Below are 141580 nucleotides of genomic sequence, written 5' to 3' on the forward strand. Positions count from 1 at the left end.
CTTGGACTTACCCGATAACAGCTCACCGGAGGCGTCACTGCTCGCGCCCACTGATGGTAGCTTGGCATACTCCACCCCTCCTTCCGAACGAAAAGGATGCGTGGGGGCCGCAAAAAAAAAGATAGGGAAACTCCTGATCGCCCTCTTGCTCCGCACAGAGGCTCGAGAGCTCTTCCTGCAACCAAGCCGAGACCCAGCGACCCGAACTCGCCCTCATGGGCTCGGCAAACGCAATAAAACCCCTCGCACGACATGAGAAAAGCCCCTAGAGGAATAAATCCACTCATCTAGGGCCTCGGGGGCTACACCCGGTGGGTGCGCTCGCGTATGAAACGCCATCCCACCAGGAGCTGCCGTGAGCCAAGTCTCATCAAAACCTCAGGGAGAGTGCTCACACTCTCCCTGAGGCTCGGGGGCTACTGTCGGGTACCATAAAAGGGGGTCCCCTAAGTAAAAACCGAAAAAATCGCTTAGACCCTGTCAAAATCAAAGCCAAGAGACAACTACTGGCTAACCCCCATCTTGTCCGAGGCTACCGATTCTCCACCTCGCTCGAGGCCTCGTACGAAAGGCCTCGGACGAGTTACCGATTCTCCGCCTCGCTCGAGGCCCCGCACGAAAGGCCTCGGACGGGGTACCGATTCTCCGTCTCGCTCGAGGCCTCACACGTAAGGCCTTGGACGAGGAATCGATTCTCTGTCTCGCTCGAGGCCGACTCGGCAACAACCCCGTCGCCTCCGCCTCAACCGACTTCCCCGATAGAACATCACGTCCAACTAATGCGACCAACCACTCCCACGATGTCAGCCGGACAACGGCTCGACACAGCAGAGCGACCAACAAGATGGGAGTCGCATCAACACCATGCCGTCCGGGACAGGACAGGGCTAGGGTTACCGGCCGCTGTGCTCGGCACTGTGCCCACGACTGACGCCCGTACTGCACTGTGCTACCTAACCCCTGCTCCAAGGACAGCGCGGCGTGGGGAGTCAAGTCCGGGTACCTGTAGCCTCGGAATCAGTGTACAGGACCAATTGTTCCCTCTGAGCCTCGGCAATCCACTTTAGGGTCTCGGTAGCCTCGGGATTCGCGCCCACCAAGCCCCCCATGATGGCTCGGCCTCGGCACCAACTGAGCCTCAGCTCTTTACACTATCAACACACAGCGACCAGCACGACGTCCGCCATGCCCTGTGTCAAGCTATCACTGGAGCTCCCACGTCGCATAGGATCAGGTATGACCGGCGCGTTGCTCCAGTGCATCAAGGACAAAGACCGCTCCGTCGACCATGCCGCCACAGTGACAAGCTACATGACTCGGAAACACCACCTCCGCTCATAGGACGCCGCGTAGCGAACACATGTATCACCCTTATCCCCCCTTCAACTATAAAAGGGAGAGATCGGGGCCGTTTCTAGACAGGCACAGACAGGCGGGGAAAAACACAGACAAACACTCACGAGACACATAGAGGTAGACAGACGAGCACGCGAGCTCACGGGTTCACAAACTCACGCATAGGCGCTCTGACGAATACACGCTCAACACTCTGCGATCCGCACGCTTCCCCGCTGCCTGAGATCAACATCTCAAGCAACCCACACCGCTCCACGCAGAGACCTAAGATTAGCTCCCTCTCTCGCCCTGCTTGTAAACCCCTACTACAAGCACCTCGGTGCAAGGAATACAAGATCGATCTCCCAGACTGGACGTAGGGCATCTATCGCCTGAACCAGTATAAACCTTGTGTCTCTTTGCATCACCATCCGGGACTAGGGGCACGCACTACATTTTCACTAGTTGGTTGAGGGTCCGCTGGTCCAAAACACCGACAACTGCTTTAATGATCTCTAGTGAATAGAACTAAACAGGGTGCTATTAAACTTTAGTGGTCCTATTTGTTTGTCTTATAATCCGTACTTTTCAGCTTTTTTCAGTCGGAACATTATTTCTCCCACAATAAATCAATCAGAACAGTGTTTTAGATTATTTTTTCAGCGAAGCGAACGTGGCCAGTGGGATCACTAAACTTTAGTAGGATCACTAAAGGAACCAAACAGGCTCTAAGTTTAGGGAAATTAGTTGCTACTGCTTTCCGCTAGGTGGTTACTGTTTTCAATAGGTTGCAATTGGTTCCAACTGATTTCAACTGGTTTTGACTCAATTTCAGCTGGTTGCAATTTCTTTAAAGTTTAAATGGATTTTAATCTAGTTCCAATTAGTTACAGCCGCTTGCAATAAGTCTCAATTAGTTCAAACTGGTTTGCTGCTCGTAGATGATTTATACATAAGGCGCTAGCGTTGTCGAACAAAAAAAAATTTTCAGGACTGTGAGAGGTGCCAAGTATAGTAGTACCGTGCTCTACGAATGGCAGCATAATCCGACGTGGCTGCCCTGCCGTGTTCAAAATTCGAACCTCCTCCGTCCCAACGGTACCATCTGCCCCACGCGGCACGCCCCCGGCTCGGCCACTCCTCGTCTTGTTGCCACCGCCACCAAGACCAGAATCCGAATGGGTTGATAGGAGAAACACCATTATAATTTTTGATGCTCAGAGAAACGTTATTACTATTTATCTATTTTGAAGTATGTCATTACAATTCTTCGTTTCTCACAAAAATACCACTAAATACGTATAGACACAGCCTGGGTCCAGCTGTAGACGTATACAAAGACATATACTTCATCTCCCCTGTCACTTACATGCGGGCCCCACATGTCATCTTCTTCCTCCTCTTCTCCTCTCTCTCTCTCTCTATCCCGACGTAGCCACGACAGGCGCTGCCAGCGGCGGCGGCGGTTGCGGGCTTGCGGGGGAGACGACGAGCCGCCGTCGTGACCCCGTGCGCTGTGGGCTAGTAGCCGGCGATGGAAGCGCCACAGCCGAGCAGCAGGACGCGGCCGGTGCGGAGCTCGCCTCCCGGGCGGCGCGCCGAGGAAGCGGCCGGCGCGGAGCTCGCGGGCTGACCGACGTGCTGCTGCTCGCCCGCTTGCTCGCCCGCGGCGTGCTGATGCTGCTGCCAGCGTGCGCGCCGTGCTCGTGCGCCTCCGCTCAGGCCCGCGCCGCCACGCTCGGAGCTCTGCTCGCTTGCACCGACGCGCGAGCTCGCACGCACAGCCTCGCTCTGGAGCTCGCGCGCGCTGGTGCTCTGCTCGGCCTCCCCTCTGGCCCGCGCCGCCGCGCTCGCGTGCCATCTCCATGCACGCCCGCGCACGAGCTCGCACACGTTGCCGCGCTGGAGCTCTGCTCGCGCGCCTCCACGCTGGCCTGCACCGCCGCGCAAGCTTGCACGCGCAGCCACGCTCTGGAACTCGCCGCGCTGGTGCTCCTGCTCGACGTGCTGCTGCTGCTCGCGGGCTACCGGCGTGCTGCTGCTGCTGCTCGCCGTGGCCGTGGCCGCGTCGGGATGGAGAGAGAGGAGGAGAGGAGGAAGAAGGAGATGACATGTGAGACCCACATGTCAGTGATAAGGGTGATGAAGTATACGTCTTCGTATACGCTGCAGCTGGGCATATGATGTGTCCATACGTATTCAGTGACATTTTTATGAGAAGCGAAGCGAAAAATTGTAATGACATGCTTTAAAATAGATGAATAGTAATGACGTTTGTCCATACATACAAAATTATAATGACGTTTCTCCGGTTAACCCAATCCGAATACCTCCGCCCCCCTCCCCCTCCCCCGGCGGCCGGCGCTGACCGCGTGATCCTCGCTCCGATGGCGGGCACCTCCACACCCGCCCGTTCCTCCGCGCATCCGATGGCGGCCACATCCACACCCGCCCGTTCCTCCGGGCGCTCTTCGCTGCCGGTGCGCGTCGTGCTGCGCGTGCGCCCGTTCCTCCTGTCGGAGGCCGCTTCAGCGACAGCGCCCTGCATCTCCCTCCTCGGCTGCCACCCCGGCGGTGAGGTCACTGTCCAGCTCAAGGACCAGCACACCAGGTACGCCTAAACGCCTCCTCAGCGTGCGATCTGGAGCCCTCGTACTTGTTCCTGCGCTAATTGCGGATCATCACGATTGGTAGATCCATATAACCTACCAGGAATTGGTGAAGTGCTTGCATGGAAAATGGATACTCCTAGCTAGGTTGCCTTGTTCGTTTGATCCCAAAATCAAAGGGATTGGAGTTTTTTTTTTTGTGTGTGTGTGTGGGGGGGGGGGGGGGGGGGGGTTGGGGGTTGACTCGTAGGGGAATCCCCTTGGTTTTGGGATCAAACGAACATTCTCAGCACGCAATCTCATTTGCTTTCATTCTCCCATGTTTGATTGCGTTTCCTTATTTGCTTTGGTGTACTGGTCGGGAGACGAGCTTCGGCTCGACTGGCCAGGAGGTGAGGCTTAAGGCCTCTGCCTGCCGACCGGAGTTCAAGGCGGGCTGTGGGCAGAATTTCCGGTACCCACAAAAAAAAAATTTCCTCGTCTGTCTCGACTTTCCCAAAGCACAGGCAACGGACCGGCCCACTCACAGGGTAACGGCCCCTGTGTAAGGGCGGGACACGGTGTTCGGGGGTTTTCTTGGCCTGCGTGAGAAGGTCTTCTTCCTTAAGCACAAACAGGGTAACGGGCCCCTGTGTAAGGGCGGGACACGGTGTTCGGGGGTTTTCTTGGCCTGTGTGAGAAGGTCTTCTTCCTTAAGCACAAAGTTGCGGGGCTTGCCTGCCCACCGTAGGCCGAGTTTTTTTTTTTTTTTTTTTTGGTGTACTGGTCCATTTATGCAGTCGGAGTGAACTGTACAAACTGGATGCGTTCTTCGGTCTAGAGGACAGCGTGAGCCAGATATTTGACCAGGAGGTTCGCGCAGTGATCCCAGGCATCTTCGAGGGGATCAACGCGACGGTCTTTGCCCATGGGGCAACCGGCAGCGGCAAGACCTACACAATGCAGGTGCCCACTATTATCATGACTGCAATGTGTTTGATTAAATGCCACTTTTGGCAAAACAATATTTCACTGAAACCTATCTGAGTGGCTGCTGAACAGGGCACGGAGGATTTTCTGGGGCTAATCCCATTAGCTGCTTCAACCATCCTGGCACACTGCACTGGCACATGGTGCTCTGTTGAGATGTCGTACTATGAGGTGTACATGGAACGGTGCTATGATCTGCTGGAGCCTAAAGCAAAAGAAATCATGGCCTTGGATGACAAAGATGGTAACATGCAACTGAAGGGCTTGAGCTGGCTTGAGCTGGGTAATGTGATTCTGCTTGGTGATTGCTGAATGTGTTTGTTGGAATTCAATCGGTTGCACCGGTACAGGATACTGATACGCCGATACCGATACGGCGATACGGTGATACGGCATTTTCCAAAAACAAGGATATGCCGATACGGCAAGTATATAAATATACCAAAAAATCAGAATACACCTACTGAGAACATTTTTCACTCTAGCAGAACAATCAACAAATAAAAATGGCAAAACATAGACATTGCTAGTTCCATGAAGTATCCAAGATACTTGATTTTAAGGTTCTTACAGCACAATAATTAATATTGGTTTTAACATTTTTACAGCAGAATAATAAATATTGGGATACAAGCCTACAAGGGTCACAAGCCAAATCCCTAAACACTACCACTTGCTATCCTTAAACAACAACAATAAAAGAAATCTAGAGTTTGAAAGTTGGAATGCAGATTAAGAACTGACCGGAGGAGCTCTAGAAGTTGTATGAATCGCTGACCTGAGGCGGCAACCTGTGGCCTGCGAGCGTCGACGGCTGCAACTGGGGTAGGCGTCGGCGGCGGCGGCAAGAGCGGGCGCCGTCGGTGGCGGCAGGAGCGGGCGGCGGCGGCAGGAACGGGCGATGGTGGCCGCCTGCCCGTCGCTCCTGGCTCGATGCGATGGTGGCGATGCTGTGAATGTGTAACTAGCAGGGTTTGAGGGCTGTCTAAATGGGCCACTGAGATGATGGACTTCAATTTGAGGGGTTATGGGCTGCGAAGCATCAAACAAGTATCAGTCAAGTATCGACTAAGTATCGGGATTTAATTTATTTATTTTTATTACTGTATTTTCCCGATACTTCACCGATACCGTATCGGCGTATCCGATACATATCACGATACCGGTACGGCAGTTCATGGAAGTATCGGTGTAACGTACATGGAACAGTGCTATGATCCGCTGGAGCCTAAAGCAAAAGAAATCATGGCCTTGGATGACAAAGATGGTAACATGCAACTGAAGGGCTTGAGCTGGGTAGTGTGATTCTGCTTGGTGATTACTGAATGTGTTTGTTGGAATTCAATCGGTTGCTTACTGTTGCCCTTTGATGTTTGAAGGTTCCTGTGCGATCCATGGAGGAATTCGAGGAGCTCTATTCCATAGGCGTGCAAAGGAGAAAAGTCACCCACACTGGACTGAATGATGTTTCCAGTAGGAGCCACCGATTTTTTTGTTTTTCAGCCCTTTTTTTTGAAAGATTTTCACAAATACGCCCCTGGCAGTATCTTTTCAAAAAATAGACCCTGATCTCGGCGCCGTGACAATTGGCGCCGAGCTTACATGTCTCGGCGCCAAAGCAATTGGCATCGAGGTCCAGGGTCATTTTCTGCGTGTCGTTGACGCGGCTGCTTGCGTGGCGCGGACGTGGCATGAGCTCGGCGCTGTGGATCTTGGCGCCGAGCTCAGCGCCGTAGATCTTGGCGCCGAGCTCGGCGCCAATTACTACGACGCCGAGCTATGGAAATTAACACATTTTAATTTTTACCATGACTTGGATATTGAGAAATGTGGCTAACTCTAGATTTTTTACGGTGACTTGTTGTTTGATCACTTAAAACAGTCTAGAAATACTTAAGATAAAAAATGATCTAGGGTTTATGTTCATGAACTAGCCTAAAAATGCTTCTAAGTGTTGGATCAATAGTTAACTCTTTTTTTCATGATGCTGTTTTGACCAGGGGGTAAAACTATAGTTTCATTTCTAGATATGAAGTTTGACCTTTAATAGAAGTTGTAGTTTGAGTTGAGTACAATAAACTTTGCTTTTGGACCTAAACCTAAATCAGTCTTTAACATGGCCGAATTGTGACGCTGTTTTTTCTCCTCTAAATCTTTCTAATTCCCTTATCGCCGGTAGTGAATTGACATGTTTGCGACATTTTATCTTCCAAATTTGTATAGCAACTCAATTTGATACCGTACTACGAGTTTAAATACTCTCTGAGGAGATGACAACAAAACAAGTCTCGTCAAGTTTGGACTTAGCCACGGTAAAAAATCAGACTTAGCCATATTTCTACGTGCTTATAGGTCATGACGTGCTTACAGGTGAGGTGTGTTGCGTCCGTGCTTGCATGCCTACACATGCACGTACGGTTCGTTGCATACACCGATGCATCTCCGGTTAGCAATACAATAGACACATAGAGCCGAGCCCTGCATCGCCTCGCTGTACTGTAGGAGCCGAGCTCTGTACTGTGTCGCCCGGACGTGCTGTAGTTCCATTTGGTCAGGCAAATTTTTTATCTTAAGTATTTCTAGATTGTTTTAAGTGATCAAACAATAAGTCACTGTAAAAACTCTAGTGTTAGCCATATTAATCAATATCCAAGTCATGGTAAAAATTAAAATTTGTCAATTTCCATAGCTCGGCGCCGTAGCAATTGGCATTAACATATCCATAAGAATATTACAAATGCATTTATCATTCATTCTTACATGAAATCCATACATTATAAAACACAAGTCACTAATAGTTTCCAAAGTGGTAGGGGTAATACTAACTCCAGTGTTATGAAACACCATATGTTCAGCAAATGGTTGAGCTCCCTTCTTTAGCCTCCCAAGTTTGCAAAGATGGATCAGCGGCACAGACTCATAGCGGTGTACACTGCACACAACAGCCTGCAAGCCTCACCTTCACCTTGTATAGCAGTCCCCTGCAATGACACATGATAAGATGGACAGGAGAACTGGATCAAAAGTTCAGAACCAACTAAATATGCTTAGTGAACAATACCATTTGTTCTAGGAAAAATATCAATTATTGCACCAATAAATTGAGACAAGTAATTCCACTGTCCAGTAATCAGGTACTTCACAGCTTACAGTCCAATCTATCTCAAAAAAAAAAAAAAACTTACAGTCCAATCTCTATCAGGAGCAGTATATAGAGAATTAAAAATGAAGAATTCCTGGGAGCATGAAAGAAGCACCTACCAACACAGATAACTTGTCAGAAAAAAGCATGACACAAACAATAAAACACCAAATGAAAAGTATGTATTAGGAAAATTTAAATCAAACACAAATAACTTGAAACGGATTGATTAAAAAACATTGCAATTGCAATTCTAGAGAATTATTGGATACTCTGCTAGTTGGACTAGATTCTTGGTTCTTAGACTTGGATACTTGTGTTCAACTGCAACTACAATATTATCTACAGAAATACTTAAGTACGAAAGATTGGGGAGTTTTTTCCCTCATAAAGAAGCATCGTGCGGAAGTTGGTAAAGAGTAAGAAACATACATTCTGGAGAATCACAGAAACAAGGAGAATTTTGCTAGAAACAGTTTAGGTCCGAAGGTAGAATGCTGCACATATAATTGAATCGAAAATTCCTGTTGTTAACTAATGGTAAATAATGCCTGCATATATATGTAAAATACCATCATGCATCATCTATATGTGCAGTGAGATCATGAATTTCCAGTACAAAATAAGATCCTACATGGCAATTAATCCAACGAAAACAACAGCAAGATCAAATAAGATCCTAAAAGAAATGTTAGAGCACATTGCATCCTAACCAGTTCAGCACCTAGTTTTTAATGAACATACTATCAATTATCTGAAATTTACAGTTTGAGCACCAAATCAACGTTAATAAAATTAATCCACCAAGCTTATTCATCCCTTCCGGATATAAGTGAAGGTAGTCACTTACCAGAAATAACTGAAGATGTATGACACCTCAATTCCAGAAATAACATTGTAGAAACTAAGAGAACACATGTATGCTGCTGCCGCTGCCACTCCTAATGAAGAAACTAAGAGAACACAGGACACCCTTCAGGCCTCTAGATCTGCAAGGATCAATTCGGCACCTAGTTTATTTAACTCGTCACAAGTTGCAAGTGACTCTACTGCATACAGAATTGGAGAAAAAAAGACACAACGGAGGAAGACAGAGAGAGGACTTTCACCGTGCAGAGGGCTCGGCAGAGACGGATCTGCAAAGACGACGACGCCTCCTCGCTGGGCTGCGACCTCCGTGCGCTACCATCGGCCGTGGGGACCATGACCTTCGCACGCCGCCCTCGGCCGTCGGGGCTGCGACCTCCTCGCGTCGACCTTGGCCGCTGGTGTTGTGACCTCCACGCGCCGCCTATGGCCTAGGCCGGCGACTCCCCAGCCATCTCCGCCTCGCCGGCATGGAGAGGTCCCCAACTAGGACGCACGAGAGGTGCGGCGGGAGGCATCGGGCGAGAGAGAAGAAAGGAAGAGAGGAAAAGGAAAGGAAGGAAGAGAGAAAGGAAAATGACCCACTGTAAGGTCGGCTCGGCGCCAGGATCTATAGCGCCAAACTCGACGCCAAGATCTACGGCGCCAAGCTTGGCGCCAAGATTCACGGCGCCTACATGGCTGCCATGTCACTCCCGACTCTACTTTGATGCCGACGTGGCCCCCCGACCTAGGCGCCAAACCCTTTGGCGCCGAGACGTGTAAGCTCGATGCCACCAAGGATGGCGCCGAGCTAAGGGTCCAGATTTTGAAAGCATACCTCCAGGGACATATTTGTGAAAAACTTTCAAAAAAAGGGCCAAAAAATAAAAAATTCGGTCGGAGCCACGTTGTGCTCTCACTTAGGGTCAGCACTGATGTTGTCAAAGGGAAGCTTAACCTCATTGATTTGGCTGGTACATCTCTTTGGAAGTCTGGATTGAGGCACACATGCTTAAGCTGTATCCCTCTACTTGAACTCATGTTGTGCTTGATTGTTGTTTCTAGGTAGCGAAGACAACAGAAGGACTTTGAATGAGTGCATCCACCTTCAAGAAAGCTCCAAGATCAACCTGTCATTGTTTACATTGTCCAATGTATTTTCAGCTCTAAACAAGAATGAGCACCGAATTCCCTACAGTGAGAGTAAACTGACCCGCATACTTCAAGATTCTCTAGGAGGCAGTAGCCGTGCTGTGATGATAGCTTGCCTGGTGACTTTTCTCAATCTTTTTTCTTATGGATGTCTCATAATGTAGAACTTGGCTAATTGTTTTTTGTTGTTTCAGAATCCTGCAGAATACCAGGAGTCAGCCAATACAGTAAGTCTGGCTGCTCATCCATGCCATATTGAGACTTTCACCAGTTCAAGCAAGAAAGAAACTCCCAAGGTCAAGGTTGACATGGAAGCCAAATTACGAGCATGGTTGGAGTCAAAGGGGAAAACAAAGAGCATCCAAAGAATGGATGGTCTTCTCTCCCCAATTGCCAGCAAGACTCCATTGTCTATGAGCCATATGAAGCATCCAACATCTTCCAGAATTTCTTGTAGAGCTAAGGCAATGGATCAGGATGGTGGTAAAATCAAGAAGTTAGTATTTTTTATCATTTCCTCTTTATATATTACATGGAACCATACATAGTTCTTATTTCTTTTTCTTCTCCTGCACAGGATGCTTTTTAATCCAGAAGTCCATGTTCCCACTGAAAATATACCACGAGATCACAGGCAGACAGAAGTAAATACACCAAAGAAAGGTACTTTAGAAAACTTCAGGAGTATTATATCTGTGTGAAATAGTGGTTACAAAATCTGAAAAGATAGTTGAAATTTACTCAGAACAACCTCTGAGATTTTTTACCTGTGTTTTCATGTGTGAATCTGATGTCTAAAGGCCTCGAGATTTTTGACCTGTGTTTTCACGTGTGAATCTGATGTCTGAAGTCTTATGCAGTGGTGCTTCCTTCAGTTACTCAATGCCTTGAAAAACATGAAGCTTCTCTCAGGAAAGCTCTTTCTCCAATTTCTTCAAACATGGTGCCTGTGAAGCAGCAAATATCTGATAATGGCAATTGCCCCATTTTATTGGAGCCCCAAACTCCAATAGAAACACATAACATAGTCAAGGAGACTCCTGGTGCAACACCACTAGGGAGACTTAATGCGCTACAGTCTAACTTAAAGGTTTGTACAGTTCCCCTTCTCATTCTATAGACAAGATATTTGCTACTTTAAGATTCATCAATTGACATTATGACTTTTTAGGAAACTCTTGTTCAGCAGTACCTTGAAGTTTTAAATGTTGCAGACAAGTAAGTCCGAATTCTACAACCTTTTTTGTTGGCACCCCAGTTCCAGATTTTTATTGAACTTAGCTTTATTTGATTGATGCGTAAAATGGCTGATGCTGTACGTATTGCTGAAAAGTGGCTAAAATAGCACATGGGAAGCAAAAATGCAATGGATCTAATTGCATAAACCCCCCTGGATCTAAAAAAGGCACTTTTAGGCTAATCTTTCTTCGCTAGTATCTTGTATGCCTACGGTGTAGCTTCACCGTGACAAAAAACATGGACATGTCAGTTATGGTTTGTGAACATCACAAATTAACTAAGAGCTTGTTTGGATGCCCATGTATCCATCTCAAACCATGTGTGTTCTGAGTGGTTTGGTATGGAATTTAAACTCCATCTCAAACCATGTGTGTTAGAGTGGTTTGGTATGGAATTTAAACTAAATTCCATAACAAATCACTCCAACACACATGGTTTGAGATGGATACATGATTATCCAAACAAGGCCTAAGGATCATTTACAAACATGACCTGACATTTTGGGTGGGTGGGTGTGTGTGGTGGTGGTGGGGGGGGAGCTACATTTCTTCACATGAAACTTCAGCAGGAATCCTGCCATTCTTCATTGTTATTATGCTATAGTCTGTAAAACTCTGACTATTGGCTTGTCACTATAGCAGAATACATGAACTTTCTGTTCTTAGGTTGACTTTATGTCACAAAAAATATCCAGTTTTTTCCTGTCTTTCTTTCTAATGTTTCTCTCCCTTTACCTTTGACTGCAGGGAAGAGCTACAGCAGCTGAAAGTATGATCCTTTCATCTTAATAGCATTTCGATCACTGATGTTCCAGCCTTTTCTTCTGAGTAACTTCCCCTCTTGTTTGCTAGGGAATTGGCCCGAAGAGAGCAGAATATATTCTGGAATTACGGGAGGACTCACCAAGACCGTTCAAAACTGTAAGATTTTTGTAGAATGTGAAATGATCCAGATCTTTTTTCCAAAAGAAAAAAAGGAAAAAGAATCCAAATGTCTGCAATGGCCTTCTAATACAATTTGCTTGTCCAGCTTGCAGATTTGGAACACATCGGCCTCTCATCAAAGCAGGTAATTTTTGTGTCACCTGTTAAGGCGAAAGGCATGCATCTCTGGCGAAAGTTATATACCGCTTATAGTTCCTTTGGCTTTCTTGTTCGTTTTGCTTGTAGATCCAAGACATCCAAAAGAAGATGGTGACCACTGGGATCTTCAAATGAATGACCTAAATGGATGCTGTATTGGCGCTAGACATCCATATGTGGACGGAGAAGTTAGTTCAATCTTTCTGTTGGTGACTTCAGGCAGTGTCCTGCTGCTGCTTTCAACTAGATTTCCTTTAAGCGTGTGTGTAGAATTGCAGTTGACGTGTTGAACAACTAAACTGTCGGAGTTGTGCTGCTACTTTTACGTCCAGCAAAGTTTTTATGAAACGAGCTATTCGAACATTTTATATGATGAAGTACAGTCTTTTGCTCATTTGATAATGATGATAACATGTTTCGCACGCAGAGTTTTTATCATTCGATAACGATAACATGTTCCGCAGGCAGAGTTTTTATGAACGAGCTATTCGAACATTTTATATGATGAAGTATTTTTTTGAGAGGATTTTATATGATGAAGTAGAGCATCACTTTTGCTCATTTGATAATAATAACATGTTTCGCAGCCACCCAACTGACAATTGAAAGTTGAAAAATGGGGGAAAAAATGAAACAGGAAAAACGTCGCCCACCGTGGGGCTCGAACCCACGACCACAAGGTTAAGAGCCTTGCGCTCTACCGACTGAGCTAGACGGGCTCCACGTTTTTTATCAGTTTGTTGCTATTTTATTTATTTATTAATGTCATGTTCCCTTCAACCAAAGGATTCCACCATCGAAAGAAACGGAGTAAAGGGCAGACGTGTTGCATTGTAGTACCACTTGCGGTACAATCGTTTAGTACACGAACTAGCGACGAAATTTTGCCGTTTATGCTATGCAGGGAGACAGCTTGTTGCATGGAGAAAATTTCTTCGGCCTACTGCCAAGTGCCAACAGTCCCTTGTTGTATCTCCGTCAAGATCAACAATGTCTTGTCATCGTCCGCGTCGAAACGGCAGAAACCCAAGCGCTTTTGGAAAGCCCAAAACCAAACGACCCCGACTCGACTCGTACTCGTACTATCGTACCGGTGCCCGGCCGCAACCGCGACCGCGAGTCGACGCCACCTCGCCACGCCGCGCTCGGTCGGTCACGCGCCGCGCACTCGCCCCGCTCGTTCGCCTGCACACGCGCCACCTCGTCCTCCTCGCCCCGCCCCGCCTCCCTCTCGACTCGCCCCCATTGCGCGGCGCGGGCGGCAGCGATCGCGCGCGGGGGAGGCCTAGACCTAGCTCCGAAGGGGGCACCGACCCAATGCAGGGGCATGATACAGCCGCCTGGGTAGCTTCGGCTCCGCGGCGAGCGCGCCGTCCCCGCCGTCGTCCGCGGTGCCGGCTGGGGCCGGCGCCGGCGCTGGCGGGGGCAGCCGGACGCCCGCGAAGGCGGGTTCGGCGAGGGGCATCCCGGGGGCCGCGGCCTCGGCATCGGCGGCGGCGCGGCGCGGAGGGTGGCAGGGCGGTGCTCGCGACACTGCTGCGGAGGCAGGCAGTGTTCCTCTTCGCGCCGCTGCTGTACGTCGCCGCGATGCTGCTGTACATGGGCTCGCTCCCGCTCGACGCCGTGCCGCGGATAATCGCGCGCCAGCCGCCCGGGTCGGTGTACCGCAGCCCGCAACTGTACGCGCGGCTCCGCGCCGACATGGACGCCGACAACTCCACCGGCGCGGTTAGTGCCTCCCTCCTCCTTGCACGTTTGTTGCAGCGTTTTGATTTTGTTTGTGGGGCTTGCAATGTGGCACAAATGTTTGGCCGTATTGATCACAGAATGGTTGAAGCATGATCGAGCTTATGCATAAGCAGCGTAATGCTTTTGCATATGGTGGTCGAGCTGAGATGGTGTAACGTGCTCTTTAGATTATTTTAAATGGTGTTGATCAATCTGAACTGGCACCTGGTCGTCTTCTAATAGTGAGGAAATGGGTGACAGTGGACATGTGCTTGAACCGTGGGTTTTATATTGTTATTTACTTGTTCATCAGTTCATGTGATTGCTTTGTGTCATGGGATGACATGAACGGCCATTTTGTCCCATCTTCTGAAACTTGATTCAGGTCGGCATGCTGTTAGAATGTTATTGGTCCTTGTTATATTGCAAGATCACTGGTTGGTTTAGTCAAATTGTCTCATCCAAATTAGTATGTGCTTATCCTGCCCTTTGCTCTTAATAAATACAAAAAGTGTGGTTTCTTTATTCATTACTACACCATGCTCTCATAAGTGATGTTCGTTTTGCTTGCCCTCGTTGTCATGGAGAATATTTATTAAAAAAAAGGATTCACAGTTTCACACACATAATGGGATACTACACAAGGGAAATCATGTGGCGCTTGAAACCAAATCTGATACACTCATGATCAAGAAGCTCCAGTTGCACTTGCACCACAACAAGCAAACCTTGCCTGCATTTCTGGTGTTTAAGTGTTCTGCATCTCGTTTGCTGTCATCTTCACTGCCTTTTATTCGTGTATCACTTACAACATCCTTTTATTATGTCCTCAAATGAAACAATGTAACCATGGTTTGACAGACAAAACAAATCACTTTCAAATGATCCGGTGCAAAATATGGGTGAATGGACAAAGAAACTGAATTCCAAATGAACCAAAGTAAAGTCCGGTTGAGTGGACCAAAGAAATGAATTTCGATATGCAATCTGCTGAAACCTGTTTATGCGCATGGGATACAGTGCATGAATGATGAAAGGATAAAAACATCAAATCCATCAGCAGATAGGCCTTTCCTTTTATTATGCCAAGTGGAATAAGAACATTGAGTGAGTATATATTTGCATCTATTTACATCTTTCATTACAAATATCCCTCAGAAGATATTAACTGGATGGCATCCAGCAATGAGGTAGAAAAAAAGGCCCTGTACTTCTGTTTCCATGTTTTGATTATTATAATTTTCTGCTTCTTATTTGTGTTAATTTTGCATGTATGCTTCTTCCTCTCACGTTGTCATATTTTCTAGCTAGCAACTGTATGGAGGCACACTTACAAAGGTGGCACATGGCGGCCCTGCATAAAAAACGTGACAAATGGTATGCCACTTTCTTGCCGTTCTTCCGTTTGTTTGGCTCTTGACTAAATATTGTGCATCAGATGTGCAGATTTCGTGCACTTGTAATTTCTAATTCTTTTTGTTCCTTCTAACGTCTTGTTTTAAGGTACTTCTAATGTGTCTTTGATGCAATTCAGGTTATCCTGTTTCCTTTCTGATATGTAGATTGTAAAACCCCTGAACACATTCATATTTGTGAATGGAAGACTTTTTTTTTTCTTGTATTTGATCATTACAGAAGTTAATTTACATGGTCTTATGTTTTGATTTTAGCAAATGTCCTGTTGTTGCACACAGTTACATTGTTATATAGAACTGCAAACAGGCAGACAGGAATTCTGCTACTGGCGTACTGCTTATTATGCCCCACTGTTATGAGTTTATCAATTTCTTTTTTTTTTTTTGGAAAAGAGCATAACTCTGCCTTTAGAAAGCAATATCTGGTTACAGAACAGCTGGGGTTGCCAGCTTGAACAAAGTGTAAAGGGGTGACAAGCCAAAGACCCTACACAACAAAGCTAAATTTCAGAGATGTCATAATGAGTTTATCATACAACTTACAAGCAGGCAACAGCGCATATTGGGGCTATGATTCTCGGCATATGATTGACAAGTGTTTATGATTAACTGATCATCTTCCTCATATAAAACTTCTCTACCTTATATGATTTGTTTTTTTTGCCAAGTTTACACTTGGAAGAGTCAGATGCATTACCACCTCCAGTGTTTCTGTTATTAAACTCACAGTGTAGAAATTATTCAAATTGTATGCAAGATATTTTATAGGCTAGTTTATTTGGACAAATGAAAATTTACCCTTATATTATCCAATTTTAAAAATCTTTTCAGGATATACGAAAATTTAGAGGTTAATGAAAGTGTCATTATATCACTCTCTGAAGGCGGAAACATCACTTTTGTTTCGTGACTGGAATTAGTTCCGTTTAGAAACTTGCATATTCCCCCTGATCTATCTCTCTCTCTCTCTCTAATAATTTATTCCATAACTTCTGTTAGGTTTACCTGAATCAAATGGGTACATATACGTTGAGGCAAATGGTGGTTTAAATCAACGAAGGACATCGGTAATCGCCTTAATTCAGTGTTTCTTATTACTCCTGATATTTTATATTTTTGTTAACTGCTATGTGGTATCTTCAGTTACTAACTCGTGCCTCTATTTCTTTTATTTTTTTCCGTTTTTTCAGATATGCAATGCAGTCGCCATTGCTGGTTTTCTGAATGCTACTCTTATCATCCCAAATTTCCATTTCCATAGCATTTGGAGGGATCCAAGGTGCATTCCCCCCCTCTCAACTCAAATTTGTATTAAGTACTGGAACATACCATTAACTCCTGTAAGCTAAATGGATTCTCCCCCAGTTCATGATGTAAAACCATAATATGTCATTTTCTTCTAGTATGCATGGTGATCTTGCCTGATGCAAATGTAAGATGTGGCCTTTCATTCTTGCAAACACTCCTGCAGTTTTAACATTTGAGTTTTTAAGTTCTCTAGAATGTTGAATTCACATTTTATCTCTTGTTTGCATCATTATCACTCTAGAATATTGATGGAGCAAGACCATGTATTGAAGCTGTTCTGCAGGCTGTTGCGTTTGAGAGCGGTTTATGGTGTACTGCTGGGGCTTTAGCGCTCCAGGAGACCAGGAGCTGATCCTAAGGTCGCTCGCCATGGTCAATTAATCCTCTTATATAGCGGAGGTGCTGGTGGTGGTCGTTTGTAGTGTTTGGTGGCGCGTCTTTAGCTAATCCTTTGCTAGGCGTGTGTGTGCTGGGTTGGGGAGAAGGCATTCTGCCTCTCTCCCTTGTTTTATTCTCTTTTCTTCTTAATGAAATGACATGCAGCTCTCCTGCGTAGTTCGAGATTTTTTTTAAAACATGGTTTTGTATTACAGTATGATTTCAAGTAAGGCTGAGGCAGTTGTACTGCACAATGGACAAAATTATGTAGATCTGAAGTTAGCTGTGCACTATGTTGCTAGTTTTTGTTGACTGCACTAGTTGACACACCAACACCATAAAGGACCAAAACTGGTATTGGTTTTTATCCTTGTTTGCATGACATGTTGGGAAAACTTCTCTTCAGTGACTGAATTGCAGTTTCTTGTTATTATTGCTGAGAAATTTCTAAAAGGGTTATATCAATTAGTTCTAGGAGGAAAATAACAATTTTTTAATGGTTGGGTTACTTTACCTATTGTTGGGTGTTGTATACATTTGGCACTTGGTTCGATTGGATGGCTCTGTCTTTTGTTAAGTTGTTTCGCTTTCTTCAGGTTCTTTGACAGTTCAAGTGGTTGTGTAAATATTATTGATTGTTCCTGTGCACTGTGAGATTTAGCTTCGTGTTAGCTGATGCAAACGCCACCTGTCAGTATTATACTTTTCTGCTTGTAAATTGTATTAACATCAGACATTTCATTTTGGATACAGCAAATTCAGTGATATCTATGATAAAGATCACTTTGTACAACGTCTACAAAATGATGTTCGAGTAGTCGACAAAATTCTGGATTTTATAATGGAGCGGTTTGGTCATAATCTCAGCAATGTGTTCAATTTCAAGATAAAGGCTTGGGCACGCATTCAATATTACAAAGATGTTGTTCTTCCAAAATTAGTTGAAGAAAGGTGAGTTTAAATACAGTTCAGTACTACTTGAATCTTCTGTTATCTTGGCACACAAAAAAAATCCCCCCGCTGGCTACCCTAAAAATAGTGGCAGGGTGCGGACTTGTGGCACCTTTGGTTTGGGTAGTTGCAGTGGTTGGCAGCCCATTGGGTTTGGGTATGACCCAGGTTACAATGCAGCCCCATAGGGTGAAGCCGGGGTTCAGTAGTTTTATCGGTTGGTTTGACTTACGTTCTTTCTCGAGTAAAAACCGTGGGGGTGGTCTTCCCCATCAGTTGCTTCTATTCCATATGATTTAACTGGAGTACTAATTCAAATGTTATAGCTTTATTAATTGGTAACACAACCTCTGTATCTGATTACTATCATTTACTGTAGAATAGAGAGCACTTCTAGTATGTTGGATATGAATTTGATATTAAACTTGACATGGGAATCTGTAAAAACATATATGACATATTTATAACCACTACAAGCTTTTTATTGGACTTGCTATAATATTGATATATAGTTAATGTAGGATATCCTATATTAAAAATCATTAGTGGTGTTTGGAGCATCTCTTCAACTATATCCTCTTAAATTTATTCTAGAAGGATACTACCTCTTTATTCCTGAAACTTATCTGCAGCAACCATTTCCTCTGACTCGATCAATTCTTTCATTCTTTGCCATCAAAAGTTTCTGTGACCTGTTGCTTGTGGAAGCTGACTTTCGAGGACTACTAAATTGTTGACACTCCCTTTAATGATGGAATTAGGTGTGAAATCATTTCCCTGTTTACAAGGGCACTACTATTTAGCTAGGAGTTTCTATTTTGTTAAGTATCATAAAGTGTTCAATTCAATTATAATGTATTTCTTTCTGATGCTATGCTCTTTAGTGCAGATTCATCAGGATTTCTCCTTTTGCCAACCGACTCTCGTTTGATGCACCTTCTGCTGTTCAACGGTTGAGATGCTTGGCAAACTTTGAAGCCTTAAAATTCTCTAAACCAATTGTGTCTTTGTCTGAAACCTTAGTTTCTCGAATGAGAGAGAAAAGTGTTGCAAGTGATGGAAAATATATCTCAGTGCATCTTCGTTTTGAGGAGGTTGGATCTCTTTCATAAAATTCAATGCTTATATGTTTGGGAACCAAGGATCCACTATTATGTATTTGACTCTTGTGAGTAATATGCTGCCAGTGTTCTGTAGTAAGTGTGGCATCTGCTAATTGTCATCTTTCAGGATATGATTGCCTTCTCATGTTGTGTATATGATGGTGGTGATGAGGAGAAGGAAATGGATGCAGCCAGAGAAATAGGTTGGAGAGGGAAATTTACTAAGAGAGGACTTGTAATAAGACCAGGAGTGATCAGAATGAATGGAAAATGTCCTCTTACACCTTTGAAGGTATGTCAGTATCTAATATCAGAAGGTAGAACAATTGCTGTTATTGACATTTCAGAAATTTGCTCTCAAGCACATTTTGCTGGTCCATGCTTTGTTCATTTTCTTTTATTCAGTTTAAAACAAATTCATTCAGTATCAGGCAGAATTTGTCTTGAGAAGCTTATCTTATGATGTTTAGGTTGGGTTAATGCTTCGTGGAATGGGTTTCAGCAATAAGACTGCAATCTTTTTGGCATCTGGAAAGATTTACAGAGCAGAGAAGAACATGGCTTCTCTTCTTGAAATGTTTCCTCTCCTACAGACAAAAGAGACACTAGCATCAGAAGAGGAACTTGCTCCATTCAAGGTAGGAACTGCAGGGTTAGCTACATTTTTTTGTTCTGTACTTCCATACGTTGATTGTTCTGAAACAACTCACTATTGCCAGAATTTCTCCTCAAGGATGGCTGCTGTTGACTATAGCGTTTGTGCCCAAAGTGAAGTTTTTGTGACCACACAAGGTGGAAATTTCCCGCATTTCCTTATGGGTCACAGGAGATACTTGGCATTCAAAAACAATTAAACCAGACAAAAGAAGGCTTGCCGTACTCTTTGATAATCCACGTATAGGGTATGATAACACTATTTGCCCATAGTGATGTTTTGGTTTATACACTTGACCATCTTGTTTGTTAAAATCATAATTTTCATTTATGTGCAGGTGGAAGGCATTGAAGCGGCACTTGCTTAATATGAGAGCACACAGCGATGCCAAGGGGATTGAAGTGAAAAGACCAAACGAATCCATATATACCTTTCCATGTCCTTACTGCATGTGCCGCTTGAACAGAACAGAACACTCGAAATCCAAACACAGTAGACAGTATCTCGTAGTTGCATTTCCAGACTATTCTTTCTGACATCCAGTTTAGTTTGTTCATTCTTCATTTGCTGTGCGGCTTTTCATTACTTCATCTGCAAGCATACTTGCCAGTTGCCACAGCATTAAAAGCAATCAATTCTCCCTATGTAGCGGTTTTTCCTTGTATAGCATATGCCAGCATGGAAACCCCAGATTCCTCCGTGGAGTATTAGACCAATTGTGATGCTAACTATACATCAACTGACTCAATCCTCAACTCCCAGTAGGATACTATCCATTGTCAATGAAGTATCAAATGGTTTTGGGTAGTATTGCTGTTGTACATGGTTCATTAGCAGTCTGTCATCATGTACAAATTTTGAATGTAAGACAGGCATTGTAAAAAAAAATCTCATCTTGCCCAAAAAATTGGCAGTGTTGCAATAGTCTCCCTGTATTCTTTTAGCTAGGTCTTCGCAGTTGTAACTGTCTCTGACACTTCTATTCACAATTCTAACAATGGAAACTGCCCAGTGGAACTTGATTCTTGCTTCATCAGTCTAGAGGCTGGGTATCTGCTTATTTGCAATAATGTGTTCAGAAGCTGCTTTTGGTGAGTTTAATTGTCATTATCCGATGGTCGGGCATCTGAGAGTGAGCTTAAGGTAAGATCCGTCGTGCCTAGGGATGGCAATCCTACTTGCCGATGTGGATACCCATGGGTGTGGGTGTTGTACAAAATTTCACTCGTGGGTATAAAGTATGGATATAAGATTCTACCCATTGGTCTATTTGCGGATGTATTGTTTCACATGTTAGCACTTAAAATTAAATGATTTCATCTATTCTAGTTATAAAAAAATCATGTTCGCTTGAACTTATTAGCCATGGTACGGTGTTTTTTCTCTCACAACAAATCAGCTATAGCCGGCTTATCCGCCGCAGAAATCATCAGCTGAAGAGGGCCATATCTCTTACATAATTCGTCACGGATAGGTATTACTCCACCCACATCTTACTTGAAATAGCCTATATGCAAACATCATTGGTGGTCCGGTGGATCTGGAATCTGTAACGGAGGCAACACCTTTCACTTGGTGGAATGAAGATAAGGAGTTCAGGTCAGATAAATAAAAATCTTGGTTTGAAATTTGGCAGATGTAGAGTTAACGCATTTGCTACCTCTTTCTATTCAGCCTGGCCAAGTTGCGCGGTTGATAGATTTCTCGGGGCAAATGTGGCACAGGGGCTTGACCGCTGGAGCCCCTGCCCCACCCACTATTATAGGAAGCATGGAGTCCCTCCTAAACTCTCACTACAAATTTATAGTCAATTATTTAAGCTTAGAAAGGGATAAACATAGAAAATAAGGAGGAGTCCTTCCTATTATTTCTTATTGTCATCTTAAGATGATTCAACAGTTAACAAGGTCAAACATTACAATATTTCACTGACAAGAATTTCAGATATTTGTATCGGGAGTTCTAGTCCACCAAAAATTGTGTTCTTTAACATTTTGAAAAGCCTAAGAAAAATACTACAACTCTCTTGTTATCACCAAGAGATGATTCAATGGTTAACCAAGTTAAAAAGCACAACCTTTCAGTACTGCACAGAAAACAAGCAAAACCTGACAGGGAATTTGCAAAATTAATAACTCTCAAACAAGTTGGCCTAAAATCATGAAAATTTAGGAAAACTAAGATCAACAAGTTATCTACAACTTTGTATTGACAAGGTTCATAGAAAACATCATTTTCATCAGGAAATCATCACCACAACAGAAACTACATAAGCAGCCATATTTCTAGATCCTCCACTTCGGATCCATCCTAATTTCCAGACGGCAATCCACATTTGTTTGAATGATGAAGGAGACTACATGGGCTGGGACTCGGAAGGAAAATGACAATTGAAATCAATTTTTATAGTAGGTCCCAGTAGGTTAATGACTTTGAACAATTGTTTATTTTGCTTCTCGTGCATTAGCAGATTTATTCATTTGGGTGAGGGTTTGCTGCTCGCATGTTGTTGTGGACCTAAAGATGATGGGGCAAGTTGGTTAGTAGATACAAACATCATGTGAGTTGGGAAATAACATTGATTGTGTCATTGACGACCATGTGGTGGCCTCATCTGGCATCATCACAATAGATATTATATGTTCCAACACTTCATCATAGATAAATCAATTCCTAGAGTTATCTTAACTCAAACATTTTTATATTTGACTAAATTTATAGAAAAAGTACAGATATTTGTAATACGAATTGAGTACATTATGAAAAATATAGTTTATCATGTATCTAATGATATTAATTTATTTGGTGTCATAATATTTTACGCCCTTTTCTATAAATTCGGTGAAACTTAAAAAAGGTTTGACTTCAACTCTAGTAGTTGATTTATTCAGGGACCTATGTGTCGGTGTTTTCGGACCACCGACGAGTAAATTTGTATTTACGCGTCTGGCTCGGATGGTGTGCTCGGAGGGCACAAGGGTTTATACTAGTTCGGGCGGAACGTCCCTATGTCCAGTTTGTTGCTGCTCGTGTTACCGACACTTGGTTTGCAGTAGGGGTTACAAACAGGCGAGAGAGGGAGAGGATCCCAAGTCTCTGGTGGAGAAAGTGAACAGGTGTTGAGAGCTCGATTGCCGCTCAGTTGTGTGCTCGTGTCGTGCTCTTGTGTTTTTTATCTCCTGTCTGGATCCCCAGGTAGGGGCGCCCAACTTTCTCTTTTATATACGAAGGGAAAGCATAGGTTATAGAGGAGGAGAAGGAGAAGAACGAGAGAGAGAATAAGGCTTCTAGGATCGCCGGATCCTTCTCCTTCATGCGGGTCCCATCGATCCTGTAGATGTCAATAGGGACAACTCTATGTCGCGGCCCTGTTCGTCACTGGTGCCATACGCATGCATGGTCATGGCGTTCCACTCCGTCCCGGCGGACGTCGCGGTGAACTGACGTGCCTGTCAGCGTCCGTACGAGGATTAGGCAGAACAGTACCGGCACACCCGACACTGCTCTTGATGTGAATCACCAGATATAGACCGTCATGGCTACTGGTTACATCGAGGTGTGTCAGCTTCTTCTCTAGTGTCAGAGTTTTGACCCAAGCTCATATGCTTGGACCTAGAGTGGTTGGCGGCGGTATGGATCCCCGTCGGATGAGACGAAACCCGTGTCCTTGGGGTCAGGCGAGACAAAGCCCACGACCTTGGGCAAGACGGAACCCGCGGCCTTGGGGTCGGGCGAGACGGAGCATGAGCCCAAGGGGTCGGGCGAGACAGAGTCCGCGGCTTAAGGTCGGGCGAGACGGAGCCCATACCCGAGGGGTCAGGCGAGACGGAGCCCGCGGCCTTAAGTTCAGGTGAGACAGAGCCCGCACCCGAGGGGTTGGGCGAGTCGGAGCCCGCACCCAAGGGGTCAGGTGAGACTGAGCCCGCACCTAAGGGGTCGGGCGTGACCTTTTAATACGTCTCGAACCATCTGAGGGAGTCAGCGTGGACACTAACTTTCTTGCTTTAGGTATCCCTAATAACGATACCCAACAGTAGCCCCTGAGCCTATGGAGGAGTAGAATACTCCTTTGGAGGCTTTTCTGGATGGGAGGACTTTGAGGGCCTTGGCCTTCTTTTTGTAACTCGCGGCATGTCCTGGTAGGACGGCGATTCCCTTTTGCCTCAGTCGGTCTTCTTGGGGGGCATCCCTTTCCACCCCTCGCTCTAAGGGTTCCTCAGAGCGGCTGTGAACTCATCGGTGGGCTAGCCTTCGAACTCCTGGGCCTGAATGGGCCGTAGGAGCTTTTTTAGCACTATATCCCTCCTTACCTGCGATGGTTCTAGGCTCATCGACTGGGTGAACTATCATCCGGCGTGTCCTTTGAGGGTGCGACCAGAGATAGCGTGCGCACGATCTTCGAAGAGAGGTGACGTGACGCGGTGCAATGGGCACATGAATCTAGGCGGACGGTTCGCCTTCTCGCCCCGCTCCGTCCTATAAATGGTGGCCTCTCCCTTCATGTTTCTACACACTAAAACCACAGCCTTACCTTCTCCACTTCTCCGCCATCGCTGTTCGGATCTACCATGCTTGCTAATCCCTACCAGAGCCCTAGGTCTGTAGCTTTCGTTTCTCTATCGCCGCCTTTGTTTCTCCGTGGCCACCTCCATCCTCTATGGATTCATGGTATGGCTCTGATGTTACCCATGCGCGCATGGAGGGACTTGTCAAGCGTGGTCTTCTCCACGGGAGGACCGATGCAGTGGAGTGGCTCGTGCCTAGCCGTGAGGATGCGTCGACGCCGCCTGACGGCTACATCGTCTCCTTCGCGCCCTTCCATGAGCATGGCTCATGGTTCCTCCCCATCCGTTCTTCTAGGGTCTGCTGCACCACTATCAGATCGAGATGCAACACTTGAATCCCAATGGAATCTAGCACATCATGGCAGTTATCGCGATGTGCGAGGGGTACCTAGGGATCGAGCCCTACTTCGAGCTGTGGAGATATTTCTTCTCCATCTCCTTGATCAAGAAGGAGAGAGGGCGGGAGACCCTGGTGCCGATGGGATGCGCGGGCATCCACCTCCGGGGGTAGCAGCGGCCGAGTACATGCCCTGCCAGCTCTCTAGATCTAATAAGGGGTGGCACTCTCATTGGTTCTACCTAAAGGACGACCCTGCCGCTCCCTTGCCTGTCTTCTCTGGGTGTCTGATCGAAGAGGTTTCGCCATCATGGCCATAGGGGTGACCCATCAAGGAGAAGAAGAGGATGCGCGACCTCCTTGAGGCCATCATGTTCCTGAAGACCCACAACCTCCGTGGGGCTAGCATCGTCGGGGGCTATCACACGAGGAGGGTGGCGCCCCTGATGGCGCGCGTCCTCCTGCTGTACAGGATGATGGCCGGCACATAGCTCATCGGGACGATGCTTGCCCAGGGGCTACTCCACGATAGCGAGGTCTCGCAGCGCCTCAAGGAGGCCATAGGGGAGGTCGATGCCATGTTCTCGATCTCGGGGCATTCCGTGATGTGGCCGGACGTGGGCTTCATCGAGCTGCCAATAGGGTTAGTCTTTCGGGACTCTATCACGTCGCTGCTAGAGCACGCGGTCATGAGGGTGGCGAACCGTGCCACGGATGAACAAAGGAAGAAAAAGAAGGATGATTAGGAGAAGAAATGGCCGTTGAAGCAACGAGCGAAGCTACAGTGAGGGAAGCGGCGTCAAGGTTCGTCAGAAGAAGAGGAGGAGGATGATTATGATGATGGCTCCATGTCACCCATCCCGTGGGATGATCTAGCCACCGGGGATGAGGACCCACCTTTGCTGTAGGCGGGGCCCTTCCTACGGCATGCCACGGGGCAGGAGGGGGAGGACGCGCCCCTGGAGCTGGTGGAATCAAAGCGCCTCGCCCCATCCGGACCTTCGATGGTGGCCTCAGATCCGGTAGAATCAGGCTGCCACGCCTTGTCTGGGCCTTCGATGGCGGCCCCAGAGTCAGCAAAAACAGGTCACCCCGCTTCGTCCGAGCCCTTGGCGGTGCCTTCGGAGTCAGCGGGAGGTAGCCGTTCTGACTCATCCGAGCCCTCTGAGCTGAGGGAGGGCTCGAAGCGGCAACATGCCGATGAGGAGCAGCTGAGGTCGGGCAAGCTGACCCCAAAACATCCTCGCATGATGGCATCAGGGTGAGTCAAAAGTTTTTTTGTCCTTTTGTCTTAATGATTTTTTTCCATGAACTGACCGCCATGTCCCTTGCAGCGTTGGAGGACGTGGGACTCTCCTGTGGCTTGCTCCAAAAAAAATCCTCCTTCAGCAAACACACCAGGAGCCGGCTGGCGCCGCATGGGTGGTGAGCGTGAGTGGCATCGGGGCAGCCACAGCGTCGACCAGGGAGGCGTAGCTAATGGCTGTGTCCACAGGAGAGCAGGCGAAGGAGGGCGCGTCTAGGGAGCTTGAGGTGGGCGCGGCGCGGCTAGTTGTGTCCTCGATGTCGCAGGCGAAGGAGGCACGATCGGAGCCACCGTCCATGTAGGTGGCCATGTCTGTGGCTAGGCGGATGGAAGAGGGCGCACCCGAGGCATCCTTCACGGATGTGACGATAGGGCAGGCCTCTGTGTCCACGTCACCCGCTGTAACACCTCTGGTGTTTTAAACCCTAAAACATGTCATGTCATCATATGCATTGCACATCATTTTGGTGTTAGCAAAAACTTTGATAGGCATTCACTAAAATAAGTTTACTTTTATGTTATATGTGTTGACTTGTGTGGATGAATCAATTTCAAAACCCTTGTTTTGAATTGGAATTCCGAAAACCCTAATTTTAAGCATTTAAATTCTACCCTAGAAACCTACTTCAAAATCTAAACACATTTTGGGGTTGATCTTAAAAGCAAAAGTGTAGAGCTTGTCAAGTTGTACAAAGTTTGTTTTTGGAGTTTTCAAAGTTGTTATATAAAATTTGAAGTAATTTGAAAAGGCGATATGTTCTTAAAGTGTCCCCTTTTGATTTTAAACTTGCATTTCAAAATGTAGACATAATTTGGGTATGGTTATTAAAGCAAAGTTGTAGAACTTTGAATTTGGAACAACTTTTATTTTTGGAGATTTTTGAGTTGCCATACAAATCTGGGAGTAATTTGAGAAATGGATTGAGTGGCAATTCGGTAAATATTGGGAACAGTGCCAGCAGACCGACACCTCACCGTCGGTGAGCTTCCGACGTCTTCCAGTTGCGCCCGTGGCCACCTCCGGCTACGCGCTAGGAGGGGAAGGCTGCTGCGTGGCTTCTCCTTGCTTCTTGGCCGCGCTATAAAGCCTACGCCGTCACCGTTCTTCTCCGTTTCTTCTCCTCTGTTTTTCCTGTCGTCACCACCCAGCTTCGACGAGCTCGTGCCGTCGCCGTAGCGTCCACCCAGTCACAGCAAAGCCAGTCATAGCTCCACCTACTCCTTGTGAACCCAGCTGACCAGTTCTAAGCGCCTGATTTCGCCGTGATACGCTGCTCGCCGTCGTTCTTCTTCGCGGCCGGCATTGTTGTTGTCGAGCTTGCGTCACCGTGGCCAGCACTCTACGGTGCGTCTCTGTTCTTGTTAAGCATGGTTCCATCTTCTCCATGTTGCCATGATGCTCTATGTCTTGTTGGTTGATCCGTACGTCCACCGCAGCCACTGAAACGCTGCTGTCGACACCAGCTGAGTCGTCGCACCAGACTTGATCGATGACAAGCTTTTCTGTTGCTCCTCCGGTTCAGCCATCAGCTCGAGTGTGTTTGGGGTGAGCTCCTGAGTCCTCCCAAGCTTTTTGTTTAACCGCTACCAGCCTCACTTCGCCGACGTAACACAACCACGCCGCCGTGGCCACCATGGCCGGCGTCGTGCTCGGACCAAGCCGTAATTGGTCTAGCTAGTGCCACCAATCGACGCGTTGTGATGTGGGGAATGTGGTAGTACCTTGGCCATCGCCGGAGATCTCACCGTCGATGAGAAATCGTCGATCAGCGAGTTTCGCTGCTGTGGTCAGCACGGGAGAACGGTGCTGACATGTGGGACCCGATGTCAGTGGCCGTGGGTTTGCAAATGGATTTTTCTTTTTTGCAGAATTGAATGAATAGTGCTATGATTTGTTATTTTTGTATAGAATTAATTAGAGCTCCAAAAATTATGAAAATTTTTGTGTGACCTCTCTGAGATGTAAACTATTTAGGAAAATATTAAATGTTATTTTTCAGTATATTTTGAATGTGATAAAAATTGCTCAAATTAATTAATAAATGGGTTTCCATGATTTTTCTAGGCTTATATAATTATCCAAAAATTATGAAAATTGTTTTGCCATTTAGTTATCATATGATGAGTCTTCACAAAAATTTTGAGCTCATTTGGAAGAAGTTGATTTATTTCATAATTTTGAATTAAATAATTAATTCATAAAAGCAAATAGTAAACCTTAATGACTTAGGTTTTGTTTGAATATTGGATTGAGTGATGACCTTGGGTCATTAGTATAAAATAATTCTTGGTACTTAAAGTAAGTGTTTGAGTTTATGAAAAGGTTTAGTTAGTTGTTGGTTTGCAACTGTACCATGAAGGAAAGTTGTATTCAAGTTATTAACTTTTGCATCCATCGTCAAGCATCATGTTTTATATCTCGCATCATATTAAACATGGCATTGTTACTGCGTGTAGTGAACAAAAGCGAGAATGTGGTAGTCAATCAAGTTGTGGAGGAAGTTAATCCGTCTGTTGAGGTCGGGTTTGATATCTATGGAACATCCCCGGAACCTGACTTTTCCGACAACCAAGGCAAGCCCCGGATGCATTTAACCTACCTTGTATTTTACAAGTTTATATCCCTTTTGCTTTTCAATACTGCATTAAGTGATTAGGAGTTGAGTGAAAACCTAATTGGTGCATTACCAACCTTGTTTTTCAATATCAACCTTGTTACTCGTTTCAATCCGAGAATGTTTATTTATGCTTAGCCATGCTTAGAACGATAAAAGTCGGGTGATCACCGGTCACCTGTGAGATATAAATTGTTTCTTGGATACGACTGGTTATTTATGTGATCATGAGATATGAGCATGTGGAGTAATAAATCTAGACCGGGCGGACTCGGTGTATGGGAGCCACAAGACATGGAGGTCTTGTGAGCGGGTTCTTTCCGCCTGTGTCGATTAAGAACCATCTGTTGTTGAATTGCATGAGGTGAGACTTTGTAGTACTGATCACATACTCCGATAAGCCTTAATTTGGCTATTCTATTACAAGAATGGCTACTCGCGCACTAGGAGTGGAGAGATGACGAGAGTAGCGTGTACCCACGTGGCAATGGGCTGGATTGGTGGAGTACTATATTCTCGAGTGGCGCGGACCTATTCTTGTTTTAGAGGATCTGAGGGTAGGTTGGTATATGTAGGTCAGGGACCTGCATATGTCGTGTGGTTGGGAATCCCCAGCTAGGTTTTAATTGGTTTGAATCATCGTTGCTCCTCGGTTATGGAGACTCAACTCACTGTTTATCATCGTAGTTAATAAATGAAACTTGAGGAAGATTTGAGAAAGGTTTTGATATGAAGTTCATGATCTCAATACGGATCATGGCAGATTCATATATAGTCTTGAGGAGGTTTCTATGTTGAAAGAAAGAATCTTGTTAGAGAGCTTTTACGTAAAAGAACTTTGAGTCTTGTTAAAGCCTTACCTTGAATCCCTGAGCCTGCATTCCTGAGTCTTATTAGTTTTTATTTTGGCTAAGTCTTGTTGAGTACTTTTGTACTCAGGGTTTGTTAACCCTTGTTGCAGGTGAGCCTCATGGGCATGTCTATCTTGGACCGTGCTGTAAGACTGTTGTTCAAATCGATGATGATAAGTAAATGTGTGACCCTTTGGCAGGGTACTTTCTTTGTGTGTTATGTTTATATTACTAATGCCACTCCACTACTATGGTTTGTAATAATAATCATACTTAGTTTGTGAAATAACTATTTTGTAAACTAAGTTACTATAAGACTTTCGCTATTTCACTCTGATGTATATTAATGAATAAACTGTTGTAATACTACAATGACTCTGTAATGGGATCCTGCTCGAAAAATCCTGGATGATTCGGGGTTCCCCGAGGACACCCGACAGTCTTCTTAAGTTACTGAGAACATATGCATAGTCGTCAGAGGTCATTGGACAGTGACAGGTGCATGTGGGCCCTGTAATTTAGGAGGTTCTGCCACACCCGCCCCCTCTATCGCTAGAGGAACCACTTTGGAGGAGCTGCCGCCACAAGAGAGGTCGGTGCCACTTGAGGTTGGCGCGGGGATGTCCCGGTCTCAGGTCTGGGTGGCTACCCTCAATGAAGCGTCAGAGGAGAGGGAATGGGGGAGCATCCACATGGAGGTTGGGGACACAGTTCGTGCCCTGACCACTATGCTGAGCTCGATGCATGACATTGATGCCTTGGTTGGCCAAGTATGATATGACCGTGCTTCCGACCCTCATGTTCTCTTTCCACACCTCTAAGTCTTGTCTTCTTCGTAGATCCTTATGGCCCGTAGTCAGGAGAAGTCCTAGTTCCTTGCTGAGAAGACACGGCGGAGTGAGGGGCTGGCCACATAGGTCGCTGCCACCCGTCAGGAGGTGGCTAAGCATGCCCCTACCACTCGAGAGGTGGCTGACCTTCGAGTCAAGGAGAAGGACACTCGCGACAACACCCGCGAGGCCGAGGAGAAGCTCGCAGCCCTGATCAAGAGGGTGTGCACGGATGCCGTGGAGGCCAAGCGGCTATGGAAGGAGCTGGAACATTTGCTCTAGGACATAGAGGAGTTCCGCATGAGGATTGACCTAGCTCGCCAGGAGCGCGTAGACACTCAGTAGCAGATCGACCACCTCAAGGATGTGCTTCAGAGGGAGAGGGAACTGAAGGTTGCAACCGAGGGCATGTCCGTTGGGCTCGCCGTGGAGGTTGGTCAGCGCCAAGAAGAGGTCTGGCGCTTGGAGGCCGAGGTGACCCGGTAGTGCGATGAGGTGCGCAAGCTTCGGGCGAACATGGCTAGTAAGTCTATGGTTTCCCTTATCTTTCTCTCTAGAATCCATGGTAAGCCTTTTGACACAGTCGGTACGTGACTTAGGCAGGTCTCGACGACAAGCTCGGGGTTTGAGGTGGTGAAGAGCTGTGGCCTAGAGAAGGAGCTCAGCAAGGTGAAGGACGTTGTCCTGAAGGAGAGCGACGAACATGACAACCTGCGTGTCACCGTCCAGTTGGTTTGCGATGAGCTCGAGCTAGCCCCGAAGTAGGAGACAAGCTCGCTCGCGGTTCATGCCACCTAGATCATGGACCGGGCATGTGATATGGCAAGGGACGTGCTTCGCTTTGGCATTCACCGATCATTCGCGATCACCCATTCTCAATACGAGAACATCAATCTGGCAATGATGAGCCAAGGCTTCGTGCCCATCTATACCGACGCTGAGCTGGATGACATCAATAAGGAGGTGGCCCCCCTAGCGCATGACCTTTCTACTAAGATAGAAGATGAAATCATTCCTCTAAGGGGTTTAGTTCAGTCAGATAGGTTAGGCGACACATTTGTAATAAACAGACAAGCTTCATCCATTTTGTTTGGTTTAAACAAGTTTGTTCTTTTCTCGCTTTTTATGTTTGAAAAAGGGTTAATGCATTCTGACCCTTCCTATTGTTAAGACTGTAGAGCTCGAGGTGTGGATGAAAAACTCTGATCACGCTGGTAAGCAAGATTGCCATAGCCGCTGGGGCATAGGTTTCTTGCAGTCCGACCAGCTTTACTCAACGTTTGTTTCTGTAAACCTTGTCTCTAGGTTTTTAATGTGAGAAAAGGGTCAGGCATGGCGACTGTTTCAGAAAGGATGTATATATACCTTTATCAGCCCCCGAGTGAGGCCTGACCCCTTGCCGTTGTCGGGGTCAGGTTTCACTAAAGATCGAGGAGGCGTACCCCTCCCTAGGATCCGAACCATCATCCTACGACCGCACATTTAGTCTCCTTGTGAGTCCAACTTCCCTCGAGCCCCGCATGTTGTAGGGGTCTGGTCGAGGGTTAGCTCATCTTTGTGATCATCATCCCTCAAGTGTTTTTTTGATAAAACAGAGGGGCTAAGCCATGCTATGTTTTTCCTCAATGGACGAAACATGGTGCTCGGTGAGTTGTTAACGGGCTAGTCCGAGTAGGGCTCAGCTTCCCGTTCGCGAGGGTCCAACATGGGTCAGCTGGTGCCTGACTCCAAATTCTCTGTGGCCAATCCATATAGTTCTCGAGTCCATTTGACCAGTCCTAAGGGCTTATTGCCTTTCTTCGAGGAAAAACTATGGACTAGGAACCTACCAAGACTTGAACGTGGGTCGGGATGCCTGCGGCGCTCGTGCACCTAGGTACTGGCCACTAGTGGGTTCATCCCTTTCCACCCCTCACTCTAAGGGTGCCCCAGAATGACTGTGAATCTATCGGAGAGCCAGCCTTCGAACCCCAAGGCCTGAATGGGCCGTAGGAGCATTTTTAGCTCTGTATCCCACCTTACCTGTGATGGTTCTCACGCCTGTCTATACCGATGCCGAGTTGGACGACATCAAGAAGGAGGCGGCCCCTCTGGCACAGGACTTACCTACTGATATAGAGGATGAGATCACCCCCCCAAGAAATTAGTTAGGTAGATAAGCCATGCGGCGAACTTGAAATAAGTAGATAAGCTCTTAAATTTCATTATGGCCAAACAGACCTTTAACTCTTCTCCCCTTTTTGTATAAAAAGGTTAATGCGTTCTGACCCTTTTCATCGTTAAGGCAATAAACCTCGGGGTGTGGGCAAAAAACTCTGAACACACTAGTAAGCAAAAACACCATAGCCGCTGGGGCGTAGGTTTCTTGCGGTCTGACCAGTTTTACTCAGCGTTCGTTTCTGCAACCCTTGCTTCTAAATCTTAACGTGAGAAAGGGTTGGGCACAGCGAAAGTTTGTCGGGTAGATATACTCTTTAATGCGTTCTGACTCTTTCCGTAGTTAAGGCTAAAAAGCTCGGGGTGCAGGCAAAAAACTATGATCACGCTGGTGAGCAAAAACACCGCAGCCGCTGGGGCGTAGGTTTCTTACGGTCCGACCGGTTTTACTCAGCATTTGTTTCCACAACTCTTGCTTCTAGGTCTTAACATGAGAAAAGGTCAGGCAAAGAGAATGTCTACTGGATAGATATGCCCTTATCAACCCTAAGTGAGACCCAACCCCTTGCCATTGCTGGGGTCGGGTGTCACTAAAGATCGAGGAGTTGATGGCAAAAAAACGATAAGAGAAAGCGTGCATAAATGAAGGGTAAAAGAGACACAGCTGTTCGATGTTCTAGGTGTTGACAAAGACTTCGTCATCAATGGTCCTGAGCCCCTTGCCGTTGCTGGGGTTGGGTGTCACTAAAGATCGATGAGTCGATAGCGAAACCGATAAGAGAAAGCATGCGTAAATTAAGGATAAAAGCAACGTAGTTGTTCGATCTTCCAGGCATTAATGAAGACTTCGCCGTCGATGGTCCTAAGCTTATAGGTGCCTGGTTAGAGCACTTCTGTGATGACATATGGTCCCTCCCAAGGCGGAGAGAGCTTGTGGCGGTTCTTGTTGCTCTGGGCGAGGCGGAGCACCAGGTCCCCGACGTTGAAGGCCCGACCCTGCACTCGATGGCTGTGGTACCGGCGCAATGCTTGCTGGTACATGGCTGAGCGTAGGAGGGCAACATCGTGCGCTTCATCTAGCTAGTCCATGGCATCCTCAAGGGATGCCTTGGCTCCCTGTTCATTGTATGCCCTTACCCTCGGCGCTCTATAATCGAGGTTGGTTGGGAGGATAGCCTTGGAACCTTAGACCATGAAGAATGACGTGTAGCTGGTGGCCTAACTGGGGGTCGTCCTTAGGCTCCAGAGCACCGTGGGAAGCTTCATAACCCATCGTCTACCAAACTTGTTCAACTGGTTGAAGATCCTAGGCTTGAGGCCTTATAGGACCATGTCGTTCGCGCGCTCGACCTTCTCGTTTGTGCGGGGTGCACCACGGTGGCCCAATTGATGTGGATGTGGTATTCATCGTAGAATTGGAGGAACTTCTTCCTGGTGAACTACGTGCCGTTGTCTATGATAATGGAGTTTGGAATTCCAAAGCGATGGATGATATCAAGGAAGAACATCACGGCTTGCTCGGACTTGATCGCGGAGATCGGTCAAGCCTCTATCCACTTTGTAAACTTGTCTACGGTGACAAGCAAGTGTGTATATCCCTCGGGCGCCCTCTTGATAGGTCCAACCAGATCGAGCCCCTAGACCGCGAACGACCATGTGATGGGGATCGTTTGGAGTGCTTGGGCCGATAGGTGGGTCTACCGAGCATAGTATTGACACCCTTCACAGGTGCGCACAATCTGTTTAGTGTCGGCTACTATGGCCGTTTAGTAGTAGCCTTGTCGGAACGCATTTTTGACCAGGGTCCTAGGCGTGGCATGGTGCTCACAGACCCCACCATGGATATCACTCAGCAACTGCTTCCCTTCTCCGATGGGGATGCAACGCTATAGGATCCCGGTGTGGCTTCGCATGTAAAGCTCGCCCTCAATAATGACAAAGGACTTGGCATGACGTGTGAGCTGCTGAGCCTCCATTTTGTCCATCGGCAGTGCCTCACAGAGGAGGTAGTCGAGGTAAGGCATCCTCCAGTTGGCTAGAGGGTCAAGCTCTACCGCTGGATCCTCGTCAAGCTCCATGACTTCGGGTCGGATAGAGCCGCCGGCTGGTTAGCCCCTAAGCCTAGGGCAGGTGACCCGTCACCGGTCTATTCTAGCTCCTCATAGCAGACTAAGGGCTTATACTGATCGCTGGCGAAGACGCCTGTCGGCACCGGCTCTCGGTCGGACGCCGTTTTTTCCAACGTGTTGGCCGCCTCGTTGAGACGCCTTGGGATGTGATTGAGATTGAGACTGTCAAACTTGTCATCCAACTGGCGGACTTTTCAGCAATATGCAGCCATCTTGGCATTGTGGTAGCTTGATTCCTTCATGACTTGGTTGATGACCAGTTGGGAGTCGCCCCGGATGTCAAGCCATCGGATACCCAACTCGATGGCGATGCGTAGGCCGTTGATGTGTGCCTCATACTCATCCACATTGTTAGAGGAGGGGAAGTGGATGCAAATCATGTACCGCATGCGTACCCTGAGGGGGGAATAAAGACCAGCCCCACGCTGGTGCCTTTCTTCATTAGCGATCCATCGAAGTACATCGTCTAGTACTCTTGGTCGACAATTGCTGGAGGCATTTGGATCTCGGTTCACTCAGCAACGAAATCAGCCAGCACTTGGGATTTGATGGCCGTTCGAGGGGCATATAAAATGCCTTGACCCAACAGCTCAAGTGCCCACTTTGAGATTCTTCCTGTAGCATTCTAGTTTTGGATGACCTCGCCGAGAGGGAAGGACGTCACGACCGTCACTGGATGCGACTCGTAGTAGTGACACAACTTTCTCTTGGTGATAAGCATGACATATAGGAGTTTCTAGATTTGGGGGTAGCGAGTCTTGGAATCAGACAAGACCTTGCTAATGAATTACATGGGACGCTGCACTTTGAGGGTGTGTCCCCCTTCTTCTCGCTCTACCACCAGGGCAGCGCTGACCCCTTGCGTGCTGGCCGCAATGTAGAGCAGAAGCGGTTCCTTGTCGGTCAGGGGACACCAAGCATTCCGCGAGAACAACGAAGTTCATGGCAGAACTTCTCAGTTTCGGAACATTAACCTTACTTGTGTATATTATATTGTACCATCAATTCAAACCTAACACAATAGATATTACACAAAACAAAACAAAAAACCACAATCCGAGAAATTTCATAGTATGTCATTGTATACTCTCTCCGTTTAGGGAAGGACAGCATTCTAGCACTAATGTATTATCTAAAAAAATACAACTCTAGTTCATGAGTAGATGTTATATCATAAAAAAGTACGCTATATAGATATATGATGCGCCGAAGCATAGAGCTTATATTTGCGATCATTTACTTTGTCTAATCAACACATATAAAGAATAAAAAAAGTAGATATACATATATTATGTGCTAATTTTTTCTCGATACATAAGAATTACGTTCTTTTCATAACAAAGGTTGTGCATGGCCACCTCAAACTCACCACACTGTGGGTTCAGCATGATGCCTACCAAGAAAGATATCTTGCATCTTTGTGAGCTGCCTTCGTTTCGCCGAGTTCTGGTCGCGGGCGTTGGCAGTGGCCAACCCTTCTCCTCCCCACCAGACTTGGCTCCTCGCATACGTGGTTAGCGCTCGCGGACCTTCGGCAACAAGGTTGACCTAAGGGACACGGTGGTCCTCTTCATGCTTTAGATCATCTTGAAGATTTGCAACTAAACAATCTTGTTTCACAATGAACGTGTCGACCTCACTGGTCTACACGCCATGATCCAAGCCCATATCAAGTTGTGGATCTATAGAGCCCTAAGCTCCCTCGACACTGGCGCCTTCTTGACCTAGTGTCATGATGCTCCTCATGTAAGTTAGTCTAGCTGTAGTCTCTTCTTCTCTGCTCAGCTTCCAATTTGCAGGCGTCATGCTTCTTCTATATTATGAACTCTGATCTTTTGATGAATACATTAAAATTCAAGTGGGCTTCTTGCCCACTGTTAGGCTATCTCCAACGACACCACTTAAAATACAAGATCCATTCGTACTTTGGGTAGCGCTACAGGCAAAAGGTTCAATACCTATTCGGCATCTTCTCCAACAACAAGACCTAAAAGAAAATCCTTTCTGCAAATGAGTTTTCAGGAGAGGGGATACCCATGTTTGGGTTGTGTCTCTCAGGCAACCCAAAATAGGTCTCCTGTATAGGTACTCTGTTGGAGACTGATTTTGAATCTCTCACTACCCATTTTAGGTTTGGATCTCTTTATTGGAGACAGACTTAGTTCGTTTAAAAATCATTGTGCCGATTGAGTGTTTACAACTGGTGAGATTTTTTATAGTCAACCTTGTCAACTTGAATTGAAGGGATGCGTGGGTGCTTGTATTTTTGGTTCATTACTCATTTAGACCAATCTCTTTCATTTTCCTGTCTACAAGTATGACATAGTTTTATTTCTTGTGTTTTATATGCACTATTTGTATTTGATTTTTATGACAGATTAAGACTTGAAAATAACATGAAACTTATTTTACCTCTTTTTATACTAATAATGCCATATTGTCAAAAGTTGCCTCATAACACTAGAACATGGACCATCCATATATCCTTGGTCACTTTGTTTTCTCAGAATCTATATGTACTACATCTGTCCTTGAAAGGAAGTAATTATGCTATGCGTGTTAGTTAAAGTGCTTCACGTTTGACTATATTTCTAGTTAATAGTATTCATATTTATAACTCCAAATTAATTTATTATAAAAATATATTTTGTAATTAATCTAATGATGTTTATTTGATATGATAAATATTTATATTTTTTAACTATAGTTGATCAAACTTGAAGTACTAAATCATGACACTGTTCCAGAATTGCATTCTTCTGCAGACAGAGTGAGTATCGTGCATTGCTGTGGATAATTGAGATGGAGTTTATATGAGAAAAAAAAAATAACCCGCCGTCCCGCCGAGTTGTGCATCGTTGCGCTAGAGCTGGCGGCCAGCGTTGCTACCCCTACTTTGCTACTGTAGCTGCCTAGCTGCTGCTGCTACAGACTACAGTCAAGCTACCCACCACGTCCGAGGTCCCTCACGCCATAAATTTCATGAAAACACAAATCACATCACGCTGGCTGTATAGCCCTTAGCACCCTATGTGCAAAAATAATAAATTTATTTGACTTTAAAAAAAGTCGGATGAAATAGATTTTAAGTATTTTTTATAATATATGTTATGAAGTGCTAAAGAATCATGATATCTTAAAGAAATTTTAAGTATATATAAATTTTGGGATACAAGTTTTATATCTAAACTTACAAAAAGTTCAACTACTGTAATTACGAAAAATTACAAAATTTAACTTTTCAGTTAAAAAAAAACCTTATCATGTGTACACGAAGGGATTAAAGAGCTCGAATATCCATCCCAGCATTTTTCCTTAGAAAAAAAAGGCGTTGTACTGACAAAAGCGAAATAAAATATTCAATCCCTTCCGCTCACCACCCCCGCATCTGGAACTTCACCACCTCACTCGCTGTCGCTCCCAGCCTCGAGTGCTCGCTCGCTCACTCCAATAGTGGCGGCGAGATGCGGAGACAGATCCCTCCCGTCTCCTGCCTCGTACTCCTCGCGGCGGCTTTTGCGCTGCACGCCGCGGCGTCCGCGGCGCCGGCGGCCGTCGCGGTCAACGTCACGGGCGTGCTCTCGGTGTTCCCGGACCTCAGCGACTTCACGCGGCTGCTGGCGTCCAGCCCCGTGCTGGCGGAGCTCGCGGGGCGGTCGTCGCTGACGCTGCTGGCCGTGCCGAACGGCAACCTCCCGCAGTCGCCGTCGGCGTTCGCGGCCGCGTCGGGCGCCGACCTCGCCGACGTCCTCCGCTACCACGTCCTCCTCGAGTACCTCGCCCCCGCCGAACTCCGCCGCCTGCCGGCCTCCGGGAAGCTCGTGACCACGCTGTTCCAGACCACCGGCCGCGCCCCCGCGGACCTGGGCGCCGTCAACGTCACCACCGCGGGCGCCTCCCTCGCCGTCGTCCGCTCGCCGGCGCCGTTCCTGGGCTCGAACGTCACCGTCCTCGGCGCCATCACCGCGGTGCCGTACAACCTGAGCGTGCTGGCGGTGAGCGGCCTCATCGTGCCCACCGGGTTCGACCTCGCGGCGTCCGAGTCCCGCCCGCCCGCGGCCGTCAACATCACCCGCGTCCTCGCAGACGCGCGCGCCTTCAACGTGGCGGCGTCGATGCTGGAGGCCTCGGGCGTGGCGGCCGAGTTCGAGGACGACGAGAGCGGGGCCGGGATCACGGTGTTCGCCCCCACCGACGACGCCTTCGCGGGCCTCCCCGCGGGCGACCGCCTGCAGTCGCTCCCCGCCGACCGCAAGGCCGTGGTGCTCCGCTTCCACGTGCTCCACTCCTACTACCCGCTGGGGTCGCTGGAGTCGATCGTGAACCCCGTCCAGCCCACGCTGGCCACCGAGTTCAGCAACGCCGGCCGCTTCACCCTCAACATCACCCGCGCCAACGGCTCCGTCGCCATCGACACGGGCGTCGTGCAGGCGACCATCACGCGGACCGTCTTCGACCAGAACCCCGTCGCCGTCTTCGCCGTCTCCAAGGTCCTCCTCCCCAAGGAGATGTTCACCCGCACAGCAGGCGGCGGCGGCGGCGGAGGCGACTCCTCCATCGTGGCCGCCACCGCCGCCGCGTCCTCGCCCCCGTCAGCCGCGACAGCCCCGGAGGCCTCCGAGAGCGCGCGGACGCCGCCGACAAAGCTCTCCTCCCCGCCCGCGCTCCGCGGCGGCGGGCAGGACTGCGACACAGCGTCGGCGCCGGCGCACGGGATCGGAATCGGGTGGTGGTGTATAGCATTGGTGTATCTACTTCCACATCTGGTATGAGATCCGGGACGACTTGGTCAGTCCATTGCCATTACTCTTGTGCTCAATTTTTGCCTTTTCTTTTTGTTTTCTCTTGTCTTTTCTTTTCTTATTTGGGTTTTGCTAGAATCTGTACACTGGGAGGGAGGGGAGGTGAGGAAGAAGATTGAGCTGCGAAAACAAAGAAAATGCAGCAACCTTTTTAGGTAAGAAGAAGAAACAGAATTGGTTATTGGCCATCATCAAAAGGGGTATAACAGTACCGCCCTGTAAAAATCCAATCAAAATCCATTGCATTCCTTTGCTCCAATTGTTCCATATCGCCGCCGACATTGCTTTGCCATGGTCGTGTCTCGTGAGTTCTTCTGAGTGTGCTAGATTGCAGCTGCTTCAGCTCCATTTTTGCCCTGTCGATTTGCTCTGATTGAACTGAAAGCGTGGAGCTGGGTCTGGGAGGAGGAGGAAGCTGCAGTGCAACCAATGCTCACCGGGCGGTGTGGGGAGTGGTGGTGGTGGGTGGCTGGCAGTGAGCTGGCAGGCGGGGGGTGGGGGTGGGGCCGCGGCCGTCAGCCGCAGGCCGTCAGCCGTCAGTGCGCCCCCGTAGATTCGATCGCCTTTCGCTTGCGTCGCATCGCATCGCCAGACGTACGCCCGCCCCCCGTGCTCTGGCACCCGCGCGTCTGATTCTTGTCGCCCCGCCCCCGCCACCGCCACCGCCACCGCCACCGCCACGTCACGGCACGCCCCCGGCAGGAATTCCGGCTCCAGGCGACCAGGCTCCAGTGCGTGCGTCTGTGCCTGTGCGTGCAATGCAGGGGAGCTGGAGAAGAAGGGAAGCCAGGCACGGTGAAAAGCGAAGAATAGCCCTCCCAATTCCCCATCTTTCCGCTCCATCATGAGCCGCCTACTACTCCTACGCATCATTGGGTCACATCTTTCATGGCGAGGACGAGGAAAGGAACCGCCTCCCTTGGGACCCGGCTGGAACGCCGGAAGGGAACGGCGTGCACTGTTCTGGCGTTCCAAAACGGGTGGGGGACGAGCGGTCCATCGAGCCCTCAGCCGTTGGAGCTGCAGAACTCTCTGTTATATTGTGGTAACCGATGATTGGCTGTTCCTGAGCTAAGCGTTCACGGCCATTGGAGTGAGATCGATCATCGATGGGCTGTATGATTGAACGGAGTGTGATTTTCATGCCGAGGATGTGTGTGATTGCGGGAATCATTCAGTGGGGAGCTAGCGAAAACAAGCATCGCTCTCAGGCTCAGCTGCCGCAGGGGTGGGGGGCTGGCCTCGCCTCGCCTACTACGACAAGTGAGAGAGCCCCTCGTCGATCTTCCACGCCTGCAAAAAAGAACTTGTGTGGAGTTCAGTGCGGGCCGCGGATCCTTCGTCCGTCCATCCATGCATGCTAGGCCTTTTTTTTTTTTTAAGTTCCAAAAAGTTTTCCCAAAAAGTGCTACAGTATCTATCACATCGAATCTTGTAATACGTGCATGCAGCATTAAATGCAGACGAAAAAAAACTAATTGCACAGTTTGGTTGGAAATCGCGACACGAACGTTTTGAGCCTAATTAGTCCATGATTGAATACTAATTGCCAAATAAAAACGAAAGTGCTACCGTAACCAAATTCTCAAATTTCGCCCAACTAAACAAGGCGTAACATCAGACAGTGAGAGACACATGGAAGCATGCTCGCTCCGGGGGAGTTTCCTTGCGGTACATCCATCCAGTCCAGACAGGGAAACGAAACGAGGCCAAGACGCAGCAGCCAGCGTTACCTACAGCTGCAGCAGCTACAAGTGGCAAACTGAATCCAGTTGGGAGGACCCATAGGCGCTTCTACGTGGAAGAAAGAAGAGAGTAGAGGCTTATCGGTTCCCAAATTCCCAAAGGCAGCGTATGGTAGCGAGCATATAGCAGCACCGCACTGCCACGTGGCTGAGGCTGAATTATTCGCCTGCCTCGGGCCCTCATTGGCTCGCAATTGCAAGCTACACTATCCGTGACGCCTACTGTGTAGTGTAGTCATCAGTAATCAGCGAGCGAGGCGTTGTTTGTTGGCGGCTCGTCAGATCGCCGCGCGCGAGTGAGATGGGCCTGGGGCCCATGCCGCTTGCCGCCGCGCTGGAAGGGGGAGGAAGAGGAATTCGTTTGGAATTTGGAGCCTCGCCGACAGACAGGCTGTTCGCTCGGGCGTCAATAGTATTTTTCTCTCCTAACCAATCAATCTCCGTCAAACTTAAACCAACAAGCGAACATGCTCCATGCTCAGAGAACGAGGCCTGTGAAGCTGCGCGTTGGACCCGTGTTTCGTCGGTTGCGGGGCATGCGACGGCTCCAGCAAGTCCATCGTGCTTCCTGCTTCGCCTGCCCTCCAGCGTCCGGCGATGAGCAGAGCTCTTCGTGGGCGCACGGTTCATTTGTTTGTAGTACGTACGTATGTACTCTGTAGAGTGGTTTTTGTAGTACAAGGGAATTTGGAACTGCATTATACGTTGCCGTGGCCTGTGCTAACAACCCTGTAGCGTTGAAACCAGACACCGGAAAAGTGCTAGTCTGTTACAAGTTGATGACAGAAGTAGTGTGTACGTACGAAAACATAATGGGAAAGTTATTACAGATGAGTTGGTACGCAGTACAGGCACAGTGAACATGCCACGTGCCAGAGAATCGTTGTAGGTCAAAACGTAGACATGAGAAATCGCAGCGAGCTCGATATGTACCAGAGGATTGTGTCACGCCGCTTGGCCGCCGGCGATCACCGCCGGCGACGTGAGGAGATCAAGGAGATACACAGAGATGGATTGCCTTCAAGATGCATGGTTGCAGCTGTGACCTTCAATTCTTCTGGTATAGCATAGGTGGTGAAATAGTTGACACAGTTGTCAAACCATATTTTTGGGTTGGAGCCATCAGACTCTGGCCTTGGCTCATCCCTATAGTGCTTTGTGCTGTTTGGATGTACCAGGCCTGAAATCAGTCTTCTTGGTGGCAAACACATCCTGAAAGTCAGGGTTTGCTTCATCAAAGACAACTGAAACACCATCAGAGTGATCAGACATTGCATCCTTCTCCATTTGACGTGATGTCAGAGTTGCTACAGCTTGCCCATTGGCTTGCACTTGCTTTGCTATCAGCTTCTGGTCTTCTTTAGTAGCAGTCATTCTTCGTCTCTTGTTGAATCACTCCGATACTGTTCATCTGAGAAAATTACAGATCAAATTGCTCCATGACCTGCTCCCAATGACCCTTCTCTTCTTTAGATGTCTTCGACATAGCATCGAGGACGAACTGTGTTTGCTTTGATGGTTTCGGTGGAGCCGTGGTGTCAAAATCTGATGAATTGCTCAGAAGTGGTGAAACAATCGGTTTGGTATACACCTCCCCTTAATCTTGTTTCACCGTGTCGCTGACTACTCTTGGAAGTGAGGCACCACCAATGGATTTTACGCAGAGACGTGCTCTGCAACCCGAGTGTGTGGACACTTCCCCTCCATCGCCTTCGCACAACAATCAGCTGACGAGATTACGGAATTTTACACGGGAACGTGTCCCGCAACCCTGGTCTCGACTGATTGCTTGCTAATGTAAGGGAGCATAATTGGATGCTGCTCACCGAGGTTCTCGCCGCCTGAACCAGGTTTGTGTCAAAGTAGTCCCCCAGTCGAAGTTGGTTCTGTAGAACAAACGGATCCATGGATTTGGTGGAGTGTAGGGTGGTGGTGGGGTTGCTGGTGGATTTGGTGGAAGTAGGCTACGCCGAAACCGCTGCTGACCCAGCTCAACCAAACGGATCCATGGAATTACGAGCTGTAGATCGAAGCAAGACGAGAACGGGAGCACCACCTGAGGGCGATGGTCGATGAAGGGTTGTTGTCATCGCGCCGGACCATCAGATCCGCCGTCGCCGCGCCGACCAGCAACCGCTGAGCTCGATAACTAGCGTCGGAGCGAGATCGGAGAGATCCGCCGCTCACGCCGAGGAAAGTTAGTCTCTGATACCACCTGTCATGCCCCTTGGCCACCGGCAATCACCGCCGGCGACGTGAAGAAATCAAGGAGATACACAGAGATGGGGAACGGCAGAGGAACCTGTCCTCTCTACCGAGTTATCTTTTTCAGATTAGGAATAGTTCTCAGTTCTGTTTACAGCATAGTATATAGCTAAGCTGGCCTATGGTCCACATGTCATAGAGACCTATTACAGCATATCAATAAACGACGTCCTGTGATGAAGTAAACGTATTTCTCGAGTGCATCTTCTTCACTACTCAGTATGCAGTGTCCTGACAGATTGATGGAGGCCAATTCGATCGATCCATCCATAGAGTTGGGAGGCCGTCTTAATGAGATTGCGGTTGGTACTTGGTAGTAGTACACGTCCGTGTAGCTGTACCGTATTCTGGGTTGCACACGTGTCGACGTGTGTGTTATATTATTTTCGAGAACGGTGTGTGTAATAATATTATTACTGCGCATCCGCCTCCGTTTCCGCGTCGGACACCGGCACTAGACACCTGTTGCTTCTGAATGGTAATTATTTAGTACTACTAGATAAGCCAGCGTTCAAAGTAACTTACTAACGGAAGCGAGGTCAAAATTGCCAGAGTAAGTGCTTCAAACCTTTTCAATGGTCACAGCTTTTAACTGAGAGTCTGAGATCAATGCGAAGCGAGTATAGTCTTGAGTTGCATCTAGTAGTAAGAGCAGATAAATTTAATTTATAGTTATGATATAGAGGCCCCTTAGGGCTTAGATGTACGTGGAATATGAGCGAATAACAATTTTATTATGTAGTTGTGTCCATCAATATTCGAACTCGAGACCCCTGACTCTGATATTATATTGTTATATGCATACATTGACCAATTCAATCTAATAGGTGACATTTGCATTGTGGGTTATTGAAAGTGCATCTAGCCTTTTAGTGGGGTTTGGATGGTTGAATGACAACGTGATTAAAGGTCTAACCCGTTTGCTAAGTGTGGACAGGAAATAGGTTATCTCACATATATTTAATGAAAGCCAAAATGATGTATTGTTGAAAACAATCTAGTTCAAACACAAGACAACAATGCAAATGTAATTCATGTAAGGCTTATTCATTGTGGGATTTCGATAACTCATATAAAAGTAGACATGTTGAAAAATAATTAATGAGATAAGAAGAATTGCATAAGGAATGGTCTCAAGCTTGCTATATGAAAGACAAGTATACAAATGAACTTAATGAATGATTCGACACAGTGTGACTAGATGGCTTGAGATGGTGAAGATAGCAATGAAAGACTTCGAGGTACTAAGCAAGGGTGAAGGGCAAGCGACGGCTTGGCGACCGAGGAACCTAGCTAGGGTGAAGAAGGAAGGGACTTGCATTTAGTCAAGGCACCAATCAAATCATGTTGGTCATATTAAAGTGAAGAATCAAATCCTAGATGACTTTATAAAGGGATGACTTAATATCTTTGGAGCCAACTCTCATATGTTGAATGGAATCAAGTCAAATGCTCAAGATGGCAATGCTCAAGGATAAAATCAAAATCAACATGTTGACACCCTCACTTGATGAAGATTGAAGGCTATGGCATTTCGGTTCAAGGAAATTCAACTCAAGCGCTTCAAACTCCATTTTTATTTGATCTTGAGTTAATAGGTATGTTGTACTATTAAGAGGGATGCATCATGTTGATAGATAATCAATCATGAGTGCTCAAGCCAACCCATGTGAGATTTGAGTATTTGAGAGACAAAAGAGCTAACTTGTTTTCTGCTGACCTGGCAATACCTGTCGGGGACCTGATACCGGGGTACCCAACGGGGTGGAACTAATAAACACCGGACGTCGGCACTATCGATCAAACGAGAACACTACTGTGCCTCTTGCCCGAATGATGGAAGATCGGTTCTGCCTCGCCCGACCTTCAAGGGCTAGGTTCTGCCTCGCCCGACCTTCAAGGGCTAGGTTCCACCTCGCCCGACCCTCGAGGGCTAGGCTCTGCCTCGTCCGATGGCTGAGGGCTAGGCTCTGTCTCGCCCAAAGCCCAAGGGCGGGCTCCGCCTCGCTCGGCGGTAGAGGGCTAGCTCCGCCTCGCCCGACCCTAGAGGGCCAGAATTCGCCTCGCCCGACCCCCGAGGGCTAGACTCCGCCTCGCCCGACCCTCGAGGGCCAGACTCTGCTTCACCCGACGTCTGAAGGCGGGTTTCGCCTCGTTCGACGACCAAGGGCTGGCTCCGTCTCGCCTGACAACCGCGCCCTGCTCCTTCGTGATGATAGGCATAGGGCAAGACAAGATGTCCGGGTCAACCGCGGCATCGAGGACCATGCCCTGCGCCGCTGCAGGGTAGTACTATCAGGGCGCGACGGGATGGGCGCTTTAGACCCTTCCAGGCATGGCAGAGCCAGAATAGTGTTCTAGGCGTGTGCTCTTCGCCCGAACAGTGTTGTAGGCGCCGCCTTCAGCCCTCGGGGATGGAACCCAACATGGACATACGACAACCACTACATTCTAAGGGGGGACTCCCGTCCTCTATAGTGACAACCGAGTAGTCACCGCACCACTCGCTCCCCACAGGGTCGCAGGTCGACACCCCTGTCTGACACGCCGCCCACAGGGGCGGGACGGGACATAACCACTTGCTGATCGAGTAGGGGCACGGCATCATCATCATCACACAGGTATCTGGCGAATGCGTCGGCCCCTGACACCGTCTGCACATGTCAGCCGAGCTGTCACAGAGGAAAGGGAAGACCCGGTGCCTTCAGGGGGGTTTTCCTTGCCCCTGATTCTTCTCTCTTCCTCGAGCATGTAACCCCTGCTCCCCTTAACCTATAAAAGGGGGGACAGGGCACCCTACTAGAGGAACGACTCACACAAAGACCAGTTCAACACAGGCACAACACATCACACACGCAGCCAAGCAGTGACCAAGCTCTTGGCATCCTTTCGATCTTTTCCATCAGAGACTTAGGACCAGTCCCTCTCTTGATCATTTGTACCCTCTACCACGAACCTTTTTCGGTGCTAATAACACGAGCAGCAACAGACTGGACGTAGGGACATTCAGCCCGGACCAGTATAAACCTGGTGTCCTTTAGCACACCATCCGGGCTTAACACGCATCAATTATAAATTTACTAGCCGGTGTTTGTTCGAAACACCGACAGTTGGTATGTCAGGTAGGGGCCTTTGCGCGTTCCAAACCAGGCCACGGATGGCTAACCACAATGTCAGCTGGGTCCCAGGCACACACGTGCGCTTTAGGAGCCTAGATTTTGTCATCACGGTGGAGGAGAGTTGGTACGGGCGCACACTACCATCCAATCTCTCCCCTCCATCGGCCTCGACCATGAGAGGCTTGGGCGCCAGCTCGGCGTCTCCCTTGGACCCTAGCAGTCCAGGGAGAACTAGCATCGCCTCACCCTTTCCAATGACAACGATGTGGCATGACCTTCTAGAGAGGGGCTCCTCTCTCTAGAACGCCATGTGCGGAGCGCCCCGACAGCATTTCTGTTCGGTCTCCGTAACGCCGCAGCGATCGCTGGCCACCTTGTGGAACTACACATGGTTCAGCCGCCCGTGAACAACGAGTTCGTGGGGGTAATTTAACATGACATGGATTCTCTCCACAAGCTCCTCACAGAGGAGCTAGGATCGTCCTCTAGCTCTAACTCTAGCAGGGGGAGCCATCACCCTTCAAGGGAATGCTTTATGGCAAAAACCTCTGAAGGGCGCGTCGAAAGCATCTCCGGGGAGGAAGCTACCCCGGCAGGCAACCCCAACAGTAGGACCGGAGGAGCGGCAGCCACCCCATCTTGCGTAAGGATGGAGCAGCTGAGAGCCCGAAAGCACGAGATCGATGAGACCGGGCAAGGGCTCGTGTGGGAATATGCAGAGATCGATCGCGAGATCGAACGCCGTGGAAACGGTGGGCGCGCACACGCCACGGCCCGTGATGTACACCAAAGGATCCTCACCGACGATGGGACCCTCCCTCACTTTGCTCGGGCAAGCAAGAACATCGCCGCCGCAACGGCCTTACTTCACAGCCTTCTAGAGGCAATGACGCACGAGGATCGCCGGGCCCACCGAGAAATTCGCATGTTGCTCGAGCGTGCGGCGGCGCAACAGGTGGAAAGCTCGTTGTCTTGGTGACGTGAGCTCAACACCAACCAGCGCATGCCCTCAGTGCACCCCGCTTAGGACGCGTCGGTTCACCAGCCACTGCCAGGCAGCGGCAGCACACCGCTGTCCTGGTGCATCAACGTCTCGGCCACAACCACGATGCACGTAGCACCATCGATGCCCATAGATGTGCCTACAACGACTCAAGAGAAGGCGTCCGCCACGGCTATCATCCTCGATGCGGCGGACGCTGTGACAACGGCGAGGACCAGAGCCCAGGCCCCGGCCTGCTAGGCCCTCAGGCCTTTGGCCGGCACATCCTCAACATTGCATTCCCACCAAGGTATTGACCACCTACCAACATCCCTAAGTACTCCAGGGAGACAAACCCCGGGCTTTGGCTTGAAGACTATCGGCTTGCCTATCAAGCCGGTGGTGCGGATAATGATGACTTCATTATCCGCAACCTTCCACTGTTCCTCACCGATTTGGCATGAGCGTGGTTGAAGCACCTTCCATCCGACGCCATCCAAGGTTGGGCGGACCTAAGGGAGATCTTTGTGGGGAACTTCCAGGGCACATACAAGCATCCTAGGAACCCCTAGGACCTCAAGAACTATCACTAGAAGGCCAGCGAAACCCTCTGCGGGTACATCCGGCGCTTCTCCCGATAGTGCAACGAGCCCCCTAACATCGTCGACGCCGACGTGATAGGAGCCTTCCTATCTAGGACAACCTATGAGTCTTTGGTTCATAAGCTGGGACGCAAGGGCCCGTGGACCACCAAGGAACTCCTAGACATCGCCACCAGCCACGCCTCAGGAGAGGAGGTGGTCGGAGCAATCTTTGACCATTCCGACGGCAAGGCGAGGCGGGACGAGGGCGCCGGTGAAGGAACCTCCAACCGTTCCGCCAAAAGAAAGAATAAGAAGCAACGGCACGACAACTCGCTCGTGGCCGCTGCTGACCACAAGGGTGGTCGGAAGCCTGCGGAGGGCACTCCGAATCACTTCAAAAAAATGCTTGAAGGGCTGTGCCTGAACCACGCCTTTCCCATAAAACATCTGCTCAAAGACTGCGGCCTCATGCGGAAGTTCTTGCTCGGAAGCGCCAACAAAGGGGAGTAGGAGAAGGAACCTGCCCCCATCGCAGATGACCCCGAGGAGAAGGATGATGCCTTTCCAACGCTGAATGGCATCCTTATGATCTTCGAAGGATCAGCAGCCTACGACTCCAAACGTTGCTAGAAGATCGCGCACCGTGAGGTCTACACGGCCGAACCGGCCACGCCTACCTTCCTCTAGTGGTCGGAATCCGCCATAACCTTCGACCGGGCCGACCATCCGGATACCATCCCACACCTAGGGAGGTATCCACTTGTAGTCGACCCGATCGTTGGCCCGAAGTGACTCACAAAAGTGCTGATGGACGGAGGTAGCAGCCTCAACATCATGTACGCCAATATGCTCGACGAGATGGGCATCGATCGAACAAACCTCTACCCGATCCGAGCGCCTTTCCACAGTGTCGTGCCTGGTAAGCAGGCCATGCCACTGGGGCAGATCGATCTGACCATCACCTTTGGGGATCAGTTCAATTATAGGACTGAGACCCTCACCTTCGACGTGGTGGGGTTCCCCGAAACTTTCCACGCCATCCTAGGACGACTGTGCTACGCGAAGTTCATGGCCGTCCCCAACTACACATACCTCAAGCTGAAGATGCCAGGCCCACACAGGGTCATCACCGTCAGCACCTCCTTCTAGTAGGCCTACGAGTGCGATGTCGAGTGCTGCAGCCATGCCACAGCAATCGTCGCCTCCAGGGAACTCGCCGCCCTCAAGGAGGAGGTCACCGATGAAGCGCCCGACGCAAAGAAATCAACTGGGTCATTTGAATCGGCAGAGGGCTCCAAGGAGGTCCTCATAGACCCTAGTAGCTCCAAGGGTAAAACGGTATGCATTGGTGCCGTGCTCTCCTCCGAATAGGAAAGCATGCTCGTCGACTTCCTCCGTGACAATAAAGACATCTTTGCGTGGAAACCCTCAGATATGTCGGGCATCCCGAGGGAGGTCACCGAGCATACCTTGAAAATCCACCCTGGCTCCAAGCCGGTGAAGCAACACCTATGCCGCTTCGACGAGAAAAAGCGCAGGGCCATCGGTGAAGAGATAGCAAAACTGTTGGCCATCGGATTCATCAGGGAAGTACACCACCCAGAGTGGTTAGCAAATCCCATTCTTGTACGAAAGAAGAGCGGGAAATGGAGGATGTGTGTTGACTACATGGGTCTCAACAAGGCGTGCCCAAAGGACCTGTTTTCTTTGCCATGCATAGACCAAATAGTCGATTCTACCTTAGGGTGCGAAACCCTCTGCTTCCTTAACGCGTATTCCGGCTACCACCAAATCGCGATGAGAGAGTCTGACCAGCTCGCGACATCTTTTATCACCCCCTTCGGATCATTCTGCTACATCTCAATGTCGTTCGGTCTGAAGAACACTGGGGTAACTTACTAGTGCTGTATGCTCCACTGCTTTGGGGACCTTATCGGGCGAACCGTTGAGGCCTACGTCGATGACATCGTAGTTAAGTCCAAATGGGCTGACCACCTTGTCGCCGATCTTGAACAAACCTTTGCTAAACTCTAGGCAAATGGCATCAAACTCAATCCCAAGAAGTGTGTTTTTGGGGTCCCAAGGGGCATGCTGCTCGGCTTCATCATCTCCGAGCGCGGCATCGAAGCCAAACCAGAGAAAATCTCAGCCATCACAAGGATGGGCCTGATCCAGAACATAAAGGGGGTTTAGTGGATCGTAGGGTGCCTTGCCGCCCTCAGCCGATTCATCTCGCACCTCAGTGAACGAGGACTCCCCCTTTATCAACTCTTAATGAAAGCCGACCGCTTCGAGTGGACAGCCGAGGCCTAGGAGGCGCTTGACATGGTCAAGCTACTTCTAACAAAACCCCTAGTCCTAGTTCCTCCAAGCGACGGAGAATCCCTCCTACTATACATAGCGGCCACCATGCAAGTGGTCAGCGCCGCCCTGGTAGTAGAGCGGGAAGAAGAGGGGCACGCCTTCAAGGTGCAGCGCCCTGTGTACTTCATCAGTGAGGTACTGTCCGACTCTAAAACCCGCTACTCCCAAATCCAGAAACTCCTATACATCATCCTCATCACCAAGAGGAAGCTACACCATTACTTTGAGTCACACCCTATGACTGTCATAACATCATTCCCCCTCGGCAAGGTCGTCCATAGCCAGGATGCCACAGGAAGAACCGCAAAGTGGGCACTCGAGCTGATGGATCAAGGCATCGCGTATGCCCCCGAACGGCGATCAAGTCCCATGTGCTGGCTGACTTCATCGCGGAGTTGACCGAGGTCCATATGCCACCGGCGGTCATCGATCAAGAGTACTAGACGATGTACTTCGATGGGTCGCTGATGAAGAAGGGCGCCGGCGCGGGGCTAGTCTTCGTATCACCCCTCGGGGTCTGCATGAGGTACATGGTTCGGCTCCATTTCCCCTCATCAAATAATGTGGCCGAATACGAGGCACTCGTCAACGGCCTACACATCGCCATTGAGCTAGGCATCCGACGCCTCGACATTCGGGGTGACTCTCAGCTAGTCGTTAACCAAGTCATGAAGGAGTCTAGCTGCCACGACGCCAAGATGGCTACGTACTGCTAAGAAGTCCAACGGCTGGAGGACAAGTTCGATGGCCTCAAACTTAATCACATCCCAAGGGGCCTCAACGAGGTGGCCGACGCACTCGCAAAGGCAGCATTCGGCCGAGAGCCGATGCCAATGGGTGTCTTCGCCAATGACCAACACAAACCCTCGGTGCGCTGCGAAGGGTCAGAGCGAGCCGACGATGGCCCATCTAATCCAACCCCGGGGGCTGGCCAACCAACGGCTCCACCCGGTCCCGATGTCATGGAACTTGAAGAGGATCCAGTAGCAGAGCTTGACCCTATGGATGACTAGAGAACGCTCTACCTCAACTACCTCCTCCGTGACACACTATCGATGGACAAGACGGAAGCTTGATGGCTCGCACATCATGCCAAGTCCTTCATTCTTGTAGAGGGCGAACTCTACAAATGGAGCCATACCGAGATCCCATAGCTCTGTATCCCCAGCGAACAGGGAAGACTTCTGCTGAGTGACATCCACGGTGGGGTCTGTGGTCACCATGCCGTGTTGAGGACCTTGGTGGAAATGCATTCCGATAGGGCTTCTACTGGCCCACTACAGTAGCCGACACTGAGCAAATCGTACGCACTTGCAAAGGGTGTCAGTACTACGCTCGGCAAACTCACCTCCTAGCCCAGGCACTCCAGATGATACCCATCACGTGGCCCTTCACAGTCTAGGGGCTCGACCTAGTTGGGCCACTCAAAAAGGCATCCGGAGGCTTCACCCACCTACTTGTCACCATAGACAAGTTTACGAAATGGATCGAAGCTCGACCGATCTCCATGATCAAATCCGAGCAGGCTATGCTGTTCTTTCTCGACATCATCCATCGCTTTGGGGTACCAAACTCCATCATCACAGATAATGGCACATAGTTCACTGGCAGGAAATTCATTCGATTCTATGATGAACAACACATCCAGATCGATTAGGTGGGCATCACGCATCCCCCGGATGAACGGGCAGGTCGAGCACGCAAACAACATGCTCCTATAGGGCCTCAAGCCTAGGATCTTCAACTGGTTGAACAAGTTCAGTGCGTGCTGGGTCATCAAGCTCCCGACGGTGCTCTAGAGCCTAAGGACAACTCCCAGCTGGGCCACCGGCTACACACCTTTCTTCATGGTCTATGGTTCCGAGGCCATTCTCCCAATGGACCTCGACTATGGAGCACCAAGAATCAGAGCATATGATGAACAGGGAGCCGAGGCATCCCACCAAGATGCCCTAGACCAACTAGACGAAGCCTGCGACATCGCCCTCCTCCATTCGGCCAAGTACCAGTAGGCGTTGCGATAGTACCACAGCCGATGGGTGTGGGACCGATCCTTCAATGTCTAGGACCTTGTCCTCCACCTCATGCAGAGCAACAAGGACAGCCACAAGCTCTCCCCACCCTAGGAGGGGTCGTACATCGTCGTGGAAGTACTCCGCCCAGGCGCCTACAAGTTGAAAACCATCAACGGCGAGGTCTTCACCAATGCCTGGAACATTGAGCAGCTACATCATTTTTACCCTTAAATAAATGCATACTTTTCCTTATCAGTTTTTGTCTTTACAAATCCCTGATCTTTAGCGACATCCGACCCCTGCAAATCACAAGGGGTCGGACCTCACTCGGGGGCTGATACAAATGATACAAGTACGTTTACCTTGCAAACACTTCTTGTGTTACCTTTGCAAACATTCTCTAAGTTTTCCACTCTTCCCGTAACAAGTCCTAAGGGCTAGGATTTCAGGAACAAATTCTGAGTACAACTGGTAGGACTGTAGGAAACCCACGCCCCAGCGGCTACGACCTCCTTGCTCACTAGCGTGACCAGAACTGTTTCACCCGCACTCCTAGCCTTTACAACCTGAGCCATGGGAAGGGTCGGAGGGCACTGAAACCTCTTCTACAAAGAGAGGAAACTGAAAAGACTGTTTGCCGTAACAAAAGATGAAAATTTGTTCATTCTTTGCACAAATTCGCCACTTACAAAGTGATTTTATCACAAAAAGGACTAATGTACTCTTAAATTCAAAGGACTATTTACTCGGGGGTTCCCCCACAAACTTATTCAATTATAGTCTCTGCCTAGCTTTACTATGAGTACTACTACGGTCGTCGCGCCACGCTTTCCTTCAGCAATGTTCAGGCATGTACACGGGCCAATTCGTCTACTGCCGCTGCCGCGCCACGCTCTCCATCGGCAATGTCCAGGCATATACATGGGCTAGTTCGTCTACTGCCACCGCCACGCCACGCTCTCCATCGGTGATGTCCTACCGCTCCATGGGATCCTCGAAGGCACTGTCATCTGCAACATCGAGCACCACACCGGCGTCTGCGGTGCCCCTCCGCCGGGGCGTCCAGGGACTACACCATCGTCATTAGCCACAACCCTGACAACGGCACCTCCATCGGGACATCAGGGCACTACGCCATCGTCATCAACCACAACCCTGACAATGGCACCTCCACCGGGGCATTCGGGGACTATGCCATTGTCATCAGCCGCAACCCCGACAACGGCATCTAAACGGGGGGCGCCTCCCATCGAAGGAAGGCCGCAACAAACGACGGCGAGGCCAACGACGCTCGGCACCCTCCAGTGCTCCTTCTCCTTCGGCAGCGGCGACCCCTTCTCAGCAAAGGCAGCCCGCACCATCTCATCTACATTGGATGACCTCTGGCTCGACATCACGCTTCGGATTCATGAGCGGATCTGTGAGTGTTTTCTCTCCCCGGCATTACCCTCTCTCACTTAGGAAATCGCTGCATTCGGCGGAAAGGAAGGAGAAGAGGTGGCGGCACAAAGGCTAGCAAGGAAGTGGGACAAGAACTCCCCTCCCCCCTATTTAAAGAAGGGGCTCAGCAGCTGAGGAAAGGCGCAAGGCTGGGACAAAAAACTCTCTACCTTCCCCTATTCAATGCAAATGCGAAATCAATGCTGACAGAAATCCGAGGGGACACGGCGGAACCAGCGGGATGCGCTCTGGACAACAAGACGCTGCCTGGCCAAATAGGACATTGCCTGGGTGTGGCCCACCACTAATGCGTCCTTAGCGCGAGAACCAGGGTACACCCGCATGCAGGCGACTCTCCGCTTCCCCAGGCAGGACCATGGAATGGCCCAACGATGGAACCCCCATCTAGAGGGTGCCCAGCGGGCCTCCTAGGCCGATTGGGCAGCCCAGGTAAAACAACGAACGAACAACCGCTAAAAGATAAGCACAACTATTTACTTAATTTGAGTGATAATTTCTTTACCGAGCCTCCGACCCCAGCGATAGCAAGGGCGCGGACGTTGCTCGAGGGCTGGGGGTGTCTATTTGTTTAGACACCCTCTTCACCTGGCCCCTCCTTACGTTTGAAACCGGAAGCACGATGTGTGGGTATAAAACTTTGAATACAACTGGATGAACTGCCAGACCCTATGCCTCATCGGCTACGATGTTTTTTGTTCACCAACGTAATCGAACTAACATTTCCCCACACCGCAAACCTTAGCTCCTGCCTTCCCAAGAAGGGTTCAGAAGGGTCCCCCTATAGAGCCTCCTTCGAGGAGAAGCTATCAGGTTGACTAAATCAGTCGGGCGGCTCGGATCGCCACCGAGAGACAAAAACAAAAAATAGCAATGCTTATGCAGGTTAAGCTGACCCCATCACAAACAGCTGTAGCACCCGGTTTTAAGAACAAAACCAGATACACACCATATATGAACCCAGGAAGTCAAATCTCACATATAGCTACAAATAAGGGTAATATCAAAAGGCAATGCTTAAATACATAGCGTATTAGTATAAAGATTATAACCTTAGAGTATAGACAGCAAAAAGACAACTCCGATTTTTAGGTGAAGACTCCACTTCTATAGGGACAACTGACTGGTTGATCACAAGCCTAAGTCGTCCAAACTCTAGCAAACTGGTACCCATCTGGGATTTTTATCCAAATAATTGAAAAATAAAGCAAGCGTAAGTACATGTCGTACTCAACAAATATAACATGGGGTTCATGAGGCTCAAAAGGCTGACACTGGTTTAACTGCGATTAGCTTTTAATGAGTCATCTTTTAGCAATTGAGTAGCAACAAGTTTATTCACAAGCCCATATAAACACATGATCAGGTAAACATGAATAATGAATAGCATAAACAATTAACCATTAATGGGCATCTTCATCATCCATATCATTAGTGTTCATCATCTATTCCGTAAGGGTTCCAAGGCCACTCGTGACCGTGAGCACGACTGATATACCAGTTTTATACTCTTCAGAGGTTGTACACTTTCACTGTAAGTCGTGATTTACCCTTTCACCCGAGGTAGCTAATCTCTTGACCCACTTCTAAGGAAGGTCAGCAGGGTTCACTATGAAGCCTTTCAAAGGTTTGTCTAACAAGTTAGGACCGCTAGGTTTTTGTGGCCTGCGAATGTATAGCTCCCCTTCTGGCAGGCACAATGACGGGCAGCCTATACACTAACAGACAGAGGCCGCACTATATCCAACCTGGAACACACCCCTCTTGCGCCATAAAGGTAACCACTAACAAGCTAGAAAAGGTCCTCATACTGAGCTAAAGCCAGAGCCATGTAGCCCTCACAGCTGTACTGTAAGTATCGGATGATTACTTACAGATAAGTCCTTAGGAAGAGGAATCTATAGCACCATAAAACAGCCCATTGCTCTAGCCCCCTTGTTCCATGTTGCTAAAAAGCATCTTTTAGTGTTTATTGCATATACCATTAGTCAAGTTACAAGATCATGGTCTTTAATTGAGCACTAGCATCATACTACCCAATGTAATACCCCATAGATATCAAGGAACAAGGCAACAAAGCACTAGGAAATCCTTAGAGGCAGTCAAGATAGACACATGTAGTATGAATTAAATGATTAAAAGTGTATAGGACAACAAGGAAGATCCCATGCTATACTTGCCTTAAACACCGATCCTTCAGTAAGCTTTAATCTTCAACGTTCTTCTTCTTTTTCTTGATCACCACGTATATCTCACCGACTGGACGAAATCATAAAGCACCACACAAGCATCCATATAATCATACATGAAGCAAATAATAGATCTATATTAGAACAGTACACCAAACATAAAATTAAGATGAAAAGTTTGTACAACGAATCTACGTCTCACTACGAACACATAGACGTGAAAAACACGCTAATCGGAGCTATGGTTGAAAAGATACAACTACCGAAAGATTTACTTTATACGCGAAAAATAAAACTATATGCTTCATTTATTTAACTATATAAAGTCTTATATAAATTGGATTAAATCAAATTTAGATTTGAATTATAAAACTAAAATAAAACAAATCACATTTTATTTATAAAACCCAGTTGCATAATTGTTATTTAAGATATGATCTAAACCATGAAATTCTAGAAATAGTGACATGGTAACCACTGTTAATAATGTGTAGTTCTCGTTGCTATGAATCTAACGCAACTTGAATGGGTCAAAACGGATCTAAAACGTAAAAGATATAAAATAAACAAGATTTTCTTTATTAAAATAATAGATTAAATCTAATCACGAATGTTAAAAGTTGAAAACACATCTGACAGTAGTATGAACATGTAGGTTATAAAATTACAAACCTAACGCAAGTTGAACAGATCAAATCGGAGTTAGAACAAAAAAACGGTGGGGATCCATTATTGATTGTAAGTGGTGTATTTCTATAGTATTGTTGGATTTGTTTTTCTATAAGAAAACGGCCATAAAACATATACGTGATGTCATCAAGCTAATTGGAACAGCTAACTGGAGCAGGGCACGGAGCACGACATCAAGAGCTTAACCAAAATATAAAGGATATACATGCTTACATGGGGAACCTTCGCTTCTAGATAGAAGATTTCGTTGCTAAGCTTACATACTCGTCATCCTTGGCGCTTGCTAGCTTGCATTATTGACATGCATGCACGGTGCTGTTTGCTTGAAGGTTTGCATATGTTGCAGTAGGAAGACAAGGGACGGAACGCAAAGTAGGTTTAGGTCGGCTGCAGCCATGGCCGGCTGTTTCTGCCATAGTGCATGGATGGATTGCTCGTGTGTGTATACAGGAGTAGGAAAATTTTCATATATATATATATATATATATATATGCATGGATGGCGCTTGTTTGGTACAGATCTGTAACACCTCGGTGTTAAGCATGCATTAACATTTTGCAAATCATGAGCATAATCATTATTATGCATCCATAAGCATGACATGAAATATAGAATTGAAACATACTAATGAAACATGTATGTTGCATAGTTTTGTTTTAATAGATTGGATGCTATGTTTGTTTTGCCATGTGTGTACCTTGGTTGATCACTTAGACCACTTAGAAGTAATTAGGATGCAATTTGGAGCAAAGTTTATATTCCAAGTTTTGCCAAATTATGCTTTTAAAAAAATAATTCTTCAAAATTAGGGTTTTGAATTAATATTGATTTTAATTTTGTAATTCAAAATCTATTTGAAATTTGACTTTGGTCATAAAAGCAAAGTTGTAGATCTTGAAAAATGGAACAACTTCATTTTTACACCAACTTGTGAAAAATGTTTTTAAATGGCTCAAAATGGAATTTTAGTTCTGTTTATTTAAGAAATAAAAAGAAAATCATTTTTATTTTCCTTAACGGGCCGCCGCCTCCCTTTCGGCCTAGCTCGCAGAGCCGGCCCGGCCTGCCCCGCACCTCGCCCGCTCGCCCGCCCCGCCCCGACCGGCGTCAGGCCGCGACCGCCGAGTGGCGGCCATGCGCTGGCGAACTCGCCGCGTGGCACCGCCGGCCTGCCCCGTCCCGACCGGCCCCGCCTACCTTAGCCACAGCCGAGCCGCGCTCCTCCCCACTCTGCCATTTCGCTTCGCCACCCCCTCTCGCCTCGTAGCAGCAGCAAGCCGCAGCGGCCACCGCGCCATTCCTGCAGCCGCCGAGCTTCACCGTTGCGCGCCAGCAGCTCCTGCCCGCACCGCTATAGCTCCGCGCTCGCCTTCATCACCAGCGAGGAGAAGGTAGTGGCCGCGGGCCCCCCTTTCGCTTCTTCCCTTCTCTCTCTCCCATGCGCGTCCACTTGCCGGACCTTGGCTCCGCGCAGATAGCCCCGCTCCGCTTTCTCTCTCTCCTCCCTTTCTCGCGCTTCGGGTCCGCCGTCACCTTGCCGCGCTCACGCGCGCCTCACCGGGCCTCGTCATGGTCGGAGTCGGCGTACCACTGATGAGCCGCGCCACCGCACCGCCATGGCCGCCGGCGAGCTCGATTTCAAGCTCCTTGGGCCCTGCCGCTTGCACTACCGTGTCCGCCTTGGCACGGTGGTCACGGTGGTGGTGACCTCGTCGTCGGCCACCTCGTCGACGGTGAGTCCGCGCCGGTCAGCGCCGCCTGCCCTACAGCGTGTGGCTGGCAGGTGGGCCAGCTGACCCGCAGGGGCCCGCGCGTCAGCTCCTCGGTGCGAACCTGGGTGCACTGCACCGGGTGCACCCAACGTTTTAAGGCCCGCTGGTTTTTCAGAAATAAAAGAAATGATTTACATATTTTTATTTAAATGCTTTTGAAATTCATAACTTGCTCAAAATAGCTCCAAATTTGTTGAAATAAGTTTTGCTAGGTTTCTTGTGACTAGATCTATTTGTTAAAAATATTTCATGTCAAAATTGTGATACTTTTCTATGTAGCTTTATTTAAATTGAATAAATGTTGATTTCTTAGAAAATGTCTAATAAATATAATATACGTCAGAAAAATATGGTTCCAGTTTTGTTAATCTCCTTTAGTGATGTACTTTGTAGGAAAAATATATGTCATGCATGTTCTGTAGAGAAATATTGATGTGTAGTTCAAGTGCCTTTAATTGATGATTTTTGTTATTTTAATAGAGAGCAAAAATTGTATAAAACATGTGTATGATAATTTTTGTGTAGTGATTGTTTACTGTGTAGAGCATAGGAAAAATACCAAAGATGTTGTTTGACACTTTTCATAGTACAAAGTATTTTCATGCTCATATTTAGGCCATAGCTTGTCATTTTTGTGTAGGCTATTTTACTTATCCAAATGCCATGAAAATTGTATGATAGTCTACTTAGAGTAGTACTATGCTACTATAATTTTCTTAGATTTTTATGAGTACCAGAAATATATGTTGCTGTTGTAGCCCTAGTTTAAAATGAAATAAAATAATCCTCTTTAATGCATGTTTAGTTAATCATGTTTACTTTTGTGTATCTTTGAAGCATCTTAGCTTGCTGTGGTGACTTGGCATGTTAGTACAATGGTTGTAGTAGTAGTATAGTAGTACATGTTCTTGGATGATGTTGACTACCTTATAGAAGAGCTTTACTTCTACTATGTCCAATAAAGTTAAACATGTTCATCTACATTTCATGCATCATGATCATTACATGTTATCTCTTTGATGCACCTATGCATTAGCACTTATGCATCTGCATCATACAGGATCGTAGGAGGAGTTGCTAGTAGCAGTTTAGGAAGAGCAGACTAGGACAGATCCACAAGAAGTCCAGGCACAGAAGGTGCCAGAGGAAGAGGAGCAAGGAGATGACTTGTCCGAGTGCGTGGATCATCAACCTAGTTCGTTCGAACGAGGCAAGCCCCAGAGCATTCTAAGTCTCCTACTTTATAAAAGCAATTCTTTCTATATATATGAGTTTATATATTGTTGCATTAAGTTGTAGGAGTTGATTGAAACCGTTGATGCATTTATTACTATCATTGCCTACCTTATTACCTTATTACCCTGTTAGGACAGGATCGAATAACTGCTTAGCCTTGCTTAGACCGGTAGCGATCGGTGATTTCCGGTCATCGATATTTATTGGTGGTTACTGGAAGAATTTAGCCATGGAAAGAATGATGGTCTGGAATTAACCATGTGTGATGGATAATTGGAGACCGAACGGAAAAAGTTGGAGGCAACCAGACAGGGTTCTGGGATGCTGTTAGTTTTCCGTCTGTGTCAATTAAGGACCGATCGTTGCTCGTCCCTCTTGTCATGTTGAACACATGCCTCACATTTAGCTGGCCGAATAAAGTACCTTTCGACCGCGAAGCTAGTGACACTATTCAAGCCAGGATAAACTCGGATTGGTAGACTGGTGCTGAAGGGGGTATGACGGGGACGCGAAGAGTGAGCCCAAGGTGCATCCTGGCTGTCGAGCGGTCCCTAGGTAGTGCAATCCCTGACTGTTATCCCACGGCTACTTGAAAAGTGTCATTGGTAATCTGTAGATCACTTGATCGATGAGTGTGGTTTGTGTGAGGAATAAATCACCAGCTGGTTAGGAATCGATTCGAATCGCCATCGCTCCTGGATAGTGAGCACTTGACTCGAGCTACAGCATCGTAGTAATTATGATGGAACAATAATGGTTATCTGGATGGTATGGGATATGCTAAATCTAAGTTGGTAACTGGATGATATTGGTTAATCAAGTGATTGCTATAGTACAGGTGCTTACCTAGATGGATAGGTCATAATGAAGATGATGCAAAGTACTTAAAATGGTTTCTTCATGATAGCTTATGTTTTTCACAAACAAGTCAGCTAGCCCACTAAAGAAAGCCTGGCATAATCCTTGGTGTCGCTTTATTTTGGTTTAAGACGGGTAAGTCTAGCTGAGTACCTCCTCGTACTTAGGGCGTTGTTCCCATTATTGTTGCAGATGGTCAAATGTACTACGGTTATTGCATTAACTGCCTGTATCTGTCGATGGGTGACAACTAGGACCAAGGGCAATGGTCACTCCGTATCTCTCATCTGTTGCTTTTGTTGGAGATGACAACCTATAGGCACTGTATCTGAACCAAAAGTATGTGTGTGGCTTTAAAACTATTTGCTTCCGCTATTTTAGTTTGAACTTGGGTTGTAATAACTTTATGTTCTAAACTCTGATGTATCCAACTATCATTGTGAACTTTATGTAAACATGTAATGGTACTTGCTAAACTTGTATGATCTTGGTTTGTATGTTGATTGGTTTGAAATCCTTCGTGGTTTCAAGGACTACCGGGTTATACGGGCTTAAGTTTGCTAAATTATCTGCTTCGGCGGAAGATTTCCTTACTTAATCTCGTATAATTAGTCAGTTCTGTTACAAGATCGACACTCGATCGAGCCAAGACAAGATGAAACTTGTGGCACTGATTCTGGCTTTCTTGGGATGGTGGATGTACGCCGACAGATTTTTTGCTAGGGGAGCTCAGCAAAAACGGGGAACAGGGAGATGGAGGTGCACCCATAAATATGTAGAAAAAAAGGAAGCTAAGCGGTGATGTTACAGGGCACGAGATACATATAGATGCGATCCAAAAACGGAACACCTGAAGGATAGGGAAGGTGGTAATATTCTCACCTCGAGTGATGGATGAACATCGAGCGATAAATCAGGCAATGATAATTGACCATGGTGGTGCGGCGGCTTGCACGGGGCTGCAGAAGCCTCTTACCGGTTTCACGGAGGCGACGAGGCATGGAACTATGAAGGCAAAGAGCAATTCCGTAGATCTGCTCACCATCAGTCCATCAGCCAGCGAAGAATAGCATGCTGACGTGATTGATTTGGACAAGATGATGGTGCTTCACATAGAAGGATTCCTCCGCCCTCCTGGCCATGGATCGGTAGCTGGTGTCCCCTCCTGTGCACCTGCTTGCGGAAGCAGCTGCTAGAATCTTGACGGTAGACAAGGAAGACATCACGGTGGCAGGCAAGAGGACAAGTGATGAAGAACTCGGCGGTGGCGTGAGCAACGCTGAGAACGAGAAAGAACAAGTGAAGCGGCTCTGGGCTCGATGGATGGACGACGGCTTCCTACAAGAGCTCAGCAATACCGTGTGTTGTGTGAGCTACAGGGCAAAAGGAGATAGGAAGGGAAGCATCGACGGATTCATCACCTTGATTTGAACCTCGGCAGCGGTGTAGCGAATGGTGGTGAAGGAGCTGGTGGTTCCAGCGGGGGCGACGGCGACGGCGACAGCGACGGCGAGAGGAGGAGAAAAATCAAATTTACTATACGAGGGATTTCCCAAACTAGGGGCTCCCCTTACGGTAGTTTTGGTGTGCTTTGCCTGAGAGGTTGGTAGATATATATAGGAAGAAAAATTCCTCACATCCACGTCAACTAGCGATATGGTACTAATTGACGTTGCACCATCTGCCTGCACTAATGGGCCTAAATAAACATTAAAGCCCATTAGTAAATAAATGCATGGGCCTTTGAGATTTACTAGGATTATTGCACATGAGCTTTGAGCGTTGGGATAAATGAGAGATTTATTATTTTCGGAACTAATTAATTTCGTGGATAAAATAATTCTAGAAAAGTCCAGAATTGATATTTAAGCCACGAAAAATACTCCGAGACCTCCGAAAATTTGGGGAAAATTCTCAGAGACACTTTGAAACATGATGAATCCAAATAAAGTATTTGGAGCTCATAAAAAGATTGTTGGAAACTTAGAACATTGTTGATGCAAAAGTGGATCTGTAAACACAAAGGGCTAATACCCGAATCGATATCCAAGGCGTGCCAGTCGATTTGACCTGTTAATCGACAAGGATGAAGATACGAGCACTTTGGTCCTGACAACAGCGATACGCCCGGAAGTCACGGCCAAGAGGTACTCACGCGGAACTCGAGGATCGCCGAAGGTCGCACTGAAGCGATGCAGCTCGCTGAATCAATGAGAACTCGTAAAAGGGAAAAATAACGCAAATTGACGAAGTCGTCAAAAAGTAAGTAGATGCAAATAAGAGTAAAAATTGGTTTTGATGTTGATTGATATATCTTTATTACATTGCCCCTCACTCCATATTTATACCCTGATCTAAAGAGACACAACCAAACACAACTAGGACACCAAGCCCATATCTAAGGAAACACGTGACTCTTACACGAATCATACTCTAACAAATATAGAAAAGGAAAACAACTCCTATCTATTTCCCTGTCCACCTCAATTACGATGGAAATCTCACCGTCCTCCTTCCCATCGGCATACTCCCTGTTTCATCGGCAGTAGTCTTCAAGTCTTCCTTCATCGGCATACTCCCTGTTTCATCGGCAGTAGTCTTCAAGTCTTCCTTCATCGGCATACTCCCTGTTTCATCGGCAGTAGTATTCAAGCCTCCCTTCATTGGCATCAACAATAACACCTCCAACCTCATCGGCAACGCCCGAGTCTAAATCAACCTTTCCATCGACCATCACCAGCTATCGGCAACCATCTTTACAAGCTGGCTTTCATCGGCTATCAAAGTATACAGTAACTTTCCCCTTGCCGATTAGTCCACTCCGATCATTTTGACACGTGCAAAAAACATTGTTAACAAACATATAGATTAAGGTGAAGGAGGTAGGAATTAAATTCCAGAAAGAAGCTGAAAATTCCTAGAGATAGATATTTGTCTCCTAAACGTATAAAAAAACACACATTTTGCACATAGAAACACGAGGTGCGACCGGCATGAATGCAACAAACATGTTTCTACCTTATGATAGATTTTAAGTTAATGAAAATTTTTATTTTCCTATGTTTTCATGAGCACAAAAATTCATAAATAAATTATTTTAATCCTATTTTCAAAAGAGGCAAATTTTGGGTGTTACAATTCTACCCCCCTTAAGATGAATCTCGTCCCCGAGATTTGGACGACGTCGACTACGAGATAGGAATACTCTGCCTTTGAATTGTTCTTTACTTCCTCGTGCAGTTCCATTGTCTTGATAGGGATCCCACTTTACTTTGCATACCTCTAAATCTTACTCCAACTAACTTATCAAACTAACTACAAGATTATGACAGGTACCTTGAGAATTTCCTAGGTAACTCCAATTACTAGGCCACCTTTCCTTTAGTACCAATTCTCTTTCTTAAAATATCCACCTTCCAACAAAAATTCCTCACTCTATTGGTCAGAAAGAAATTCTTCCACCAATCTTCAAATATTAACGATTCTGGTCAAGTTGCTCAAACTTGGAATACAATTCTTAGTCCTTGGTGTCATCCGAACCTTCTTAGCATGATTCTCCGTTGCTAAGGGCATCGGCCATGACTTTGCTCTTTAAAGTAATAGCACTTTTTCAAGTCATAATCAATTTCATTCCAACGAGGATATCACAAACTTAAGACCAACTTAATGAAGATGTCCTGTAGATTCTTGTGATCCTCCTATATGTCACTTTCACTTCCAAGAAGATATTACTTCCATGCTCCATAGATAACATGTTAGGTAGTTTAACTCGCGCTTCCTTAGCTGACTTAATGAACAAGGTACGACATTTTTCTTCTTGCATAAGGACACATCCCACACCTTGACAAGGTGCATCCTTGTAGATATGAAGCTCTCGTCCGGATCTGGCAAAGCTAATACTTATGTTTTACTTCAACCTCTTCTTGGACTCCTTCAACACTTAGCTGAAGTTTCTTTATCCAAACTAACTTGAAAACTTCTCTAGTAGCTCTATCAAAATCTTGATGATCTTGGTTAAACCTTCTATGGACCTTTAACCAAATCCCATTGAAACTCTAAGTTTCTCTCATATCTTTGGGTACCACCACGCTTCTGCTGCGCAAACTAGAACGTAGGACACTTCATCTTGCAAATTATTTCACTTGGCTACCCCTCTTTAGAAAAATAAACTAGGGGACACAAAGCACAGCTTGCATATTCTTTTAGATAAGCTAACTAGTATGAAGTCATTCTGACATCCCAACGATACTCTCGCATATGAGCAGGAACAAGAAATCTGGAATTCCTCGCGAGCAGAAAAACAGCAGCACAGTAAAACAGCTGTAACACTCATCCTGTTGATCCAATGAAGTTGTAGCTTATATTGTTGGAAAGCTTATAAAATTCTCCACAACTTCCTTATAGAACACTTTTCCAAATTCCTCAGTTTTCTTGGTCAAAAACAGTGCACAATAGAAACTATTCTAGGTTCCGAACAGCACAGATGCATCGCCTTGTGATTTTTGTATCTCCATAACCAAAATAGATATGAGGTTGATTCTTACGCTCAGAGAAATATATTGAAGTCTACTATTGTCCAGAATTTTCTCATGATTTATGGTCATCCAAGATTGGAGAAATAAGCTAAAGAGTGCAGGCTGCTCCAAAAAAGATAGGGTAGAGGAAACAGAAGAAAACCATAACCCAACTATTTATTATACTGATCCTCATACCTTAGGCCTATAAACTAAATGAAATTGTGGGAACACCCAACAAGATCATTGCAATCATTACAAAGATTCAAAACAATCATAAGCATAATAACAATTCAACAAGCAATAAAGATGCACAATTCAATCATTGACTCAACTTACGATACTAATGTCCTCATTGTACGAGGGGTAACAATCCTAAAACTTATCTTTAGATTACGCAAGAAGGTAATAAGGAACAGTTCTAAAAGCATATCAAACCAAGGAGTAAAGATGAGAACAAAGACTTTAAAATAAGCACCAAGGAGGAGATAAATATCAAGGATAGATATATAGTAGAGAAGAAAATATCAAGATTTATAGAACAAGGATTTTACCACAATTTCACAACCTTAAGATGGCCAATTTCTAACTAGGCTTACGTCCTACAGTCAGCATTGCTCTTATACCACTTTGTAGCACCCGATTTTAAGAATAAAACCAGATACACACCATATGTGAGCCCAGGAAGTCAAATCTCACATATAGCTACAAATAAGAGTAATATCAAAAGGCAATGCTTAAATACATAGTGTATTAGTATAAAGATTATAACCTCAGAGTATAGACAGCAAAAAGACAACTCTGATCTTTAGGTGAAGACTCCACTTCCATAGGGACAACTGACTGGTTGATCACAAGCCTAAGTCCTCCAAACTCTAGCAAACTGGTACCCGTCCAGGATTTTTATCCAAATAATTAAAAAATAAAGCAAGCGTAAGTACATGTCATACTTAACAAATATAACATGGGTTCATGAGGCTCAAAAGGCTAACACTGGTTTAACTGCGATTAGCTTTTAATGAGTCATCTTTTAGCAATTGAGTAGCAACAAGTTTATTCACAAGCCCATATAAACACATGATTAGGTAAACATGAATAATGAATAGCATAAACAATTAACCATTAATAAGCATCTTCATCATCCATATCATTAGTGTTCATCATCTATTCCGTAAGGGTTCCAAGGCCGCTCGTGACTGTGAGCATGACTGATATACCAGTTTTATACTCTTCAGAGGTTGTACACTTACTGTAAGTCGTGATTTACCCTTTCGCCCGAGGTAGCTAATCTCTTGACCCACTTCCAAGGAAGATTGGTAGGGTTCACTATGAAGTCTTTCAAAGGTTCGTCTAACAAGTTAGGGCATGTATAGCTCCCCTTCCGGCAGGCACAATGACGGGTAGCCTATACACTAATGGATAGAGGCCGCACTATATCCAACCCGGAACACACCCCTCTTGCATCATAAAGGTAACCACTAACAAGCTAGAAAAGGTCCTCATACTGAGCTAAAGCCAGAGCCATGTAGTCCTCACAGTTGTACTGTAAGTACCAGATGATTACTTACAGATAAGTCCTTAGGGAGAGGATCCCATTGCTCTAGCCCCCTTGTTCCATGTTGCTAAAAAACATTTTTAGTGTTTATTGCATATACCATTAGTCAAGTTATAAGATCATGGTCTTTAATTGAGCACTAGCATCATACTACCCAATGCAATACCCCATAGGTGTCAAGGTACAAGGTAACAAAGCACTAGGAAATCCTTAGAGGCAGTCTAGGTAGACACGTGCAGTATGAATTAAATGATTAAAGGTGTATAGGACAACAAGAAAGATCCCATGATATACTTGCTTTAAACACCGATCCTTCGGTAAGCTTTAATCTTCAGCATTCTTCTTCTTTTTCTTGATCACCACGTATATCTCACCGACTGGAGGAAATCATAAAGCACCACACAAGCATCCATATAATTATACATGAAGCAAACAATAGATCTATATTAGAATAGTACACCAAACATAAAATCAAGATGAAAAGTTTTTACAATGAATCTACGTCTCACTACGAACACACAGACGCGAAAAGCACGCTAATCGGAGCTATGGTTGAAAAGATACAACTACCGAAAGATTTACTTTATACGCGGAAAAAAACTATAGGCTTCATTTATTTAACTATATAAGGTCTTATATAAATTGGATTAAATCAAATTTAGATTTGAATTATAAAACTAAAGTAAAATAAATCACATTTTATTTACAAAACCCAGTTGCATAATTGTTATTTAAGATATGATCTAAACCATGAAATTCTAGAAATAGTGACATGGTAACCACGGTTACTAACGTGTAGTTCCCGTTGCTATGAATCTAACGCAACTTGAATGGGTCAAAACGGATCTAAAATGCAAAAGATATGAAATAAACAAGATTTCCTTTATTAAAATAATAGATTAAATCTAATCACGAATTTTAAAAGTTGAAAACACATCTGAGTATGAACATGTAGGTTATGAAATTACAAACCTAGCGCAAGTTGAACGGTTCAAATCGGAGTTAGAACGAAGAAACGGCGGGGATCCATTATTGATTGTAAGTGGTGTATTTCTATAGTATTGTTGGATTTGTTTTTCTATAAGAAAACGGTCATAAAACATATACGTGATGTCATGTGATGTCATCAAGCTAATTGGAACAGCTAATTGGAGCAGGGCACGGAGCACGCACGGTGCACGGCATCAAGAGCTTAACCAAAATATAAAGGATATACATGCTTACATGGGGAACCTTCGCTTCCAGATAGAAGATTACGTTGCTAAGCTTACATACTCGTCATCCTTGGCACTTGCTAGCTTGCATTATTGACATGCATGCACGGTGCTGTTTGCTTGAAGGTTTGCATATGTTGCAGTTGGAAGACAAGGGACGGAACGCAAAGCAGGAAGGCAGGGAAGCAGTAGGTCGGCTGCAGCCATGGCCGGCTGTTTCTGCCATAGTGCATGGATGGATTGCTCGTGTGTGTGTATAGGAGTTGGAAATTTTTTCCATATGCATGCATGGCGCTTGAGTTGGGAGTATGCAGGTGTACGTGCTTGCAAGGCAACGGGATAAGCAGCAGCGTATGGATGGATGAACAACTTGCTTGGTACAGATCGACACTCTTATCGAGCCAAGACAAGATGAAACTTGTGGCGCTGATTCTGGCTTTCTTGGGACATTGGATGTACGCCGGCAGATTTTTTGCCAGGGGAGCTCGGCAAAAACGGGGAACGGGGAGATGGAGGCAAACCCATAAATATGTAGAGAAGCGATGATGTTACAGGGCACGAGATACATATAGATGCGATCCAAAAACGGGATAGGGAAGGTGGTAATATTCTCACCTCGAGTGATGGATGAACGCCGAGCAATAAATGAGGCAACGATAAGTGACCATGGTGGTGCGGCGGCTTGCACGGGGCTACAGAAGCCTCTTGCCGGTTTCACGGAGGCGACGAGGCATGGAACTATGAAGGCAAAGAGCAATTCCGTAAATCTGCTCACCATCAGTCCATCAACCAGCGAAGAACAGCATGCTGACGTGATTGATTTGGACAAGATGATGGTGCTTCACGTAGAAGGATTCCTCCGCCCTCCTGGCCATGGATCGGTAGCTGGTGTCCCCTCCTGTGCACCTGCTTGCGGAAGCAGCTGCTAGAATCTCGACGGCGGACAAGGAAGACATCACGGTGGCAGGCAGGACGACAAGTGATGAAGAACTCGGCGGCGGCGTGAGCAACGCTGAGAACGAGAAAGAACAAGTGAAGCGGCTCTGGGCTCGACGGATGGACGACGGCTTCCTACAAGAGCTCGACAATACCATGTGTTGTGTGAGCTACAGGGAAAAAGGAGGAAGGAAGGGAAGCGTCGACAGATTCATCACCTCGGTAGCAGTGTAGCGAACGGTGGTGAAGCAGCTGGTGGTTCCAGCGGCGGCGACGGCGACAGCGACGGGCAAGGAGGAGAAAAATCAAATTTACTACACGAGGAATTTTTCAAACTAGGAGCTCACTTTACGGTAGTTTTGGTGTGCTTTGCCCGAGAGGTTGATAGATATATATAGGAAGAAAAATTCCCCACATCCACGTCAACTAAAGATATGGTACTAATTGACGTTGCACCATCTGCCTGCACTAATGGGCCTAAATAAACATTAAAGCCCATTAGTTAATAAATGCATGGGTCTTTAAGATTTACTAGGATTATTGCACATGGGCTTTGAGCGTTGAGATAAATGAGAGATTTATTGTTTTCATAATTAATTAATTTCGTGGATAAAATAATTCTAGAAAAGTCCAGAATTGATATTTAAGCCACGAAAATACTCCGAGACCTCCGAAAATTTGGGGAAAATTCTCAGAGACACTTTGGAACATGATGAATCCAAATAAAGTATTTGGAGCTCATAAAAATATTGTTGGAAACTTGGAACATATAGATTAAGGTGAAGGAGGTAGGAATTAAATTCCAGAAAGAAGCTGAAAAATTCCTAGAGATAGATATTCGTCTCCTAAACGTATAAAAAACACACATTTTGCACATAGAAACACGAGGTGCGACCGACATGAATGCAACAAACATGTTTCTACCTTATGATAGATTTTAAGTTAATAAATTTTTTTATTTTCCTATGTTTTCATGAGCACAAAAATTCACAAATAAATTATTTTAATCCTATTTTCAAAAGAGGTAAATTTTGGGTGTTACAACAGCAGAATCCGGGCCCCGCACGGACATGTTGGTAGGAGTTTTCCATCGCTCATATCACCAAGGTAACGTTACCAACCTCCACTTTCGTTTTAGTTAAGTGATACACTAAATCCATACATCCAAACGTTGCATATGCAAATCCCTACATCTCAACGCTTCGCGTCGCGTCACGAAGCGGTAGCCCCTCATTCAATATGAGCGGCAACCGACCGTGGTTCGAAGGTCGGCCCACGAAGGGCTCGAGGCCGCCTCGCGTCAAATAGAGCCAGGGGAAAAAACTGAGAGGAGCCCCAGCGGCCTTACCCGACCCCGCTCAGAAGCGGGCAGGGACATCTCAACCTTTCTCGTTCGATTCTAACCCCAAGCCAAACCCATAGAATCTTCGTCGAGGAGAGGCCAACGGGCCACCTGAGCCCAACGAATGGCTCGGGCATCTGCCGGGAGGCGGGTTAAGGAGTAGTGAAATGCCACATGAGGGCTCTACCGACCCCGTCAGTGAATGATGGATCCAAATTCCATATGAACATACCCGTTAGTGAGCTCATTGAGCACGACACTCGAGCCATCGAGGCAAGTATCGTCAACTCAGCCCCTCCGGTCGCGGAAACCGAGGACGGGGTAGCGCGTGAAAACACGGCCAACCTTTATCGGACCCTAAGGGGCTCAGGGGCTCGAGCTGCTCGATCTAAGATCGAGAGACCGAGGTTTAAAGGCTGACCCATGAAGGGTTCGGGGCCGCCTCACGTCAAACAAGAGCTAGGGGAGAAAACGCAGATGAGCCTCAACGGCCTTTGCCCAACCCGCATTAAGGCGGATAGGGTCATCTCGATCTTCTAGTTCAATCCAGCCCCTAGTCGAGCCCATAAAAACCCCATTGAGGGGGAATCTGTTGGAAGGCGGGGCAAGGAGCAACGGAATGCCACCCGAGGGCTTTGCCGACTCTGTCGCAAAGCAACGGGATCGGATTCCGCCCAAACATCCCCGTTAGCAAGCTCATGAAGCACGTCACTTGAGCCATCGAGGCAAGTGACGCCGCCTTAACCCCTCCAGTTGTGAAAAACTATGGACGGGGCGACAGCCACAAGACAAACCGACCCTTGACCGAATTCCCACCACACACGGGAGCTCGGGGAAGGCCAGACCAGTGATAAGACCAAACACACGGTCATGCAGCGATCGCCAAAATCCTAAGTAAGAGGTACGAGCGAATACAAACGTAAGTTCGCTTCTCTCGCTCCGATCTCTAGTAACATCCGACCCCAGCAACCGCAAGGGGTCGGATCTCACTTGGGGGCCGATAAAGGTACGGGTACCTCCTTTCTTTTTTCGAAAAAGTCATTACATTAGACCTCTTCTTCGCATCAAGACTGGCGGCAAGGTTCGGGGGAACAGATTAGTAAGACCACAAAAAGCCCATGCCCAGACGGCTACTGTAATTTTGCTCACCAGCATAATCAAATTTTCCCCTAAACACCTCGGGCCCTACAGTCTTAACAAACAGAAGGGTCGATCGCGTAAATCTTTTTTCATCACAAAAAGGGAAGAAGGTAAGATCAAACAAACAAAACGAAATTGTGAAACGAAGCCACAAATCTGTTTTTAGACACAAAAGAACCGACACTTGTTCACATATTACGGATAAATGTTTATCGAACTAATTCAACTAACTACTTCCATGGAGGGAGAACCGTTTCTTTTAGCCTATTCGCCAGGTTCTGCACAAGGGGAGTCACCGCCTTCTCCATCTCATCCAGCTCAGCATCTTCATAGATAGGCATGAAGCCTTGGCCCATTACCTCTAGGTTGATCTCCCGATCATAATGGGAACGAGCGACAGCGAAGGCTTGGGTGATCTCAGCGTAAAAGGCGTCCTCCTCAAGTTGGCCCACCTACGCCGTGATACCCGCGTCCACCCTTTGCTGCAACAATGCGGACCTCTCCTCAGCCTTCAGCTTGAGGTCTTGCTCCATCTCTAGCTCCACCAAGAGCTCGACGGCCTGCTCACTGGCCGCGGCATCCTTCTATAGCAACTCATCCCGCTCCTTTCAGAGCCTGGCGGTCGCCTCCTCGTCCAGCTTCACCCTCGCCGACAAATCCTCAAACATCCCATGGATCTCCTTCACATCCTAACGCACCTCGACCTCCCGCTGCTAGGCGGCAGCAAGCTGCGCGCCCACATCTCCCCGCAACCGGGCCTCCTCGGTAAGGTGGTCCCACTCCGCCTTTTGCTCACGGAGGAACTGGGATTTGTTCCAGCTACGAGCAACGATACACTGAAAAGAAGATCGATATCAAAAATACAAAAACACAAAAATACATGGAGAAAGAAGAAAACGAGGGAGAAGATTAAGCGGATACCCCTCCAGTAGGAACGAGGATCTTGCGCAGGGCACCATTGGCCTAGGTCAAGGCATCCATCATAGCCAAGAACCTAATGTCAAGATTCTCTTGCTCTAGGCTCTCGGCAGCATCGTCGAGTGAAAAAAGAACCGATGTTGGGTCCTGAGCGGTCATCCACTAGAGCGGCGACTCGCCCCACACAGGGGAGCGGCTGCCCCCCGACAATTGGGCTAGGGACGACCTCCTGCGAGTCCTCTCCACCACCACCACGATGTCCGGAGACCCTCCAGCCATGTCCTCTTCCATCCGGCCTGCCTCGGGCGCCGTAGCCTGGGCCACCGGTGACGCGGATTGCGCCACCCCCTCGGACGCCACCATGGCAGCATCCGACCCCACCGGGCTTGTCACAGTCGCGGTCACCTCCGTCGGGGCCTTCGGTAGCACGGACTGTGCTACTCCCTCGGACACCACCACCTCTGCATCCGACTGCGCCTGGCTCGTCAGGGTTGGGGACCCCCCGGCCGCGCCCTCCTCTGCCCGGCCCACAGCAGGCACCGTCGCTTGGGTCACCAGAGGCACAGATTATGCCACCCCCTCGGATGCCATCATGGCTACGTCTGACTGCTCTTGGCTTGGCATGGTCACGGCCACCTCCACCGATTACACCAGACCCCTGGCTAGCGGTGCCGCACCCACCACGGAAGAAGCCACCTGCACGGCAACCACCGAGGGCGCAGACGCCACCACGAGCGCCACCGGATCGGCCAACGAGGCCATAGCATCAGCGCCACTCCTACCTGAAACAGGGGTGACGTCGGGCAGCGCCACCTGTCCTACGTGAAGGGCAAGGCTCTTCTTGGGCACCAGTCCTAGAGAGCGGCCCATCCATAAGAATCTACACGAAGGTAAAAGGCATAAGGTCAGAATAGAAAAGTAAAAAAAGGAGGAAAAATGGGGGAATCAGTGGCTTACTCTGGCGCCTTTGAGCGGCGGGAGCATTTTGGGGATGAACCCCCAGCCCCCTGCCCTGACTCGTCTAGGTGGGACTGCTTTGAGCCTGCCCCCTACTCCCAGGCAGGGGGGCTCGTCTCCCTTATCTCTGAGGGTGCAGCAATGGAGCCGCCCCTCGCCGTCAATGCCTTGGGCGGGGCAGTAAATCCACCCGCCTCCATCATCTCGTGGGGTGCGGCAACAGAGCCGCCCCCCATCAACACCTTGGGGGTGGTGGTAGGTCCGCCTCCTCCCATCCACTAATCCTCCATCAGCACCCCGCGTGAAGTGATGGACTTTCTGGCTCCTGTCGGCCCCGAGGACGGGCCAGAGGTTCGTCCCACCTCCTCCAACCTCACGAACTCGCTTCCCTCCGCATGGAATAGGAAGGGTCCCTGCATGGATGGGTGGGCACTTGTCAGCGTGTCCTCGTCCTCCAGGACGTCCTAATCCATGTTGGCGGCTACCTTGTCATCGTCGTCGTCATCGTCGTCGTCATCGTCGTCACTGCTTACCACCTCCCCTCGATCCTGTGCTTGCTGCTTCCATTGCATCTCCTTCTTCTTGAGCTCCCTAGTCCTCTTGTCCCACTCGACCACGATACGATTTGCTGCCGCCAGGACCAGGTCCTTTGGCATCGAGGTCGGACTGTCCTTGAAGGATAGTCTCCTCAGCTGGGCCCGCCATCCCAAAGTTAGCATCAAGGGGTCAGAAATTCAAGCAAAAAAAGAGTGTGGGGAAAGAAAACTTACAAAGTCCATAAACCCTGGTTCCAGCCGCATTGGGGGATGCCTTGGCACCAGATACACATGGTTAAGGATGATGCCGACGGAGTCCTTCGAAGGCTCCACCGCCTCCTTAATGCGCTACGCCACCTCGGATGGAGGAAGTGCATCATCGACGAGCACCATCCCTTCAAACGATGCTCCAGGCACCATCTGGTATAGGGGAAGCGCGCGCCATCAACGGCGCCACCCTCCTCGTGTGGTAGACGCCAATGATCCCCGATCCCTTCACGCCCGTGTCCTTCAGAGTATGGAGGGCGGCAAGAAGGTTGTTGATGTGCTTCTTGTCCTTGATCGGGACGCCCCACTTCCACGACCCTGGGGCCTCTTCGATGAGGCGCCCAGAGTATGCTGGCAGGGGGCACTCACATCATCCCTGACGTAGAACCACTATGAATGCCACCCCTTGTTGGAGGTCGATAGACACATCAGCGGGTAGTCACTCGCTTTGGTGTGGCACAGATGGATGCTGGCACATCCCATCGGCACACTCACCTCCTTCTTCCCAACGTGCCTCTTCAACAGACTAGCGGTGAAGAAGTGCCGCCACAGATCGAAGTAGGGATCGATCCCCAGAAAGCCCTCACATAGGGCAACAAACACCACCATATGTTGGACCCCATTGGAAGTAAGGTATTGCAACTCCACCTGGTAGTAATCCAATAGCCCCCGAAGGAATTTATGCTTAGGTATGGCGAATCCCCGCTCATGGAAGACAACAAAGGACATGACATATCCTTCGGGCGGTGATGGCTTGTCCTCATCACCAGGCAGCAGCCACCCCTCAGCGGTGGCCAACGAGCAAAGGAGGCCATGGTGGACGAGGCCCTCCAAACGCCAAGGGGTAATGCTGGATCTGCCCCACGGCTCCATCGAGACGTCAGGAAAAGGTGGGTGTGAGCTCAACGGCGGCTGCGATGCGGGCGCGAGCTCGACGGCGGCTGCAACGCATGTGCGAGCTCGATGGTGGTTGCGACATGGATGTGAGCCTGACGGCGGTGACAGTACGGGTGTAGGAGGCTAAGGCGATTGACAGGCGGAGGCTGTAGGCATGAAGGCGAGGAGGCGGAATACGAAACCTAGGGGGCGAACCCTGTGGTTTTATGGGGGCGATGGATGCGAGAAGGGCAACCATCCGCCTTGATCTCCGGGCCTACCACGTGCACCGCCGTGTCACCTCGCGGGATATGCGCTCGTGATCCCTATCCTCTCCCACCGAAGTCGCACTGGACAGTTCACCTTCCCGAGCAGACCGGACTCTTTTCCCACCGAGGGAATATGGGACAAAGGGCCTTCCCTTCGGCCCACCTAGGCCTAGAAGTCCAAAGGTTGGCCCAACAGTCTCAACGGCCATCCCAACAAGGGATGGGCCCACAAGCAACCAGAACCTAGGGACACGAGCATCAGTAGGGCCTCGACTGGTAGTCAAGCCCCGACCAGGCTAACCCTGGACGATATCCCCGTGAATGGGATACCAGGGTTCCCTTAAAACTATCCCATTTACAAAAACCAAATCTCACTGTCTTACCCGCGAAGGGTCCAAAATCACCCCAGGCGATTCTATCAGAATCACCCAGGGGCTCAGGGGCTACACTCGATGGGTGCGCTCGCGTGTATCCTCTGGTGAATCAAAACACCCCCCAAGCGATTCGGACCGAATCACCGGGGGGCTCGGGGGCTACACCCGACGGGTGTGCTCGCACGCACCCTCTGGTAAATCGAAACACCCCCTGGGCGATTCGGCCTGAATCACCTAGGGGCTCGGGGGCTACACCCATCGGGTGCGCTCACATGTACCCTCTAGCCAGTCAAAACACCCCCCGAGTGAATCGGCCCGAATCACCCGGGGGCTCGGGGGCTACTATCGGAGATCTAATACCGAGGTACCCAACGGGGTGGAACTAATAAACACCGGATGTCGGCACTATCGATCAAACGAGAACACTACTGTGCCTCTTGCCCAAACGATGGAAGATCAGTTTTGCCTCGCCCGACCTTCAAGGGCTAGGTTCTGCCTCACCCGACCCTTGAGGGCTAGGCTCCGCCTTGCCCGACAGCTGAGGACTAGGCTCTGTCTTGCCCAAAGCCCAAGGGCGAGCTCTGCCTCACTCGATGGTAGAGGGCTAGCTCCACCTTGCCCGACCCTAGAGGGCCAGACTCTGCCTCGCCCGACCCCCGAGGGCTAGACTCTGCTTTGCCCAACATTTGAAGGCGGGTTTCGCCTCGTTCGACGACCAAGGGTGGGCTTCGCCTCGCACAACAACCAAGGGCTAGCTCCGCCTCGCCTAACAACTGCGCCCTGCTCCTTCGTGATGATAGGCATAGGGCAAGACAATACGTTTGGGTCAACCACGGCATCGAGGACCATGCCCTATGCCGCTGTAGGGTAGTACTGTCAGGGCACGACGGGACGGGCGCTTTAGACCCTTCCAGGCGTGGTAGAGCCGGAATAGTGTTGCAGGCGCTTGCTCTTTGCCCAAACAGTGTTGTAGGCGCCGCCTTCAGCCCTCGGGTGCAGAACCCGACACGGACATACGACAACCACTACATTCCAAGGGGGGACTCCCATCCTCTACAGTGACAACCGAGCAGTCACCGCACCACCCGCTCCCCATAGGGTCGTAGGTCGACACCCCTGTCCGACACGCTGCCTGCGGGGGTGGGACGAGATGTAACCACTTGCTGATCGAGTAGGGGCGCGGTGTCATCATCATCACATAGGTATCCGGCGAACTTGTCGGCCCCTGACACCGTCTGCCCATGTCAGCCGGGCTGTCTCAGAGGAAAGGGAAGACCCGATGCCTTCGAAGGGGTTTTCCTTGCCCCTAATTCTTCTCTCTTCCCTGAGCATGTAACCCCTACTCCCCTTAACCTATAAAAGGGGGGACAGGGCACCCTACTAGAGGGATGACTCACACAAAGACCAGTTCGACACATGCACAACACATCACACACGCAGCCAAGCAGCGACCAAGCTCTTGGCATCCTTTCGATCTTTTCTATCAGAGACTTGGGACCAGTCCCTCTCTCGACCATTTGTACCCCCTACTACGAACCTTTTTCAGTGCTAATAACACGAGCAGCAACAGACTAGATGTAGGGACATTCAGCCCGAACCAATATAAATCTTGTGTCCTTTAGTGCACCATTCGGGCCTAACGCACATCAATTATAAATTTACTAGCCGGTGTTTGTTCGAAACACCGATAATACCAGACATGTCCGGTATTTGCCCAGTCACAGCAATTTTTTCGTTGTCTCGGCTTGGCTCGTTGGGAGTTCTGACGTGAGTTGAGAGTTCCGGGGGTCGGGAGTTCCGACGATTGTCGGGAGTTCCGACGTCTCGAGCGTCACTTACAAAGTGACCGTTGGGGCTATACGGCCAATTGATACCGGACGTGTCTGGTAATACCCAATGGTCACATAACGATTAGTTTTTGAAAGGGGCTATAAATACCCCCTTAGCCGCCACCTTTAGAGGCTACTGATTCTGCTGACTCTCTCACACGTTTTTAGCCTTGAGAACACTCTCCAACCCTCTCTTAGTGAGTGATTGATTCAATCTTGCAAAATCCATCTTTTGGGTTAAGAGATATTCAAATTTGAGAGCAAGCCACCCTTGAGCACTTGTGCATATTGTTGATCTCGTGATTTACATTTGTTGCTCTTGGACTCTTCAGTCCTAGATGGCTAGGTGTCGCTGGAGAGCACCCAAGATATTGTGGTGTGCCTCAGAAAGTTTGTAACGGTTTGATTCCACCACCACAAAGGGAAGGAATAAAGCTAGTGGAAGGAGGAAAAAGGAGTTGGAAAAGACTCTAGCTAGAGTGGCCTTCATGGTTCTCTAGAGCTGACCTTTGCTGGGTCGCTCGTAGCCCCCTCAACGGAGAGTAGGTCTCGACAGAGGCCGAACTTCGGTAAAACACATCGTGTGTTTTGATCTCTCTTTTCATTGAGTATTTGTGATCCACTTGTGTTGCTTGAGCTTGTGAACAGCTTACTACTAAGTGCCAGCAACTTGGTGTGAAAGGAGAAATTAGAAGGATCAAGTTGAGAGCTGATCGGGCAGAACCCATGTATACCAGAGTGTAGGATCTCTGGTTGGCCTAGAGGGGGTGAATAGGCCTATCAAAACAAACACTCAAACTTTTTTCAATTTCACCCTGTGGCACTGTCGGACTGTGACACTGTCGGGCCAGAACAGTGGTACTACCGCAACTACAGACAACTTCGAGTCACAGTTCAAAATCAGTGGATGGAAACTTAGATCGGAGAAATTTCTCAGCTGACTACAGGTATAATAGTCACAGATCGTTAGCTAGAAGTAGTAGGAACACCACACACAAGTAGATCGACTAGAAACCCTAGAAATCACCTTAACAACACTATGACATGCAAGTAATGTAAATCAAGCACATGAGACACAATGATTTATCCTGTAGTTTGGCTCGCCACCAAGGCTTGCCTACGTCCACATTGTTGAGGTTAGCCACTAAGGCTTAGGGCTTTCCAACCCTTCCCCGTTCTTAAGTCAAGAGATTTAACTCTTAAGATGAGGGGTGAGTTTACTAGCTTCAAGAGATAGTTACAAACCTTCTGGGGCTGCGACATAAGTTGTCAAGCTCCACGGGCGATGCTCTAGCCGGCTAGGAGCTAAGCTCCAAGAGTAACAAACACAATCGTTGGCCAAAACGTGAACCAAGTGCTCTTTTGAGTTGAGGAATCAATGAAGCTGCTCTCTAATCGAGTTTTAGACCCTTTCTCTCAAGGATTGATGGGAAAATCAATGGATTTGCTTGAGCGCTCAAGGTCACTAATGGAGGGAGAGAGAGAGCTCATTTTCTGTTTTGGACGAGCTGGAATGAGCAGAAGGAAGAAGATAGCCGTTGGGAAGGAAGAGGATTGGTATAAATACCCCCTCAGCCCCAACGGTCACTTAAGTCGTAGCAGTGCCTCTCTTAAGTGCGGCAGTGCCGCACCAGTCAAGGCAGCAAGGGTAAGAGTGAAGTTTAGACTGTCTTGGTTGTAAATCTGAGAATGCATGTGTATGTTTGAGCACTTGGTAGCACATGTTAGCTTAAGCATTGTGTTCCCCTTTATAGTACGACTTTTTCTATACTCGAATTCAAAATATAAAAGAATTTAAACCTCCTTTGAGTTTGAAGCCATCAACATTTGTAATAGGGGGCTCCTCCGTTTTGTGTAGCATCCTCGAATATAAATTCCCTGCTTGTCATCTCGATAAATCTCATTAGTTCTCTAACTGCGTGGTCATTATCACCAAAGCCCACAATTAAGACTTGATTGCACTTTCACGGAGACGTCTGGTATTTGTGGACTCTGCTGTTTTTATTCAATCTTATTTCCAACCTTTGTGGCGCAGAGTTTTAGCTCCTACATACCTTACATATACCGTGTTTACTCTGTTAGCTAACTCGTGAGGGTTTATTTCTCTGATTAGGAGGAAACTCCAACACTAATCGTTTCCGTATTTTGAAGGTTTGAATTTTTAGAAACGTCTATTCACCCCCTCTAAGCGGCATCCTCGGTTCTTTCAGTTATGATAGGTGGGAATGGTATATAAGAATGGAAGGATAGGTTTCCCACTATTTGGTAAAAGGTATATGAAAAAGAACTAGGTTCATGACATGAATAATAAAGAGACTCATATCTGAGGCAAAATATTCAGTGCAAACTAAATCTTTGAATACATACTTAAGAGTTTTAAAAAAATAAAATTATTCACATCCATAGTGATGCTATTGATGAACACTGCCACAAAATTTGACATCGAACACGTTTTGTAAAAAATCATACAAAAAATAACAAATTTTAGGTGCATATTCATCAGAAGACAATTTTCTAGGAATTTGTTGCCTAATGCATATACATCTGGAATTTATTATTTTCATATGATTTTTTAGATGGAGTTTGAATCTCAAATTTTGTGGCAATACGTCCATCAATAGGTGCACTGTGAATGTGCATAGTTTCAAACATTTTAAAAACTCTTAACTATATTTTGGAAGGGAGTTTTCATGATAATATTAAAAATATAGTTTGCGCTGAATATTTTGCCTCCACGTCCCATGCCTCTCACGGAGAGGTGGCTGGGTGGGTTATGACTGGAAAATCGTAATCGTAATAACTGTGTCCTATCTCGTAGTAGTGGCCACCCCGGCCGGCTCCGGCTGCCCACCGCAGTCCAAATAAGCTGTCCCGCGCACAAAGCCAGCTCATCCCCATAGTGCAAACTCCAAAAATTCTAACGAATAACGACCCACACGAGCCCAACTTACTAATCACAATCCTCTTAAGAAAACCTGGGCCCAGATAACATAAAAGGCCCGGAAAGGAGAATGAAACAATCTCAGCCCAGCCCAGTATCCTCCGGCCGCGAAGCCACCTCCGCGTCGCCTATATAATGGATCTACTCCGCTAGGGTTTCTCCTCGGTAGCAGCCGGTTCACTTCTACAGGTAAGGTAAGCCCCCCTCCCCGCGCCGCCGCCGCCGCGATCTGAAACCTAGCCTCTCTCTCCTTGCGTACGCGCTCATTTCCGCTTGTTTGTGTGCGCGCACAGGAAAGGGTTCGTCCTCATGGCGCCGCCGCAACCGAAGTCGGGCCTCTTCGTGGGCATCAACAAGGGCCATGTCGTCACCAAGCGCGAGCTGCCTCCGCGCCCGTCCCACCGCAAGGGGGTAAGCCAACTTTCAGCCTTTTTAGGGTCATCACGTTGATATAGCGGGTGGTAGTGGTGGTGTGATTAGTTGTTAGTTGTTGTGGGTTTAGGATGCAGAGAAGATCTTACTAGTTGATAGTTTGTGCGGTGTAAAGTTTCGCTTTAGGCCTTGTTTGGATGCGCATGTATTCATCTCAATCCACATGTGTTGAAGTGGATTGGAGTGGAATTGAACTCCAACACACATGTGGATTGAAGTGGATACAGATCCATCCAAATAAGGGCTTATTGGGTTGTCTAGGATGTGTGTTTGTGACTAGGATCATGCTTGCTGCTCGTATGCAAGAATCTGAGGGTTCGTTGTGTTTTTAATCTTGTCCTTGTTCATTTTCCAATTCGACAAAACACAGTTTGATGGATCTGCAATACTAGTTTTGGAGCTCCAGTTTACTTTATGCGGATGGAAGGTTTGATTGCTGACGACAGTGTAAGACATGTTGATCTACATGCTTTAGTAGAATTTGTTTCTAAAGGGTTGTGTGAATGTGAAGGTTGCCTGTTGTTTCTCATATATTGAATTTGCTGCCATGTGCCCTACCAAATACTGAGATATTTTGCTTTCATTTATTTAACTTGTAAAAGCCTATGATTTAGTGTCTGCACTTGTAAATGACTAGTACAAGTAGTGTGTGTTCCTATGTGATAGATTTGCTGTGTCCTCTATTCTAAGTTCATGTGGTATGCAGAAAGCAACGAAGAGGGTGTCCATGGTCAGGGGCCTGATCAGAGAGGTTGCTGGGTTTGCTCCGTATGAGAAGCGTATCACTGAGCTTCTGAAGGTTGGCAAGGACAAGCGTGCTCTGAAGGTCGCCAAGAGAAAGCTTGGAACTCACAAGAGGGCAAAGAAGAAGAGAGAGGAGATGGCGGGTGTCCTCAGGAAGATGAGGTGTGTAAATGTGAAACTTTGTTGTGATAAAACTAGAATACTGCTTGGTAGCCTGTCTTTTTTTTTCCTGCAGATGCTTTAGCATGTTTCTAGTCAGTTGCTTCTGCTAATTTGTTGCATAATTACGGTTTACTCTTACTCCAACGACTGTTATTTCATTAATGCACATCAATTTAAGTTCTGCATATTTATCCTGCCATTTGCATTACCTGGTAATGAGTTTGTGTATAGATGACTAGTGCTTATTGATTGTATTCATAGTGTTATAGTACCCTAATCTTGTCTGAACTGCTTATATATACATGTCTTGTTTTTCTACTATCTGGTCAGTTGTATATTTTTGTCTATTTTTAGTGGACACTATCATTGGACCATCGTATCTAATAGAAATGGATTTTATGTTGGCATTTAATAATATGTTTGAATTGTTTCATAACATTGTTCATATTAGCGTCTTCATGTTGGCTCAATAGAAGAGATCCTCCTTTATGCTGCATAACTGTCAGTATTAACTGAATTTTCTGTTGGTATGTGCAGATCGGCTGGTACGCACACTGACAAGAAGAAATAGAGCATTTCAAGTTCATGAAGCTGGCGGCCAGATTCTGTTCCAGTGTCTGTTTTTTCCTACCTGTAGTACCTAATAGACATGTCAAAGTATTTGTCAGCGAAATATTGTGCTGTTAGTCATGTATCGAACCACCTCGTGGGATTTTGCTCCAACTTCCAATGCATCCATGGTTTGTTAATCTTTTGCTGTTTTTTAATCTTGTGCTTTGGTTTTTCACTTTTTCTCATGGTTATCTTTGTTCCACTATCGCGTATTGTATGCTATGGTTCCAATCGGCCTGAGAATCTTATTGCTATTTTTGTTTCAAAAAGATTTGACTTTTCATTAGCTGACATTTTTAACTATAGGTACCATTACTTAAAAAATTATAGGAGTACCATTTAACTCTAAATGTGAACCTGCTCCGAAACCAACGTGATTTGGGTTTTGGAACCATGTTAAATCGATCGATGGAATCATGGAACATCCAAACATTCATTGGCTGTGTTTGGCTTTGAAACTGACTGAAAAACACTGTTCTTTGTGAGAGAAATACTGTTCCGACTAAAAAAAAAAAAGAAGTCTAACAAGTTGGGTATGTGGTAAGCTGAACAGGGCCAAAATTACTTCGCTAGGTCTAAGGAGCGTCCAATGGTATATCATGTAGGTCTAGGAGCGTCCAATGGTATATCATGTTTTGCTATAATATCACAACTGAAGAAGTGAGACAATACATATAAACTAAAACAAAGATACCGATACCAGCAAAGCGATCATCAGAATAATATGCCTGCTAGGCGATCTCCCAATCCCAACCGGACTCCGATTCCTCTCCGGTTCGGTTCTTGCGCAGATTGGTCTATAAACATCACGTTCTTCATATAAACACCACTGCCGCGGCAGTGGTGCGATTGTGGCTGGCTCCTACATTGCCAATCGATGGTGCAGGTTGCGATGACAACTGATTGTCAGGGAAAGAGGTTCTTCCTCAAGCACCAAGCCAGAGACCGGATCAACTCATATGGATTCCATCCAACTCAGGAAATTGTACAACTAAAGAAGCATACAGGTACCTTTCTAGTCAGGAGGAGAGAGATATCCCTAGAAGATTATTGAGACAAGCACTTGCAACAGGGAATCGAGCTGCTTCTTTCTCCAAACACATACAGAACAAATGCAAAGATTGTGGTAAGCCTGAAACTGATCAACACTTATTTTTTCATTGTGGTTTTTCCAGAGCTGTATGGTTTGGTTCTGATCCTCCACTCAGAACAGACACATTACCACATGAGGAAGATGGCATTCAAGAGTCAATTTCCCACATCCTCCCTATTCACACCTCTCCTGATATCATGCAAAAGGTTTTTACCACTCTTTGGTATATATGGAAAGCAAGAAATGACTGGAGGTTCAATGGGAAAAAATGGAACACTAAAAAAGTGCTCTATGAAACTAAGGCTGACATTTGTTCAGAACAGGTGAATCAACCACAGGCGGGCGAGGATAGGGCAACATCAGTTGTCCCTGTTGATAATTTAGAGATGGAACCAGCAACCATAGCTCCGACAACTGGTTCATACAGCACTGGTGAACCTGCACAATCATGTATCATCCCTGACTGTTACGTGGATGCATCCACTCCTCCGGAGTCACACATTGCAGCGCCTACCCTAGCTGGACTGGGCATCTATTTGTCTAATTTACAGGTTCTAGGTCATCAATCCTTGATGATCAAAGCGCAGGTGATGGATGTCGACGGCCCTCTCCAGGCTGAAACTCTAGCTGTTCAGCTAGCAACTCATGTGTTGAAAGCTCTGCAGCAACAACAGTACAAGCTCTTCTCAGATTGTCAACTACTTGTGGACACTCTGAAGAAAAGAGATCCTTTACAACAACCCGCACACTGGAAGCTCCGACCTTCAATAGCTCACATTATCTCAAACTCTGAAGCTCAAGATGAGTTTTGAAAGATTCCACAACAAGCTAATAGAGTAGCTCATAGACTAGCGAAGCATGCCCGACAATCTGCTCCACAAACTTGTAAGTTTTAATGCTTAAAGTAGGTTTCGCATGAGAATTGTGCTACCATGCGTGCACTCCAGAACATTGACTGGGGAACATTCTGTCCCATTTCTGTAATATGTTGCTAAATTAATATAGAGCGTCTACGTCTATGACCACAATGCACACAGCTGGCGGTTTACAGAGCCGGCACCCTTGCCGAAAGGTAAATGTAAATTTCCCAAGCCCCGAGGTCTGAGGAGAAGAATGTCCAAATGGCTCTGCGTATCGGCGTATCGTCAACAAGAGATATCCAGAGTTCCAGACAGCGTGGAGAGATCACCGAGAAGTGCACCGTCTTTGAATATGGATTAGCCTGCTGTATTACAGCTTTACTGCTTATTCCCCAACCGTCTTTGAATATAGATGCCAATCTTGAGAACGAGCTCCATGTTTACCAGTGCTGCACCTGCACAATTGGGTTTTGTCCATATGGCTGTTGCATAGGCTGTCTGAATCAAAGAGCTGCGGTTACTCATCCAAGTAGTGACGTGTTCATCGGTGGGCATGAGAGCTTTGGTGGTGGGTTCTATACCGAGGGCTTGTTTGGTTCGTCTAGTAGCTACTAAATTTAGTACTCCCTCCATCCCAAATTGTAAGTCATTCCAAGAATCTTGGAGAGTCAAAGCTTCTCAAGTTTGACCAAAATTATAAAAAAAATTACAAAGATTTATGACATCAAATAGGTATACTATAAAAATATAATTAACAAAGAATCTATTGGTACTTAGTTGGTATCATAAATGTTATTATCTTATTATATAAACTTGGTCAAACTTGAGATGCTTTGACTCTCCAAGATTCTTGGAATGACTTACAATTTGGGATGGAGGGAGTAGCTTTTAGTCACTTTAGTAACTTTTTAATCAAACGCTATGACTAAAAGCTACTAAAAGGGCTTTAGTCCTCTCTAGTAACTCTGGAGTTACTAAAAGTGACTAAACCGTTTAGTAGCTACTAAAGTTTAGTAGCTCAAACCAAACACTCCCTGACAGCGGGAGTCATGATGACAACTAATTTATCTAGGATCTTCTAAGAGTGTTGAGTCATTCATTTGTATTTGTGTCATACTCCATTCGTTTTAAACTACAAGTCATTCCGGGTTTTCTACGTATGGTACACGCTATATTAGACACATAGCTTTTACTACGTACCTAAAAAAACTAAAAATAACTTATAATTTAAAACAAAAAGAGTATTTTCGACAGACCAGGGAACTTGATCATATTATTCCTTGATGTTATATTCTTGGTACCTAGTTTTCACTCACTAGATTATTCATCCATTAATTGATGGATGTCATAAACATTCAGTCTGTTCGTTTGGTTGTGGCTTGTCGTAAACGATCGTAAATTTATAGCCGGAACAGTATTTTTCTCTCACATAAACCAACCAGCAGTAATTCTTCACGAACCAACAACGATACGAACCAGCCAAGGCTGATTTTCGCCTTGTGATACTATTTAGTATTTACTCTCTTCCTTTCCGAAACATGTGGATTTTTTTACTAAATACTTTGTCCTTCACTCGTTGCGGTGGCAACAGCCCCATTTTTATGTTTTCTTTTTCTTTTACCTCTGTTTTTGTTAGGTGACTTATTTTTTTTCAAGTACTCTTTTTTCACCTAAAATGGTTCGGTAAATCTGTTGCCGTTCTTTAGAAGAACTAGGGCACCATCACTCAAAAAACTGGTGAGCATAAAGAGATGTTTACCATAGCTGTTTACCATGTCACAGAAATACGGTGAGTATTCCCTTGAAAAAAAAACCCCGGTGAGCATAAAGAGATGTTTACCATGTCACATGGAACTAGATGAGGACCTACCCAGCGCGGCGGTGCCTATGTGGCAGGAGTACTGGGAGAATGGCACGAAGAGGGTGTGAGACCCCCTAACTGGGCCGGTCGTGGGCTGGGCCGAATGGATGACACTGTAGCGCAGGGCGATGTGAGGCAGCGCAGCCTGGGTTGATGGTTACTGTAGCGTCACGGAACACTGTAGCACCAGAAGTAGTACCAGGAAGTTGAATCTGAGCCGAACCAACTTAAAAACCCGAGCCATGGAAAGCTAATGAACTTCGGTTCGAACCTTTTGCGCGAAGCGAGGACGAAAGCGCAAGTGAGTTAATTAGCAGGCGTGATCCATTCCTCGGGAGAGTGGATCTTAGCCGTTTTTCCCGGGCTGGGGCGTTACAAATGGTATCAGAGCCAACTCTCGCGGTTTCACGAACGTATGGCTCGGGAGCTCGGACAGGTAGCGCATGGCTAGCATGGCACTTGGATCGGGGAGCTGGGAATATGGACGTGGACCCCGAGAGTCTCGCGGTTTCACAGATATATGGCTTGGGAGCTCGGACAAGTAGCACTTGGGCCGAGGAGCTGGGAATATAAAACGTGAGCCAAGAGAGAGGCGATTCTGGACATTTGTCCCACGTTTAGGTAAGTAGGTAGGTTGGTTCGGTCCTCGACGAGAACGTCGAGTTCTTAAGGGTGGGTGTATGTGAGACCCCCTAACTGGGCCGGTCGTGGGCTGGGCCGAATGGATGACACTGTAGCGCAGGGTGATGTGAGGCAGCCTAGCCTGGGTTGATGGTTACTGTAGCGTCGCGGAACACTGTACCACCTCGGAAGTAGTACCACCTCGGAAGTTGAATCTGAGCCGAACCAACTTAAAAACCCGAGCCATGGAAAGCTAATGAACTTCGGTTTGAACTTTTTGCGCGAAGCGAGGACGAAAGCGCAAATGAGTTAATTAGCAGGCGTGATCCATTCCTCGGGAGAGTGGATCTTAGCTGTTGTCCTGGGCCTGGGGCGTTACAGAGGGGTACGAAAGGAGGTGGCATAGAGGTTGTAGATGGGGGCAAAGATCATAAAACTGCTACTGCTAGGTTGTAGGGATGGTTTTATTGTTTAGGTGATGGATTGCAATTTACAAAACTCAAGGGATTTAGCTACATCCTATGTTATAAAAAGGAACTACTCCCTCAGTCCTGAAAAGAATGCAAAGTGATTCACATTTGACCAAGTTTTTAGCGAAAAATATTCACAGTTACGTCTTTAAATTAATTTATTATGAAAATACATCTCGTAATTAATCGGGTGGTATTTATTTGATATAAACATAGATACTTTTTTTACCTATAATTGGTTAAACTTAAAGTACTAAAACGTGATACCGTGTTAAAATTGTATTATTTTAGGTTGTCCGATGGAGCTATGCTAGGAAAAATAATAATGGCAACCTGTCAAATTCTGACAACTTGCTATGGTGCTAATCACGGAATATGGCAGTTGAGGATGCAATTGTGCTCACTGCTTGCATGAGAAAAAACTAATGGAAATCAAATATTTGGGATCAGGATCGTTATCATCAAGTAATATTCACCATGCTAAGCTAAAGAAAAAAAAAATAGGTGTGTTCACAATGTCGTGAAAATTCTCACAAAAAGTACTACACTTTTTTAGCTAGCATATGTCCTGAGCCATCATGGTGACAAGCAAACAAGACGTCCTCTGTGCGTCTCTGATGATCCTTCGTGCACAATTGTCAGTGCGCCTGCTCAGCTGGAGAGACCCTGCAGCTTGATCATCACTTCTTAATATGCAAACACACAAAACAGATATCCAATCTAGACGGAAAGGGGAAAACAATTAAGGAAGCATCATCATATTCAAAGGCTGAGTAAAGCTCAGCATTTTTTAACCACAACCTCAAAGTCAAACTGCTCCCAAACAAATTCAAGTTCAACTTCTACCACGACAACACGACAACTCCTAACAAGTGACACGATCGGCCAAAGAGCGAGGAAGCATTACGCATCTCGGACCCCTCGATGCACAGGGCCAGCTTAGTCGACCTCCTCGATCTTGGGGCCAGCGCCGCTGCTGCCGCCGGCCGGTGCGTCCTCGTCCATGCCCGCGGCGCCGCCCGTGTCCGCGCCAGCGCCCTGGTACATCTTGGCGATGATGGGGTTGCAGATGCTCTCCAGCTCCTTCATCTTGTCCTCGAACTCATCCGCCTCCGCGAGCTGGTTGCTGTCCAGCCAGCTGATGGCGCCGTCGATGGCGTCCTCGATGCGCTTCTTGTCGTCCGCGCCCAGCTTGGAGGCGATCTTGTCGTCCTTGATGGTGTTGCGCATGTTGTACGCGTAGTTCTCCAGGGAGTTCTTGGCGTCCACCTTCTTCTTGTGCTCCTCGTCCTCCGCCTTGTATTTCTCCGCCTCCTGCACCATTTTCTCGATCTCCTCCTTGCTCAGCCGCCCCTTGTCGTTGGTTATGGTGATCTTGTTCTTCTGCCCCGTCGTCTTGTCCTCCGCAGACACGTTCAGGATGCCGTTGGCGTCGATGTCGAAGCACACCGAGATCTGGGGCACGCCGCGGGGCGCCGGCGGGATGCCGGACAGCTCGAACTTGCCAAGGAGGTTGTTGTCCTTGGTCCTGGCGCGCTCTCCCTCGTACACCTGGATCAGCACCCCGGGCTGGTTGTCGGAGTAGGTGGAGAACACCTGCTCCTTCTTCGTCGGTATGGTGGTGTTGCGAGGGATCAGCACGGTCATCACGCCGCCGGCCGTCTCCAGGCCCAGGGACAGCGGGGTGACGTCAAGCAGGAGCAGGTCCTGCACCTTCTCGTTGCCCTCGCCGCTCAGGATGGCGGCCTGGACAGCCGCGCCGTACGCCACGGCCTCGTCGGGGTTGATGCTCTTGCAGAGCTCCTTGCCGTTGAAGAAGTCCTGCAGCAGCTGCTGCACCTTGGGGATGCGGGTGGAGCCGCCCACGAGCACGACGTCGTGCACGCTGCTCTTGTCCATCTTGGCGTCGCGGAGGCACTTCTCCACGGGCTCCATGCACTTGCGGAAGAGGTCCATGTTCAGCTCCTCGAACCGGGCGCGGGTGATGGTGGTGTAGAAGTCGATGCCCTCGTACAGCGAGTCGATCTCGATGGTGGTCTGCGCGGTGGACGACAGCGTGCGCTTGGCCCGCTCGCAGGCCGTCCGCAGACGCCGCAGCGCGCGCGGGTTGCCGCTGATGTCCTTCTTGTGCTTGCGCTTGAACTCCTGCACGAAGTGGTTGACCATGCGGTTGTCGAAGTCCTCCCCACCCAGATGTGTGTCACCGGCGGTGGCCTTCACCTCGAAGATGCCCTCCTCGATGGTCAGGAGCGACACATCGAAGGTGCCACCACCGAGGTCGAAAATGAGCACGTTCTTCTCGCCGCTGCTGGTGGCCTTCTTGTCGAGCCCGTAGGCAATGGCCGCGGCGGTGGGCTCGTTGATGATACGCATCACGTTGAGCCCGGAGATGACGCCGGCGTCCTTGGTGGCCTGCCTCTGGGAGTCGTTGAAGTAGGCAGGCACGGTGACCACGGCGTTCTTGATGGTGGAGCCGAGGTAGGCCTCGGCGATCTCCTTCATCTTGTTCAGCACCATGGAGGAGATCTCCTCGGCGGAGAACTGCTTCTCCTCGCCCTTGTAGCTGACCACGATCATCGGCTTGTCGGCAGGGCCAGCCACGACCTTGAACGGCCATAGCTTCATGTCACTCTGCACGGACGGGTCCGAGAACCTCCTACCAATCAACCTCTTCGCGTCTGCATGCATCCAGAAAGACATCAGTCAGCAGGGCCGTCAAACGACAGCAGAAAAACACACGTTCAATACGGTATAAATGAGCTGAATAATATTAAAATAAAACAGCAGGGCCGTCAAATGACGGCAGAAAAACACACGCTCAATACGGTAAATCAGCTAAATATTAAAATCAATGATCAGGTAAGGCACATTTTAATCAATGATCAGGTACGGCACATTTTCGAATACTGCAGTCTGAAATTACCAACCAACGAAAGGTGACAGTGACAATTTTCTACAGGACAGCGTTCCAGCACAAATTCAGTTCAAAAATGTAATTGCACGCGGTGCAATCCACCTAAACCGCTAAACGGATCTAGAGTAGCTACACCAGAGGCGACAAAGGTAACTACTGATTGCAAATCTGATCGAAAAAACTTACTGCAGTTATTGCTATTACAAAGTTCGAAAAACAGAGGATTACATTGAGACTGCAGCATCTGATTTTGAGCAACAAATTCCACAGATCGACTCGCATCCCCCTAGTTGTTAAACTATCCTACTCATATGGAGAAAATAACAAAGTAGCTAATTGAAACAAATCAGATGTTTAAGGTTACTGCTGCTCATGTTCCTAATTGAAACAGAGTAGAAATTGCTCACTAAAACAAATTCCAGTAGATCTACAAGCATCTGAAGCGTCATGATTAATGTAAAACTCCGCAGCATCAATGATTAGTGTTAAACTCCGCATCCGCAGCATGGAATCAAGCAACGCTAGTGCTAGTTTGCGTTCCAAGTTCAAAGTGAAAAGGGAAAGGAAGAGGATGGCATCTGACACGTACCGAAGACGGTGTTGGTGGGGTTCATGGCGACCTGGTTCTTGGCGGCATCGCCGATGAGCCGCTCGGTGTCGGTGAAGGCGACGTACGACGGCGTGGTGCGGTTCCCCTGGTCGTTGGCGATGATCTCGACGCGGTCGTGCTGCCAGACGCCGACGCACGAGTACGTCGTGCCCAGGTCGATCCCGATCGCCGGCCCCTCCCCCTTGGCCATCTCTTCCTCTTCTACGAACGAAAAACTACTACTACTCCTTCCTTCGAACCCTCGCAGGTCGTGCTGCTGGTTGCAGTTGCAGAGAGATTGGTTCGTGGAAACCTTTTTTTTCTCAGACGAAAGACGAGACGTGGGACACGGGGAGGAGCCGAGGAGGTTTTATTGAGGAGATGGCGGGTCTAGAAGGTTCGGGCTCGGGCGATCTTGGCCGTTGGATTGGGGTTCTGGAATGCTCTGGAGGGTGCTGGTTCTGGGCCTGTGAAGGCCGACACGGCGGCGGGTGGCGCCTGGCGCGCGTCTATGCAGCCGGCCAGCCTGTTGAGGTGGGCCCCTTACGCTACGCGCGCCTTTTGGACCGGCCGTCTCTCGTAGCTTCTACACTGTGCACGAGGATGGGTGCAATGCCAGGCAGCAAGGGGCAGGGGCAGGGGTAAGGATGGCAACGGATCGGGTTTGGGGTGGATATCCGCGGTGTCGGTGTTTTGGAACCGGGGGTCCCTTAACCAACGAGTGAATTTGTGCTGCGTGTCCCTATCCCAGATGGTGATGCAAAGAGACACAAGGTTTATACTGGTTCAGGCGATCGAGGCCCTACGTCCAGTCTGAGGGATCAATCTTGTATTCCTTGCACCAGAGTGCTCGTAGTAGGGGGTTACAAGCTAGGTGAGAGAGGGAGCTAGCCCCAGGTCTCGGCGAGGGTGGTGCGGGCTGCTTGAGGCGTTGTTCTCCAGCAGCGTAGAAGTGTGTAGTTCTATCGGTGTGTTCGTCTTTCTACTCGTTGCCCTCTCTTGAAATGGCCCCAGTCCCTCCCTTTTATACTCTAAGGGAGAACCAGGAACGTACATACATAGCGCTCTATAAATGGGGGTGGCGTGTCCGAGCCCTGTAGCCGGCCACTGTTGTGGTATGGTCGATGGAGTGGCCCCGTCCTTGTCGTGCAGAAGTGACGCGCCGGTCATACTTGATCTTGTGCGTCGTGGGGCTCCAGTACAGCTTGAGGCAGGACATGGCGGGCGACGTGCTGGTCATCGTGCGATGACGTCGTAGGGAGCCGTGGCTCTGCAGATGCCGAGGCCGAGCCATCGTGGGGGGCTCGGCGGACATGGATCCTCAGGCTGTCGAGCCCCTGAAGCAAACTGCCGAGGCCTTGGAGGGAATTATTGGTCCTAGGTACTGATTCCGAGGCCACAGTATCCCAGACGTGGCTCCCCACGCCGCGTTGTTCTCGGAGCAGGAGTTGGCAGCACAGTGAGGCATGGGCGTCAACCATGTGCATAGCGGTTGGCACAGTGGCGGGTAACCCCTGCCCAGCCCTGCCTCCTGTCCCATCGGCCATTCCGCCGTACTGTGCCGAGCATGCGGCCGATGTCAGGGGCAGCAGTTGGCTGAGTTAATGCGACACGACGTTTTGTCAGAGGGACGGGTGAAGGAAGAGGCAGCGGAGTGCTGCCGAGCCCGCCTCGCGCGAGACGGAGGGTCGGCGACCCAGCCGAGGCCTGCGACGAGGGGGGGTCGGCCGAGGCCTACGGTGGGTGATCGCCCGAGGTCAGCGGTGAGGGGGCCTCGGGCGAGTCGGAGAATCGGCCGAGGCCAGCGGTGTTTAGCTGGTTTCGATCTTTATGAAGTCTAAGCAGTCATTTTTTGGTTCTTGCTTAGGGTACCCCTTCTCACGGTATCCGACAGTAGCCCCCGAGCCTTGGGGGGAGTGGAGGCACTCCCCCTGAGGTTCTGACGAGAATTGGCTCTTGATAGTTCCTGTTAGGATAGTGTTTTGTACTCGAGTTTTTGGTGGGTGCGCGCGAGCGCACCCGCCGGGTGTAGCCCCTGAGGCCCTGGAGGAGTGATTTCACTTCTCCAGGGGCTTTTTTCTCTTTCGAGTGAGGGGTTTATATTGTGTTTGCCGGGCCCGTGGGTGCGAGTTCGGATCGTAGGGCCTCGACGATGCTGCGGGAAGAGCCCCTTAGCCTCCGCCTGGGGCGAGAGGGCCGTTAGGGGTTCCCCGGCTTTTTGTACGACCCTCGTGCTTCCTTTTCGCTCGGAAGGAGGGGTGGAAGATGCCATGCTACCCTCGGTGGGCGCGAGCGATGACATCCCCGGTGAGCTGTTATCGGGTAAGTCCAAGTGGAGGCCCGTACCCCGTTCGCTGGGGGTCGGCTAGCGGTCCAGAGACGCGCTCCAAGAGTACCGGAGGGTTTCTCTAGTGGGTGCCGAGGCCGTTCGCTGGGCCTCGGTGGCTCGGTGCCTCCCTACGGTGGGATCCCATTTGGAGACCTCCCTGCCGATCTCGGACATGATTCAGGGCGTCCCAAGCATTTCGCTTGCTTGGACCTCGGCCTCGTACAGGCTCGCCCGTAGTCGTCCCTGACTCTGTTGCCCTGGGGCAGCTGTCGAAACCCCTAGGGGCCCAGCCTTCGAACCCCTGGACCGTAACAGGCTTGAGTCGCTTGTCTTTATCTTGGGTGCAGGAAGAGCCCCCGAGCCTCCGCACGGAGCGAGAGGGCGGTCAGGGGTCCTCCTGGCTTTTTTGTTCATCCCTCGCATGTCCTTTTCGCTCGGACGGGGGGTTGTTTGCCGAGCCCACTCGTGTGCGAGCCTGAGCCGCTGGGTCTCAGCAAAGTTGCAGGAGGAGCCCCCCGAGTCTCTCGCACGGAGCGAGAGAGCGGTCAGAGGTCCCCCTGGCTTTTGGTTTGCCCCTCGCGCGTGAGGGTCTGTCTGCCGAGCCCCCCTCGGGTGCGAGCCTAGGTCGCGGGGTCTCGGCGTCTTTTGCAGAAGGAGCTCCCTAGCCTCTGCACGGAGCAAGAGGGCCGTCAGGAGTTCTTCTGGCTTTTTGAACGACCCTCGCGCTTCCTTTTCGCTCGAAAGGAGGGTTTGTTTTGCCGAGCCCCCTCGTGTGCGAGCCCAAGTCGCTGGGCCTCGGCAATGTTTTGCAGTAAGAGTCCCTTAGCCTCTGCGTGGAGCAAGAGGGCCGTTAGGGATTCTCCTGACTTTTTATTCGACCCTCGCGCTTCCTTTTCGCTCGGAAGGAGGGGTGGAATGTGCCACGCTACCCTCGGTGGGTGCGAGCGATGGCATTTCCGGTGAGCTGTTATCGGGTAAGTCTGAGTGGAGGCCCGTACCCCGTTCGCTGGGGGTCGGCTAGCGGTCCGGAGACGCGCTCCAAGAGTACCGGAGGGTTTCTCTAGTGGGTGCCGAGGCCGTTCGCTGGGCCTCGGTGGCTCGGTGCCTCCCTACGGTGGGATCCCATTCGGAGACCTCCCTGCCGGTCTCGGACACGACACAGGGCGTCCCAAGCGTTTCGCTTGCTTGGGCCTCGGCCTGGTACGGGCTCGCCCGTAGTCGCCCCTGACTCTGTTGCCCTGGGGCGGCTGTCGAAACCCCTGGGGGCCCAGCCTTCGAACCCCTGGACCGTAGTGGGCTCGGTGCCTGGTTCCTTCACCTGAAAGGAATCGGGTGGGGGTTATTTCTCTCCCTATGGCTAACAACGGCAGGCGCGTCTTTTGAGGCGGCCTTTTCGGGGAGGCGAAACGGCGCCTGCTGCTGCTGTGGTTGGACGCGACGTGGCGTCAGCCGACGGGACGTAACTGCACGTGCGATTAATGAGGAGGGAGTGGGCGCGTGGGCGGTAAGACCGGATCTGGGTAACCGCAGCGGATTTTTTGGGGGAAACTTCCCCGATTTCGTCGCCCGGTGGTTTCGTCTCGTCCCTGCATAAATACGCAAAGAGCCTCGCCCTCCCCCTCCTTACCTTTTCCGCGTTCGCTTTCGCTGTCTCCGTGCCGTTGTTGAGAGCATAGAGCGGGGAGGAGAAGGGCGAGAGAGAGAGACTGAAAGAAAGAGGGAGAGAGAGATTACCGCCGTAGCAGCGTCCTCCGCCGCGCAATGGCTGGTGGTCCCGTCATCCTCTCGGCGGATCCCTGGGAGCGGTCTGATGTCACCGAGGAGAAGCTGTAGTCACTCGTGGAGGCCGGTCTTCTTCGCCCGATTACCGACCCTGACGAGCCGGAGTGGATAGCTCCGGGGAACGAGTCAGAGCCGAGGCCGCGTGACGGCTACGTGGTGAGCTTCGTCGTCTTCCACGAGCGAGGCCTCGGGTCGCCGGTGGATCAGTTCATGCGGGTGCTCCCGCATTACTATGGCGTGGAGCTTCACAACTTCAGCCCCAACTCCATCGCGTAGGCGGCCATCTTTGTCGCCGTCTGCGAGGGGTACTTGGGGATTGCTCCCCAATAGGAGCTGTGGCTCCACTTGTTCCGAGCGACATTCACCACCAAGCCGGGGGGAACGAGGGGGGCTCGGAAGGTGCTGAGAGCCGGCGGCTGCACTCTTCACGTGCGCCAAGACCGGTAGTCCCTCTACATCCCGGCCCAGCTGTCATCGTCCAACCATCGTTGGTATGACAGCTGGTTCTACCTCTGCAACGACGACGGAGGACTTCCCCCTTATACCGGGCGGGTTGTAGAGAGTCAGCCAGAGAAATGGGGATACGGCGTCATCAAGGTTGATCAGCCTAGGCTGGAGCCGCTCTTGAGGGCCTTAGGGAAGCTGCGTGACCGCGGCCTTTCGGCGGCCGTGGTCGTGGCGGCTTTTCACCGTCGGAGGGTGTTGCCGCTGATGGCTCGGCGGCGGCGGCTGTTCGAGATGACGCCGAGCGATCCGATCGCCGGTATTAAGATGTCCGCCTTCGCCCTTACCGACGACGAGACCCTGCGTCGAGTGAGAGAGGCGGTAGATGGGAAGCCGAAGATTGGCGATTTGATGCCGTTCCCGATGCGCCCGTCGTGGGGGCACATTTCATTGGTAAGTTGGATGTTGCCGAGGCTTTCGCGGCCTTCTTGTTTTTTTGCCTCTTTGGTCTGTTGTCTTACTTCGTCATTCCCACAGGGGATAAGGGACGTGCGAGACTCCCCGCCGCCCATTCCCAAGGACGCCCGGCGGCGAGCCGTGAATAGGGCGCGCGCCGAGGAGGAGAAGAAGAAGAAAGATGCCAAGGAGGCGAAGCGCACGAAGAAGCTCCTCGCACGCAAAAAGCTGGACGCCCGTCGCCGACGTCAGAAGCTCGATGGTCTCCCGTTGGAGCTGTCTCCCTCGTCGTCGGTGTCGGATTCTTCGGGCGATGGCGGCGGGCGCGAGGTGGGGACGACCTGCCTGGAACACCTCCCCGACATTAGGGAGATGGTGCCCGGGGCGCTGGCAAGGAGCGTGACGCTCCTAGGAGGAGGAGGTGTCCCGGGGCCGGTGGCGGCCCGTCCTGGGGCCGAGGCCGGACCGCCCGAGGCGCGGGTGTCGGAGGAGCGTGCCATCAGCCCAGTGGGCTCGACGGTGGAGGTGGAGCGAGCGACGGTGGGGGCGACCCCATTGTCTCCGCGAAGGGTCGAGGAGATGCCGGGGTCCGGCGGAGGCCAGCTGGCACTGGTGGACACAGAGGCCGTGCTGCTGCCACCACCGCCGCCGTTGCAGAGGAGGCTGGCGGTACCAAAGCGGCTGCATCCCCGTTCGCGGTAAGCGTCTTTTCTGGTGGAGTCCGTAGTACTTCTTGTTTGCCCCTTGGTCGCATGCTGACCTTGGGAGTGTCTTTGCTTCTAGCCAGAAGCATCTGGTGGAAGATCTTGCCTTGGCGCCCCGTAAGGCGCTCAAGGTGAACGTTAGCTCCTCCACCCATCAGGCAACGGAGGCGCAGGCTGGCGTGCAGCGTGGCGCGGCATCGGGCGGGGCCATTTCGGAGGAGGCGGCTGCCTAGGAAAAGGGTGCCGAGGCAGCCGTGGAGCGAGTGGAGGAGGAGGAGCCCACGCCTCGCGATGTCGTGGGTCTTGGGGCGAAGGAGGCTGGGGCGTCCACCATTGCCGAGGCCATTGAGGGTGAGGCCGGAGCCCCCAAGACCTCTGAAGTCAGGGCGGTGGACGCCGGGGCCACCAAGGTAGAGATGGCGGAGGCCAGAGCCCCTGGGTCCGTCGAGGCCGAGGCGATGGAGGTGGAGACGGAGCAAGTTTTGGCGCCGCCCCTGGTTTAGACGATCTCGTCTGATAATTCCTCCCATGGGAAGGAGGCGGCGGACGTCGAGGCGGCCAGTACCGCGGAGCAGCCAGTCCCAGATCCCGCCGAGGGGAGTTTGGCCCTTGTCCGGCTACGGCCCGAGCCCCGTGGGTGGAACTTCCCGCGTGTTTTCTGGCGGAACCGGGCTGATCCCGAGGGGGAGCCTGTGTTCGCCCTTGAAGATACCGCGGAGGGGGGCGGTGGGATACCCTCGAGCAGTACCGCCAACTGGCAGTGCGGTCGCTGCAGACAGCGATGACTATTATGGGAGGGGACTTGCCTGGTGTCACCCAGGTAAGTACTTTCCTCTCTCGTGCCGCGTTGTTTTCTCTCCGAGCCCCCTCGCAGTGTTTGACGTGCGTTTTTTGTTTTGCCTCTTTAGGAGCTCGAGACCCGATCCCTTGGGAAATTGGTGTTCCTACGAAGGGAGAGGGATATCTAGGACCAGCTCCGGCGGCAAAAGGGCCTGCTCGCCGATGCCCAGGGGCTTTTGTCGGCATGGAGTGCAGAAGTGGAGGACCTCCGCCTTCGTTGTGCTGACATTCAGGCCGAGTTGGCCACGGCTAAAGAGCAGTCTGCCCCTCTGGTAGCGAAGATCAAGGAACTGGAGGAGGAGCGAGACGCCTCCAGGTCTCGGGCCCAAGAAGCGACAGCCTCTGCCAAGGCCATAGCCGGGCAGTTGGGTGCGGAGCAGAGCGAGCATCAGCTGACGAAAGTCGCCTTGGCCGAGGCTACCAAGGCGGCCGAGGCCTCTCGGGTCGAGGCCTTAGACTAGAAGAGCAAGGACGAGGGTAAGTTCCGCTGAACCGTGCTCCTTGTTCTTTTTGTTCTGGTTCGCGTTTGACTCCTGACCCCTCGTTGCGACGTAGATCTGGAGAAAGAGGCCTCCCAGGCGGCTGAGGCCTCCGTCGCAGCACAAGCGGCGCTGGATGTTGAGGTCCGGGAGCATGAGGCGCTGCGCAGCGCTGCCCGTACCGCCTGCGAGGCCCTGGACGTCGAGGGAGTCCAATCGGCTAGCTCCCTTGGGAGCCGCCTGATTGCGTTGAGCGGTCGCGTCCACGAGAGGCTCCGGGGGGCGTTGCACACGGGCGTCAAGCGCGCCCTGGCCGTCGTCTCCTCGCACTACGCCATTAACCTCGAGGCTGTCAGCGACGGCTACGTGTTGCCAGAAGATGACGAGGAAGCTGATGCAGAGGTCGTGAAGCTATTGGAGGCGGCCGAGGCACCTGGCACAGCGCTGGCCGGTCTATTTGAAGAAGAGGTGGTCCCTCCCGCGCCGGCCGCCGATCCTTGAGCTTTGTCCTGGGCCAAAAGGGGCCATGTAACCGGATTGAGTTAGTTGCCATACCATGACGTTTTTGTGGTCGTCGAGGCCTTTAAAGTATTTGCGTATGTGCGTCTTTTAACCGTTTTCTGTTCTACTTCCGAGCCTGTGCCCTCTGTCTCGATCTTGGGAACCCGCAAAGAAATTCCTCGGAACCTAAGCCGTCCTTTGACGAAGGGTGGTGAGGGAGCTGCCGTAGCCCAGAGGCGTAGGCTGTTCTCACGACTCAACCGGCCCTTTGGCCTCAAGACAAGCTTTTGGTCTTTGGGTTTCTTGAGAAGGTCCCGTCGGAGCGTGAGAGAGTTTGGCATAGAAATTTTTTGAAAGACCATTAACAAACGGTGTTCGGGACTAACGGTGTTCGGGACTTAGGGGGTTCCCCCTTTTTAGCCCCCGAGGGAGGCTCGACTTTGCAGAGGCATAGCCGAGTCTCCCTTATAGCGCTATTATGGCGTCGAGCCCCTATTGATAGACAAGCTCTCTGTACAGAACTTCCTCGGAGCCTATGCTGTCCTTTGGGTGAAAAGGTGGTGAGGGAGCTGCCGTTGCCCGGAGGTGTAGGCCGTTCTCACGGCTCGGCTGGCCTTTTCACCTTTGAGACGATCGTACTGTCCTTAGGTTCTATACAATCGACTTGTCTATAAGGGGGTTCCCTGAAAGATTATAACAACTAAGAACGCTTCTTTATTGTATTTCGAGAAACAATGTAAACAACGTTTGGAAATTTAAGGGTAGAAACGACGTAGCTGTTCTATGTTCCAAGCGTTGGTGAAGATTTCGCCCTTCTCGTTGGCTAACTTGTAGGTCCCGGGCTTCAGCACTTGAGCGACGATGTACGGCCCTTCCCAGGGTGGGGTCAGCTTGTGGCGGCCCTTGTTGCTCTTCCTCAGTCTCAGCACCAGGTCGCCCACCTTTAGGTCTCGGCTTTGGACGCGCCGGGCTTGGTAGCGTTGTAGGGCTTGCTGGTACCTGGCTGAGTGTAGCAGCGCGACGTCTCGGGCTTCCTCCAGTTGGTCGAGGGCGTCTTCGCAGGTGGTGTGGTTGCTTTGCTCGTTGTACGCCTGTAGCCTCGGGGAACCGTATTCTAAGTCAGTGGGGAGGATGGCCTCGGCTCCATAGACCAGGAAGAACGGTGTGAATCCCGTGGCTCGGCTCGGGGTATTTCTTAGGCTCCAGATGACTTAGATCAGGAAGAATGGTGTGAATCCCATGGCTGCGACATTCTGGCTAGCGCGATTAAAGATTGGGGGTGGCTCTCCCCCCTCGTTGTCGTTGATGCGGTGATGGACGTCGCGGGCCCTCCCTCGGGCTCCTCTGCCCTCACTACGCCCTTGCTGCTCCTGCTCAAGAGTGTCCCAAAGCTGTTGCAGAAGGAGTCGGTCTTGTTCGACCTTGGCTTGAAGCTCGCGGAGCTGCTCCAGGTCTGGGCGTTGATGCCCCCCGCGGACTGGATTCTCGTTCCGTACTGCCGGGGCTTCGAGACGCGGAGGCGTGGCATCGCCCGCCCTTGCCCGGGGCGGGGAATGGTTGCCTGTCCCTTCGTCCTCTTCGCCCGCCCTTGGCATCCCGAGCCCGACGTGGAAGCACTCACGAGATGGATCGTAAGTCCCTTCGTCGTCGGAGTCGGAATAGCCGAGGCAGTAGTCGCTTGCGGCCAAGAATTGGCGCAAAGCCCTAGGGTTGTGGAGTTTGGAGAAATCCACCCCGGGCCATGCCTCGTCCTCGTCCGAGGAGTCGGAGTGGGTGCTCAGGTCGAGAGCGAAGCGCTGGCGGCGTTCCGAGGGGTGCTCGTGAGCGGCAGTGTAAGCGTAGGCATAAGAGGCGGCGGCATTTCTCAACCCAAAGGGGTATGGGGATGGTGTCGTCTCCAGATTCTGCCCCGTCGGGGTCGGCTCTTCAGGGAGTGATGGAGCGGAGCTAGACGACTGGGCATCGCCACGAGCCACCGGCGATTTTCCTTTGTCCATGCTCAGGCCAAACAGGTCCCTAGCCAGGGACCCCGTACCAACAGCTGGTCGTAGGATATTAGCGGGGAGTGGCGTGCCGCCCCGGGTTCGCGTAGCGTCGGGGTGGCCTTCCTCGCGTCGTGCCTGGCGAGCGCGGCGAGAGCGGCCGCCCGGGCGCCGCCTGCGCCTGGGCTGCCGGGGCGTGACTTCATCGTCGGACGGTGGGGCTCGAAGAGTGAGGAGCACCATGTCGTACTCATGCCCTAGAGACAAGAACTCTAGGCTCCCGAACCAAACTATGGTGCCGAGACGCAATGGTCGTATGGGGTCTGCCATCCGGGTCCTGCTGGGATGACGAAAACGACACGCAGCGGCCCCTACCTGGCGCGCCAACTGTCGGTGTTTTGGAACCGGGGGTCCCTCAACCAACGAGTGAATTTGTGCTGCGTGCCCCTATCTCGGATGGTGATGCAAAGAGACACAAGGTTTATACTGGTTCAGGCGATCGAGGCCCTACGTCCAGTCTGAGGGATCAATCTTGTATTCCTTGCACCAGAGTGCTTGTAGTAGGGGGTTACAAGCTAGGTGAGAGAGGAAGCTAGCCCTAGGTCTCGGCGAGGGTGGTGCGGGCTGCTTGAGGCGTTGTTCTCAAGCAGCGTAGAAGTGTGTAGTTCTATCGGTGTGTTCGTCTTTCTGCTCGTTGCCCTCTCTAGAAATGGCCCCGGTCCCTCCCTTTTATACTCTAAGGGAGAACCAGGAACGTACATACATAGCGCTCTATAAATGGGGGTGGCGTGTCCGAGCCCTGTAGCCGGCCACTGTTGTGGTATGGTCGATGGAGTGGCCCCGTCCTTGTCGTGCAGAAGTGACACGCCGGTCATACTTGATCTTGTGCGTCGTGGGGCTCCAGTACAGCTTGAGGCAGGACATGGCGGGCGACATGCTGGTCATCATGCGATGACGTCGTAGGGAGCCATGGCTCTGTAGATGCCAAGGCCGAGCCATCGTGGGGGGCTTGGCGGACATGGATCCTCAGGCTGTCGAGCCCCTGAAGCAAACTGCCAAGGCCTTGGAGGGAATTATTGGTCCTAGGTACTGATTCCGAGGCCACAGTATCCCAGACGTGGCTCCCCACGCCGCGTTGTTCTCGGAGCAGGAGTTGGCAGCACAGTGAGGCATGGGCGTCAACCATGTGCATAGCGGTTGGCACAGTGGCGGGTAACCCCTGCCCAGTCCTGCCTCCTGTCCCGTCGGCCATTCCGCCGTACTGTGCCGAGCATGCGGCCGATGTCAGGGGCAGCAGTTGGCTGAGTTAATGCGACACGACGTTTTGTCAGAGGGACGGGTGAAGGAAGAGGCAGCGGAGTGCTGCCGAGCCCGCCTCGCGCGAGACGGAGGGTCGGCGACCCGGCCGAGGCCTGCGACGAGGGGGGTCGGCCGAGGCCTACGGTGGGGGATCGCCCGAGGTCAGCGGTGAGGGGGCCTCGGGCGAGTCGGAGAATCGGCCGAGGCCAGCGGTGTTTAGCTGGTTTCGATCTTTACGAAGTCTAAGCAGTCGTTTTTTGGTTCTTGCTTAGGGTACCCCTTCTCACGGTATCCGACACGCGGGTTTCGGGTTCTGCGGGTTTGGGTTTGGGGATGGTTTTTCACCCACGGTTTTCGGGTTCGGGGCCCCGAAACCAATCGGGTTCGGTTTCGGGTTTAGTTTTCTACCCGTAGATATCCAATAGATATCCGAAATAAATTATTTGGAATTAAAACTCATGTTTTATAATATACTAATAATAATTTGTTTACTTAAATTATTAAATTTATTTAAAGTTGACTCATGAAAATATTTATTATTTGTTGCCTCTTGTTTATATATGTGAATATGTGTATATATATCCGCGGGTTTCGGGTATCCATTCGGGTTTCGGGTATCCGTTCGGGTTTCGGGTATCCGCGGGTTTAGTTTTGGTGATGGATTTCCACCCGAATCGGTTTTCGGGGCGGATTCGGGTTTCGATTTCGGGTTTCGGTTTTGGGTGCACGGAGACTCCACCCGATCCGAACCCGACCCGTTGCCATCCTTAGGCAGGGGCGGTGTTGGATTTCTTTTCGTACGGACGCTACAGTTTTTTTAACCTTGTCGGCCCACTGGTGAACCGGCGACGGGAGGTGGAGTTTTTTAATTTCTATATATTTTATAAATTTGTTTTTCGCAAAAATAAACGTCTAGACTAAAATTTAGCAAATATCATATACTTAAACAGAGAAACACCCGTACATTACACCCGGTCATGAATTTTTGTATATACTCCTTAAGACCATGTTCGTTTCGTTGAAATTTGGCTTATGCTAATACTTATACTGATTTGTTATGAGAGAAAAACATTGTTCGTTCGCTTAAGAGTACTGTCGGTAAGCGTGGCAGTCAAACTTGTCCAATTTTGATCAAGTTTATAGTAAATAATATTAATATTTATATCTTTAAATAAATTTATTATGAAAATATATTCTATAACTAATCTAACGGTACTTATTTTTTTAGCATGAATGTTAGTACTTTTTATATAAATTCAGTCAAAGTTCAAATGGCTTTGACTTCTCGAAAAGCGAGAATTACATTCTTTCGTGGACGAAGGGAGTACTACGATGGCCCCGTTCGTTTCGCTGAAAAATAAACCAAAACACTATTCTGCTGATTTGTTGTGAGAGAAAAACATTGTTTCGGCTGAAAAAACAAACTGAAAAGTACGGATTATAAGATAAACGAACAGGACGATGATAGGTTTGATCATGGCAACCACCAGTAATTGAGTAGTTCATGCGGTTGTCACAACTTGCAACAGCCTCCTTCATTCCGGCGGTGCAGACGCATGTCATGCACACTGAGGGATGGAAACGGACGGAAACGAGCAGAAGACCCTCTCTTGTTTCCGTTTCCATATTTTTTTATGAAAACGGGATAGGATGGACCATCTCGACCTAAGTTGATCCGTCGTATCGGACCTGTGGACCAGAGGGGTGCCTTAGACATGTAGGCCATGGCGGCGAGGCTCTTCTACTTACGGCCATCGCGGTGACATGGCTAGCCTAGGTCGAGATGGTCCACCTGGGCATCGCGCGACAGGTGGGGGTTGGCGCTCCAGTAGCTATATGAGATGATGGCGAGCAGGCATGCTTCTGAATAGGCAGGGACATTTTAGTCTTTTCGCATGCCTCGCCGAGGGCATGTGGCCATTTTTACGCTGACCGTCCAACTTGCTATGCCACGTCATTAAAAATGGCAAAAGTTTAGTGTCTGTCCTCTCTCTAGTGGCACGAATGTAAATTTCTGTGTAATAATGGTAACTGAAAAGTTGGTATCATAAGAGTGGCAAATAGTTAAGGGCTTCTCTGAAAGTGCTTGTTTTTTAGCCCTGTTGGCTGGTACTGTAAAAACTAACAAGGAAATACCGTAGCCCATAGCCGTTGTGGATAAGTACAACCCAAGGGACCCCAAATATCTCTTGAGCTCGTGTTGTCTACCCGCTTTGAGAAAAGTTATTATAACTTATTGACATACTGTGTGGCATAACCGTCCGAAATATCACACTTACTGAAGTGCTCGTCTTCCACTAGACACTAAGCCCCCGAAAGCGAGCTACAGCGGGCTATATCCGTCGGGCACACCCCAAGGGAGAACCCGAAAGATCCATATTTTTCTCAAGGATCCAATAATGAGAACGAGCTACAGTACTTAATACATTTCATACATTTAGCGTTCTTAGAAATTTATTATTACATTGCCAAATATCAGAGTGTGAAATATTAAACAGTGGAATACAATAAACATCTAGCTACGAGGATCCGTTTGTGCCCACCAAAAGAATCCTTCACACAATGGAACTTCTTAAACATTACCTGCAACAGGGGTAAATAAACCTTGAGTACACAATGTACTCGCAAGACTTATCCCACTAGTGGGAATAGCTTTCCGACTTCAAGGGATATGCAAGGCTTTATGGTTTGCTGGGTTCCTTTTTGCAAACAGCAATACTAATAGTGAGTCCTTATTTATATTATTATTAATAGCCGTATTAATTTCTTATATATCCATTCTATGTAAGCACCTGTTCTACTTTCAAACAGGGGTTGAGCAATCAGTTCCATTTCATCAGCTTTCAACTTTTAGTTCTTACTATGATGCTAGAGTTAAGACAAGCCGTACCGACTCGACGGCGATTCACGAATCAATGTCCCCAGATGGTGAAATGTCCTTGTGTGGTTTTGGTAATTGAGTGACAACTTAGGTGGACTAATTGTGTTTTTATGAGGTACACAGGTGATTAGTCCACATGTATATATGTGTGAGGAACATATGCCATGAAAGTAAAAATGGCTTGGAGATGTTGTAAAGCTCACACATGTGATGATGACGGAGCTCATTGCAAATGAGACATGACATTGAGTCATGTGATCAAGGTGGAGAAGATCAAGACATAACTTGGCTTGATGGACCGGTTGCAAGCGTGAAGGGTAAGTTAGAGGCTTCGGAGAGATGGACCGCGTGGCGGTGAAGCATAAGCAAGACTTGGTGCCGATGGACGAAAGCAACGGTGAAAAGCAAGTGAAGTCAAGATCGATGAACCAATATGATCACGTGATGATATGAAGGGGGTCATATCATTGTTGATCGTGTTGGTGCATGTGTTGCATCGACATTGGAGGAGATGGAATAAAATGCGCAAGGCAAAGATATAACCTAGGGCATTTCATTTCACCGATCATAGGTGTATAGAGAAGTTTATGACCAGGTTTAGGATAGATGGCCATACTATCAAGAGGGGCAAACTTGTTTGCATATCGGTCATCTAGTGCCACTCGAGTGATCCAACTTTGCATCGTCGCTAGGATCGAGTGGCGTGGCAAGTTGAGTGGCTAATCCTTTAGGAAATGTTTGTGAAAAAGCTAACACACATACACATGGTGGTGTATACTTGGTGGTGTTGTCACATTTGCAAAGGAGAAAAAATTGGAGTTGATGTGGATCAACTCGGTGAAGGAACGGAGGCAAGGAACATAGAGAAGTTGGAGAAGGACCGGACACTGATGCTGTGTTTGATCGAGACCGACCGGATGCGTCCGGTCGTGACTGGAACCTTACTGAAAATGACCGGACACTGGGGTCCTGCGTCCGGTCACTTTGAGCAGTTGTGTTTAGTCATCACTTGACCGTTGAGATCGGGTGAACAACGTTTGAAGCTGATGACACGTGGCAAGCATCGGGTGACCGGACGCTAAGGTCCTACGTCCGGTCGATCTGACTGGAGCGTCCGGTCGTCCCGAGTTTGCCCAGTGAAGGGGTAACGGCTAGTTTAGCCCGTGGGGCTATAAATAGAAGTGGGTTTCGGCCATGGCTGGTGCTGAGCACCTCGGGGGACTTTGTGTCCATGCTTGTGAGTGCTTAGGAGCTCTCCATCTAACATATGCTTGATAGTGATCATCCGATTGTTTGGACGAGCGATTCTAGTGCGATTGCATCGTGAGGTTGCATCGAGTGACATTAGGTGATCGAGTTGCAAGCCGGTGGTGCTTGTTACTCTTGGAGGTTGCCACCTCCTAGATGGCTTGGTGGTGGTCTCCGTTGAAGCTCGCAAGAAGCTTGTACGATGCTCTGGAGAAGAGCTTCATGAGGGGCATTGTGCTCGCCCCGCGGGAGCCGTGAAGAGCAACTCTAGTTGAGCGTGTTATTAAGCTACCCTCACTTTCGGGGTAGGTTCTTGCGGTGCCCGACGTGCGGTCTTGGCGGGTGATGCCAATTAGCCGCCGAACTACCAAGTGAGTGATCGACACAATGGGGACGTAGCGTGTTGGCAAGCACGTGAACCTCGGGAGAAAATCACCATGCCAACCTTGTTCTTTCCATTGGTTTGCAATCCCTTTACACAAGCTTGTGATTACTTTTATATACATTATGCTTGTGTAGTTGCTCTTATAATTAGTTAGTTTATGTAGCTCACTAGTTACATTCTTGCTTGTGTAGCATAGAAGTAGCTCCCTTGCGTGGCTAATTTGGTTTGTATAACCTTGTTAGTCACATTGCTTAGTTTGTGTAGCTAAGTATTTACGCTCTCTAATTTGACATCGGTTGCCTTGTTATTGAGCATTGCTAGTGAGCTTAGTTGGCTTTGTGCTTTTGCTTGCTAGCATGTATAGGAGCTCCCTCATTGCTGGAAGTACTAGTGGCATAGGTTTATGTGACCTTGCTCCTAGAATTGGTTAGGTGAGCTCTAGCTAGCTCGGCACATTTGTTGCTTAATTATGATCTTAGCGAGGTACTAGAGAACATAGATAGAGGAGTGTAGTCTTGGCTATACCGATAGTTTTAATTCCACACTTGTTTCAGTTAGCCTACGCGATTAAGTTTTAGAAATAACTATTCACCCCCCTTTAGTCACCATCTCGACCTTATAGATGGGTATCCCAAAAACACACGCCCCGTTTGTACCCCAGGCACAAGCAGGACTAACCCACCACCCTCCTGTCCTGGGTGTCTAGGTCCCCATCCAAACTTAAACTCCAAGCCCCCACTCTTGAGTCCCGGACTCAGTGCGGTGCAAGGACCTCCACCATCCCCACCTCTAATCAGTCGGTCCAGAAAGAGCCGAATCCACGACAAGAGAGCAACGAGTCTTCGCTGCACCCATACCCAAGTATGTGCTCGGGATAATAGATCTGTGACTTGCCTAGCGTCTATTGCAACGGTCGGTCCTTAACCGACATAGACAGGAAAAAATGTAACCAAGCCATGCCCTGTTGGCCATAGGACATAACCTCTTACACCCACTAGTACACAATCATATCCCTGTCTGGTCACCATTTTTCTTTCCACCATTTTATCATGAGTGATCATAAGTATCACCTATTGCGAGTAACGGCAGGTTACTCGCGCTACCAAAATCCTGAGCATAGCAGCTACTCGACCTATACTAGTAGGACTCATAGGTAGATATATTTATGCAGGTAGTTTCTATAAATGCATGTAACATAAATACACATCATATATATATTTAGTGATCAGTAAAAATATGGGTTATGCATCGGGGATTGCCTTGGGCAGGCGGTGGGTCAGCAAAGTCAGCACCAAAAGGCTCTGGGGCTCCCTTCTGCATGAGGATCTCCTCCTCATACTCCTCAATGACCTCTTCGTATTCCTGTTCGTCCACGGGCACGAACTCTACCAACTCATGATCTATATGCATAAAATGATGATGCAACACTTAGTAATACGACAACGAACAACGACAGCTCTTAAAATAAAATACATCTATCAAGCTACTAAGTGAGTCCTACCGACTAAGGTACTAAGTTACCTACTGCTACCACTAACGAGTATGAAGCGTGCTATATATTATCTTAGCAACTAAAGATATTCTTACTCCTAATACCGATTTACTCTATATATGATAAAATAAGGATAATAGCTACTCTATTTATCAACCTACTCTAGGGCTACAAAATTTACAGCAAGTACATAATGATCTAATGAGCCTACCGTAAAAATTTTATAGCTAAAGTTGTCACCAATTTACCACAAGAATTCCTACAGTTATTAATCTACATAATATTACGCTTTCCAATTCAAATTTATGGACCTTTCATTGTAACATCTAACTATGAACCAACTATACCAACAGATAGATAGTATTTTTGTGAACCTAACAATTTTTATTTCACTATTTTTGGACATCTACATAATTTACTATAATTTCTCAAAGTTTAGCTAAAAACTAAATTGAATAAACATTTGTAATTTACTAGAAAATTAGAAAAACTGATTTCACAGCGCGGCCCGTGAGCGAACGGCTCGGCCCACTCCGGTGTCCCGCCCGTGCGCACACGCAGCACCCGACGCGGCCCACGCAGCGACGCGCGAACGCGGCCCACGCTATGCGGCCCATGGCAGAGCCCGCGTGCGGCTGGCGCTTTTGTTGAAGAACCATCGTTTTCTTTTTTATTCACGAAGCTCACTCGAACACTATTTAGCTGAGTCACTGTCTTCGCATCTAGCACCCTTCCCTTTTTCTTCTTTACCACAACCGAGTCCCCCGAGCACCTGCGCGCGCATCGGCGCACCAGCGCTGGCACCGGACGGCTACGCTGGCCACACCAGACCCTCACAGCCCTATCTAAGGAGCCGATGCTCACCTAGATGCCAACTCGAAGTGGTGGGAGGCGAGACGGTGAACGGAGACGCTGTCCCGAGCTCCCTCCACGATGGCAGACTCCTCCCTGCGACGGTGACCATGTTCCCGTGAGCCAAGGCACAGACAACGTGAACGAGCTCAATAAGGGGCACCAACGACTCACCCCAAACCTTCTAGTCATGGTGGATTGATCGAAGATGGCCCGAGTGAGTCCGGCCATGAGCGCTCAGCAAGCCTCATGGCGACGGCGATGATGCGATGACGTCAGCGACGTCGGTCAGGCAATAGCAGGGCGAAACGAGGTACGCATGGGATAAAGGGGAACGGGGCGAAGACACAGTACCAACTAATTGGACAAAGGTGGACTGGGCTAGGTGAATTGGACATGCACTACCGCGGTGTCTTAAAGTGGCCGACGACGACGGAATCGTCAAATTGAGGCTCAGCACCGGCTAGCAATAGCAGTGGAAGGGTTCGACGCATAGCTAGGTCCCTACTCCATCCTTAGGCGCACGCAATTTCATGGAGTTGGCCGATGCTGCGAGTTTGCCTCGGCGCGGCCAGGCGACAGAGGAACAGGGAAGGTAGGTGGAGTTCGGCTCGGCGCTGTCGTGGCGGGATGTGGCTGTCAACTCAAAGCACAAGCGTGCACGGGCGATGGGGAACAGCGAGACGTGCACAAGACGCTTGGTCGCACTATCATACCCGCAAGCCGACGGCGGCATGGTACTGCACTGCAGTGGACGGCGCCGGCCAGAGGAGGCAACAGCGCAGCGTTGACGAGCCGAAGTGATGGCAAGAGCAGGCGGCAATCCCACGCGCGGCAAGGCGACGTGCGAGGAGAGCCAAACGTGGCCATGCGAGCAGCGACATGGCGCAGTGGCGGCAGCGCATAGACTAGGACAGTGGGCCCATGGCGACGGTAGTGGTGGCCGAGCGGTCAGGCCTGTCGTAGCGTGCGCGCGTGTGTGCATGAATCACGGGCTTGGGCGCGACAGCAGGTGTCCGTGGCTGACAACACGGGCGGGCGGCCAGGGCGCGGCAACGGCAGCAGCGGCGGTGCGACATGCGCGTCGGGTAGCAGGCGTTGTGACGCCGAGTGCCGGCACGGTGATCGCACCCCGACACAGCAACCGTGTCATGCACGCTTTTTAAAAGCGTCCCAAAAACGCACCTCAAGGCTTCGATCGCTGAACCAACTATTTTACGCTTAAGATGGCATGTCAAGCTACTAAAACAAAATATAAACCTATGCCCCCATTTAACCCGATCCTCCTATAAAAATTCCTAAACTTTGCTTCATCGATCCATTTTCCGACTTAAGAAAATGGCTAAGTTTTCGTTCGGATTCGCGTCGAATTCGATTTCCAAGCGATCAAGTATGCTAGCTAACGAATCCCATTATCGACCATAAGTATTTCATCGTCGCCTATGAAGCTCATGCTATAAACTTTACCAAAGTTTCGTATATGCGTTATATAACATTTTCATTCAATAAAAATTTCTTTTGGACCCTAAGTAACACAACGCGACATGAAATGTAACATTCGTTTCGTGTTTTAAATGAACGTTTCAAATTTCGTATATTGCTTTACACCTTATATTACACACAATTATACATAAGTATGATGCTCAGTGTTTTAGCAAAAAGCTGAATAGTGTAACACCGATGGTGTTACATACTGGTACTAATTGCACTTAGACCGTCTCCAACAACCGTTATCTAAAATACAAGACCCATTTCATATTTGCGTAGCGCTACAAGCAAAGGGTTCAATACTCATTTTTGTCTTTTTCAACAACAAGACCCAAAAGAGAACATTTTCTGCAAATAGGTCATCAGAGAGAAGATACTCAGATTTTGGTTATACCTCTCCTGACACCCTAAATAAGTCTTTTATATAGGTACTCTATTGAAAGCTATAGTATTCTGTTGAAGACCTATTTTAGGTTTAGGTCTCCTGATGGGTCTCCTGTTAGAGACAACCTTACAGTGCAGAAGCCAACTTAGTTTCTATGCGTATTAATTACCCTGCTACATAAGTATTTTGTGGATGTGGCAAATGATTTAACAATGGAAGAGAGAGGAGAAGATGGTCTCTTAATAAAAAAACTATATCTACACAGGAATCCAGATATAAAGAGATGCGATAGACACATAAGGAAGAACATATAATTGGATAAAAGATTATTACGTAAAAACTATTCGTTGAGAGTATAATTTCTACTTATAGTGTCTACTAGAAATAAATAGACATTAATCGCTCTGTTTGTTTGAACTTATAAGCCTAGCTTATTAGTTATGGTATAATATTTTTCTATCGTAACAAAACAACATCAGCTTAATTATTAGAAAAAACCATCAGTCGAAGTGCTCGATTGAAATTGAGAAAAAATTCTATTTGGCCCCGAAAATAATGCTACTTTCCTATTTGACACCGAAACTGAAAATCTTTCCTATATGTTCTCAACTCGAATTTTTCTTTGCTATTTGACACTTTCGTCACTTCTGTGAGCAATGCCCGTTAGTTGCCCAAGTGAGACAATGGAAAAAGACCAAAATACCCTTTTAGAGGAGAAAAAGAAATCACTCAACACAGGGGGTCGTGGGCTCGTGGGCTCAGCACAGGCGCTGTTAGCTCAGATTATTTACTATCTATTTGCTTATGTAGAGGGACACCGAAAAAGAGGAAGAAGGTTACCAAATCAGCACAGAGTTCCATTGTGTCATTAGAGGATGAAGCACGAACATGTTCTATGACTTTTCCACCAAGGTTAGCTCAATTTCCACTTTCTGTATTTAGGTTCCAACTCATGGTGTCTCATCCTAGTACTTTCAATATTACTGTAGTCAAAACTTGAAACCTGAACCTATAGCTAGTAAGAAGAGAAAGGGTGCTGACTCTAATTCTGGACCAGCAGAAAGGTAATTAATAAAAACTTGAATAAATATTCTACTAATAGAAAGCTAATGGTGACTTCTAAGTACCAACCTCTCTTCTTTTTTGTAGTGTAAGCTTGGAGATTACAAGTAAGAAAAAGGGAAAGCGGGGTTCCTCTATCTCTGGAGCATAAAAAAGGTAGCCTATACTAATTCTGAAATTATTTTGCATGGTCAGTTTTTTGATTTGATCTCAAATAATGTCTTCATACACATAAACATGTATAGGTCTAGAAGTGGTTCAAATCAACCTGAACCACTTTCAATTGAGCTTCCTACGTCCAAAGATAAACCAGATGTTGTTGTCAAGTTAAAGGGCAAAAGGAGAAAGAAAGAAGTAGATAAAAACGCTGCAAAAAATCTTTTGTCGCAGCTTGATAGCCCTGCAATGGGCACAAGGAGCAAAAGACTTCAGCCTAGTAGTCTGGCATTGAGCACAAGAAGCAAAAGAAGGCTGAGTTTGTGATTCATGTATGAGAAAATTGCCTAACTATGTATTGTGTTAGAGATGTATGTAATGGATGCAAACCTGTGAAAAATGTTTCTATGCATCTAAACCTGAATGTAACTCTTATTGTGATCATGGATGCTAAATATTGCATTTATCTTGAACCTGTGAGTTTTCCAAAATAAATGTGTCATTGTCCTGCTGCATGTCATCTTTTCAAATTGGATGTTGTTGGAGACCTATTTTATTGTTGTTATTCATGTATCTAGAGAATTAATTTTAAACTGAATATAATTATAAGTAATTATATATGATGATGTTTGATCCTTTATTTATTTAACACAAGTAAAAACTGAAACAATGCAGTTTGAGATAAAAACATTCATAAAAGATAGCAATATTAACCATGGAATGTCAGGACTGGTAAAAAAACTCCAGGGGTAAAACAGACTTTCCACATAGGACTTAACACTGTCAGCAACCCAAACTGATGGAAGTGTTAAATAGGAAAGAAAAACTCGAGTTGAGGACATATAGGAAAGATTTTCAGTTTCGGTGTCAAATAAGAAATGAGCATTATTTTCAGAGCCAAATAGGAAATTTTCTCATTGAAATTACTGCACCAAGTACTGCCTACCGGCCGATTTGAGCTGAAAGCCCTGATTCAGGTGACCTGAGAAAAGGATTAGAGGAAACCGTAGTTCAGTGCTACCGGAGTTGCTTCAGTGCTAGATGGGCCGCTAGTCGTTGGCCCTGATTCGAAGACTCCGCAGTCCCCTCACGGCCGCCCACATCCCGCAGACAGCCGCCGCAGCCGGCGCAAATTCCCCTTCCGCGTCTGCCTGGCCGCTGGGGTTTCTAGGCTAGCGCGTGCCGTCCTCTCCCCTCGCCCTCCACCACCATGGCCGAGGAGGCCCAGGCTCCGCTATCCGCCACCATGGCGAAGGAGGCCGAGTCGCCGCCGTCCGCCACCGTAGCGGAGGCGACGGCGCCGCCGCAGCTCGTATTATTCAACTCCCTGACGAAGAGGGAGGAGCCCTTCCAGCCCCGGGTGGAGGGGAAGGTGGGGATGTACGTCTGTGGCGTCACTCCCTACGACTTTAGCCACATCGGCCACGCGCGTGCCTACGTCGCCTTCGACGTCCTCTACAGGTAGCAATCCCAGCACCCTCGGATCCGGAGGCCCTTTCTCTTGATTGCTCAATTAGTGCTCTCGATTAGGAAATATATTGTCTAGTAGCGTTGTCTCAGTGTATTGTTGTAGTAGTAGGTTTGTGTGTTTAGTCATGCTCGGGTCTGGATGTTCAACATAGCTGGATCCAGGCTATGTCTAAACTGTATTAGTTGCTAGTTGCCTCTGGAATCTACATCTAGATACATGTTTGATGGACTAATTATTGCTGTGACTGATTAAGCATTTGAATTCTGGCCATGCTGTATTTCTCATTGTCATGAATTATTTTTATGTATTTCCTCTGTCCCAAATTATTTTTATGTATTCCCTCTGTCCCAAAATAAATCAACTTCTAGAGCTGTTTTATGTCAAACTATTTTAAGTTCGATCCACTGTATAAATAATAGTACCAACATCTATGACACCAAATAAGTAAAAATATATCTTCATGCTGTATTCAATGATACTAATTTGGTGTAAAAAATATTAGCGATCTTTTATATAAATCGGTCAAACTTAAGATAGTTTGACTTAGGATGATTCTGGAAGTTGATTTGTTTTGGGATAGAGGGAGTACATGCAACATGCCAATATGTGATTCTTTGTAACTTGGAACACTTTGAGCAAGCTAACCTTAGCGTATTAGTACTACAGTCATGTGTTGCTGTTTTGAATTAAACCTACAATGGTCTGTATACATTACATTAATACATTTGTCAAAAGACTAGCTGAGTTAAAGCATAATATTGAGTCATGTTGCTATCTGTGCTTCTTAAGTTTTGATAACATATTTATTCTATAATAAAACTGGTCTCACATTCCTTGTAGGTACCTTAAATTCTTGGGGTATGAAGTTGAATATGTCCGTAATTTCACGGATATCGATGACAAGGTAACAATTTGTTCGCACTATTCTAGAGTTACATTTTAGTAGTTGAGAAGGAAGGAGAACTTCTTGAGGTATCAAAATGGAAGGAGCATGATCTTATTTGTGACAGTGTCATCTGTGGATTAATTTGTTTCTGGGTTCAACTAATCTTGTGCTTCCTCTTAGCCGGAGTGTCACCACCAGTGCCATTTCATCCCAACATCTGTTCTTTTTTGTTGGCATTGTTCATAGATCAGACAACAGGATTTACAAAATAGTTTAATTTTTCCAGTGTGTTGCATGTTTAATATATTTTTTTTCTTTTTCTTTCCCAATACCTTTTGTCAGAAATTCAGATAAAATATTTCCTTGCCTTTTTTTACAGATTATTAAGCGTGCAAATGAACGTGGTGAAACAGTTACAAGTTTGAGTAGCCGGTTTATCAATGAATTTCTTCTTGATATGACTGAGCTCCAGTGCTTGCCTCCTACCTGCGAGCCACGGGTAACAGAGCACATTGAGCATATTATAGAGTTGATAACAAAGGTACAGTATTGCTACAAATCAAACTGATGTAAATGTGTGTTTACTTATTGCTTTCATGATACTTTGCAGCTGTTGTCAGGGGATGAGCTTAGTTAGGGCCATCAGTGGCTATGTCCCACCCTTGAAATTTTGCTATGAACACAATAGGTTTCTGTCTAATAGCCAGTTGTGGTTGAAACTCTTTAGTAATTTTCCTGGTGCCCCCTGGCTTTGATTGGAAGCTCCACCACTCTGGCTACTATAAACAAAATCAACACTGATGATTACATTATTTGCCACCATACAAATTAAACCCATTCTTTCACTCATTATATCTAGTTCCATGATATTCAACAGTCATGCATAACTTACTGTATATAATCCTGATGGTACAAAAAATGCCCCTTTAATCTCTTCTTATGTCACATGTCTTTCCCATGTTGTCTATGTTTCTGGACAGATAATGGAGAATGGGAAAGCCTATGCTATGGAAGGAGATGTGTACTTTTCAGTCGATAGCTTTCCTGAATATCTCAGTTTATCTGGAAGGAAATTTGATCAAAATCAAGCAGGTGCACGGGTTGCTTTTGATACGAGAAAGCGTAATCCTGCAGACTTTGCACTCTGGAAGGTAAGATTGAAGTACTGATGTTGCTAGGGTTGATTTCACAAAACTACAACTACTGGGTCTAACTATGAGGAAACTACAACTTCTGGGATCAGTTTCACAGAACTGCAACTACTCGTCCACATCCAAGTCCACATGCGTTGTGTGGCTACACATGTGGGTCCATGCAAAATGTTGTAGATCTGTTAATTGAGGCTGCAGTAGTTATAGTTTTGTGAAACAAATCCTAAAACCTGCATTTCCTTGATTAGGCACAAATAGCTGTAGTTTTGTGAAATAAACTCATATCTAGCTTAGTGTTGTCACTTTCTTCTAATTCTTCAATAATCATTGTTTCAGGCTGCAAAGGAGGGTGAGCCTTTTTGGGATAGCCCTTGGGGCCATGGAAGACCAGGATGGCATATTGAATGCAGTGCAATGAGTGCTCACTATTTAGGACATGTATTTGATATTCATGGTGGGGGGAAAGATTTGATTTTTCCTCATCATGAGAATGAGCTTGCCCAAAGCCGAGCGGCTTATCCTGAGAGCGAGGTCAAGTGCTGGATGCACAACGGCTTCGTTAACAAAGATGATAAAAAAATGGCAAAATCAGATAATAACTTTTTCACGATTAGAGATGTAAGTGGTGAACACATGGCTCCTTTTAGTTTAGTCATTGTGATTAGTTTTAACCTTTAGGTTTCCCTTCAGATCTCCTACTGTTGCTTTCTTTAGTTCTTTGCATGAGTTTGAACTTTAAGGTTCCTGTTGAGATCAATAACAGTTGTTTTTGTTCAGATCATTGCTCTTTACCATCCAATGGCTTTAAGATTTTTCTTGATGCGCACGCATTATAGATCAGATGTGAACCACTCTGATCAAGCACTTGAGATTGCATCTGATCGTGTCTACTACATTTATCAGGTACTTGACTTACTTTAGCTTCAAATTTTTGTGACTTATTGGATTTAGGTTTGAGCATTAATTATCCTTGTGTCCTAATTCACTCCATTGTTTTCTTTGTAGACTCTATATGACTGTGAGGAAGTGCTAGCTACATATCGTGAAGAGGGTATTGCTGTCCCAGTGCCATCTGAGGAGCAAAATCTGATTGATAAGCACCATTCAGAATTCTTGAAATATATGTCGAATGATCTTAAAACCACAGATGTTCTGGATCGTTGCTTCATGGAGCTGCTGAAGACCATAAACAGCAGTCTGAATGATTTGAAGGTATTCTGGTCTCTTGCTTCCAAGTTCCAATGTTATATTATTTTTTCCTTGCCCATAACACCATTTCTACTTTCAGAAACTGCAGCAAAAAATAGAACAGCAAAAGAAGAAACAGCAACAGCAGAAGAAGCAGCAACAGAAGCAACAGCAGTTGCAAAAACAACCAGAAGATTATATTCAAGCGCTGATTGCATTGGAAACAGAACTTAAAAATAAACTGTCTATACTTGGTCTGATGCCATCATCATCTTTGGCAGAGGTACTGAAGCCAATGTGCCTGTCTAGAAATAAAATAATTCCGGTGTCTAGAAATGTATTTCTGTTTATGATGACCACCTACATATTTAACGAGTAAATTGTTGCTCCAATAGGTACTGAAGCAATTGAAGGACAAAGCATTAAAGCGAGCGGGACTGACTGAAGAAAAATTGCAAGAGCAGATTGAGCAGAGAAATGTCGCAAGGAAGAATAAGCAGTTTGAGGTATCTGATGGAATCAGGAAAAACCTTGTTACCAAGGGCATCGCCCTAATGGACGAACCTTCTGGTACGGTGTGGAGACCATGCGAACCAGAGCGGTCTGAATAATCATGATTATATGCTCATTGACTCAACAAGTGATGGTGTAAAATGAGATGTGGTATTCTGCAGGGTAGGGGTTCCATTGACTCACCAGTTGAAACTTGCATTTCTGGTTGTGTAAGAAGCAATAGACCCCATATATATACTTGACTTCTTGGGAGGTTTGAGTTTTAGTTTTGGATATGAGACTTGGCAATTCCATTTCAATGAACAGATGAAATTTTACTTTGTACTATTTTTGCTTGTGTTGGTGGTTGTGCACCGGTGCTGTGTTTGAGATGATGAAGTAAGTGCTTTGTTTAAGGTAATGAAAACTGATCTGGCAGAATTTGGTTAGCCTCCTCGGGTCATGAAGATGTCATCTTTTGGATGTTGAAACTAACTTGCATAAACATGTAGTTATTAGACACTAAACATGATCACTAATTACACGTAATGTAGAAACTAAAGAAAATTGGTCTGACTATAGCTGTTAGACGTTGATGTGCCTCTGATGTTGACATCATTCAACCAGATCTTTGATTATGAGGAAAAAAAAACATCGGATTTATGAAACAGATAAGCCAAACATCATAGGCTCAAAATCATATCACAATAGAGCATAAGTAGATACGTAACCGGGATCCCGAGTCTTGATGTAGTGGAGGTGTGGATGGTATCTCTCAAGAATCACCTTGATTTGCTTAAATCGGGTCGGTTGGTATCTTCCGGGGATCACCGAGGTTTGATTTGCTTAAATCGGGTTGGTTAAGTGGATGACGCTCGATTTAGGTAAATATCACGGCGAATTCCTACTTGTGCGTCAAATCCTAGCCGCCTGCGTGGGAGGAACCGAGAGGGCGTGGGAGGAGGCAGTGTGATCCCATTGAACCGAGAGTGGATACGAAGTTCCTCTCGACCTCGAAAACTTACGAATTGAAGAGGATATTTGAATACTTTTTATTTTTAAGAAGATTTTTTACTGAACTATTGGATGGCACTTTTTTATTTTTTTGCTAAAAAATAAAAATAAGGAGTTACTTTACTAAACTTCTAAAGATGCTCTTACGGTTTATATTACTCCTTTTATTTCAAATTATAAGTTATCTTGGCTTTTCTAACTACTTTGTCTAGACATGCCGTAGTATATAGATGCATAAGAAAAACAAAAAACCAAATTGACTTATAATTTAGAACAAAGAGAGTAAGGGTCCGTTTGGATGTAGATATTGGGGGAGCTGGAATTGATTTGGGTTCAATACCAAAGCAGCCATGGTATTAAAATGGTCACAATTCGAATACTATTGTTTGGATGATCATTGAATTGGCTTTTGGAATTCTAGCAAGTAGCTCAATACCATTTTCTGTTTTGATGCAAAAGAATGGAATTGAAATGTTGGGCCATGGCAGGGGAGTTCATCTGCGGCCATGGGGGAGCTCGACCCTGGCAACGATGAGGGCACCTCGACCCCGGCCAACATGGTGGATCACACGCCGTCATACATGGGGGAGAGGAAGAGAGGTCACGCCGCCGTCCATGGGGAAGAGGTAGCAGATCTCGCGCCGCCGGCCATGAAGAAGAGGAAGAGGAGGTCGTCGGGCATGGGGAAGAGGAAGAAGAGCTCACGCCGGCGTCCATGGGGAAGAGGAAGCAGATCTCGCGCCGCCGGCCATGGAGAAGAGGAAGAGGAGGTCACCGGGCATGGAGGAGAAGAAGAGGAGGTCGCCGGCCATGGAGAAGAAGGGGCGCCGGCGGCCATGGAGAAGAAGGGGTGCCGCTGACAATGGAGAAGAAGAGGCGTCGGGGAAGAAGAGAAGAGGTCACCTACGCATCGGGCCTCTACGTCGAGTTGGGGGCGGCGGGTCGGGGCGCCCTCCGCGTCGGGGTCGAGGGCGGCCTACGCGTCAGGCCTATGTGTCGGGGTCCGGGTCGGGGCGGGGGACGAATGCCAGACAATACTGAGTCTTGAGGCTCGGTATTGGAGATTAGAAGGGACAAGTATAGCCAATACTGATTTGTATTGGGTTTGAATTCCAACTCCGAATTCTTAACCATCCAAAACAGTGGAATTGGTAGCTTTATAATTCCAATTTCAAATCCAGAGGCCTAATATCTGCCTCCAAACGGGGGTAAGATATTTCGATTTGCTAGTATGAAAAGGAAATCGAACAAATACATCAGAAACTTATTATTTGCTGTAGGGCTCCAAAATTAATAATGGTAAGTAAGTTTCTTTGCGAGGAAATTACTAATGACAACTAAAAATACATGATGTTTTAGCCGCAGAAACTAATCCGGTTGCCATCATTAACTAACCCGGAACCCTCTCCCAGGCTTCTTATAAATCCTCCAGCCTGTTGCCTTCTACCCTCTTCCTCTCGATTCCGGAGCTGCTCTCGCCCCCAGAAATAAGAGGTCCCAGAAATAAAGCAGCTCCTCCGGGGGGCGGCGAACCACTTCCCATCGCCAAAACCCTAGCCCCGATCCGGTCGAGCGCTGCTTCCTTGCCATGGCGGGCACCGCTAGCCAGGCGAGCCTCCTGCTCCAGAAGCAGCTCAAGGGTACGTATCCGAACGGCCTCCTGTTCTCCCCTTCCCTTTTCGCCCCGATTTGCCGCGACCGGCTCCTGATCTCTCGAACGTTCTTTGTTGCTTGTCACAGATCTTGCGAAGAACCCCGTGGATGGGTTCTCCGCGGGGCTTGTAGACGATAGCAACGTCTTCGAGTGGCAGGTCACCATCATCGGCCCGCCTGACACCCTATAGTGAGTTCGAATTTTGCCTGTCCTATAATCACTGCACGATTGCTCTTGGGATGTAGATTGCATGCTTGATGGGTGCGCATAGTCGTTTCAGGTTCAGATTGTTTGATTTGCATCATACATAATGTAGGAATTCCGTGCTGTGATGTCGATCTGCAACCCATATTGATGAATTGTGGTGTCATGGAGCCGATTCTGCATTTTGATGCTGATTCTATATAATTTGTGTGTCTGCTGATTCTATATAATTTGTGTGTCTGCCTCCAGTCCCGATTGCTTGGTCTTTATAGTGTACATCAGAATTCTGTGTTGCAATGTTGATCCACAGCCCTTATTGATGAACTATGGTGTAGCCAAGCGTAGTCACACCGCTTCTGAGTTTGGTCTGTGTCTTGTACGTTTGTATCGATCTGTTGTACTACTTAGCTGTATGTTCAGGTAGATTCAAATACCCCACCCACTTGCAGCTGTAGTTTGTTTTCTTGCAAATGTCCCACCCACCTGCAGTAATAGTTTATTTCCTTGCAAATGTCCCACCCACTTGCAATAACTTTTTGTGATCTTGTCATTCAATATAACAGCACGATCAAAATCTCACTTCATTTTTCCTGGTTTTCATGAAATTAAGAGGGTCAACATTTTACTTTTGCAGTGATGGAGGCTACTTCAATGCCATAATGACCTTCCCCCCGAACTATCCCAACAGCCCGCCTTCAGTAAGATTTACTTCTGAGATGTGGCATCCAAATGGTAAGCTTCGCTATCTGACTAATATTTATGTCTAATATTTGATCATGTCAAAGTTCTGACAATTCTTATTATTTTGATTTCTCAGTTTATCCTGATGGACGTGTTTGCATTTCAATTCTTCATCCACCCGGCGAAGATCCCAATGGTTATGAGCTTGCAAGCGAACGGTGGACACCAGTGCACACGGTGGGCCTTCTTGTTCAGGGCATATAAATGTTTGTTTGTTTGTTTATAGAGCCCCCTGATGGAATAAGTCTCATGTGCTGGTCTTTGTGGGGCTGGCTGCAGCATATGGTGGTTGCAGGTCCTTGTGGCTGCAAGGACAGCATCTCCTTGACTGACTGGAGGACAGCATCTCCTTGACTGACTGAAGGACAACATCTCCTTGACTGGAGGACAGCATCTCGACAGCATATTAGCATCTTAGACTAGCATCTTGGCATATGCTTGGCTGGCTAGCAGCCTATAAATATGTATCCCCAACCCCTTAGGTTGGCATGGCATTGAGAAATAAACCAGAAAAATTGTCCCAACTCCTACTGTCATACTCTCTCGATGAGAGTAAAAATTTTGCTACTACCAAGAGTGCGAATTCAGCGACTAACAACTGGTATCAGAGCCGTATTATCTTGTAGCCTGAGCATCTCCTGCTCATCTCCTTTTCCAGCCACACAACAGCCCCAGCTGCGAGGCTGCTCACTCCTCCCCCGCGCCGTCTGAAGCAGCCCTCTCCCCACGCAGCAGCCCCCCGGTAGCGCGTTATGTCCGCAGGGCAGTCTCAGCGCTCGGTCGCCTCGAGCACGCGGCGTCGGCAGGAGGCCGAACTTGCCGCGGCAGAGGAACGCGAGCGAGCGGCGGCAGAGACCGCTGCGGCAGCGGCAAGGGCGTCGAGGCTAGCAGCGGCGGAGCTGGCAGCAGCCAGAGCGGAGGCGGAAGCAGCGGCGGCGGCGAATGCAGCGCGTGCGGCGGCAGCGGAGGTCGAGGCTCTGCGCGGCAGCATTGGCAGCTCCATTTCCGCTGACGACACCGCCGACGCGGACCTCGAGCTGCTAGAGAGGGAGGCAGCGCGAGCGCGGGCGGCGCAGTGGGCAGCCGCGCACGCCCACGAGCGTGGCGGCAGCCCAGACAGGCGCGGACGCGCTGGCGGCGCTCCTGGAGGAGGCGCGCATGGCGGTGGCGCTCCTGGGACAGCCGCGCACGCCCACGAGCGCGGCGGCAGCCCAGACAAGCGTGGACGCGCCGGCGGCGCTCCTGGAGGAGGCGCGCACGGCAACGGTGGCGGACGGGTCGATGGAGAGCGTGGCCTTCACAGGCAGCGTGGCTCTCTCTCCCCAGATCGGTACCGACGGGTTGATGGAGAGCGCGGCCTTCACAGGCAGCGTGGCTCTCTCTCCCCGGATCGGTACCGTGGTTACCACAGGCTCCAGGCTGTTGTCAGGGACGTCGGTCCTGGCGGTGGGTGGCCTACCCTCACCAAGACCAACTACGTCGAGTGGGCTGCGGTGATGAGGGTAAAGCTCCAGGTGCGGCACATGTGGGAGGCAGTCCGATACGGCGACGTCAACTACGACCTAGATCGACGGGCGCTGGATGCCCTCATCGCTGCAGTCCCGCCTGAGATGCAGTTCTCGCTTACCAACAAGCGGACTGTCAAGGAGACTTGGGACGCCATCGCTGCGGCACGCATTGGCAACGACCGCGCCCGCAAGTCCACACTGCAGGCACTTCGCAAGGAGTGGGAGAACCTAGCCTTCAAGCCAGGTGAGGACGTTGATGACTTTGCTCTCCGTCTCAACACTATTGTAGAAGATGGTGCAGTTCGACGATGACACCTACGGCGAGGAGAGAGCTGTCGAAAAGCTCTTTCGCTGCGTCCCCGAGAAGTACAAGCAGATGGCTCGCTCGATCGAGTCCCTGCTGGATCTCTCCACGATGTCGATCGAGGAGGCGATAGGTCGCCTCAAGGTCGTTGACAGCGATGAGCCACAGTCTCTCTCGGGGCCCATCACCACTGGCGGGAAGCTCCTTCTCACTCGGGAGCAGTGGCTTACCAGCCAAGGTGACTGGAGGAAGGGGGAGCCTTCTTCCGCGACAGGCGGTCGCAAGCGTGGCAAGCCACGCAAGGCGCGCAGAGACGCCCAGGCCGGGGCGCGAGGAGGTGCCGAGGGTGATGCCCGCGGAGGCGCCCGGGGTGGCGCCGCCGGCAGGCACAAGCCGGCACGAGACGACGCCTGCCGCAACTGCGGCCAGCTTGGCCATTGGGCCAAGGACTGTTGACAGCCACGACGCGGCCAGGCCCACGTCGCACAGGCGGAGGAGCCGGCTCTGTTCATGGCACATGCAAGCATCGAGCTACCTCCAGCGGCACCGGCCGCAGCGGCTCTCCTCCACCTTGACGAGCCAAAAGCACACGCCCTCCTCGGCGACAGCTCCGGCAATGACAAGACTGACGGGTGGTGCCTCGACACCGGCGCCACCCATCACATGACCGGTCGACGGGAGTTCTTCACCGAGCTTGACTCTAGCGTCCGAGGCTCCGTCAAGTTTGGGGATGCCTCTGGCGTGGAGATCAAGGGCGTCGGCTCCGTCATCTTCACCGCCGTGTCTGGTGAGCACAGGCTGCTCACTGGAGTCTACTACATCCCCGCGTTGAGGAACTCTATCGTCAGCTTGGGACAGCTGGATGAGAATGGTTCGTGCGTGGTGGTTGAGGATGGAGTCATGAGGAATTGGGATCGCTGTCGTCGCCTTCTTGCCAAGGTAACCAGAAGCGCAAATCGACTACGTCCTCAACGTGCAGGTGGCACAACCCCTCTGTCTTGCTGCTCGTCGGGACGACGTGGCGTGGCAGTGGCACGAGCGTTTCGGGCACCTTCACTTCGAGGCCTTGAAGCGGCTCAGTGCCACGGAGATGGTGCGAGGCCTGCCGTGCCTCGACCATGTGGAGCAGCTCTGTGACGTCTGCGTGTTGACGAAGCAGAGGCGACTCCCCTTTCCCCAGCGGGCGAGCTTTCGAGCCAAGGAGAGGCTCGAGCTTGTGCACGGGGACTTGTGTGGCCCGGTGACACCGGCCACACCGGGAGGACGACGCTACTTCCTGCTGCTCGTCGACGACCTCTCTCGCTATATGTGGGTGATGGTCCTCGGCAGCAAGGGAGAGGTTGCGGACGCCATCAGGCGCGCGCAGGCTGCTGCGGAGGCGGAGTGCGGCCGTAAGCTGCGCGTGCTGCGCACCGACAACGGCGGCGAATTCACGGCGGCTGAATTCGCGTCGTACTGCGCTGACGAGGGCATTCAGCGCCACTACTCCGCGCCGTACAGCCCGCAGCAGAACGGCGTCGTCGAGCGGCGCAACCAGACGGTTGTGGGGATGGCTTGGGCCCTCCTCAAGCAGAGGGGGATGCCGGCTATCTTCTGGGGAGAGGCGGTGGTGACGGGCGTCTACATCCTCAACCGCTCGCCTACCAAGGCGCTCGACGGCAGGACGTCGTACGAGGCTTGGCATGCGCGCAAGCCGGCGGTCTCCCACTTGCGGGTCTTCGGTTGTCTCGCTTTCGCCAAGGAGCTTGGCCACATCAGCAAGCTTGACGACAGGAGCACTCCGGGAGTGTTCATCGGCTACGCGGAGGGCTCGAAGGCCTACCGCATCCTCGACCCGAAGACACAGCGTGTGCGCACGGCGCGCGACGTTGTGTTCGACGAAGGGCGAGGATGGGCGTGGGACAAGGCGGTGGACGACGGCTCGGCTCCGACGTACGACGACTTCGAGGGAGCTGGGGGAGTAGGCAGCTCTTCTTCGGCGAGCGCGTCTACCCCAGTCCCCGAGCCTCCACCGACCCCGGCGCCTGCTACTCCGACAACACCACGCTCTCCAGCCAGGACCTCGGCTGCGATGAGTTCTTCGCCGGCTCCACCACAGCCGGCAACGCCACGCACTCCAGCATCGACAGGCACCACTCCGGGCACGTCTACTCCACCACCAGCTCGTGTCGAGCACGGCCCGGTTGAGCTCGCTACTCCGCTCTCTCACGACGAGGAGCGTGTCGACGCGTACCACGACGGCGAGCCGTTGCGGTACCGTACGATGGAGAACCTTCTCGGCGACCAGCCGGTGCCGGGACCGGTGCCTCATGACCTGGAGGCGCAGTTGCACCTTGCGTGTGACGACGGCGAGCCTCGGTCGTTTGCAGAGGCCGAGAGACACGCGTCATGGCGCGCCGCGATGCAGTTGGAGATGGATGCGGTTGAGAAGAACCGCACCTGGGAGCTTGTTGACCTTCCTCGTGGTCACCGCGCGATCACCCTTAAGTGGGTGTACAAGCTGAAGAGGGATGAAGCTGGTGCCATCGTCAAGCACAAGGCTCGCTTGGTGGCACGAGGTTTCGTGCAGCAGGAGGGGGTCGACTTCGACGACGCCTTTGCTCCCGTGGCACGGATGGAGTCAGTGCGACTCCTTGCGCTAGCTGCCCAGGAGGGCTGGCGTGTTCATCACATGGACGTCAAGTCGGCGTTCCTTAACGGCGACTTGAAGGAGGTCTACGTGCACCAGTCGCCGGGATTTGCGATTCCCGGCAAGGAGGGCAAGGTGCTCCGCCTGCGCAAGGCCCTCTATGGCTTGCGGCAGGCACCGAGGGCGTGGAATGCCAAGCTGGATTCCACGCTAAAGGGGATGGGCTTCGAGCAAAGCCCGCACGAGGCGGCCATCTACCAACGGGGCAGTGGAGGAAATGCTCTGCTGGTGGGTTTCTACGTCGACGACTTGGTGATCACCGGCATCAAGGATGCGGAGGTGGCGGCATTCAAGGAAGAGATGAAGGCCACCTTCCAGATGAGTGATCTGGGGTCTCTCTCCTACCTGGGAATCGAGGTGCACCAGGATCACGCTTCGACAGACCGCCTACGCCAAGCGCGTCGTTGAGCTAGCTGGGCTCACCGACTGCAACCCAGCTCTCACTCCGATGGAGGAGAGGCTGAAGCTGAGCCGCGACAGCACGACGGAGGTGGACGCTACGCGGTACCGGCGTCTTGTGGGGAGCCTTCGCTACCTCGCCCACACACGGCCGGACTTGGCATTCTCCGTCGGCTACGTTAGTCGGTTCATGCAGCGACCGACAACGGAGCACCAGCAGGCTGTGAAGAGGATCATCCGCTACGTTGCGGGGACTCTCGACCACGGCCTCTACTACCCTAGGTGCCCTGGGGCGGCACACTTCGTCGGGTACAGCGACAGCGACCACGCCGGCGACATCGACACCAGTAAGAGCACGAGCGGGATCCTCTTCTTCCTCGGCAAGTGCCTCGTTAGCTGGCAGTCGGTCAAGCAACAGGTGGTGGCTCTGTCCAGCTGCGAGGCCGAGTACATAGCGGCCTCCACCGCTTCGACTCAGGCGCTCTGGCTCGCTCGACTGCTTGGTGATCTCCTCGGCAGAGACACTAGAGCGGTGGAGCTCAGGGTGGACAGCAAGTCCGCTCTGGCTCTGGCAAAGAACCTCGTCTTCCATGAACGCAACAAGCACATCTGGGTGAGCTACCACTTCATCCGAGGCTGTTTGGAGGAAGAGAGCATCAAGGTGAGCTACATCAACACCAAGGACCAACTTGCGGACCTGCTCGCCAAGCCTCTTGGGAGGATCAAGTTCCTTGAGCTCTGCTCCTGGACCGGGATGGTTCAACTTTCCCACAAGACGACGCACAAGACTTATGGGGAGAATGATGGAATAAGTCTCATGTGCTGGTCTTTGTGGGGCTGGCTGCAGCATATGGTGGCTGCAGGTCCTTGTGGCTGCAAGGACAACATCTCCTTGACTGACTGGAGGACAGCATCTCCTTGACTGGAGGACAGCATCTTAACTAGGACAGCATATTAGCATCTTAGACTAGCATCTTGGCATATGCTTGGCTGGCTAGCAGCCTATAAATATGTATCCCCAACCCCTCAGGTTGGCATGACATTGAGAAATAAACCAGAAAAATTGTCCCAATTTTTAGTGTCATCCTCTCTCAATGAGAGTAAGAATTCTGCTACTACCAAGAGTGCGAATTCAGCGACAAACACCCCCAACCCCCCATCCCCAATGTTGGGGTTTGGGGGGGCAGCTAATATTTAACTGTTAGGGCCTGTTTGGATCCCATGAATTGAAACCAATATCTAGAAAGTGCTTCCCATTTTATTATTAAATTACTTTCCAATTCCTCTCAATCCTGGGAACCAAACAAGGCCTTATACAATTATTCCTACAAACTGTGGTGTGTCTGTGTGGGTTTGTTTCTGTGCGAATGTATGCCACTGTTTACTCTGCACGCCTGCGTGTCTCTCTCTCTCTCACACACACAGTAGCTAAAATACTATATGACTGAATTTTTTGTTGATGTATACCCTAGTCCATAACTTTTGTTTACATCAGTACAAATTAGTCAATATTGCCTTTGCAAATTTATTGTGCTTTCATAAATGCAGGTTGAAAGTATAGTTCTGAGCATCATTTCGATGCTCTCTAGTCCGAACGACGAGTCTCCAGCGAATATTGAAGCTGCTGTAAGTGCACATGGCATTATTCTCTCTCTCTCTCTCTGTTTTGCATAGGAAAACAAACTGCAGAAGTTCTTTTGTGCTGCTTCCAGTGCAACGTTAAAAGTGGTCACTTATCGTCTTTGCAATTGCATTAGTCAGTTTTGCTGATGGATAAATAGTTAAATACAGTATTGGGTCCTTTGAAATACACTACTTGAGTAATTATTTGCTTATTCACCCGTTAAATATTTATTGTGATCATTTTCTCCTTGATTAGCACATAGCGCTTCTGCTATCGTCAAGGTAGTTGACTTTATGCACTTCTGAGGTTTTCTAATCATTTAGTCTAAGCCACACCATATCTGAAACTTTCTGGCATTTGGTAAAACACTGAAATGTGTGTTGTTATCAGATACCATTGTTTTCTGAAGTTGTACATGAATTTGTCTTGCAGAAGGATTGGAGAGAAAAGCAGGATGAGTTCAAGAAAAAGGTAAGGCAATGTGTCCGCAGATCTCAGGAAATGCTCTGAAGGAGGAACATATGGGGAGTTGAACGAGTGCTGCAACCGGTGTGCTGCAATTCACAACCAATTACCTCATGCCAGCATTCTTTTGCTCTTCCCCTGTATATTTTCCGTTCAGTGTCATTCGTATGGTGGTGTTGGGTCTCTTTAGACAAACTCGGGACTGTTGCTTATCCTAAAATTCGATTGTATTGTGTGGCATGAAATGATCGATGTTGAAGAATATTTTGAACATGCTGCCACCTAATCATAATTTTCATGGCGAACATCATAAGATGTGATGGCTGCCAAATGTGTCTTAGCTCATTGCCAAATGTGATGGCTGCCAAATTTGATGAACCAAAATAGTCGCTCTATCCACTGTGCTGGGCTAATAGGTACCAATAGTTGGATCTCATCTCATGAATCAAAACCATGGATCCTCCAATGATTGGGACTAGTATTAGGAACTATTTGGATCCTCTTTATATTTAGATGTATGTTATGTCTAGATACATAATAAATTCGATGAACCAAAATAGTCGCTCTATCCACTGTGCTAGGCTAAGGTACCAATAGTTGGATCTCATCCCATGAATCAAAACCATGGATCAATTTGACTCAGGAGACTTTAGCTCTAAAGTTTAGAGGAGGGGATCCAATCAGATTCTTAGTTTTAATCTATTTGACTCATAATTTAAATCAGGGAGCTTGTTCACTCTGGATGACGACCACATTAAAAGGAACATATTCCAATAGTATCATGAGTTATCAAAGCATCAACCTTAAATTATATAGACAACCTAACCAATAGTTATTCTTCTAGGAAATCCATGCCGCCTCTAGCTCCCCGAGTAGAATAGAACATTGAAAGAAGAGTAGAGTTATAGCTCCAAGATATAGAACGTCCGATTCTGAACATGAGATGAGATTCAGAACATCGAGCTCTTTGTCTGCTCTGTTGGCATCTTGACTGGCAATGAGATGAGATTCAGAATATCGAGCTCTCTGTCTTCTCCGTTGACATCTTGACTGCCATTTCGAACGAATCCCCTTTCCTCTTTGCCTCTATGGCTTTGTCGCCGCTCTCTCCTTGGCCTCCACCTAATCCATGTCGGCAACCACTGTCTAGGTGACCTTGCCCACAACAAATAGGTCTTGAGATAGGGTTCTGGATTTGGATTGGAGGACGTGTGGGGTGCTTGTTTATATGGAGAGCGCGGCCAGAGCAGGTAGAGACGATTGGCAGTTGGCATTTATGGATTATCACGGGTGCCCTGATTTAGAACTTTGGAGTGTGCAGACGAGGGAGGATGGATAGAGCGAGCGTGTGTGTGAGCAGAGGAGGGGAGCGGGTGGGCGGAGACGAGAAGGGACCAAGCAGGATAGGGCCGCCTCCGCACCGTTGCTAGGGCCATGCACGAACGGATGAGGGCAGGCGAACAATGGCAATAGGGCGACATTGACGATGTGTGCAGTGCTCAAATGAACGAGGTGGGATCGAAGACATACGCGAGCGAAGCGAGACGGTGGTTGATTAAAAGAGGAGGAGGTGGACGGTTGGGCCGAAAGGATGGACCAAACCAAAAAAAAAAAAAAAACGAGAGAAATTTTAGCTCTTTAATATCAGGTATGGATATAGATTTATAATGTGAGAAAAATAAAATTGCTATGATAGCGTTATAATAATAATTGAAAATAAATGGAAAATAAGATGCCTTGCAAATGGTGTAAGATTCGACGAATTTAGCTAAAGAAATTTTTTCACAGTTATGTTTGTTTCTTGTCTTAGTTTGCTTCATCTACATTGCTTTTGTTGTCTTAGTTGTGTATGGCTAGTACTTGGGGTTGTGCTCCTTTGTTAGCATATGAAATTGTATACTGAGACTAACTTGATCCCTGCTTCATATTAATTGCAGATGTCCTGATGACCACAATTGTTGTGTTAGTTCATCTCAGGTTATGCATCAAATGCAAGCAAAGTTATCCGTTTCAGTGTTGACGATTCATGAATGATGTGATGTAACAATGGCTATTACTGGTAGAGTGTATTATCTAGGGTCTTAAAAAGAGGAGTATGTTCTATTATTAAGTGCCGCTATTTAGGACAGAAGCTGCAATTACCCCGTTCGGCTTACCCCATATTCGGCTTGTTAGACTTGTTTTTTCAGCCGGAACGGTGTTTTTCTCTCACAACAATTCAGCCAGAACAGTGTTTTCAGCCAATTTCAGCCAAAATTCAGCAAGCCGAACGGGGCCTATTGCAAAACAATTATTTATCTATATTTTTATTGTGTTCAACTAGTGTTGCTGATGCTTGAATTCTGGTCTACATTTGAGCTACACTTTTCACAAAATCTATCGTGATTTGCAATATTTTATGTAGATTCGATGTTCTCTATTTTTTTCCTAATTTTTCTTTGAACTTTGGTGACCTTACTTTATATGAAAATGAGCTGAGATATGTTTAGTTCCAGCAACATGGATCCATCCACGGGGCTGATGGATCCGTTCCAAACAACAACGTGGATTAGGAAAAAAAACACGGAGGTTTTGATTAGCCAGCAAAATGCCTGCACCTGGACTAATTTGCACTTGGTGCCAGATGAGTCTAAGATATGGTTGTAACATTCACTTTCCATGCATCTGCCTGTGGGTTCAAACACTACAAGAGTTGAAGCTGAAGAAAAAAAAAAGAATAGTCGAATACTCCATCCATTCTAGTATAGAAGATGTAACCACTTTTTTTATTTGGTCCTATAATTTAGACGTCTTCTCTTGGTTGAATTAACGTGCATGTAAGTAATTGGACACCATTCGTCGGGCTCAACATGCATGCAAGCAAGTGGACAGTTAATTGAGTGTGTGAGCAAGAGAAGTCATGTAAACGCAGCCTCAATGCACAAGGGCCTGTTTGGACCTTAGCACTAAAAATTAGCTAACTAATAGTTAAGAGCATATCTAAGAGCCTTTCTAAAATCTATTCTCTAAATCATCATTTAGAAAGTCATTTGAGTAAAAAATATTTTCTATATCTTTGTATTCTCTAACAATTTCTCTATATCGGCCCTGTTTGTTTCTCTTATAATCCGTCTTTTTCAGCTTCTTTTTTCAGCCCGAACAGTGTTTCTCTCTCACAACAAATCAGCCGGAACAGTGTTTCAGCTTGTTTTTCAGCGAAGCGAAGGGAGCCATCGTGTGTGCAGTCTAGAGAGCCATCATCGCTTTCCGTCTTTGACTAGCGAGAAATCTGGAATATAAGATATCAATTTTTGAATATCCAATTGAAGAGACAGTTGGAGTGTATTTTTTTCACCGAAATCTATATTCCTGTCAATTATGAAAGATATAAATGGTTTCTTAAAGATGCTCTAATAGTTGCTAATTTTTAGAAGGGGACTGCTTGAATCCACTGCTAGCTAATAGGTGGAACAATTCTCACCGCCGATCTGCCTAAAGCTTGAGATCACGCATTCACGTCATGTCACCGGTCCGCGCCTTCCTTCTGTTGACCAATCACGGGCCGCCGTGCTCCTTTTTCCCGTCCTCGCGAGTTTCCTTCAACTTTGGTAAAATATTCAGTGCAAATCACATCTTCGATGCAATCTATGAAAACCTCATTAAAACCATACTTAGGAGTTCTAAAAAAATTTTAAACTATGCCCATCAATAGTGCATCTGTAGATGTGCATTGTCACAAAATTTGTCCTCTAGTGCATATGCCAATGAAATTTGTTTTTTTCATATGGATTTTTGTAGAACGAGTTTGAATCTTTAAATTTGTGACAATGCACGTCTACATATGCACTATTGGTGTGTATAGTTTCAATTTTTTTTTTGAAAACTCCTAAATATGGTTTTGGAAGGGATTTTCACGATTGTACCGAAAATATGGTTTGCATTGAATAACTTCCCGCCCTCTTTGATCCGTGCGTGATGGCACCGAAGGCGGAGAAGAAGCCGGCCGAGAAGAAGCCCGCGGCGGAAGAGAAGGCACCCAAGGCGGCAGAGAAGAAGCCCAAGGCCGAGAAGCGGCTACCGTCGTCCAAGGATGGCGCCGCGGGCGGTGACAAGAAGGGCAAGAAGAAGGCGAAGAAGAGCGTGGAGACCTACAAGATCTACATCTTCAAGGTGCTGAAGTGAAACAGGTGCACCCGGACATCGGCATCTCCTCCAAGGCCATGTCCATGATGAACTCCTTCATCAACGACATCTTCGAGAAGCTCGCGCAGGAGGCGGCGCCCCTCGCCAGGTACAACAAGAAGCCCACCATCACGTCGCGCGAGATCCAGACCTCGGTCCGCCTCGTCCTCGCCGGCGAGCTCGCCAAGCACGCTGTCTCCGAGGGCACCAAGGCCGTCACCAAGTTCACCTCCGCCTAGTAGAATGATACATGATTCCCGTCTGACCTCGTTCTTAACGGCTGTTCCCTTTGTCAGGGGCCGAGGATTATTTTGTAATTGGTGACGTAGCGTTTACGAACAATGAAACGAATTAATGAATGCTAGTGCTATGTTTGGTATCTGAATGTCTTGTCATTGTAATTTGGCAATTGATAATACTCTGCATTTCTGCAATACTCGTTCTCAGAACATTATTTGGCATGAGCAACCGAAATGAAATGCGAATTTGTGATTGCGGTTATAATGACATCTTTCGTAAAAAAAAAACGATATGTTTTATCAGTTTTGGTTATCGTCTTCTTGTTCTGTGGGGGTGCCTTGTGGATTGGCGAACTCCGACAGGCTGCCAGGGAGGTCGGAGCCGTAGACGTGCCCCATTTTGGTGCGCTTCGTCTCGAGGTACTTCTGGTTCTCCTCGGTGATGGGAGAGATCACCGGCACCCTCCCCACCACGGCGAGTCCGTAGCCCTTGAGCCCGATGAACTTGGCCGGGTTGTTAGTCATCAGCCGCATCGTGCGCACGCCGATGTCACGGAGTATCTAAAACGTACATTTTTGGATCCAAAAACACATCAATCTCCCCTTAACTTAAAGAAGAAATGAGGCAAGAATTGCGTGGATTCTGGCTACCTGGGCGCCGATGCCGTACTCGCGGGCGTCCACGGCGAGGCCGAGCTCGACGTTCGCCTCGACGGTGTCGTGGCCCTGGTCCTGGAGATTGTAGGCGCGGAGCTTCTGGCCCAGGCCAATGCCGCGGCCCTCGTGGCCGCGGAGGTACACGAGCACGCCACGGCCGGCCTTCTCGATCAGCTGCATCGCCAGCTCCAGCTGGTTGCCGCAGTCGCAGCGGGCTGACCCGAGGATGTCCCCCGTCAGGCACTCTGAGTGCACTCTCACCAGGACATCTTCACCGTCATCGATATCGCCCTGCGTCACAAACATTGGCCAGTGAGAGAATCACACGAGACCAACTGGAAATCAAGGCAAAACGTGCATGTTCTGTTCAACATCAATGGAGAAAAGTGACTGCAGTACCTTCACAACAGCAATGTGCTCAGTTCCATCGAGCTTGGATTGGTAGCAGTAAGCTCGGAAGAGGCCCCACTTCGTCGGCAGGCGAGACACAGCAATCAGCTCCACCAGCTTCTCCCGCTTTCTTCTATACCTGAATCAAACCAAAAAACATTTTGTTGAAACCTTCATATCGTAAAGTATATTTGCAACTTGGAAATATCCCAGCACCAAACCAATACATTTCAGTTTTCAGGTATATTAATGTTTGATCTTGAAGAGTTACGCAAGCAGTATAGTATAATCAAAAGATAAAACAACGGAAGCTTTTAGGTTCACAAAGGCTTCACCTTAAGATATACTAACCGGATGAGATCAGCAATCGAAATGATCGGTATGTCATGCTCCATAGCCATCTGCTGCAGAACTGTTATGCCTGCCAGTGAACCATCCCTGGGGTCCATGACAGTGGAGAGAATGGATACAGGACGGAAACCTGCCAATGCAACAAGATCAACTGACGCTTCTGTGTGGCCAGCTCTTTTCAGCATACCCCCATTTCGGTACTTGAGGGGGAATATATGGCCTGGTCTCCTCAGATCACTGGGCTTGGAATCAGGAGAGGCTAGAGTAAGGATGGTCTTTGCCCTATCTGCAGCTGAGACACCGGTAGATATGCCAACCCGGGCATCCTGAAGAGATTGAAAATATCTTTTCAAGTTTGGTAGTACATCTAAGAATTTGCAAAGGCTATGAGATGATATATCTTTACCACTGTCACCGTGGAAGCAGCAGCCGTGATATCTTCGATTTCTGTAATTGGGGACATCATAGGAATCATCAGTCTTGTTAGGTCCTCTTCTGTCATGCCTACTGAGATAATCCCAGAACCGTTCCTGATCATGAATGCAATTGACTTTGGGTTCACTAGAGTGGCCGCCATCACAAGATCACCTTCGTTATCGCCGTTTTCATCATCTACAGCAATAACAAACTGGAGAAGAATGAATAGTTAACTTTGTAGCTAAATTCAACTGTACTATGGAAACAATGCTAATGTAGGTATCACATTCTGCATTCAAGGTCCTGTCCTGAGTTTTGAAGCAAAGGACTTGCTCCATGTAGATGTAAGTGTCGCATTGTTTTCACTTGAGTCTTATAATTTTTTAAATAAAAGTAAATAGATTTGAGCAATAGAAAGGTGCACGCACATTAGTACATTGTGGTATTTATATAACCAAAATACTGGGAAGGAAATCCATCTAGTTAAGCTGCTGAATTCAGTGAATCGTGCTTGATTGTGAGCTACTACTATATTTGTAAGAATTCATGTATTACACATTATATGGAATATGATCTTCAAGTAGGACAATCCAATCTAGCCTGATCATGCATGTTCCATGCACAGAATGGAACAAACTGCAGGGATGAAAAGTACAGGCTGAAGTTATGATGAATATGACAAAGAGTACTAGCTCCGTGCCCAAGTTTAAACCTAAACTATGATGAATTGATGATACAAAATATAGTAAAGATACAAATTATAGTGATGAAAAGCATTAAGGTGTGAAATATACTTAACGTAGTCATTCACCTACCTTTCCTTCACGCAAAGCATTTATAGCCTGGTCGATTGAGGCGAATCCATCGGTAGGTTTGTCTGGATCACCCTCTGCATCACTGACAAAGAAATCTCTTGTATCCTGAGTGATTTCAGCACCAACAGTTCTAAAAGAAGCACCAGACGCATCGAGTCCTTGGAAAACAGGTCCATTACTGTTTTTGTTAAAAGGCTTATTAAAGCGCCCTGGACCATTAAGTTCATCGCCAATCGCATAACATCTAAACTTTAAGCATCCCTTTCTGATGACTGCAAATCCTATACTGTTGAGACCACCAGGGCCTTGCTGCAACCTGAAAGATTGGAAAATAACGGGCAGGTTACAGAGAAGGTATGAACTCTTCGAAGGCCTTCCACAGACAAAAGAGTTGGGAGAATCAATACCTTGTGTTTGCAAAAGCGTGAGATGGCAAGTGGGAGCTCAGAAGAACACGGTCCATTTGGTGATCCCAGGCTCCCAGTTTATCAATTTCGGGACCTCAGAGCCGAAGGCGTTTAGTTTATATACCTCTATCACCTGCAGTGTCACAACACCTCCCAGCCGATCATTTGGAGTTATCTGCTCATGCAGATAACGGAAGGAAAATCCAACAGAGTGGAGGAAAACTGACCACATATCTCTGAGCTGCAAGATAGAAGCAGCCGTATCGACACATCGCACACTTCAGGTGATGCCAAGGCCAAGATATCACGCTTCGAATGCCTTCTGTTGTGGGTCAAATGAAATATAAGTTGGACAAGACTATGGTTGAAAACGGTCGGGATATATCCCGTTCCGTTCCGCCCCGATTTCTACATTTAACCTGATTGTATTCGTATTTTCGGACAAAAACGGAATCGGTACGGAAAACGGGACACGAAATTCGAAATCGGGACGAAATCGGTTTGGGCCCTATCCCGATCGTTTTTGTATATCCCGTTTTTATTTCGGGATATCCCGTATACGCAAAGCGGACATCCCGAATTTACCCAGCCCAACTCGAGCAGCCAGCGGCCCAGCCCAACAAAGATAGGGTTTACTTCTTACCCAGCGGCTGCCACCCTCCCCCTCGACGGCTCGACCCGAGATGCGCCCCCGCCCCTGCCCCTGCCCGCCTCCGCCTGGCCTGGCCGGCCGCCTCCCCCTCGACGCGACCCTGCCCCTGCCCCTAGCTGGCCGGCTCCCCGCAACGCGAGGCTGCGACCCAGCCTGCAGACTCCAGAGAAGTTGACGGCAACGTCGAAGACAATGGCGCCCACTGGAGAAACTCCTTCTGGATCGAGAGGCGGCAGGACCAAGACCAAGAGTGTGCGTAGGCTTATGGAGCCACCGTCAGGCACACCACCGCTTCTTCCTTGTCCAGAGGAATTAGTAGCTAGCAAATTAGTAGCTTCTAGATTCTTAGTGTTGTACATTTAGATGCAGGAGGTTGATGATTTAGCAATGTTTTCCTTTTTTCTTATCAGGATCTACAAGTAAAAGGCTTGCATCTCAAAAACCTAGTGCTAGTCCTAGTTCTAGTCGAACTCCAGCACCACCATCTGCAAGGGGTTCTTCAACACCAAGTGAAACTAGCACTACAAATGTGGGCACCAGTGGCAGCAGCGCAACTCCAATTACAAATCCAGATGTCCAGATACAGGGTGATGAAGCTACAACTCCAATTACAAATCTAGATGTCCAGATACAGGGTGATGACCTAGAGGAAGATGAAGAGGATGTCGAAGACCAAGAGCAAGCTCAACTGACTGGCAAGAGGAGGAAGAGGTGCACATCAGCAGTCTGGAAGTACTTTACAAAGAAAGTTGAGGTTGTAGAGGTGAATGGACAAAAGTATGAGCAGTTGTGGGGATACTATAACTTCCCAAAGTGCAAGCAAAGGTACAGAGCTGAAGGAAACCATGGGACAACTGGGTTTAAGAACCATTTGAAGTCGCAACACAGTATTGTAAGAGGACAGCAACAACTCAAAGTTGGTAAGGACTCTGGTACTGAAATTACTCATGTTCAACCCTACAAATATGACCAAGAAGTTAGTTTGCAGAAATTAAATTTGGCAATAACCATGCATGAATATCTTTTCAACATAGTTGAGCATGAGTATCTTGTTGATTTCATAAAGTCTCTCCGTCCTAATTTTCCGATTAAGTCACGTATCACTGTTAGGAAAGAAATAATGGATAAATATTTGGAAGAGAAGGAAGTTTTGTATGCGTACTTGAAAACTATGCAGTGCCGCTTTAGTGCAACCATGGATATGTGGACCTCATGCCAAAACAAAGGATACATGTGTGTCACAATTCACTGGGTAGATGATGAGTGGCGTATGCAGAAGAGAATTATTGGTTTTTTCAATATGAAAGGAAGGCATACCGGTGCAAAGCTGTCAGAAACATTTATTGAAGTTATGGTTAATTGGTACATTGAGAAGAGATTGTTTGCCTTGACTTTAGATAATGCTAGTTCCAATGAAGTGGTTGTTCATGATATAATTTCAGATCTAAAAGATAACGGTAATGGCTCTCTAGTTTGTGATGGGATCTTTTTTCATGTTAGATGTGCCTGTCATATCCTCAATTTGGTTGCTAGAGATGGGTTGAAAGCAATTTCAACAACAATTACCAAAATCAAATCACTTGTGTTAGCTGTGAAAGGATCTCCATTACAATGGGAAATGCTTTTGAAGTGTGCCACTAAATCTGGATTGGACACAAAGAGGGGTATCTCAATCGATGTGTCGACTCGGTGGAATTCTACCTATCTCATGCTGAGAGATGCTTTGTACTGCAAGCATGCTTTTGTGAGGCTGAAGTCTGCAAATCATCGTAGGTATGACAAAATGTCTCCCTCACCTGCTGAATGGGGCAAGACATTTACACTTTATCAATGCTTGAAGAAATTTTATGGCCTCACTGAAATTTTGTCCGGTACTTCATATCCTACTGCAAATTTGTTTTACAAAGGTTTCTGTGATATAAAACTCATGCTTGATGAATGGTGCTTTAGTGATGATGCCACAATTAGTGCAATGGCAATTGCAATGAATGAAAAGTTTGAGAAATATTGGCAGCAGTCCAACATTGCTCTTGTTGTAGCTTGTTTTCTTGATCCTAGATATAAGAAAAAGCTTATTGAATACTACATGAGGAAGTTCTATGGTGATGAGTATCAAGTTAAACTTGATGAGTTTATTAGTGTGATAAAGAAGTTGTATCAGTTTTATGCTAGTTCGGCTAATGCAACATCAAAGAAGAAAAGTAGCAGAACTGGACCTAGTAATGCAACAGATATATTAATGGGCGATGTAGATGAAGACCTTGAAAACTTCTTATATTCTGCAAGTGAACCTGGTATGGTTGAGTCAAATGAGTTGGAGAAGTACATGGCCAAACCTCTTTAGAAAATTGCTGGTGAGTTTGACATCTTAGCTTGGTGGAAGAACAAGAAGGAAGCCTATCCTATCATTACACAGATTGTTCGTGATGTGATGGTCATACAAGTATCGACTGTTGCATCCGAGTCTGCTTTTAGTGCTGCTGGTCGTATTGTTGATCCCTACCGTAATCGCCTTGACCCTGAGATTGTAGAGGCATTGATTTGCACCAAAGATTGGGTAGCTGCAGCAAGAAAAGGTGATGATCTGTACTTCTGTACATACTTTTCAGTTACAAACTTATATTTGCACTTGAAAAATGGACTGATTTCATATCTTTCTTTTTGTATTCAGATTCTAAAAATGTTGGATCAATTGTGAGTGATCTTGAAGTGGAGGCATTGTCTACTGCAATGGTTAATAAGCTTAAGTTTGCGGTATATTTTCATTTGGTCATTTTAGATTATGCATATCTTTACTGGTTGTTAGCCCTTTCATTGATCCTTACTGACTGTTATACTGCTTTTCTTCACAATGGCAACTTGCCAACTTGCAGCAGGAAGAAATCAATGAGGGGAATGAAGAGGAAACTAAGGAACTAGAAGACATGGGAAGTGATCCAGATGCCATGGAATGTGCTGCTGAAATATAACCTGTTGGCTAGCCCAAATGTCTCTAAATATTTAGACCTCTTGTCTATTTATCAATTGTCATGGTGAATTGGTGATTTGTGTATCAATGCATGTGTACAAGTGAATTGTGCATGACTATGTGTGGTTGTGTCGGTACCGGACTGTTGGCATGTTGTCATGCTCAACTAGGTTCTACGGGCCTGTGTTTCCGTTTTGCTTTTCGTATTCCGACCGTGTTCGACATGTTCCGATCGAATTAGTTCGTTTTCCGTTAGTTCGTTTTCCGTTAGTTCGTTTTCGTGTTCGTTTCCTACCTTCCCGAATTCGATTTCGTTTTCGTATTGAAATGTAAAAGTGAAAACAATATTGAGGTTATCCCGACCGAGTTCAACCGCTTTCAACCCTAGACAAGACAATGACAAGTTAAAGGTATTTTTGTAGATAGCATCTTTTGGATGGCTTCACAAGATAATGGAGCTTCTTTCAGGTCAATTTCATCAAAAGTGGTTAGAAGATTTGCGACTTCTCTCTCTCTCTCTTTTCAGTCAGGAACACATTGCAAAAATAATACTCCATCCGTTCCTTAATATAAGCCATATAGATTTCTAAAGAAAATTCCAAAATATAGGTACGTATCAGCTTCTACGCCGATTAGTTTGGAAACCTTCCCACCGTACATAGCACATGCCCCAACCAATCCCTTAGATTTAGAAAACAATCTGATTGGGAGAGAGAAGATGACCTGATTTTTCTTTTTTTCCTTGGTCTCACATCCTTCCTCAAGCCGTGCATTAATATTGGTGCTAAAAATTATATGGCTTATATTAAGGAACGGAGGGAGTATCAGTTTCATCAGTTACAGCAGACTATCTGAAGTGATGATGACCATTTCTTTTGAAGAAACTAAATGCTTAAGCAACATTTGAGGCTGGGAGTTTCCTGAATTTGCAAGTGTCGGCACTTTGCACTGAAAAGTAGCAGAACCTGAAAATCAGGCATCAAGCCAGTTGCCAACCTGAAAATCAATCGCCTTCACCCTTCAGCTCCTTTCCCTAGTTTTTTTTCCTGGTCAACAAATAGTTCCACCGCTTGCAGGACTGAACAACCAAACCCGTAGGGGAAGAGGCTGCACCACTTGAGGAACGAAGGCATGGTCGCGCCTGCAAGCAGCAGCGGCCAAGCGGTAGTCCCCAAAAGAATGAAGCAAGGGCGAGGCCATGGGCACTAGGGAAAGGTATGCGCATCCGGTTGAAGCGTGGAACGGTGGCAGCCGCGGCCGGGGTGTGGATGGAGGTCTTGGCAGGCGGCGGCTAGGTTGGCATTTGGGAGGTGAGGTCGCTGCCGTCCGGCCGCGGAATCAGTCCACCCGGCGGCCCGGCCGCTTGGCGCAGTGCAAAATGGAAACGCCTGCCTGGCTAGACCTAGGCATATCAGACCGTAGATGCTAATGCAGTACTACTTCCCTTCCATCCTTAAGAGAGAGAGAGAGAGAGAGAGAGAGAGAGAGAGGAGATTACTCAAGTACTGTAACCAATTGAATTCAAGTGAGCAACATAAATACATGTGATAATTCTGCATTAAGGTAGGTGACGAAAAGGCTCCAAGAAGTTATTAAAGAAACAATCAACCACATCATATCCAGTGGCTGTCCGATCCAGCAAAGCCTTCACCATGGCATCAGTTAAAAACTCACAATGATTTTCTTCAAAAAAAAAAAACAACTCCACAATGACCCCTTAGCGTTTCACATGACGGCGACAAATGGCAGCTGAGCTGAGCCATGTAAAAAAACAATTCCACAATGACCCTTTAGCTTTTCACATGACGGCGACAAATGGCACCTGAGCTGAGCCATGTTTTTCTCAGGTTCGTTTCTTCCTGCTCCCCTTTCCCAGCTTGGACTTGCGTTGTTTGAACACATGCAGGTACAGCTTCAGCCATAGGAACGGATAGACCACCAGCACACCCTGTGTCACGGCAGGCACATAGCAGAGTAGAGAAATGGTTGAACTTTTGTTAAGAAACAGTCAAACACTCAAACTGAACGCATCAGCAGTACACGATGTTCCAGTTTCACGGAATCTTGACTTACCACTAGAAATGAATGGTAGCTCATGGAGAACTTCTTGAAGAAACCTGAGTAAAGGTTCCTCTTCTTCACAAACGGGAGAGCTTGATACATAGTCCACACTGAAAGGACAGCAAGAACCAACCTCAGTTTAGCTTTAGTCAAGAGCAACACTGTTGTGAGAAGACATTTTGAGCTTACTTTCTCCTGGGCCAACCCCGATTGGATACAGTGGGATAAATGCAGTGTACCTACAGGGAGCTCCCATGAGTCTATTCTTCCATAGGAATAATGATATCGGTATTACATATATTATATACAAGTAGCTTAAGATGAGGATTGGAAATGCAGTAGTCCGGAAGAGTCAAGCGGACAGGTGAAAGTGTGAAACTATAAAAACAAATAGGTAATACCACTTGACAGCTATGCATCTTTTTGAACTGAGAAGCAATTTGAGAAGGGGTGAACTGAGCATTGTACTGTGTTGCTAAATTATTATAGAAACAATTTGGGATTGCTTTGCAACTCAGGACGTGTTTCTTCTTCCAAGTCAACTATAAGGCCTTTTTTTTATGGTGCTATAATGTTTGAACAATGGCAGCAGCTTTGGAAATCATGGGCGCCTTCCAAATGCAAGGTCTGTCTACAGCTTGCTTTTAGAAACAAGTGTTGGATGGCTGATAGTTTAGCAAAAAGGGGTCTGCCCCGCTCTGAGTATTGTGTATTATGTGACTAAGAGGAGACAGTGCAGCACATTCTCACAAATTGTGTCTTTGCTCGTCAGTTGTGGCTCAATCTGTTGAGTCTTGGGCTGGACTGCTGGAGCATACAATGCCTAGTCGCCATGACAAGTGCTTTGCAGACTGTTGGAGAAAAGTAAAAAGATTGGGAAGGCCAAAGCCTAAACAAAAGGATTTAACAGTGCTGTCATACTTGGGGCTTGGATTATATGGAACCACAGGAATGGCTGTGTTTTTTATGTAGCTTCTTCCTCCCGACTGCCCATCACTCCTTCAAAGAAGAGATGAGGTTGTGGTGTTTGGCTGGAGCCCGAAAGCTCGAGGAGTTATTCTTTGGTCATGTTCAGGGCATAGGTTGAGCCTTTGCTT

The 141580-nt window shown here is 48.2% G+C and overlaps 9 protein-coding genes, 1 non-coding gene and 3 pseudogenes across 11 annotated transcripts; 9 read left to right on the plus strand and 4 right to left on the minus strand.

The window, feature by feature from the left end:
- The first annotated feature begins 3642 nt into the window (after positions 1–3642).
- LOC136514063 (kinesin-like protein KIN-10C) lies at positions 3643–12775 on the plus strand. Its single transcript, XM_066508045.1, has 14 exons — positions 3643–3946; positions 4724–4889; positions 4986–5201; positions 6293–6386; positions 9801–9878; positions 9970–10175; positions 10251–10552; positions 10634–10719; positions 10917–11146; positions 11228–11274; positions 12042–12063; positions 12147–12215; positions 12325–12363; positions 12465–12775. The coding sequence occupies exons 1-14, from the start codon at positions 3723–3725 to the stop codon at positions 12510–12512; spliced, it is 1827 nt and encodes a 608-aa protein (XP_066364142.1). The 5' UTR covers positions 3643–3722; the 3' UTR covers positions 12513–12775.
- A 248-nt stretch (positions 12776–13023) lies between these two features.
- Positions 13024–13096, minus strand: TRNAK-CUU (transfer RNA lysine (anticodon CUU)). Its single transcript has one exon. It is a non-coding gene; the product is annotated as a tRNA-Lys (tRNA).
- A 413-nt stretch (positions 13097–13509) lies between these two features.
- Positions 13510–20937, plus strand: LOC136513207 (protein ESMERALDA 1-like; annotated as a pseudogene).
- Positions 20938–38100: 17163 nt separating this feature from the next.
- Positions 38101–39773, plus strand: LOC136513239 (fasciclin-like arabinogalactan protein 4). The gene is made up of 2 exons (XM_066507237.1): positions 38101–39471; positions 39584–39773. The coding sequence occupies exons 1-2, from the start codon at positions 38170–38172 to the stop codon at positions 39611–39613; spliced, it is 1332 nt and encodes a 443-aa protein (XP_066363334.1). The 5' UTR covers positions 38101–38169; the 3' UTR covers positions 39614–39773.
- A 9236-nt stretch (positions 39774–49009) lies between these two features.
- LOC136511005 (uncharacterized) lies at positions 49010–49351 on the plus strand. Its single transcript, XM_066505259.1, has one exon. The coding sequence runs from the start codon at positions 49010–49012 to the stop codon at positions 49349–49351; it is 342 nt and encodes a 113-aa protein (XP_066361356.1).
- Positions 49352–80558: 31207 nt separating this feature from the next.
- LOC136512803 (large ribosomal subunit protein eL36x-like) lies at positions 80559–82539 on the plus strand. 2 transcript variants are annotated; one of them, XM_066506802.1, is made up of 4 exons: positions 80559–80646; positions 80746–80863; positions 81591–81790; positions 82328–82539. In XM_066506802.1, exons 2-4 carry the CDS (start codon positions 80762–80764, stop codon positions 82359–82361), a joined length of 336 nt encoding a protein of 111 aa, XP_066362899.1. In that variant the 5' UTR covers positions 80559–80646; positions 80746–80761; the 3' UTR covers positions 82362–82539. The 2 variants fall into 2 exon arrangements, with proteins under 2 accessions (XP_066362899.1, XP_066362900.1); XM_066506803.1 differs by having other exon boundaries at positions 80614–80641.
- A 1814-nt stretch (positions 82540–84353) lies between these two features.
- LOC136511006 (uncharacterized) lies at positions 84354–84970 on the plus strand. Its single transcript, XM_066505260.1, has 3 exons — positions 84354–84380; positions 84501–84594; positions 84768–84970. The coding sequence occupies exons 1-3, from the start codon at positions 84354–84356 to the stop codon at positions 84968–84970; spliced, it is 324 nt and encodes a 107-aa protein (XP_066361357.1).
- Positions 84971–88028: 3058 nt separating this feature from the next.
- On the minus strand, positions 88029–91161 carry LOC136511567 (heat shock 70 kDa protein 4-like). Its single transcript, XM_066505611.1, has 2 exons — positions 90811–91161; positions 88029–89985 (listed from the first exon to the last, which is right to left on the minus strand). The coding sequence occupies exons 1-2, from the start codon at positions 91019–91021 to the stop codon at positions 88247–88249; spliced, it is 1950 nt and encodes a 649-aa protein (XP_066361708.1). The 5' UTR covers positions 91022–91161; the 3' UTR covers positions 88029–88246.
- Positions 91162–112595: 21434 nt separating this feature from the next.
- On the plus strand, positions 112596–117111 carry LOC136511826 (cysteine--tRNA ligase CPS1, chloroplastic/mitochondrial-like). Its single transcript, XM_066505848.1, has 9 exons — positions 112596–113036; positions 113887–113950; positions 114312–114473; positions 114913–115083; positions 115420–115701; positions 115861–115986; positions 116089–116295; positions 116372–116554; positions 116667–117111. Exons 1-9 carry the CDS (start codon positions 112786–112788, stop codon positions 116880–116882), a joined length of 1662 nt encoding a protein of 553 aa, XP_066361945.1. The 5' UTR covers positions 112596–112785; the 3' UTR covers positions 116883–117111.
- Positions 117112–119223: 2112 nt separating this feature from the next.
- On the plus strand, positions 119224–127705 carry LOC136512399 (ubiquitin-conjugating enzyme E2 7-like). Its single transcript, XM_066506363.1, has 6 exons — positions 119224–119417; positions 119518–119620; positions 120270–120367; positions 120453–120553; positions 126825–126902; positions 127333–127705. Exons 1-6 carry the CDS (start codon positions 119366–119368, stop codon positions 127408–127410), a joined length of 510 nt encoding a protein of 169 aa, XP_066362460.1. The 5' UTR covers positions 119224–119365; the 3' UTR covers positions 127411–127705.
- Positions 127706–129615: 1910 nt separating this feature from the next.
- On the plus strand, positions 129616–131785 carry LOC136512400 (histone H2B.11-like; annotated as a pseudogene).
- A 113-nt stretch (positions 131786–131898) lies between these two features.
- LOC136512398 (probable monofunctional riboflavin biosynthesis protein RIBA 3, chloroplastic) lies at positions 131899–135074 on the minus strand. Its single transcript, XM_066506362.1, is given in 9 exon segments — positions 131899–132326; positions 132417–132713; positions 132822–132951; positions 133164–133489; positions 133570–133791; positions 134396–134711; positions 134803–134897; positions 134900–134935; positions 135030–135074. Coding segments are annotated over 9 exon segments (1728 nt in total). The 3' UTR covers positions 131899–132065.
- Positions 135075–139980: 4906 nt separating this feature from the next.
- LOC136512522 (uncharacterized) overlaps positions 139981–141580 on the minus strand; it is a 4510-nt pseudogene continuing 2910 nt past the window's right edge.

Source organism: Miscanthus floridulus, chromosome 16, assembly GCF_019320115.1.
Source record: "Miscanthus floridulus cultivar M001 chromosome 16, ASM1932011v1, whole genome shotgun sequence".
Taxonomy (NCBI): domain Eukaryota; kingdom Viridiplantae; phylum Streptophyta; class Magnoliopsida; order Poales; family Poaceae; genus Miscanthus; species Miscanthus floridulus.

Bases quoted from the DNA above. Each gene is read 5' to 3' on its own strand.
- LOC136514063 (XM_066508045.1), top strand. From the start codon at position 3,723: ATGGCGGGCACCTCCACACCCGCCCGTTCCTCCGCGCATCCGATGGCG. The intron at 6,387-9,800 runs GTAGGAGCCACC...ATAAAAAATTCG, and splicing joins TGGACTGAATGATGTTTCCA to GTCGGAGCCACGTTGTGCTC. The intron at 11,275-12,041 runs GTAAGTCCGAAT...CTTTGACTGCAG, and splicing joins GTTTTAAATGTTGCAGACAA to GGAAGAGCTACAGCAGCTGA.
- LOC136513239 (XM_066507237.1), top strand. From the start codon at position 38,170: ATGCGGAGACAGATCCCTCCCGTCTCCTGCCTCGTACTCCTCGCGGCG. The intron at 39,472-39,583 runs GTATGAGATCCG...GGGTTTTGCTAG, and splicing joins TGTATCTACTTCCACATCTG to AATCTGTACACTGGGAGGGA.
- LOC136511005 (XM_066505259.1), top strand. From the start codon at position 49,010: ATGGACGGAGGTAGCAGCCTCAACATCATGTACGCCAATATGCTCGAC.
- LOC136512803 (XM_066506802.1), top strand. From the start codon at position 80,762: ATGGCGCCGCCGCAACCGAAGTCGGGCCTCTTCGTGGGCATCAACAAG. The intron at 80,864-81,590 runs GTAAGCCAACTT...TGTGGTATGCAG, and splicing joins GCCCGTCCCACCGCAAGGGG to AAAGCAACGAAGAGGGTGTC. The intron at 81,791-82,327 runs GTGTGTAAATGT...TGGTATGTGCAG, and splicing joins GGTGTCCTCAGGAAGATGAG to ATCGGCTGGTACGCACACTG.
- LOC136511006 (XM_066505260.1), top strand. From the start codon at position 84,354: ATGCCCGACAATCTGCTCCACAAACTT. The intron at 84,381-84,500 runs GTAAGTTTTAAT...AAATTAATATAG, and splicing joins ACAATCTGCTCCACAAACTT to AGCGTCTACGTCTATGACCA. The intron at 84,595-84,767 runs GTCTGAGGAGAA...CTTTGAATATAG, and splicing joins TAAATTTCCCAAGCCCCGAG to ATGCCAATCTTGAGAACGAG.
- LOC136511567 (XM_066505611.1), bottom strand. From the start codon at position 91,021: ATGGCCAAGGGGGAGGGGCCGGCGATCGGGATCGACCTGGGCACGACG. The intron at 89,986-90,810 runs GTACGTGTCAGA...GGATGCATGCAG, and splicing joins CCCCACCAACACCGTCTTCG to ACGCGAAGAGGTTGATTGGT.
- LOC136511826 (XM_066505848.1), top strand. From the start codon at position 112,786: ATGGCCGAGGAGGCCCAGGCTCCGCTATCCGCCACCATGGCGAAGGAG. The intron at 113,037-113,886 runs GTAGCAATCCCA...CATTCCTTGTAG, and splicing joins GCCTTCGACGTCCTCTACAG to GTACCTTAAATTCTTGGGGT. The intron at 116,296-116,371 runs GTATTCTGGTCT...TTCTACTTTCAG, and splicing joins GCAGTCTGAATGATTTGAAG to AAACTGCAGCAAAAAATAGA.
- LOC136512399 (XM_066506363.1), top strand. From the start codon at position 119,366: ATGGCGGGCACCGCTAGCCAGGCGAGCCTCCTGCTCCAGAAGCAGCTC. The intron at 120,554-126,824 runs GTGGGCCTTCTT...TCATAAATGCAG, and splicing joins GGTGGACACCAGTGCACACG to GTTGAAAGTATAGTTCTGAG. The intron at 126,903-127,332 runs GTAAGTGCACAT...TTTGTCTTGCAG, and splicing joins CAGCGAATATTGAAGCTGCT to AAGGATTGGAGAGAAAAGCA.